The 144,179-nt window shown below is 41.0% G+C and overlaps 3 protein-coding genes and 1 non-coding gene across 4 annotated transcripts in view; 1 reads left to right on the top strand and 3 right to left on the bottom strand.

The window, feature by feature from the left end:
• Positions 1 to 6,514: 6,514 nt before the first annotated feature.
• Positions 6,515 to 52,293, top strand: Fam3c (FAM3 metabolism regulating signaling molecule C). The gene is made up of 10 exons (XM_036182384.1): positions 6,515 to 6,577; positions 18,201 to 18,254; positions 22,044 to 22,148; positions 30,479 to 30,508; positions 31,474 to 31,597; positions 36,555 to 36,613; positions 37,653 to 37,703; positions 40,068 to 40,152; positions 49,987 to 50,113; positions 50,816 to 52,293. The coding sequence occupies exons 2-10, from the start codon at positions 18,242 to 18,244 to the stop codon at positions 50,903 to 50,905; spliced, it is 684 nt and encodes a 227-aa protein (XP_036038277.1). The 5' UTR covers positions 6,515 to 6,577; positions 18,201 to 18,241; the 3' UTR covers positions 50,906 to 52,293.
• An 8,877-nt stretch (positions 52,294 to 61,170) lies between these two features.
• Wnt16 (Wnt family member 16) lies at positions 61,171 to 71,177 on the bottom strand. The gene is made up of 4 exons (XM_036182196.1): positions 70,788 to 71,177; positions 70,340 to 70,599; positions 68,213 to 68,499; positions 61,171 to 61,914 (listed from the first exon to the last, which is right to left on the bottom strand). The coding sequence occupies exons 1-4, from the start codon at positions 70,880 to 70,882 to the stop codon at positions 61,450 to 61,452; spliced, it is 1,107 nt and encodes a 368-aa protein (XP_036038089.1). The 5' UTR covers positions 70,883 to 71,177; the 3' UTR covers positions 61,171 to 61,449.
• A 32,033-nt stretch (positions 71,178 to 103,210) lies between these two features.
• Cped1 (cadherin like and PC-esterase domain containing 1) overlaps positions 103,211 to 144,179 on the bottom strand; it is a 271,465-nt gene continuing 230,496 nt past the window's right edge. The window contains exons 17-22 of the mRNA XM_036181508.1: positions 138,868 to 139,004; positions 126,525 to 126,745; positions 126,182 to 126,283; positions 125,437 to 125,524; positions 122,657 to 122,803; positions 103,211 to 105,140 (exon numbers count right to left, since the gene is read on the bottom strand). Coding sequence (XP_036037401.1) covers positions 104,916 to 105,140; positions 122,657 to 122,803; positions 125,437 to 125,524; positions 126,182 to 126,283; positions 126,525 to 126,745; positions 138,868 to 139,004 — 920 coding nt within the window. The 3' untranslated portion in view covers positions 103,211 to 104,915. The remainder of the gene's footprint in view (positions 105,141 to 122,656; positions 122,804 to 125,436; positions 125,525 to 126,181; positions 126,284 to 126,524; positions 126,746 to 138,867; positions 139,005 to 144,179) is intronic.
• Positions 111,611 to 111,777, bottom strand: LOC118580984. The gene has a single exon (XR_004944632.1). It is a non-coding gene; the product is annotated as a U1 spliceosomal RNA (small nuclear RNA).

A 144,179-nucleotide genomic window follows, 5' to 3' on the forward strand; every position in this document is an offset into this window, starting at 1 on the left:
CCGTGAGGGTGAACCTCTGAGCCAGTTGCCGTGAAACCATTCCGGATGTTGGATCATCTGGGCCATGGTATCATCGGAGACCTTTCAGGTGGTCTTGGCTGATCAAACCTGATGTATCTTAATCTGGAACAAATCCACAGCCTCTGGCTTTCTGTGGAAACAAAAGCAGAGACTCTTTTCCAAAGCAACATATCCTTATATCCAAATTTTGAAGTCAAGGTACCTTTAAAATTTACATATTTGTTTAACTCAACAGCTTTTATTATCAAATCTTTTTCTGCAGTTAAAAATCCCAAAGACAAGACAAACCAGATTCTCTGTGTAATATCCATCTCTGTAAGACTGAAACGCCGCTGTGGCTGCTGGCTCCACCCACCTCAGCTTCCCAACATGGCGGTGGTACAGTTCACCGCCAGCTCTGGGTCTGGAGCCATGTGTACCATCAACTATCAGAAGCAGTTCTATCAAAGCAGTGCATAGCTCAGAAACTTTTTTTTTTTTTTTTAACTAGCAAAGGCTAAATCCACCATGCAGCAGAGTAAAGTGCCTAAAACCTGGTTGCTTGTCTATTTCTTAGCCTTGTTGTGAACACATGGGATTTGGGCCCCGACCTTGTTCTGATCTGCCGGTAATGAGCAGGTAATTCACTAGGGAACAATGTTAATGGGAGTCTAACAATTGGGTGGTATTTTGTTACACATATTCCTACTGTCTTGCCTTTCAAAGCAAATAGTGCATTGCAATTTAATGTAACAGGAGAAGTTAATGTTTAATAAAAACAGCCCAGTCAGCCTGAGTCCTTTTGTACTTAGAGGGTTCCCACACTAAGTCTTCAGAAATGAAGTCACAGACCTAAGCAATTATGTCTTAGAATAACACAACTTTATTCAATATTTGTTCAGTTATGTTTTCTGTAAAGCTTTTCTGGCCAAATCTTTTTTTCTTTAATTTGGACAGAAGTGCTTTTTGCTGACTTGGGGCTTATCTAGTTGTATTTACTTAGAGTTACAAGCATGTCAGAGGTGCATTCACATTTTCCAATTTGCTCCATGGCAGTGAAAATACTTAAGGCATTTGCTTTAAAAATATGACAAATATAAATTTAAATATTTTAGAAGTATTTAATATTTTTATGTTTTTTCATGTATGTATGTGTACCACATAGATGCCTGGTACCCTCAGAGATTAAAAGAGTGGGTCCCAGGCCCTGGATCTGGAGTTATAGATGGTTGTGAGCTACCATGTGGTACTCAGAACTGAACCCAGGTCCTCTGCAACAGCAACACGTGTTCTAACTGCTGAGCCATCTCTCCAGCTCCTGACAAACATAACTTTAAAAATGTCTTTTAGGCTATGAGCATATTATACATATAAAAGTACTTGTGTATATGGTATATGTACATGTGTTTGCCTGTATCTCTGAGTGCACACATATGTGGGTCTATATCTCTCTGTGTGTTTAATTTGATCCATGGTTTTTGCATCTCTTTTCAGCATTACAGACTTAACATCACCATATAAACCTTTTATAAAGCACTGTAAAGTTATGACATTAAGTCAGAAAACTTTCTAGGGAGTAATATGTAATGAGACAGAATTAAAAAGTAATTTTGAGGGCTCCACTTATTTTTTAAAAAGATTTATTTATTTATTATATACAGAGTGTTTTGTCTGCATGTATGCCTGCAGGCCAGAAGAGGGCACCGGATCTCATTACAGATGGTTATTAGCCACCATGTGGTTGCTGGGAATTGAACTCAGGTCCTCTGGAAGAACAGTCAGTGCTCTTAACCTCTGAGCCATCTCTCTAGCCTCTGAGGGGTCCACTTATTATCTTAATAATTGCAATATACATCTGCACTTAATTTCAAGGGCAGGAAATTGGCTTTGCAGTCACTTCTGGAATACATTTTAAAGATGTAGGTCACCCTTACATACTCTATCACTTAATTCAATTTATAACTTGGAAATCAGTGCTGAGTTTACAGACACTGAAAGATACCCTAGAAGCAGAATGGAAACAGTATCACTTAAGCAACCAAATTTTTATTGTATTTAGAATTTTCTTTTACGTTAATAGAAAAAATGGTATGAGACTGAAAACTTAAGTATGCTTTTTGATGCAAAGGTACATGATTATAGTATATTTTCTATATACAGCACAGCAAATTAAACCATGTAGTTTGCGGACTGTATTGGGTGTGCACCAAAATGCAGTGCTGTGAAAAGTGTCAGCATCCTAACTTCTCTATAATTATTGTGTTCCACAGGCAAGGACAGAGCTGGAAATTCTGAGTGTACTTCTTACAAACATTCTGAATTACAGCTTTAAACTACACCTGAGTTTTATATTTTACCCTGTATGGATACAAAGCTTCACTTTTCTCCGTACTTCTCATTAATCTGCCATGCCTCCCCACTTTCTTTTAAAGCACTAGGAGTTTCTGGCCTTATCTCACAGTTGGAGTTTATAATTCAATGTTTTTCGAGACAGGGTTTCTCTGTGTAGCTTTGGTGCCTTTCTTGAAACTCACTCTGTAGCCCAGGCTGGCCTCGAACTCACAGAGATCTGCCTGCCTCTGCCTTCCACGCTCTAGGATTAAAGGTGTGCGCCACCACTGCCTGGCTCCATATTTTTATGTTTTCAAGTAACCCTACTCATAGCAGCAGCCAGTCCTCACCCCTCAATAAGCCTGATTACTTATGGCTACATTATTGACTTCTATCCTAAAAACTATTTCAGAACTTAACAAAACAAATGTGTGTTGTGTCAAGATGCTGTGGGTTGTTTCATCTGGGTAGGTCTATTGGCAACATCTGGAGTCACTTTGGGGATTCATTTATGTCAGAGCATGGTCAGGGCTGTGCCAGCTTTCTGTCAGTGGACAAAATTCCTGAGATCATCAACTCAAAGGAAGAGTGGTTTCTTTCAGCTCAGCATTTCGGATGTTTACATCCACGTTGGTTTATTGTTGCTTTGGGGCCTGTAAACCTCATAGAGGAATCTCATGGCAGTGCCTCATGGCAGGAGCTGGCCAGTAGGATTACTTTAAAATATAACAATATTTATTACAAACTCAAAAAACACCATGCAGGAAACTATGCATGTCACAGTGGCAGAGACGTAAACTAGAGATAGGAAGTGGTTAGGTTCCCAATGACCCAATCAAGAATCTACCCTCAGTATTACAGCTTCTTCACTGAGACCTTACTTCTCATAAGCCCCAACTGATAAGTTTCAGGGCTCCTGAAGGCCTCTCCGCCATCGCAACGAACCGAATGGGACCATCGGCCCTGCAGAGAGGAGAAAGGGACAAGACCTGAAGAACCACGTGTCTGTTTTCGGGAATGCCCCTTAGATATCCCCTGTGGGAGTCCTCCTGAGCCTCTCTGGGGGAGGAGCTGTGTTTGGCGGGCTTTGAAGGGGTGGGTTTAGGGAGGAGCTGTGTGAGGTGGAGCTCCACCCAAACACCAACATCTTCCAGCAGTATCACAGGCTACTGACCAAGACTTTAACACATGGTGCTGGGGACACAAACCCAAACCATAGCAGGTTGGAGGCACGATACAACACACCCATACCATTGCCTCAGTGTGGGTGATTAGTATGGTTTCGAGATACTTAACTTCCTGTCCCATATGGTACTTTCTCATCATTCAGTATCCTGGTCTTAGTTACTTGACATGGTGCCTAGAACCCTGGGTAACCATGTTTATACACAATCTATTCTTTTAAATATAGAAGAATGATTCCAAATGGACTATTCCAGTTAACCAAGATCCTGAGGCTTTTTAAAATTTTTATGTTTAATAATATGAAGGGATATAATTACAAATTGTAGTTTATCTCAAACCCCACACCCATTGGATAGAAGATGAATTGTCTCCTCCTCCTCCTTTTTGTTTTTTTGAGACAGAATCTCTGTATGGAGTCCTGGCTGTGCTGGGGCTCACTATGTGAACCGGAAACCTTAAGCTCACAGAGATCCACCTTCCTCTGCCTCTTGAGTGCTGGGATTAAAGGTATGTGCCACCATGCCTGGCCCATGGATAGTCTCCTTAAGCAATCAAATTCGAGGGGCTATGAAGTTACTGCATGGTTGCAGCGTGGCTCTGTGAGGTCCTGGTAGTTGGACTCTGGGCACAGTTTCTTTCTAGTCTTTCTTGTCCTTCTCTGTACTTATAGGATTAAATGAATGGGCAGATGTAAAGATCTTAGGCATGTGCTGGCACAGAGTAAGTATACAGGCAGCATTACCTTTAGAACGTAAGTGATCATTGTCTGTCATTATAACACAGTAACGCCAGGCTAGTTAGTACCTCTCAGAGCCATGCGTTAATTATCCATAACTGGTGCTCATTAAACCAGAGCACTTCCTCTGTTCCCTAACCCTGACAAATAAAACACAGGAAGTTAGTCTGACTTTTCCACAAAACAGCCTAAGTCACAACCATTCTAAAGGAGTGATTTATTGACTTAAAAAAAAAAAAACAACACAAAACCAAAAACCAAACCAAAACAAAAAAACACCTCACAACTTGTACTGAGTAAGAAATATATAGTCTATGTTATAACACAAGGCATATCACACAGACACACAACATAAACACACAGATTCCCACAAAGTATATGTAGCACATGTTTTGGGAATGGTTTGGCTCTACTTTATTTCAACGAATCAAAACAAAACAATGTTGGTTGTGACTCAGTATTATTAATTTCTTTTGTTGAGCAGAAGGATTCTGAGCTACATCTTATTGTGTGTTGGGAATAGGAGATCAAACGGACTTTGGGAACAAACAGTGCTTCGGGCGTGGTGTTGTAAGAATGTGACAAACATAGTTTCCTTACTAGTCTGTTAAGTTATAGAGCTCAAAAGGCTTCGTAAATTCTTTCAGTGGGGTATAGGAACTAGAGGGATGGCATATATACATTGTCATAGCTTTTTGATACTATAAAAGCTAAATGCTTTCTAAGTGGAAGCCCAGATCCACAACTTACATTTTGAGTAAGTGATTTAGAAAGACTTTTTAAGTTTGGTCCATTGATTCATTAAAGTAACATATAGACTTCCACTTTAACTAAACATGAGAATATATACGTTAAGAAAGTGAAGGTTTGAAGGAGAATGCCACTTCCCTCCCATGGGCTCACAGATTTGAGTCCTTAGACACCAACTAGTGGAACTGCTTGGGAAGGATTAGGGGGCGTGGCCTTGCTGGAGGAGTAGTGTCCCTGGGGGTGGGCTTTGAGGTTTCAAAAGCCCTTGCCAGGCCCAGCAATGTCTCTTGTTCTCTGCCTGTTGCCTGTGGCTCAGGGTGTAAAGTTCTCTGCCAGTGCCCCAGCTCTGTCTGCTTCCCACTGTGATGATCATAACCCTCTGAAAATGTAAGAGAGCCCACAATTAAACGCTTCCTTTTACAAGAGCTGCCTTGGCCATGGTGTCTCTTCACAGCAATGGGTCAGTGACTAAGACAAAGACCCGGACAAGTGTTGGGCGTTTAGAAGGCACTCAGCTGTTTCCTGTTTCTTTCCCTTTCCTGGGTCTCAAGCATCAGAAGTCCTAACTCTTTTTTTTAGGTTGTGTGTTTTATGTTTTTGGAGGAAAGCTGAAATTTGATAACATAATTGCCACAATCAAACCCTTCTACTTCATTGTAATTTAAGTTTTTGCTACCATAAATTTTCCCAATAAATAATAGTTAATAGTTGCTAATTATTCAGATATGGATTTGAAACGTGAAATAATGTTGTATTTTCAGATGGTGTATACTAAAATTTGTGTCACTTTCTCAGTTACCCATACAGTTTTGCAAAAGATAAAGTTCCTAACAGATGAGGAAAAACATTTGTCACAGTGCTAGAAATTTGAAAAAAGAAATTGGTATGCAAAATGCAAGCAGTACTCTTTTTCTTGGAGAGATCATTCAGGGCTGCAGAATTCCGTAATGATGCCCCTGCCTACAGGATTTTTATGATCAGTTTCCTAGTTTCTGAGAGAGAGAGAGAGAGAGAGAGAGAGAGAGAGAGAGAGAGAGGGAGGGAGGGAGGGAGGGAGGGAGGGAGGGAGGGAGGGAGGGAGGGAGGGAGGGAGGGAGAGAGAGAGAGAGAGAGAGAGAGAGAGAGAGAGAGAGAGAGAGAGAGAGAGAGAGACTTGAGGGCGGAGGCGCTGACACATTTTCCCTCCTCCCAGGGTGCCACTTAGCCTCTGGCTGCGGACACAGCAGCAGCAGCAGCAGCAGCAGCAGCTCCCACGTGGCAAGCGAAGATTGAGCTATGCGGGGCTGGAGTCACCGAGGCGACCCGGGAGCGTGCCGGCTGCGGCCTTTCCGCCGGCTCGGTCCTCCACCGCCAGAGGGCGTGCGCGGCTGCGCGGCGGCGGGGCCCATTGGCCGCGGCGGGAAGCGTGGGAGGAGGTCTGGGGCGAGCTGGCTTCCTCCTCGGCGCGGGCGGGCGGCGGGCGGCGGGAGGAGCCGGAGGAAGCCGAGTCGCGAGCGGGAGGCGGCCGCGGCGGCGGAGGAGGAGGAGGCTCCCGTCGGCCTCCGGCAGGACTGACGGCGGCGCGGCCGCTGGCGGGTGAGGCTCGGGCGGGCAGGCGGCGGGCTTGGGCGCGGCGGGGCGCCTGGAGGCTGGAGCGGAGCACCACGCGGGCCGGCTGCCTGGCATCCCGACGCTGGGCGCGGCTGCAGCGGGGCCGGGTCGTGAGAGCATCGCGGCCCGTTCGGCGGCGTCTGCACCTGGCGCTGCTGGGTCGCGGCCGCCACCGGGCTCGAGCTGTACCTGGAAGCCGGTGTTGGCCCCTGGCGGTCGGAATCCCGCAGCTTTTGAGCGGTCCCGGAGAACGGGATGGGGTGGACTTGCAGGCTGGACTTGAACTCGGTGCAGGGCCGTCTTGACTCACTCTTAAAGTTTATGTCTCTGCCAAACTGGAGTCACTTTCTCGTTTTGCAAGCTGACCCATTTATGTCTTTGATGAGCGCTGTTTTTATTATTTTCTTTTCTGCTGTGTTCATAGCTGTAGTATGCATGATGGTCAGTGCCCTTATACCTAAGTGACAGTTGGACGATTTGAGATTGATGTGTCCATCTATAACTTGGTGGAAGTCGTCAGCCTCAACTTACATAATTACATCCTATAGTACAGAACTATCTGAACTTTTTCCTTGTTTCTTTTTAGGCAGAAATACATGGATACAAAGTCAGTAATTTGTATCTTTACTATCTTAGATACAGTTGCCCAGTATTTTCACGCGCATATTTATTTTTCAGAACCCCTCACACGGGTCCTATCACTAGTTCTCAGATTCTACGAATTAAAATATGAGTTTCGTGAGATATTAAGTAAAGTTGGATGATAATGGCAGATCCCCGGGCCTGTGAAATCCTGGCGGGACCAGAATAGACTGTACATTTTCCAAGACTTTGGAAACATTGTTAATACAGCGCTTTAGGGACTATAGAGAGATCTCCATTTAATGCAGAAAATAAACTTTGTAACTTTCCCGATGCCACTAGACAGCAGCGTAGAGGAATGGATAAGTTAGCCTTACCTGCAGGGCTGTGCTCCACGGTTTCTGGATAGTCTGGTGACTTCTCTGGCAGTTTGCTAGGTTTTGTTTTTAACTTTATGCAAGTGATTAGGGTTGTTTCACGGATTCTTAAAACGTGTACTCTACTTATTAAAAACGACCATAATTTGTAGGAAGAAATAATATAAAAGGGCAAGATAAAATTCCTCTAGTCAGTGCCTTTCTGCATCTCTGTGGTTGTGGAGACGGGAAGCCACAGAACGATAGAATTATGTAGACCAGAGTGACAGGCACAAAGTCTCAGTGTTCACAACTTCTGTTTTGCCCCCCACTCCCACCCCTTGGTAAGCAGTGGAGCATCTTGTGTGCTAGTTAGATTGTTGCATGAGTATCCTTAGCAATGAGTTACTGGTGATTTCCATCACATCTGTACAGGCTTGTTAAGGTAGAGCTGTGGGATCAGCTGTGCTAACTAATGGCACCATGCATTACCTGCAATTAGTGGTCTCTGAATGAGTTTTGGAGGACATTGGACAGTAAAAATAGGAGCTCGTAAAACTGTTTTAGCTGATAAATTCTTTCCTTTGTGGCTTTTTTCTATGCTGTGCCAGTGGCTGCTGACCTGCCTTCCTGTTTGGGCAGATGGAACCACTCTTGAGGCACGTCTCTGGGGCATGTCTCAGACGAGGTGGTGTGGCTTTGTGAACCTTGGTGTACTTCAGTTTCCCATTTGACCTAAAGTGTAAATGAAGTGTTTGTGTAGGGGAATCCTGAAGGCTGAGATGAAGAAGCTGTAAATCCTTATCAAGTGTAATGTAAAGTAGTCACAGGAAATGACGACCCCACCACATGGGCTGTAAATTTATGCCTACCTTTCTTCTTTGTTTTCTTTCTTAAAAACAAACAAACAAAAAACCCAACAGTGTAAAAATTCAGATGTCCATACCCTGTTTTGTTCCTCCTACAATTAAATGTATTTTTAATTTTGTCATTCTTTTTAAAAGAAGTTTATTTTTATCTCTCTTTGTTTCTTTTCCTATGTAGGGGGTGCTGCGGCTTATGTGTGCAGATAAAGGGACAGCTTGTAGGAGCTGGTTTTCCTTCTGCTACTTGAACTCTGGGTGTCAGGCTTGTCACACTTACCTGCTGCACCATCTTGCTGCCCCTTTGTCATTTTTTTTCTTGCTAATATTTGTCTGTCTATCCGTCTTTCCCCTAATGGTATAGGGTAGGATTTAGTTAGTGCAACAGCTGTAGAATTCTCAAGGAGGAATGCTGTTTGGTAGGACTCTGCACTGTTGTGTTTATGTTCTGGGTTCCAGGCAGCTAGTCACCATTTCAGTTTTCAAGTGGCTATTAGATTTTTAAACAGAATTCTGCTTTGTAGAAGAGAAGACCTGTAAGAAAACGTGTGGACAGTTGAAGCTTGAGTAATGTGTCTGGACCATTGCAAACAGGAGGTCTTTCTGCTTTTCCTCACCATACTCCCCAGGTAACTGCCTGCCTTGCTCTCTTGTGCCTGGCAGACCTGGCCAGGGACAGCTAGCCTCACTTCCATTCCTTGGTCAGAAGAGAATGAAAAGGCCTGTCGTACGAATTGCACTTGGGGCTTTTATTTCGTCTTGGGTCTACCTTGGTTTTCATTTTTATTATTTTTTTCCTTTCTTTTTCCCCCGTGTGGGTTGGAGTGTTGTAACCCTGAAGCTCTGGGCTCTCAGCCCGAGAGAGAATCACTCCAAGGGCTTTTTAAGTATGCAGGATTTTAATGCCTACTCTGAGGATTCTGGTCCTGCAGGAGCACAGAAATTCGCCTGTTAAAAAGGCACACTAGTGCTCCTGACCTCCCTGGTGTGGGCAACACTTTTGAGAGGCCTTAAGAGAACTTGATAGGATGTGTCCCTGAATATTTGGTACCGTTTTTTACCAAGAAAAGTGTGTTGGGAACTCTCCCCATTTAGACTGTTAATGGGAAAGGCAGTGTGTTTCTTAAAATTCACAGTAAAGGTTTTTAGGTGTCTAGGGTTGTAGGGCTTCTCTTGTGATGGGAAAGGGCTATTGTGAGGGTTAGGATGTAAGATAAAAACAATTATATTGGAGTTGGGGAGAGCTCTCAGTCTGGAAGGTGCTTGCCAGGGGATCTCCAGGGCTCCCTGGTTGGTCACCCTAGCCTGATGAGTATTGAGTTTCAATGACAGACCACAGAAAGAGTAACTGAAGACACCTGGCAATGACCTCTGTTGTCACACACACATGTATGCATGCATGTATGCATACCTTCCCACACTGCACAGACCCACACAAATATGCACACATGTAAGTACCACAGACATAGAATAATTCTGTTAATACTTCTTCAGATGTTCAGCCACATGAAATATTTGTAAGAGTTGATGAACGGTGTCCCCTGCCTGCCATCTGTGTGTAATGAAGATTGTACTGGTGGCTGAAGGGTATGGTATCTCAGGTGTGTCTTGAGATGTTGGGCACTCAAGCTTGGCTGCTCATTTCCATTCGTGAGTGCATCAGTGGCTGACTAGAAAGCTTTGTGGTACACTGAAGTAATTACTTCATGTAGTATTTACAGGAGGTGTGGCAGGTCCATTTGACCTGTAGCTTTTTATCAGTACTTTTTAGTTAGTGGCCCTCCTTAACTCCTGCTTACTGATACTTTGCCTGTACTCACCATGTACCCTCCTGTGCAGAATTGTTTTTAGATGTAGTGGTTAACCAGTCTGTGTCCGAAGAGACCCAAACACTGGCTGTCAGCTCAGAAAATGAAAAGCTCTGATGTTATCTGGGACCCTAATGGAATGTTTGTGGGTTAGAACCCGTCTTTTTCTGTTCTTCTGGGAAGTCAGTGGAGAATAGCCCTGCCTGTGTATGAGCTACCTTCATTGATGAGGAAAGTTGCTTAGCTATATTATTAGGTTGGGGGGAAGAATCCTCTTTTTATTTACTGTTTAATCCCTTAAGGGTTTTGTTGGAAAATATGGTTAAATGCATGTGGATCAACTGGCGTGTTTCAGCCATCAACTAGCTCATGTGTCTGGAGAGGCAGAAAGAACTGTAGGTCTCTTTCTGATTTCTGTAGTCTCCAGAGTTTTGCTATGCAATTGCTGACACTGAGCTGTCTGGTGTTACAACAGTGCTCTCAGAATGTCCATCATACCTGTTGTTCCATTTAATTCTTTGGGGCAAAGTTGGCCTAGGATAGGCACCTTCCCTAACCTGTTTCTAAGTAGAGATGGTGGGGGTTAGAGCTGTGTTTGCCAATGTAGGAGAATGGAGCTCAATCCAGGCTGCTGTGGATCAGATAACAGGTTTCCGAAGTGTTCTTCCCTGTTGCCAGCCAGGAAGAGCAGCTGAGAAGCAGGTCTAAGGACAGTTTCTGTGGGCTGAGGAAGACAGTCAAGTCTCTCCAGTGCAATCCTGTTTTGCTTATCTACATCTCATTGACAGTCTGGGGGAAGTAAGAACACTTAGGCCTCCTTTAAAGGGATTTCCATTTTGTGCTACCGAAGATAAACAAGAAAAGCCAGAAGATGTTGATTCAGATAACTGAGAAATTCAGAGACAGGACAGGGATGGTCGCACAGGCCAGTAATCCCAGAATTCCAGAGATTGGAGACTGAGGCAGGGGAGCAAGGTGTTGAAGTTCCATCTCAAACAATAGCAGCTAGACATAGTCATTTGCATCCCACCCATTCTTCCCAAGATTTTTCACTAGAACAATATTCTGAAAGAATTACTCTACTGACTCATTATTTAAGTTTTTGGTCTGTGGCTTTGTATTCTCCCATTAGGAGTACCACTTGGCAGAAGTGGATTTTTTTTTTTTTTTATGTTGTTGTGTTTAATACTTTTCCCCCTCTACTTAGAATATAACATTAGGTTGTTTCCTTAAAAACTTGTAAGACTTTTTAATTGCTAGGTAACCATTAATTTTTTTTTCCTTTCAATAACTTTCCTGTTCCTTTTGTAAGGTTTTGTTTTGTGTTTGGGGATAGAGTCCCATATAGTCCATTCTGCCCTTGAACTCCCTGTCTGAGCAAGGATGACTTTGAACTCTTTGCTCTCTACCATTTACCTCCTAAGTGCAAGGATTTACAGGTATGTGCACCATACTTGAACTCCACCCCCTGCCCCATTCTCTTTCTATATAGATTTTTTTAAAAACATGTGTCTTGTAGGATTCTGTACCAAAGTGTCCTGCCAGTATTAAATCTATTTTCAAGATAATATTTCTATTAAGTACTTAGTGTAGAAATCTTTAAAATCACTCAATGTTCAAATCTGTCTATTAAAGTCACAATAACACAGTTATAACAGTCTATGTTACATACTGAGTTGTTGTTTGTTCCTGTTTGGGAGTGCAGGCTGGCGTTCAGTGGGTTCTGGGGATCCAGACTCGTGACCTCTTGACTGTGTAGCAAGTGCCTTGTATGCTGAACCATCTCCCCAGCCCTGGAAATGTATTTAAATTATAAAAGTTGGTCAAGCGTCAGATGCAAAGGTACCCACACTTTTTAAAAGCCTGTCACCAAAATGATCCCGCATCAGCACCCACATAAAGAAGAGCGCATGAGCATGATCTTATCATCAGGGAAACGGAAGTGAGTAACCACTTCTGTCTGTGTCTGTCTGTCTCCAGCAATGAGCTGAAACAGGACCAAGTCCAGGCTCAGTGCTACCTCTGCATTTGAAGGGGACTCCTTCCGGTTCTCATGGAGGGTCATACTGATGAACTTGGTCAACACTTTCTGCAACAGGCCTGCCTCCTGAGATGATCCATAGGAGCCATCTGCAGTCTCCAAATAATGCAGCAAAAATGGTCAACTACTTAGGGACCATTAGGGAAGTTTTTCAGTCTTCTGGTTTACTTTTCTCTAATTAAAAAAAAAAAATATTATTCTTTCTTGAGGCTCAGCTAATCATAAACATAATCCTGTATAGTCTTTAGGCCAAGATAATTTTTCAGAGTAGGTTGAAAAATAAAATGTTAATATTTTGTTGTCCATAAATAAAGTTTTATTAAAACACCGTTGAGTCAGACGTGGTGGTGCACTTGGGAGGCAGAGCCAGGCAGATCTATGTAATTCGAGGCCAGCCTGATCTACTTAGTAAGTTTTAGGTCAGCCAGGGCTACCTGGTAAGGCCCCTTCTCAACAACAACAACAACCCCAAACTACAGTGCACTTGGACAATCCATCTTCATCTCCTCCAGCTGTGGGTGTAGAGTAGGGATAGAAATTGTGGTCCTTGAAGCCAGAGCATATTTTCCATCTGGTTCTGTCTGGCCCTTTCATACAGAAAGTTTCTGGGCTTTTGCCTGGCAGTAGTCACATGTGTAATGCTGTGTGGGTATTGCGGCGTGTTTTTTCCTTTTTCTCTCTCCTTTCTTCCTTTCATTCATTCATTCATTGAGATAGGATCTCATTATTTAGCTCTAGCTGTCCTGGAACTCACTATGTATTCCAGGCTGGCCTTGAACTCAGAGATCTGCCTGCCTCTGCCTCCGAAGTGCTGGCATTAAGGTGTGCGCCTGCTGCTTGCACTTGTTTTGAACACTGCGCTTTTGTTTGTCATTAGTGGAGTAGTTTACCCTCGTGACTCTTCTAGATGTAACGCCTTTGCCTCTCAGTACCAACCCATTTCTCTCTTGTATATTCAGTGCTCAGAGGATGAAAATTTAGTTTTTTACCTCCTAATCTTGACAATGCTTTTATCAGTCCAAGTTTGCCTAAAAAAAAAATGATGTGTATGTTATAGATATGTACATATGTGTGCGTGTGTGTGTGTGTGTGTGTGTGTGTGTGTGTGTGTGTGGAGAGAGAGAGAAAGAGAGAAAGATTCTGTGTAATAAGCTATATACATTTCTGTAGCTACATGATTTATTGTACATATGTTGCAGTTTATTGGAAGAAATGGACTCATACAGTTCCAGAGGCTGAGCGATCCAGGTTTTTCATTGGTACATTGTTAGTGGTCCAGCACAGCTGATGTCACACGTGGCTGTGCTCCATTCTCCCAGCCTGAAGACAGGCAGAGAGCAGAATCTCCCTATTAGAAAAGCCAGTGTTTCTTTCTTTGCTGAGATACCAGGATAAATGCAAAAGGTGTTTCCTCAAAGGGTGATGGGAGTTCTCCCAACCAGAAAACAAATAAGTTTTACATCAGATTCCAGGTGAGTGTCCTCTGATTTACTTGGAGACACTGTCAGGACTCATGGGTGAAGGGGTTCAGTCTCTAGACTACCTCTCCCACTTTAGATGCCAATTACAAGTCCAGGCTTCTTTTTTACATACGAGTCTGCTGGACCAGTTATAAACTGGGGCCCACACAATCCCTTCCTGAGGCTCAAGTAATCTGAGTGGTTATACTCAGCGTTCACTGCAATGTAGGGTAGTATAGCCATCACTGGTGCACAGATGCAGAGGTGGTGTGGGAACGGGGGACAGAGGGCCCCACCCTCGTTTGGTGTACCACTCCCCAGGAGCCCCAGCATTCTGCCCCGTGGAAGCCTTCTGAGCCCTGCTCTGTGGGGTTTTGTGAGACTTCATTACATAGGCATGACTGAAGCATGGGCAGCTGTGTTGAAATGTGGTTGGACAAAAAAGGAAATGAACTAATGCCAGTAGACTGAGTGGGGAACCCCACCTATTTATCTTGGCCTCTGTAGCCGTCCTCGGGACCATGGAGGATCTTGTGATCTGTCAGACAAAACTGTGCAGAAAGGTTATTTGTGGTTCAGCGTCAACACAGAAAGGTAGGTTAGGTTCCTTTCTCTTGCAAGGGGGAAGAGAAATTGTAGTGTAGACTAACAGGTAACTACATGGTTCCTACGTCCTATAGTCTAGACTAATGGATAACTAAATAGTTCTTGCATCCTGCCTTGTGGGATGGAGTTTGGGGCCAGGAACTATGGATGGATGCTCACATGTATGAGGAGGTACATATCAGCACCCGTGTTTTTAGGTCTGGATTGGAGTCCCATTGAGGAAGGCACTATGCATCCCTTCTTCCAGATTCAGATGCTGCTTGTCCAGGAAGGTCCTTCCAGGCACACCCTGAATGGTTTTTACTCATAGGCAGCCTGCAGCCCTGTCAGGTTAACACGTGAAGTTCACCATCACAAACAGGGCTGAAGTGTAGTCTACATCTGTTGTTTTGCAGCTTGAGGTGTTTTTATGTAAGTCTCTTGAAAAGCTCCAGCTCCCTGGGGGCTGCAAAGATAGCTTCAGGGTTAAGAGTACTTATTCTTAACAGAGGAACTGGGTTCGCACCCCAGCAACTATAGGCGGCTCACAGTCTTCTGTGACCCTTGTTCCGGGGACCTGACTCCCTCTTCTGAACTCTGTGGTCTGTGGGCACCGCGTGTGCATGGTGCTCAGACACATGCAGAACATCCATACACATACTATAAAAACATATATAACAAAAGAAAAGTCCCAGCCCACTGGGACCATCTGAATTTAGTTGGTTTGGTTAAAATGGTTATCTGGCCAGCACTGACTGAAAGTTGGATTAAAGTGAAGGGTGGTTCTCTATTTTGAGAAATACAATTCACAATATTTTCTTTGGGCTGGATTAATTTTATTTTTTGGTATCTTGCTACTGTATTTATTTGCATGCGTATTTTCTTGGATTGTTTTTGTCTTGAGGTGGTAGCGGGGTTTCCAACACTCAAACTTAAGTCAGTTTGACAAACTGTCAAATCTCTGGAGTAGCCAGTTGGCAGCAGAGATTCGCAATTCCCAGAGCAGTTTGCAAAAGCCAAATTGATTGCCATAGTATTTGTCCACAAGCTCTTATACTTGAGTGCATCAGTGTTCAGGGGGAGAAATGGAACTGGGTCTGTTTGTGAGCATCCTCTCTGCTCTTCTCAGGACTATGGGCAAACCCCTCTGCCTTCCCTGTAAGGCCATCACGGTAGTCAGGACAGCTAGAGCACTGCTGGGAAGATAATGGGAAAGACAGTGCTTCCTGGTAGTTGTTTTCATGGCCTGTTTCTTTCATACAGGACAGTGTTGTAGTTTAGACTTCGTTTCTCCAGGAAGGAATAGGAGTATCATTTGACCTGTGCTTTTGTTACCATTGGTCCTTATCAGTGACTTATAGACAGGCCTTCCATAGTAAAAATTTTGAGTAACAAAATTTTATTAAATTGGACAAAACTGTGTAGTTGGGTTAAAGGAAATGTTTAAAACATCCAGATAAGTGGGGTGTCCCTCTGAGGGCCTGATCCAGGCCCTCTCCTTTACTCTGGGTGGGTCACAGACTGAGTGACCTTTAAGTCAGTGTTCCTTTGCCTAGAGGGCAGTGTGCCCCCCCCTCCCCCGCTTTGACTTGGAGCTGACATTGGACCCTTATCTACCTAACATGCTGAAACTTGTTTTGGTCATCCTTACACTTTTGGAGTCATGAATTTCTTGAGTATCCTATTTTGAATATTTACATGTTTATCTGTTCTAAGAAGATTCTTAATTACTAACATTCCAGTTTGGGCAACTGGTTCTCATTTCTGTATCTCTAGTATGGAGATTAGCATTCTGAGTTTTCAGCTGAGGCCTTTTTATTCCTTCAGTGTTGTGTTCATTGTCTCTGGACCTGTCTCTCTTTGGTTCTCTGAAGTCTTCAGGAGGTGTTTCTTCCACTGCTCAGATCGTAAAAAGTCTTCAAACACTCTCTAAACAGCTAGGCTTGGTTTAGAATTAGCACAACATAAACGCTGACCATACTCTGCCCTTCAATCTATTTCAATACTCCTGTTCCTCGGATTTACACTTTTGCATCATTAAAGATGCAAGAAAGTTAATTAAGGAAATTAATTAAAGATGTGTTAATGACTGAGGCACTTTGGTGAGATTTTAATATAGAAATTTTCCTAAATGTTAATTCCCTAAGATATTTTAATGGAAAACAATCGTATTCACAAACGTAGTTGCTTACAGAGCGGCCTGTGATGAGTTCAGAAGCGGAATTATTGGGAAGAGCAAGCAGGCGGCTGGTGACTGGAATTATACAGGTGTGGTCTCCCCCTGCAATAGAAACTGAAATAGAACAGCAGGCATCTGGTACCCAACTGCTTATCACATTTTCAAAGAAATTTTCCTGGGCCTCACTCAGATAGGAGTGAAATTATTTTGGCATATGAAAGGGAAGGAAAGGCCATGTGTGCATTGTGAATGCAGAGTTCAATTTCACTGGAAGCCAAAAGAGGATTTATGACCTGTGGCAGTGCTCTTTTGAGAAGCCAAGGGCCCACCGAGCCCCCCCCCCCTTAAGTAAAGTCCGAATCTCTTCTTTCCTTCTAGAATTCTGGCTGGTGGCGGAGGAGTTTAAATAGATAGCTAGCATTGACTTTGGCTGTTAGATAGAAAGTGCTCGCATAGATAACAAAGGAAAAAAAAAACCAAGAGTGGACAACTCAGTTAAGTGTTGATTGAAGGGTTTGTTTGTTTGTTTGTTTTTTTAACCAGGTTAGATTTTGTAGAAGAAAGGGAGCCAGTGGAAGCCATGGGGGGAAGGGAGCCATACTGGGTCCCCATCCTGTTGCTTTTTCCAATCAACAAGAAAACTGGATATTCTTTGCAGTGTCCTTTGGGGAAAGGTCTTTTTCATTTGTTTGTTTGTTTGTTTTTTGAGCTCTCCGTGAAGTATTTGTGTGTGTGTGTACTTGCTTGTGTGTGTGTGTGTGTGTGTGTGTGTGTGTGTGTGTGTGCGCGCACGTATGTGCTATGTGTGCATGCTTGAGTGTATGTGTGCTTGTGTCTGGGGACCTGTGTGCCGCAGTGCATGTGCAGGAGATCAGAGAAATGATATATTTCTGATCATTAGGATCCATTACTCGAAACTTACCTTTTGAATTCTCTTCCTTCACAAAACCTTGACTGAAGGAAGCAGCTATCTAGCTGAGTGTGGGTGTGGCTTTGGCACAAAATCTTATTTAGGGTTCCTTTTTGAGTTGTTTTGTAGACAGGAAAAGCACACACATACATGGATTTTTTTTTCTAGCATTTGTTGCCAGTTAGTAAAAATAATGTCAAAGAATAGTTTGTTTGATGTATAACATTCTGACAGTAATGATAATTGCTGGAGTCCTTAAAATTATAAACCTCTAGATTTTGCCTATGGGAATTGAAAAGCATGAAATGGATCTAGTATTAAATCCAGCATTAGTCGGGAGTGCTTACAACAGCGATATCTGAGTTATGTCGTGGAAAATGAAGTAGCTTCTTATGCTGGGGCATGCACCGGCCTGGCTAAACCCCATTTCTCCACATGGTTTTCTGTTACTTGGTGAACAGCTTACTGACTACTGACATGATGTACTAACCAGTGTTTGAATCTGAATGTGTGAGCTCCTAATGGGTGTGTAATCACTGAGGGTATTAGCTGTCCTCTTTGGGTGTGGGGTATGATGGGAGCAATGGACACAGCCAGTGGGAGACACACGCAAGCAGCTTCTTTTGACGTTTTTTTTAATGGCCCAGTGGAAGGAGTAGCCAGTGATAAAGAGTTTTTTCGTTAAACATTGCAGTTCATAGAACACTTAGAAATGTCATGGTATATACTTAATTGGTTTCATGTATATCTTCTAAAATAAGCTCAATCTGAGGAGGAAGATTCTTTGTATAATTCATGGTGTTTGCCTTTTCTTTTGATTTTAGGACCTTATTTCTGAGAAGTGCCATAGATTGAAAAATCAAAAATGAGGGTAGCAGGTAAGACATTTATTTAATCCAGTGAAAGTGATTTTTATTTTATAATTTATTTTACAACCTGTTTGCTCAGTAACGACTAAAGGAGAGGGTTCATAATTTCACTGATTCTTCCTCCTCCTTCCCCCAACCCCCTTTTCTGGTGGGTCCTGCTTCCTCATCTATACTGGTTCATACTGTCTTCCTGCTGCAGAGGTTATACACAGGGGCCACATACCTGTAATGTTTCTGAAAGTTAAGTACTAGGCTGAAGTCCATGAGATCATGCTTAGCCTTTCCGTTTTATGTCATTAACATGTCTCAACTTGGACATTTAGTACATATTACATGTGCTTTTGGAGGTGAACCTTTTACTGAAATTATTCCAAATATTAATGTTTATTTCTTATGTGGTAAGCTTATTTGTTCAAATAGTACATATAAAATACTCAAAGAATGATTTTGAAAATGCAAAGAGACTGACTTTTTCTTGCTAAGTTCTAGCCGTCTAGAAAAAAGGAATTCTAAAATAGAACTCTCCTATTTGCAGTTCAGTGTAACATACATGAAGAATTTACTAAAATGTGGTTTTGCTTTGAATTATTAGTCTAGGTATAAACCCAGAACATTAACAGCAATCTGAAGTAGTGTGTTATATACATAGAAAGTCCTTGTTTAATGTCCCTGGTATTAATAAAGGTATTGATAAGCATCTCTAAAGGGTAGATCAGTAAACACCCAGTTGGCCTGGAAGTGAAAATAAATGTGTTTCTGCTACACAGCCTCCAGCCATAGCCTCCCCACCCTAAAGGCTATCGCCTGAGTAATTCTGCTAAGTCTGTGTGACAGGAGAAAACAGGCTGTTCCTCCAAAATCAAGATGATTAGTCTAATTCTTAATTGTCATTGTCTTACAAGCCAACCAAGTATTTTCATTGAGTCGTCCGTCTCTCAGAGATGCCAGGGGCCGAGGCAGGTGGACAAAAGACCCTCTTCTTAGTTTGCTTATACTTGTAGAGAGTCAAGCAGAGTTGATCAGACACCGTGATCTGATCTTACTAAAACCAAGTTAAGGGACGGCTGCTCCCGATGCTTTTGTAGAAATCTGAAAACAGGACTCTCCTTGCTGGGAAGTCACAGCATCATGTCTAAGGAGTCAGACACTTGTGGAGGAAGAAGACTCCAGGAACCAAGAGCTCACTGGTTTTAGACCACGTGGGCCTGTTGTTTGTTCTGCTGCTTTTTCTTCCTGGATGTTCTTGGGTTCAGCAGGACGGTTTATAATTGTGGTCTCCTGAGGATTTCTAAGTATGCTGTTTAAGTGTGGTGACCAGAGCAGTTCTTGTTTTGTGCATAATTCTAAATTCATCTTCAGTAAAATCAACTCCATCACCTAGTTTTTACGTTCATCCTTCTCTTGGCATAAGACTTGGGGGGCCCTGTCTTTAAGGAACAAATAAGGAAGATAAGTTACTAGTTCATTGCTTTGAACTAATTAATATCTTCTAAATTAAAATAGTATCTGGTTACTTTAAAATGCTCACCCAGCCTGAAATGTAATGATCTTCGGTCAGAGGGAATGCCACACCAAGTCAGGAATCAGAGTTGTGGTGTGATGTGGTAAGCCCCTCCAGGCTGGCACTGGGCTTCGGGTCCAACCCTTGAGACCATATTCTATAGCAAGCTCCTGGACGCTCCTACTGTAGAGACTGCCAGTGTCTCTGCTGCTGACTTTTCTGTCTCCTGGAGCATTGTTTGCTTCCTTGTTCAAGACCAGTGTCAGTGAACAGGGTCCTGGGTTAAGACCCAGTGCTGGGGGGCTGGAGAGATGGGCCAGAGGTAAAGAGCACTCCATGGTGCTCTTACTGCAGAAAATCCAGGCTCAGTTCCCAGCACCCACACAGTGACTCCCAGGCATTTGTAACTAGTTCAGGGAATCTGACACTGTCTTCTGACTCCCATGGGCACTGGACATACACATTCATGGGTGTACACGCAGGCAAAACCACGGATACATAAATTACGTAAATCTTAAGAAAGAAAAGACCCCGTGCTACCACTGATGTGCCCCAATGCAAGTTCAGCCTTGAACAAATCAAGCTTCATCTGTCGGTTTTAGAAGACAGTGAGGGCTTATCCCCTATTATCCATGCCCATGATTGCTAGAAAATAAAGTAGAAGAGTAGCATGTGATCTGCTCTGCTACTGGCCTCAGTGTTACATAATGGAAACAGTGTCCGCCACCTGCTGTCATTCATCTGTCAAGCATCTATGTGGTGAGAGCATGCTTTGTATGAGACACTCAGCTAGATCCTGGGAGAAGGAGGTCCAAAGCAAATGAAATTTTGCTCTTACATGGTAAAAATGTGGGCAGCTAGCGGTTGCTCTAAAGACTTGGAAGCAACCTTTGGAGGGAGGAAGTGAGGAGATAGGGTGAGAAGGGTCAGTTGGATGTACTCATTACTACTGTATTCTTGTAATAGGATCTTATAAGGCTTTGTTTTTTAGAGTAGTTTTAGATTCCCAGCCAAATTGGAAGGAAGGTGCAGAGATTTTTCTTATATGTCTTCACGTATAGCTGTGAATAGAGCATCTCTAAATAGTACTGAGGCAGCTCTGGATGTGGATTCCCTTTAGCGTCATTGCCCTTTCCAAACATCTTCAGTTTCTTCCTGGTCCTCTCCCTCTCCTCTGAAGATATAGACTCTTCTTTGGGGTCTATGAGATTAGATGATTTTTTTTTTTTTTTAAATTCTTCCTTACCTACTATATTGAGTGTCTCTCCCCCCCTCCCCAATATGTAATTTAGTGTTAGAATTATGTACTGTATAGGCTACTAGGTTTGGGGGTGGGAGTAGGCTTGAGTTCTGGTTCATGTGCAGCCACTCACTTATCTGTAATCGTAGAGCATTACTTCATCTTTGGGATTTTTTTTTTTTTCCTCTTTAAGGTTAGCTAGCTGCTGATGCTGTCTACCTCTTTCCTATCACTAGAGATTAAACCTAAACTAAGCCCCAAGTATTAGTAGGAGTGGGAAGTTGAGGTGTAGACACGAATAAGCTAGTACTGTTTCTGAATAAGCAGGTCATGTCTCTGGAATCCAGAGGTGGAAGCCATTGTTCCATCCCATGTCTTCCGCTTGCCCTTTGTGATTTGCTGCCTAGATTGGGGTACCTAAGAGGAAGAGTGAGGGATGATTCACACTAAAGATTCGAAGTCTAAAGCTGAGGAGTGTGCCCTCATGGAGCTTATCACATAGCCCGTCACTGTGATGTCCAAGTCTGTCTGCCCGATGGGAAGCCATGTCTTTACTTTCTTCCTCTTGTAAGGCAGAAGGTCATGTTTGCAGTTCCCAGTGGGTTAGGTAGCTCCAGGTGGTGGGTTGGTGGTAGGATGGTAGGCTTGCTGCATTTCCCTTCAACTCTTATTTCCTGGATGTTCTGGCCTTGGCATCTCCAGAAGATCTAGTTTCATGTCATCGTTGGAGGGCATTGCTCTTTAGGATTGGGAAGCATGTAGTCCTGTAGACATGGTGGTGGTGGTGCACTCATCAGGACACCTGTAGTCAGCCAGCAGCTGATGGTAGGTAAACCGCCTCCCAGAGTTACCCTAGACAGGTGTCTCAAGTAGTGTGTCTGCGATTTCCGTGGTTGTGGGTAGCCTCCAGTCCTTGTAACTCCAGTAACATTAAGATCTAGTAGATTACAAAATAGAATGGTATTAGTCATAATGCTTCTGCAGAAACGCTGTGCTTGCCTAGCAGAAATTCTGTTGGCTTTAAAACTATGCTGAGTTGCTTCTGCCTCTTTTCTAGGAGCTGCAAAGTTGGTGGTGGCTGTCGCAGTATTTGTATTGACATTTTATGTTATTTCTCAAGTATTTGAAATTAAAATGGATGCAAGCTTAGGAAATCTATTTGGTAAGTTTCACCCCCCCACACACACTTTATAACACTTTTATCTCCCTCCCACGACTACTCCCAAGATTGCACACTCTCCTTTGAGTTTCACGTCCTTTTTTTTTTTGCAACCCATTCAATCTAGGCTTGCTCACGTGAGCATGAGTTAGCATGGGCACCTTGCCAGTGGATACACCACTGAAGAAAATGGCTCTGCTTCCTCTTGGAGCACTTAAACTCCAGTGGCTGCTCAGGGAGGAGGAATACCTCCCGGCCTCCTCCCCCTCCACAATGGAATGTTGACAGGTACAGTCTTGTGCCTGTAATCACAGCTGATGGGATGTCTTGAGTGCTACAGCTATGTTGTCTAGGAAATGGCACTTTTCAGCGCCCCCGCCCCCCTGCAACCCTTTCTGTTCCCTCCTGCAGGATGTTCTCTGAGCTTTAGAGAGGGTGTACACAAGTCCTGTGTAGGGCAGAGCACTCGTCTGTCACGTACTCTTATAGCACTATGACTAGTTAGTAGTTTCTTGAACTAGCTGCCACCTACTTTAGAAGAATTCTATTCGTTTAAACAATTTTATTTTGTTATTTTATGTGTATGGGTATTTTGCCTGCATGTGTGTCTGTCTGTGCACTTTGTACATGCCTGGTGCCCTCAGAGGCCAGAAGAGGGCATCGGATTCCCTGGAACTTGAGTTACAGACAGTTGTGAGCGCCTTTGTGTGCTGAGAACAGAACCCGGGGAGTCTGGAAGGGCAGCCAGTGCCCGTCCCTGCCAAGCTAGCTCCCAGCCCCAGAATCTCACTCTTAATATTACTCTCCAAAGTCTAAGTTCTCATCATGGGTTCACTGCTGCTTCGTCTGGCTAGAAGAAGAATTATTATGTGAGTGAGTGTCATTCATTACAGTACTTGGAAAGATATAACATGTCTCAGAATAAAGCCAGTGTGAAGCTTTCTGTTTGACATCTTAAGCATATTTAGCAACTATTTAGTACACGGTGATGAGAAGCATTAATCACGGCTCCTAAGTGCTCACTCTGGAAAACACGACGCTGGTATGTTGAAATTGTTTCTTCGTTTGAGTCGGCTGCTAGAAAATGGACCCAGATCTAGTTTGTAAAAGCAGTCAGAGAAATGTGTTGCACGTGTTGGTCCTTAACATTCTTTTTCTTTTCTCTGTGATTTTTATTTTTACCCATTATTTGGAGTTTTTATGTTGCAACTGTACCCGTGTAAGGTACTTTAACTCAGATTACATTTTTCAATGCTAGGGATCCATCCCAGTGCCCTGCACATGCTAGTGCTCTACCATTGAGCTGCATTCTTAACTCAGTTTTAAACAAACCCCCTAAATTAATAAAATGGAACCAGTTATGTTTAATGCTTGTTTAGATAGTTTTACATCTTACTGGTTTCCAGATGTTTCTATTCCAGAAGTGTACTATGACTTTCCTATGGTATTGCAGGCTGTTTCAGATTCACTGTGTGGCCTGGGTTGTCCTCAGCTTGTGATTCTCCTGCCTCACCCTACTCCCCAAGTGCAAGGATTACAGGTGTGTACCACCACAGTGCCCACCCTACATGTTCTCTCTCTTTTGAGGCACTGTAGTCAAACCCAGGACTTTGTGGGTGCTAGGCAAGTGCTTATACCACTGACCTATGTCCATAACCTTAATACATTATTGGGAGGATGAAGAACGAACTTAAGGTTCATACATTGAAATGGAAATGATTATATTTTATTTCTTAAAATTAATACTGGATCTCTTCTGGAGACAATCAGCTGTCGCTGGAAACCAGAGGAGGTTGTTTGTTTTTCCTGGGTCCTTGTGGTCATGCGGGGTGAGCTTTGGCTGCACACTAAGTGTGGAAAGAGACTGAATCCTGGAAGCATCTTCTTGTTCTAGCTGTCAGAATTAAACAGAAGTGTGCTGAGGGCTTTGACTTAGTGGGTTTTCCTCTCCGGAAGTTAATACTTAGAAGGGACTCCTGACACTTGATTCGTTTCCTCTCTGTCCTCACCCGAGATCCTCCTCCACACCAGGACTCAACCGTTCGTGTCAAAACTCTTCAGAGAATCCTAATGTCTCAGTGTCTGGGATAGGGCCTGAGATTCTGCCTTTCCAGTCAGTGTGAGCCTGTAATCCTAATGTCTCAGTGTCTGGGATAGGGCCTGAGATTCTGCCTTCCCAGTCAGTGTGAGCCTGTGTTGAGTACTTTAACTGGAACACGTGACTCTCTTACTCCCATTCTGCTGTTCCATGTTCTAGGGACCTTTTTATTGCATGTATTTTACCTGTTTGGTTTAGGCACTGTTTAGGGCACGTGTTTGTTTTCATCCTGAAACTGTAGTGCATTTTATCTATAAAATGTTACTTATTGGATTTCAGTCTAGATTGAACTAGTGAATATATTAATTGTGGGGTTTGTTTTATTTGTTTGGAATATGTTAGTTATCTTAACCATTTATTTATCATCCAACTTAATTAGCAAAGGTCATCAGGTTGAATCCATAGAGACCTGGTCTCTAGTTACCTGATGGTTAATCACAATTCATTCGGTAGTTGAGTTTCTCAACTTTTTTGTAATAACTTAATAGCTTGAACAGATCCTTCCCCGTTTGTTGAAAATGGATTCTTTTCTCATACAATACATCTTGATTACCATTTCCTCTGTTCCTCCCAGTTCCTTCCCGTCTCCCCTCCCATCCAGATCCACCCTTTTCTGTCTCTCATTAGAAAAGAACAGGCGGGCTGGAGAGATGGCTCAGAGGTTAAGAGCACTGGCTGTTCTTCCAGAGGTCCTGAGTTCAATTCCCAGCAACCACATGGTGGCTCACAACTACCTGTAAAGAGATCTGGTGCCCTCTTCTGGCCTGCAAGCCTACACGCATAATATAATAAATAAACATAATAAATTAAAAAAGAAAAGAACAGGCTTCTAAGACATAACAACCAAACAGGATAAAATAAAAGATAATAAAAGAAAATCCATCACATCGAAGTTGGATAAGCAAACAAAGAGAAGGGGAACAGCCCAGGAGAAGGCACAAGAATCAGAGACCCACTCACTGGACAGGTCATTTTGACTCAGGCTTGCTTGTTTGTTTTTCGAGGCAGGGTTTTCTGTGTAGTCCTGCCTGTCTTGGAACTCACTCTATAGACCAGGCTGGCCTTGAACTCAGATCCACCTGTCCTTGCTTCCTGAGTGTTGGGATAACTTGGCTCATTGACTCAGGCTTTTTATATCGTATTGTTTTAGAAAAATAAAAGACATTTCCAGATAGAAAGAATGGAAAATTTGCCCACAGTTAATAGTTTAAATTACCAAGATAGGTTGTGATTTAAAAGAATAAGATAAAATTTAAAAGACAAAAAGCAAAGAAAATTGACTAAAAAAGCCCTAATTCCCTAAACATACATTGGTATAGGGATATAGCACTGTGATAGAATGCTAGATGCTTGCTTAACACACCTAGATTCCAATTCCCAGCATACCCCACCCCCAAACACACAGAGGCCCTTTTTTTTTTTTTTTTTTAAACAAGATTTAGTCCTGAAGGAATTATAGAATCACACTCTGTTTGTAAGAAATGATACCCAGAGGCCCTGGACACCCTTGTCTTAGTTCTCTCCATTAGTAACATCTCAGGAACTGTAAACTGTCCTGGCAGGGCAGGATGTATACTTGCACACAGTCTGCCAGTCTCTGTCCTGGCTGAGGTTTCATGCAGTATTCGTTTTTTCTCGAGGACATTCAGCTAGTATGGAACTGAACACAGTCAGGTTATCTCCGTAGATACTGCTGCAGTGAATGTCATGGGCTTGATTATTTATACCCTTGGATACTTAAGCCTTTGGTAAGTAGTATATGCACAGACTACTTGAGATAGTATTAAAAGCTCAGCTATAAAGTAGTTCTAAATTCCCTAGTCTGACTTCACTAAAGGTCTTGTGCTGAAGTCTGATGAATCAGATAGGTTTATGTCCATTCCTTGATGTATTCTCCGAAAGATATTGAAGGGTAGGGTTATCAGGTAAGCCCGAAGTGGAGCCTGCAGTGAGGAGGTAATGTTGTGTTTCCAGTCTGTGCCTTTGCCTGATGCCTCGGCAATACCCAATACCCTGTGTCAGTGAGAAATAGTTCATCGGCTTGCCTCCAGGTTCTCACAGTCTCAGAGGTACAGGCCTAGGGAAGCCTTTCAGTTTTGTAAAAGTGCTTCCAGCGAGTTTCTTTACCTTGAAGCATCTCATCAGCTAACACAAATTCCATGGAGGTAAATTTACCCAAAAGCCTGACTGACAACTAACAACCAGATTTCTGTGTTTTTAGTTAAATAGCAGTTATAGGTTTGACATCTGAAATTTAACAAACTGATTTGATTTTTAAAATTGTTTTTTAATTTTTTATTTTTACTGTTTTTACATGTAGGAGTGTTTGCTCTGCATGTGCTGTGCACCACGTTTGTACTTGGTGTGTTAGTTATTTTGGTGCTCTTACCCTGCGAGGAACACGTCCCAAACATGACAAAACCACAGAAGAGCTGTTTATCAATATAGGATAGGAAGAGACAGACATGACAGGCCTGTGGGACAAGAAGAAGAGAGGAGAAGAGAAGAGACCTGTGCAAAATGGCGCCGGCTTTTTAAAGAGTGGGCCGCGCATGCAAAGCCTAGCCACGAGAGATGTTTTGACCCGGAAATGGCTGTTTTAAACCGGAAATAACTAGGCGGTCCATCGGGCAAGCCCAACCATGTGGGCATGTTGTGACTTCCTATCATGGTGCCCACAGGGGGACTTGCACTTTTTGTAGGTACTGGGAGTTGAACTCGGGTCCTTTGCAACAATAACAAGTGCTCTTAACCACTGAGTCAGCTCTCCAGCCCTGTTTGATAAAGTCACCCAGGCTTTGCTTCTCCTGCTCATCACTCCAAGCTCCTAAATTAAGAAACTGTCTTGGGCCAGGCGGTGGTGGCACACGCCTTTAATCCCAGCACTCGGGAGGCAGAGCCAGGTGGATCTCTGTGAGTTCGAGGCCAGCCTGGGCTACCAAGTGAGTTCCAGGAAAAGGCGCAAAGCTACACAGGGAAACCCTGACACGAAAAACCAAAAACCAAACAAACAAACAAACAAACAAACAAAAAATTGTCTTGGTCAGTTCTTGAAGGTTGATGTCCTTGGATTCTGTGCTCCCTGGATGTTCTTATCAGTTTGCTCATATGTCTCACTCCCAGGCCTGTTTCTAGCTGACCCCCATATTTTTCCTCCTAGATCTTCACCAGGTATCTTAAAACATGCCCATCGCTGGTGTACACACACACACACAAACACACACACACCCCTCCTTACATAGTTATAAAGGTCTGCAGTGCAGAGAAAGTGTTTGGTTGTCGTCCACGTGTGAAGAATACAGGTACTTTAGAGACGAGCCAGCGCCCCGACTGCTTCCTCTACATGTCCCTGAAATTGGTGCACTTCTGAGCTAAGCCCTGTCTGTGGTGTTTAGCTATGACTTTGTCCACTTTTTAAAAAATCCAGTGAACACCTCGGGGTTTCCTCCCTCAGAACATTTTTTTTTTCTTTCTTTTTTTTTTTCTTTTTTCTTTTCTTCTTCTTGTAAACTTAGGTTATGTCAGCAGGGTCTTTGTTGATAAACTCAGACTTGAGCCTCTGGTCAGAGTTATTTTAAAAGGTCCCTAACCTGGCTTTCTGCTCTGGGAATGACTGGTGGTTTTGCTTACAAAGTCCGTCTTTAGAAGTGGTACAGTGGGCCAGGCAGTGGTGGCGCACACATTTAATCCCAGCAGAAGCAGGTGGATCTCTCTAAATTCAAGGGCAGCCTGATCTACAAAGTAAGTTCCAGGACAGCCTGATCTACAAAGTGAGTTCCAGGAAAGCCTATTACACAGAGAAACCTGTGTCCAAAAACCAAAAACCAATAATAAGACAAAACAAAACCCAGAAGTGGTACAGTGAGCCTCAGTGCTACATGAGATGATTTTAAAAGCCTGATCTGGACTGGGAAAATGGCTGCGCAGGCAAATATGCTCGTCTTCAAGCCTGACTACTTCAGGTCAGTGCCTGGGATCCACATGTAGAAGGAGAGAACTGGTCCTGTAGGTTGTCCTTGAGATCTGCACAGTGTCCCTTAACATAATAAATGTTATGAAAAATTAAAAACAAACTAAAAAATAAAAGCTAGCTCCACCAATTACAACTATGACCTAAACAGATGCACCAGTTACACCCTTTGGCCTCAGTTTGCATATCTCTGAGACATGATGACCCTGTCAGTGACCTTGGGAACAACTTGACACAGCTGGTGGGAAGGAATGAACATTGTTCCCACATTCTCCCAACCTCATTACCATAGATCAGATAACCTGCTATCTAATCAGCCCAGCAGAGATCAGGGAGACCTAAGTTCCTGATTTTACCAGTGTTGCTTTCTAGGAATCTTAACACCAGAGTCTGATGATACAGTCTTCTTTTTCTTTAATTAAGTGTTTTTGTTGTTTGTTTATTTGTTTTGTGTGTCCCCGGCTGTCCTCAAACTTGCTCTGTAGACCAGGTTGGTCTCATACTCAGAGATCCTCCTGCCTCTGTCTCCTGAGTGCTGGGATTTAGGGCATGTACCACCACTGCCCAACTAATTTTTTTTCTTAATTGCATTTATTTGTGTGTGTGTGTGTGTGTGTGTGTGTGTGTGCGCGCGCGCGCGTGTGCATATGAGTGACAGTACACATGTGCCATGGCACATGAATGGAGATCAGAGAACAACCTTTGAGAGTCAGTTCTTTCCTTATACCATAGGGATCCTGGGGAACCACCCAGCTTGGTGTCAAATCCCCTACCCACTGTGCTATCTTGTCTGTTTGCTTTTTAAAGACAGAGTAAAGTTGAGAATTTCTAGTCTTCATGTTGCTGATTCTGCTCTGGGGTTTAGTTTTTCCAAACTAAGTGAAAGCACTGGATCAAATCTCTGTAATTACACAAGGAAATGGAAAGAATAAACTAAGGGAGATGCAGCGCCTGAATCTATGGCCTCCCCCTTCTTTCCTTCCCTCCCCTCCCCCCCCTTTTTTTTCCTGTTTGGTTATTTGCTTGTTCAGATCTCTCTTTGCATGGGAATCATCTCTGCATTTAGGTTCTGGAGAGGGGAAGGCTGTTTTAACTATATTCCATACATTACTCTTTCCCTGCATTATAGCTGTGGACTCGAACGGTGTATAATATTCCACCAAGTGTTCTGTTGAGTGCTGAAGCTGATGACTTGTCTCTCTAAACATCTAGATTCTCTCTTCAGCTTCAACGTTTTGTTCCATAATTTGAATAGTGGACTTAGAGGAAATTCACAGTTATCAAAAACAGTACAGAAGTGAAAACTAGGTGACTATTTATAGTTAGACAGCTGGCCAACAACGACCACACTGTGTACTTATTAGCCAGATCAGAAACTGCTGTCCATGGCACTTGGATGATGTGTGTTCAAATCTCTTGGACTGGGATCAGACACAGGTGCATTTCCTGAGCACTAAGTGTAATTGCGATGGAGGACACAGGAGAGCCACTGTAGGCGTTATGAGTTGAGATTTTCCCTTCCCTGATGAAATAAGAAACTCTCAGTAAGAGCATTAATTTTATTAGACCCTTATTAGACACTTGTGTTGTGGAGAATTCAGGTTTCCCCACCACTCCCCTTCCCCCTCTTCTTGTATGCCCAGATCTTCACCAAACCCCAAGATGTATTTATGCCCATTCTCCAGGACTGTTTGGGTACCCAGCCCAGCCCTGCCCAGAAGCAGCAGCAGCAGCAACATTTAAATACGGTTTTGTTCACCAGTACCAGTTAGTAGTCCTTTAAAGGTGTGTTTTCAGACTAACTTTCTGAATAGGATTTAAATTTATAGTAAATAATTAAACAAAATAGGAAGTTTAAAATGAACCAGGTGGTGATGGCACATACATTTAATGGCACAGGGGAGGCAGAGGCAGGTGGATCACTGTGAGTTCAGGGCCAGCCTGGTCCACAATATGAGTTCCAGGACTACAGACAGAAACCCTGTCTCACGCCTCTTCACCAAAACAACAACAACAAAAACAAAACCAAATAGTAGTTTAAAATGATCTTTGAGTAATAAAACACTACTCTCCGTGATTTCAGCCCACACTTGTCCATAATGAATTAGTAGAGAGGCACTGCTCTGGAGCAATACTGGTCTTTACTCTATATGAGCAGTTGTCCGAACACATACGTCCTTGACTTACTAGAAGCTTTACTGTGTTTGAAGTAGCTAGTTGCCAATGGGCCTGTGCTTTCTAATGATGTGAACTTTCTCTTCTCAGCTCGATCCGCGCTGGACTCAGCCACTCGCTGTAAGTCCCTCACCTTGGTGTCTTATAAGTGCTTTATCCTGTGTGTGGCTCTGGGAGAGCTTATGTTCCAGCGGTGTGGGCAGTTTGTGTGAACAAGCCCCGAGAGAGAAGTTGAGTGTGAATACTGTGCAGCTGTCATTCAATTGGACGGCCTGGTATCTCAGGCCCTTTGGGTGGGTGTTGGCCTTGTTCTTGGGTTGCAGCCTTGAGGTGTGAGCACAGCCAGGGAGAGCCCACAGGAGAGGCAGCTGCCTCTTGTACCTGGATGGATGGGAGGACCGGACTTCTACTGATCCTGGTTTTGATGCACTAGACATGCAAAGGAGCAATTAAAAAACCCCAGGCACCCAGAAATGCAAAGATAACTTCAGGAATAATTAAAGCAGATCTGCCTCGCTACAAGATCATATGGCATGATCAGTCCATTTCTGTCAATAGTTGGATCAGTCCATTTCTGTCAATAGTTGGCTCATTCCCCACGAGGGGCTGAGTTGTGCTCTTATGACTTTTTATTTTGGGGGACTTGCCTGCCTTCCTTCCTTGCTTGGTTCTTTTGATACCCTTAGGGGGAAAAAGTTCTAGAGGATTAAACATTTTATATTTATTTTTAAATATGTATATCCCTCTCTTTAAATTATTTTTTCATATGCATGGTGCTTTGCCTGCATGTGTGTATGCACCACATGTGTTGTGCTCAAGGAGTCTGGAAGAGGCATCTGATCCCTCAGCACTACAGTTACAGATGATTATGAGCCACCGTGTGGGTGCTGGGTCCTCTGGGAAAGCAGCCAGTGCTCCTAATCACTGAGTTGGCCCTCTAGCCCCTAACTAAGTGTTCCTTTATGATATAATTAATATTAATATACATACATATTTGTGTGATTGTTTGATAAGCAAACTGGTTATGAAATCCTATTAATTGATTTTTCTGAAGATTCTCAAACCTGTTTCTGTTCTTCCCGAAGCTACGAAGCCTCCCAGGTACAAATGTGGAATCTCAAAAGCATGCCCTGAGAAGCATTTTGCTTTTAAAATGGCCAGTGGAGCGGCCAACGTCGTGGGGCCCAAAATCTGCCTAGAAGACAATGTGTGAGTATTAGATGGCTCAGAACTCAAAGGTCTTGTATTGAGTGACAGCTGGTGGGCTTGCGGGCGATGGCGCTTCTGAAATACTTTTACTATTGTATGACTCCCGTTGCCCTCCCCTTTGTTTTCACCTCTGCTTCACTAAAGACTCAGTTTGAGTCTAAATAATAGGGCTAAAGTTCATTCGGAACACCTCACCCATAGATCATCTTTGGACGCCTACCTCGTGCCTTTGAAGCATGGAGTTTAGTGCAAGGAAGAGATCAAACCCTTTTCAGACGCTGGTTTTCCAACCACAGTTGCATAGATCAGAAGATAACTGTTTCTTGAGGGTAGGGCTCAGCATCATTGTGCCGGGCTGGGAGCCAGATTTCTTTGGTTCTAGCATGGTGGGCATGTCATGTAGGATATATACTGTACGGTGGTTTGTTTGACTCAAAAATCGAGGTTGCCCACCAATCAGCTGCCTTTCAAGAATCGTTCTGCCATTCCCATGAGGGATCAATGATTGATGAACTTTTATAGCTAGGCCTCAGGTCATGACGCTGGTCCCTGTGGAAGAGCTTCATAACTGGCCAGCGACCTCCAGTGGGATGCTGCAAGGACCAAGTCCAGTGCCTTTTCCTGTATATTTATTTCTGTATTGAAAATGCATGACGTTTTTAAACAGTGCTAACATAAAGCATAAGAGTCTGCTTGCCTAGACAACACTCAATTCATCTATTCAAGTGCTTATTGGAATCTGGTTTCCCCTGTCATGGGATATACAGTCTAGCAGGTCTGACAGATACCTAAAAAGTAAATGCAAGTAAGTGGCTGTCAATCAGGACACCAGCTGTGCAGGTAGTGGCCACAAGTGATGCTTCTTAGTGGGAGTGAGTGAGGTAGAGTCCAACTTGAGATTGTCAGTAAGGGGAAAGGGCCCAACTTTAGACTGAGTGTTGAGGATTGATTCTTAGACACTGAGGGTGGTCTGAGAACCTAGGGATCAGGAGACAACCAGAGGCAGAGCAGATATGTCTGAACATCCCAGACATGAGGCACATGGTCAGCCCATATGGGAGGAAAGTTCTAGAAGTGAGTGGGCCAGACCACACAAGAACTTCTGAGCAGTGCAGATTAAGGTCATTTTCTAAGTGTGCTGAGACAGTTTTCAGACGTACTTACGATTTCATTTGTATTGAAAAACTAATTTCACAGCTATATAAATGACTTACATAGCGGAAAAAAGAACAGTGGGAAGGCCATGAGTAGTTACACTGGCTATTTGACATTGTATGTCTACTCATAACAATGTTTTCTTGCCTGTCTACCTACGAAATGTGCAAGTACATACTAAAATATGTGTATCTTTGCACCTGATCTGAGTTCAGGAACTCACCATGGAGAGGATACTCTAGATTGCTATGTCTGTGCAGGGCTACTTTTGCTCACTATGGTCTGTTTGCTATTTGTCATAGCTGTCGAGATTCCACTTGCAGAGCCAAAGCTGTTGAACATTTCTAGTGCTCAGGCGAGATGTTTAAAGTAGCCAGAGCTGGTGGCTGGTATGTGAAGCAAAGCTGTGTTTGAAAATGTATAGTGTTTATGTCATTTCCTTAGGTTTTGTTTGTTTGTTTGTTTGTTTTGCCTGAAGGTATGTGGTTGGCCAGAGGGCCTTCACAGTCATAAAGAATAGTAAATATTTTAATTGCTGGGACCACTCTTGATGTGTTTGGTGACTTGGGTGGTTTTTTATTGATTTTTTTTAAGTCTCTCCTGTGTAATGTATTTAAAACCTGATAGGTTGCTGCCCTCTTGTGGGAAGCCTGTGGAACTGTGCTTCCTGCTGCCTTCTTTTCTTTGTTCTGAGATGGACTGAAGTTTATCGGAATAGAGTATCATGTTCCAATATGATCTCTACCTGGAGAATCACTGGAGTTTGGTTGTTAACCAACACATTAGCTGTAACCATTGCTTTTTGCTACCAATGATGGAATTTACACATCTAATATGCTTCCCTGGGGTCTGGAGCCCTCCCCTCCTCTGATGCAGCCCGGCCAGTTGTCCTGTGGTGAAACTTACGTCCGTCTTATGTGTATGCTCCAGACAAATTCTTCTGTTGATACAGCTTGGAGATGCAGTTTATATACCTACACTTCCTGTTCGTAGTATGCAATCACTGACTTGTAGTATGATTCACTGTTGAGTACAAACTGTGCCATAGTCAATTTTAGGTTTTTTCTTCCTTTCTCGTTCATTCATTCTTTGTGGCCTGTCTCTAGAATGCTGGCATTGCAGTCCCAGTGTAAAACATTGCCGTACTCCCAAAAGAAACTGTCTTTTAACTCTGGCTCTTCGTTTTCATTCTATTCCACACCCAAGTCCTAAATAACCTTGTTTGCTTCTGTCCCTATAGATTGCTTGTTTCATAGACGGATTATTATCTGTGGTCTTTGGCAACTGGCTTCTTCGCTTGATGTAATGTTTTCAAGGTTCATCCGCCTTGTAGCTCACATTATTTCTTTTCATGGATGAATCACTCTCCATTACGATGTGCCTCATTTGCTTTGTCCTTTATCGGTTGATAGATGTATGAATGTTTCCACTCGCTGACTGTCAAGAACAGTGTTTCTGAAACTTTTCTATACAGGTTGTGTGTGCATGTGTCTTCCCTCTCTGCACTTGTACTGGAGTGGGCTTTTCTTTCAGACAGCTGTCTGGCCTTTGGAGGAACTGTCAGATTGTTTTTCCAAAGTGACCTCATCGGTTGACCTGTGTACCAACAGTGTGAAGTCCTGGGTTCTCCATATGCCTATGCATCCAGTAGGAGTGAGGTTGTCGCTCACTGAGTCTATGATTTGTGGCTCCCTAGTTGTTAATAATGTCCTGCATTTTTAAGTTTACCATAGAGAACTGTTCATCCCAACCTTCTGTTTTTAAAATTGATTGATTATTGGTATTTTCTCTTTGGGTTGTTTGTATAAAGGCTTTCTTAGCCATTTGCTTTCTATTACTTATATCCTTATATTTCAGGTGAATTTATTGTCATCATTATGTAGTTGGTTCTGTAATAACTGATTGTTCCTATTCTGTTTTTATGCGGTATGTTTGAGCTACTTATATTCCCTGTACATGCTGATAGGTGAGGCGTTAAGTCTACCATTTTAGCATTTTATTCTATTTTCAGATTGTTTTACTTTGAGGTTTTTTTTTTTTTTGGTTTATTTCTTTGTTTTTGTTTTTGGAAACAGTGTTTCTTTGTATAGTCTTGGCTGTCCTAGAATTAGCTCTGTAGACCAGGTTGGCCTTGAACTCAGAGATCTACTTGCCTCTGCCTCCCTAGTGCTGGGATTAAAGGTGTGTGCCACCACCACCCAGCTTTCTTTGAGTTTTATGATCATTTTTAAAAGTTTAACTTGGGAGGAGTAGCTGGGAAGAGGAGGTGGGTAATGAGATATATGATCAAAGTACATTCTAAACGCATGCAAAATGTAATGAGATTCATTCACATTTATAATATATGGTAATACAAACATTTAAAAAAGTTTCTTTACTGTTTCTGAGTACATCCCTTTGTAGATACTTTATACTAATTACTGTCTGTGCCTTAACAGGAAGGTTTTGAAACTTAGATCTAGACTTAAAAAGAGGAGAAAATGTTATTTGTGTAGCTGAGACCTAGTTGCGTGACATAACATTGTTTGGCTTGTTCTTACAACATTGCAAACAACAGAACGAGGAAGGAACTGGCTAGTAAAGACATTCTCATCACCAGATAAAGGAAGCTTCAACACTATTTTAGTTTTTCCTTTGTCTTACTCATTTACATAAATGAGTATGTTACTCAGTAATTGTTGGAATTATATTCTCGGCAACCATAGTTCAGTTACAGATGAGAGTTGGGTGGAAATCAGTTGACATGTTCTGTGAGAATCAATTGACTATGAGGAATGTAACATAAAGTATTACATATTTCATTTGCAAAATTGCGTGCTACACATTCTATCAGGAAAATTTGCAGTATACTAATGTGAGCACGGCACCCCTCTTCCAACACACTGATGGGAAAGTTGCTAATACCTTGAATTCTGTTAATTTAACATTACCTACAAATTTTGGTTTAATATTCAATAAAGTAAGCTGATATCAAGCCAGTGTGCTCTCCATCCCACACTGTCAACTGGCATTATGGTCTGTAAGCTGCAGTGATGTTGGTTGTCTCAGGCAGCCCATTTGTGGCTGTGGTGAGATAATCAGCAAGTACAGCATTCCTTTTGAGTGCAGAGAAAGTTTACATTAATAATCACTAGGAAAATGTTCACAGTGAGGTGCCGTGGGCATGACAATGCTCCGTTACTCCTCTGGCTTCCGATTTGAAAGTGTCTCTATAGACTGTGACTCCATTTCATGTCACGGTATCACAGTGACCCTACAGAAGATGCAGAAGAGAGGGTGTGTTCTTTGGCTTCTCGACAGTGGTGGAGATTGAGTTCTGCTGTGCCCATGTCTTAAAGGATTGCCTCAGGTGGCACTGGACAGTATGAGATAGAGTAATAACACTGTGGCGGTTGAGACATATGCTTCTATTTTAAAGAATTTACTTTCATTGTGTGTGTCTGGATATGTGCACATGAGTGCAGGTGTTGATGGCAGCCAGAGACATCAGATCCCCGTAGTTGGAGTTTGAGGCAGTTGTGAGCCTCCTGACATGGATCTTAATCCTCTGTATGAGTAGTGCATGTTCTTAACCACTAACTGTCTCTCAAGCACCATTGTACCTTTATGTGTATTTTTTAATTTTAGGAAGTATTATTTGAGTTGACATTATAGTTGACTCCAAAGGCTGTCTTTGTTGTAGTAAGTTTTCAGTGTGCTGAGTTGAGTGTTTGGTATGTGTATAATACTTTTTTTTGCATTGTATTTTTGTGACATGTTTTCATGTATTCTAATGAGTTTGTCTTGACTTCTTTCCCTTTAGTTTGATGAGTGGTGTTAAGAACAATGTTGGAAGAGGAATAAATGTTGCCTTGGTAAATGGTAAGAATAATTATTGTACTTTATTGATGTAATCAATGGGTATATTTATGCCCCACAGTAAAATTTACCCTTGGCATCAGAGTAGAAAGCACCACTCAATACTGAAACCTTCCCAAAAAGGGTACCCTCTTGTCCAAACCATTGCAGATGAAGACTTGGAATCTTCTTATGGGTAGCACGTTTCCATTGGCATATTGCAGCCATGTGCATTGTGTGGTGAGCTTCTTGTAAAACTGCAAGCCACTAGTCTGATACTAAGTGGATGCCATCTTGTTGCACCTTTTAGAATTCCTACTTACTATGAAGGTAATCAAGATTAAGGGTGTGTAAAATGACAAAGGATGGTGGGCTGTTAATAAGCAGAGGGAAGAATAAAGTCATAGATAGTTTTTGTAAGTTTTCCCTACTGTCCACATTCTTCTCAGAGGTTCATTTGTGTAGATAAGTTCACTGCATCCTGGGCATAGTGAGTGTTGAAAAGGTCAGTTTTAAGCATCCAGCCCACGAAGTGCAGGCTGCCTTTGCACACTAGCCTCTGTTCAGCCACATGTTTCCTGTAACTGCCTGGGGTAAGTAGAATCTCCCAGCTGCTCAGCCAGCCCCCAGCAGGGAAAAGCTCTCTTTGCTTTTATTCATAGGTGATAATTATCTGACTGTGTACTTTCTTTTTCCCAAATAAAAATTTTAATGTCTCTTCTACTTAATTGATCTTCGAGATAAATAAGTATACATTTTATTTGAAAAAAAAAAAAGCTTTAGTATAGATTGTTGTTTTCATTCTGATTTAAGTAGATAATTTCTTTGCTGTAGAGGTTATGTATTGGTGGTAATGTCATGGGTTGATGATCGCACATGAAAGTGAAGTGTAGCATAGAACTGATCTGAAGTCAGATGCATGGCTGTGTGTATGATTCAAATCGTAAGTTCTAGAAGCAGTTCCTTCTGTTGATGAGTTCATGTCACTCGTTGGGTTAGACCATTTTTTTTCCTACACTGATATTTCAGTTGTGTGATTTAATATGTATTCTGTTTCTTTCAGGGAAAACAGGGGAGGTGCTAGACACCAAATATTTTGACATGTGGGGAGGAGGTACGTGCAACTTACCTGTGGTCCTGCTGGCTGGCGCTGAACCCCGTTTGCATTTCTATTTTGTTTCCCTCTCTCTGCTCTCACTACATGTCTGCTCTCACTACATGTCTGGCCATATTTAAGTGGGCTGTTACTTTGCATGCGTTTTGGTTCCGGTAGGAAGACCACCTGTGATTGTGAGTCCAGTGAGCTTTGAAGGACGTTAGCGCCCCTATTTTGACAGGACAACTGACTCAAAGCCCTGAATTGGTTTTGATTTCTACCTGAAAGTCAGAATCATCTGAACACCAGTATAACCAGTTCACACACTTTTGGAATGAAATAATCCCACTAATCTATCCAATTTCTACCTTTGAATTCTGTCTACTATTATAGTAGCAAACATTTGAGAAAAGACCTGGACTTTTCTTTGTAATTTACTAGACTCAGAACAAGCCACAGATACTTTTCCCTTCCGTGTTTGGGAGTCCTAGGAATAGCTTCCAATACTGTCGCCATGAAATACTGGTGAAATTGAAGCAAATACTGGCTCTCCAAAGAATGTTACCCTAAAGAGAAAGGTCCCTTTTTTAAAAAAAGGAAAACGTATTTATTTTCATGATTTTGATGGTGTGTAGGTGTGTGTCTGCATGTAGGTATGTACACATGGTGCAGGTGCCTGAGGAGGCATGTAGCACTGGACTCCTGGAGCAGGAGTTACAGGTGTGAGCCACCTGATGGGGGTGCTGGAGCCAGATTCAAGTCCTCCGGAAGAGTAACAAGTTACTCTGGAGTTAGCTACTAACTCAAAGGTTAACCTAACCTCTGAGCCAATTCTTCATCTTTTAGGAAGTCAGGCCAACATGGCTTACCTTTCGGTTCCCCGGCTTCTTTATATATGCCCTACAAGCCAGCAGCTCTCAGGCTTCCAGACATTTATGTTCAGTTTTCAGACAAGCTAACATGTCAGCTTTTAATAAGATGCTATGCATTATTTATTTAACCTTTAGAGAATGTCTCATAGCTGTCAGAGGTATATTAAATTACTCTGTTCCCATCAATTTTGGATTCTGAGAGCATAATTGCTCTTAGTATAATTTATAATGTAGAAACTCTTCCATGAAGCTGTTGAAATTGGGCATGTAAACAGAGCTCTGGTGTGGCTCTCACTGCCTATCACAGGCACCAGATTGCTGCCAAAGACTCTTCCTGGTTCAGAAATAATAGCAGTTTAGTGCCATCTTTTCATTTCAGTGGTAATGATTTGTTGGCATTTATGTTTCTACATTGAAAGTGCGGTTATGGTAAAATATAATCAATTAGAGAAAAATCTTTGGAATCTTTGATGTTGAAAAAAAATTGGGAAGATTTGCAGGGATATAGTTTTGGAGTACATTTAGACTTGTGGTCTATAAGGAAAGCTAACATTGCAAAGAGTCTGTGATGGAAAATGGCTTTAGTACTTGACCAGTCTGCCTGGCAGCACCAGCTTGCACTCAGCGAGCTGGAGTATTGTGGAGTTCCTGTGGACTTGATGCAGAAGAAGACCAATGTTGGCCATAATTGGTTTGGCTTCTCGTTACTGTCTGCATTCTTTCCCCCAATTTATTACAAAGTGATACACCTAGAAACTATAAATCTGCCTTCTTTCAGAGGTCTCTGAGGAGTGGATAGAAGCAGGGCTTCCTGTTCCCAGAAAAGCACCCATATTAACATTCAAGGCCATGCCCCTTATGGTTGCCAAAGCTTCACTTGAACTTGAGAATTAGGGACTGTAAGCCCAGTTACATATTTTCACGTGGACCTGAGAATCAGGCTTCCTGTGGACTGTAAACTCAGTATGTATTGCTTCACATGGACCTGAGAATCAGGCTTCCTGTGGACTGTAAACTCAGTATGTATTGCTTCACATGGACCTGAGAATCAGGCTTCCTGTGGACTATAAGCCCAGTTACATATTATCACGTGGACCTGAGAATCAGGCTTCCTGTGGACTGTAAGCCCAGTTACATACTTCTGAGAGGTCCTGAGTTCCTCCCTTTACAAGTGATACGATTCCATGAGTTTACTATGGATTTTTATTGGCCTTGATGGTATGAGTATGAAAGACACAAGATGATTCAGAACTGGGAATAAATCAGGGAACGGAGGGACCATATTAAAGAATAAATTTGTAATTTTACTTAGTGCTTTTTTTCTTTCCTGGGTGGACTCAAAAACCTTGAGTTTTTAAACTTTTCCTAAGATTCGCCTGTCTTACCTGTACATTACTTTTCATTAGAAATAGTTGTTTTGTGGAAATTGCATATGAAATTAATTTTAGAGATTATTATGATAGTAATTCCATTATCTACAAAGAAAATCCCCGACCCTTTTTTCCTTTAGATGTGGCACCGTTCATTGAGTTTCTGAAGAACATACAAGATGGAACAGTAGTGTTAATGGCAACATACGATGATGGAGCAACCAAGTATGTAAAATTAAAGCCGAAGACAACTTTTGGAGCTATACTTTATCCTTTATTTTATTTTAGGTTTTTTTCGAGACAGGGTTTTTCTGTGTAGCTTTGCGCCTTTCCTGAAACTCACTTTGGAGACCAGGCTGGCCTTGAACTCACAGAAATCCACCTGCCTCTGCCTCCCGAGTGCTGGGATTACAGGCGTGCGCCACCACCGCTGGTACTTTATCCTTTAAAAAGCAATGCATTTTCATTGAAAAACAGTCTATTAAGTTGATAAGGTAGCTGTAGATAAGTACTATTGCCTTTCAAAAAGTCTTACTTCTTTCCTGTCTTTATGTGTAAAGATTCTTCATATGTTAGGATGAAATTTAAATCACATTTACGTAGTATTTATACTTTCTTTTATATTGGAACAGTATTAAACTGTTTTCTCTAACATTCCTTTTTTATATTTTGGATTAACATTCTTCATTAGCATTTTTATGGCTCATAACTGTTTGACCTCTGGGGTCACATTGTGGAACAGTTCCTCTGTAACTGCAAAGGTTTTCATCTAATGAATAATGTGATAACTGTTTTATATAATTTTTTCTCTGTACTTTTGATAATGACGTTATGGTGAATTTCTAAAAGTGAAATTAATGGTCAAGGACATAGATGTGAGGTGTGTGTGTGTGTGTGTGTGTGTGTGTGTGTGTGTGTATGTGTGTGTGTATGTGTGTATGTGTGCATGTTTGTGTAAGTGTATGTGTGTAAGCATACATATAAGTGCTGATACCTACGGAGGCCAGAAGTGTTAGATTCTCTGCAGCTGGAGTTAAGGATAATTGTGAGCCACCTGCCATGGGTGCTGGGAATCTAATTTGGGTCCCTTGCCAGAACAGTAAGTAGCATTCTTACCCACTGAGCCGTCTCTCCAGCCCAGGATTTATATATTTTTCATTAAATTTAACAGATGATAGTTTTGTAACTTATTTTCTTATATTGTGTATGTTGTCAGATGTGGAAAGCACAGAAAATCACAAAGAGAAAATGTAACTTACTTTCTTGTGTATGTTGTAAAATGTGAAAAGCATAGAAAATCACAAAGAGAAAAAGAAGTTAGATCATCTCATTGTACAGGGATTATAGTTAAAAACATTGCAGATTCTTTCCATTTCAGATGACTTCATGCACATATTCTCTTCACTTTAAGTATTGTAGATGGCAGCACTTAAAACATATCTTTCCACTTATTTGGTGTATATTTCCCCATATTAAATATTTCTTACAATATAGTTGCTCATGTCTCATCGTTTTAAAATGTATGATTTTATAATCTTAAAAAATCTGTATGACCTGTCTATTTTCTTAAGATAAAAATTTTAAGTGAGATTATTGAGTTAAGATATGTGTACATTTTTTAGCATTTCCAGTTGCAGAATTTTTAATGGCTTATTTCATTATTTATGAGATTAGACTTCTTTGTGTGTGTGTGTGTGTGTGTGTGTGTGTGTGTGCGCGCGCGCGCGCGCGCGCGCGCGCGCGTACATGTGTAGGTGGGTTTTTTCTTTTATGAATTATCCTTTGACTATTCAAGTTGACTCATATTGATTGGTAAGAGGTCTTTATATCTTAAGCTATTAACAAGCTATTTCTCTTATTGAAATATAGTTTTTGCAGACAGTTTGCTTTTAATTTTGTCAATTTTAGTACCTTTGACTTCTAGCAGAGTAGGATAGATATCATTTACATAGTTGAGCCTGTAGGTTTTTCCTTTTAGTTTCTCTGACTCTTAAACTCAAGAAATATTTTTCCATCTCCTAATTAGATAATTAGTAGATTTTTCTCTTGCAGAGATTTTATTCTTTTCCTGTATTTTAAAAACCCATTTGTCAGTTCCAGAGGTTTAGAGCGTCTGTGTTGTGTCAGGCTCCAAGATAGCTTGGATTTTCCTAGTTCTCTTCTGTCAACCTCTTTCTTTCTGTTCTTAAAGACACTTTCAGTTGCTCAATGACTGGTTTATAAAAAAGAGCATGCTTTATTCCTCTTGGGTATTATTTTTTAGAGCATTTTGTGAATGACATTGACATTGTATTTTCACTGATTCGACTAACTATAAAGCTTAATGTGACTTCAGGTTCACCTGGTTTTACATAGCTAAATAGTGCAGAGTCTAATTGATTAAACTTCATTCATTAAAAAGGTGACTTGTGCATCGGTTTGGCTAGATTATGGGCTATTGTATGTGTAATGACAACTTTTAATATAAAAGCTCCCTTTCTGTCTAGACACACATGACCTTTCTTTTTCACCACATGCTTTTATTACTGAGCCTGACGGGAACTTGGATGAGATACCTTGAGAAGGTCACACTGTGGATGCCCTGAAGGCCACCTGAAGCAGGCGGCAAGCTTGAGCAAGTTCCTGAAATCTCAGTGGTGTCCTTGGACGTCCCGCAGCCTGGAGGCCAGCACCCTCGCTGCTTCCCTGTTCAAAACAAAAGAAGCAGAGGGGATAGTGAAGAGATGCTGTCTTTTCTGGGTGGGCTTTCAGGCTGTTCAACAGTCCTCATTTCGGGTAAATGGAACAGCAAGACAATGAAAGCGTTCCCTCGTCACCTGATACCAAAATATTTGAAGCTAATTGACATTTTTCTTATAGTTTTCCAGGCTCAATACGCATAGTTTTTAAAACCTTTTATCATATTAGGTTCTTGTTCATTTTCCTTCCTGGCTGCATTTCTTGGGCATTCTTCAGTTCATTATTGTCTCTCTTTAAATTAAACACAGTGTTCCAGATGTGGTCTGGCCAGAACAGGCTATAATGGAGACGCTAACTTGCCTTGTTTCGGAGATTACATTTCTTTGAATATTCATGCCGACTGGAATTATATTAGTTTTCTCTAAGCAATCAAATCACATTTTTGGCTCATAAATTTTTGGTCAAGTGAGATTGTTAAATTGTCAGATCTTTTCCTTTGATCTCAGACTTTTTTTTTTTTTAAAGCCACTGCCAAGTCAGATTTTTCTTCATTCAGAACTTGATTTTGTTTAATGTAAATGAAGAACTTTATATTCATTTATTCCTGTTAGATGTGATCGTACTGATTGGGCCTGCTTGGTCTTGATTCTGACGTGTGTCCTCGGAGGGTTCCGAGATCCAGGCTTTGTACTCACTCCAAAGTCATTCATGTGTCTAAATTTAAGCCCTTGATAAAAATGTTTACCGAGGGCAGCGTGCCACCAAACTAGAGACCTGGTTCCTCACGAGATTCTTCTGTTAATCCCTTGCAGGGATGGCTTTGCAGACAACTGCCAGCGTCCCCGGTAGGTAGGAGTGCTCTCTAGCTGCGGCTTGGTTATTTCACTCATAGCAGCTATTTGCTGAGGCGATCAATTGCTACCTGGAAATTCACAGAAGAAACTAATTACAGTACCCTGATCTGCTGCCATGGAGCTGAAGTTTCAGAGATATCATTTAGCATGGCTTGATTGACTCCTGTGCCTGTCCAGCTAACTCCCCATTGACGTCTCCCTTCATTGTAATCCTCACAAGGGCTGTTGTCTTCCAATCCAGAGTTTTGTTAGGGATTGGGATTTGGTTTGTTGGAGTCAGGGTTGTAGGTGTACAGTCACTTCCGGCTTTCAAGTGCAGTTCTAGAATCAAACTCACTTCCATTTGTTTGCCCACCATGCACTTTACGGCTAAGCCATCATCTCCTGTTTGCCTTAAAAACAAAACCCCAAAAACTAGATAATCAATTGGTGTGCCCTCCCCTGGGGGAGACTATTTCTCCGCATTCCTTAGTTGCCTGTGGTGGTTTGTCTAGGGTTGAGGCCTCCTGAGCGCCCCCTCCCTGCCATGTTAACATGTCTATTGGTATTCTTGTTCAGGTCATGTTTAGACATGTTTGAAGAGACTTCATGCCTGCAGCTGCTGACATTTCTACTCACGCAGACAGACTTCCTGTTCCTCTGACTCTTAGTCTTTTTGCCTTCTCTTCTGTCTGAGCCATGGAAGTGCCAGGATATGGACAGAGCATGTATCTGTTTATTTAGGAACACACACCACCACTACCACCAATTAAAGAAAAAGAGTCTGGACATGTGACTGATGCCTTCAGTCCCAGTACTAGGGGGTGAGGGGGTGGGATGGGGAGGGGGTCTACATAGTGAGTTTCAAGACTGCCAAGGCTACATGAAACCCTATTTCAAAAGAGAGGGAGGAAGTGAGGGAGGGAGAGACAGAGACAGGGAGGAGAGAGAGGGGGGAGGGAGGGAGAGAAAGAGAGAGGGAGAAAGGGAGGGAGGGAAGACGAGAATTAAATTGGAGGGGGGGAGGGAGGAAGGCAATGAATTAAATTGGAAAAAGATCAGGGATATGTAGGAGGATTAGGAGGAGGAAAAGGAAGGGAAACTGATGTCATCTCAAAAATAAAAGACAAAGATTTTTTTTTTTTTAATATAGAGATACAGAAAGAAAACCCTGGAGTGTTACACTTTTAATGTCTTCACATCTCCATTTTTTTTGTTTCTAAAACACTAGCCACTTCCTTAAATGTATTAGTGGTTTCCTTTAGAAGTTGTGTGTGTGATGTAGGTAGACCCAGAGGCTTAGACCTGGACTTGGTTGTGTTGCAGCGCTTGCCTCCCTGGGCAGGTTGCCTTGATCAGTGTTCTGTTCCTCTTTCTGTAACACCAGGGTCCCTTCATTATACTCGTTCCTCTTGGATTTTGTAGCAGACGCTGTTTTTGTGGTTTCGAGTCTTGTTTCATTCTGACATGGCTGGCTTTTATAGTATTCCTAAAAACTGTCTTCAGTAGTGTGGTTTACCTTATACTTTTGTAGGGGGCGTGGTTTCGAGACAGGGTTTCTCTGTGTAGCTTTGCGCCTTTCCTGGAACTCATTCTGTAGCCCAGGCTGGCCTCTAACGCAGAGATCTGTACCTTATACTTTAAAAGCTTTTCAGTTTTCAATTAAGCCTTTCCTATGATAGCACTAATTTAGAAATTACCCCCTTCCCAGTTTTTTACATAGTTAAATTATTAGTTGTGTTTGTTTGCTTGCTTGTTTTTACATTTATTATTGTTTTACATTTCCTGAGCCATCTCCTAGGCCCATGTTTGCTTGCTTTCAAAGAACTACATCCTCATAAGAATTCCTTAGGAGCTATGTTTCATCTCGGTATTGATAGCCCCTGTGATTAGATTTCTTAGTCTTCAGACTTCAGAGGAGTGTCACTGTTTTCTTCCCGAATTTCTGGTACTTATATTTCCTACATTGTTCTCTCCTGCTGGTAAGAATTTATCCCAGAGCACCAGTTCTTCCTTTTCTGTTCTGTGCTTGGGAGGAGAGGCATGGCTTGGCTGCATGGTGTAGGCCTGCTGGGTGTACCTCCTTTCCCAGTAAGGACGGGACCTGAATGGAGACTTCCATCTCCGGTTGTTCCCTGTGTGGCAGGGTGTCCACCAGAGGAGACTGCTCGGACATGGGGTTAAGCCAATAGAAGGTCTTTATTAGCCATCTGACAACTACACTGGGTGTCCAGGACCCCAGTGATCTCAGCCTTTCTCAGGGTGAGCTTTTAAGCATAAAAACTATGCCCTGGGTTGACATACTTCAGTTAACAAGAACAGTTAGCTGGAAGCGGAACTATAGAAGCCATTTAGAGACTTTCCCAGTACTATGGACTTTGACAGATTGGGTATTTGTTTTCATTTTGGCAGGTAGCACTGTCTAGGTGCTGAGTTTTGTGTGGCCTGAATGGGACTTCCATCATGGAGTCAGTTGTGCTAAGGTTTCAGGGTCTACTAAGATCTGGGGCCCTATTACATCTGTCTCTGTTCTGGGTCAGCCCTGTGCAGCATTAGGATGGCTTTATAAAAACCATGACCCCTGGCTTTGTTTCTTTTCTGTTGTGTCATTGGAAAGGTTTATATTTACCTTAAAGAAAATTCTTCACTAAAATAGTTGGCTCAACATAATCCCTTAAAAATGTATTACACTTTCTTTATTTTGGACGTGTGAATGAGCACACACATTCCATGGTGTGCATATGGAAGTCAGAGGACAACTTGCCAGAGTTGGTTCTTTGCTTCCACCATGTCTATCCTGGAGACCAAACTCAGCTCTTCATGCTTGGTGTCAAGAGCCTTTGTCTTCTTGAGCCATCTTGCTGGCCCCCAACATTTTAAAAATATATATATATGTGTGTGTGTGTGTGTGTGTGTGTGTGTGTGTGTGTGTGTGTGTGACAAAACATTGTGTAGGCATGTGTGTCCTTGAGGACATCAGGTGTCCTCTTCTCGCTGTCTGCATTATCCCCTTGAGAAAGGGTCTCCAGCTGCACCTGGCACTTAGACTTTGTCAGTTGGGCCATTGGTCAACAAGCATGCCTCAGGTATCGTCCTGCAGCCTCCATGCTTTCCCTAGCACCAAGGATACAGATGTATGTGGCCTCGCTGGCTTTTAGTGAACATGCTGAGGCTCAAGCCCAGGTCCTCATGCATTCTTAGCCACCAAGCCAAGCCATCTCCTTAGCTTTTTAAACATCAATTCAGAACTCAGCTAGTTAATACCATTAGTAAGTAATAAACACACAGCAAGTCGTTACTACTTCCTTCAGAACCAAAAGTTTGTATCTCCAAGTTTGATGCTGTATTGATTATTCTGGGCTTTTAAAGAGAAGACATTTTGACACTTGTATATGTTACATGTTTGGACATGGACTGCTTTACATTGATTTAGACTTCCTTCTGAAATATGAAATGGTCCTTTGCTTAAAATAGAATACAACCAAAAGGAACACTGAAACGACCCACAAACTCTACACAGGAAGATCAGGGAGCATTAGAAGTAATTTGATAGACATAGACCTAGGTGTCTGGGTTTGAACGTCGTGGCCATGCTTTGTTTCAGGAAAAGGTAGAAAGCAAGGGTACGAATCCAGGGGGAAAGACTAGAGGGAACCAGGGTCAGGTTTCCAACAGTCCTTTTATTTATTTTTAACTTTTAAACTCTGTGTGCATGTGTGTGTGTGCGTGTGTGCATGCATGTGTATGTGGCATATGTCTCTGTGTAGAGGTCAGAGCAGGGTATTGAGTACCTTCTATTGCTCTCTGACTTACTGCCTTGAGACAGGGTTTCTTACTGAGCTGAAAGCTGACCAGTTGGGCTGACAGCATTTGCGCACACAGATACAGTTCCAGAAAGGGTGGGTGCTCATCTCAGATCCATGTGTCCAGATGCCAGCAATGCCAGTCTTGCTGGCAGGCTTTCTGAGGGGAACTCAGGTCTTTTATGCTAATTCCTTTCTGCACAAGAACATCATAATGTTCTCATGGAAAATGCAGGAGTTAATGGAGTCAAGTTGATTCTCACTCTGGCTAACTTGACATGGTTTATCCACATGGATCATAATGCTCACTTGTGAAATTCAGAAGCACAGACTGATTTTTAGCCCCTTCATTCAGTATGTATGTTTTAGTTCATATAAACTATTTGATAGGAAACATTTTACTTTCTATTTTTTTTAAATAGGGGCGCATTTGTATAACCCAGCTATTTGGGGGGCAGTTGTTACCATTGTTTGTGGATTTCAGATTCATTATTTCAATTTATCAAGATTGCAAACTGTACTTTTTCTGAGGAGTAAATGTGAATGGAGCCCCATGGCTCTCTTGGAGGCAGTGACTTTGGCACCCTGTGAGCCTACTGCCTGGCATCCACATTGCAATATGTTTTATTCTTCTTCCAGTATCACACCTCATCTGGCTGTGTTGACAGAAGCAAAGACTTCTTTTAAAAGTAGCCAGTAATTGAGTAAAACCAAACTTATTATAAGCCACAGTCATCCTAGGGTCCCCCCTGCTATGTAGCCTCCATGGTTCTGTGGGTTGCAGTCTGATTGGTCTTTGCTTTATATCTAGAATCCACCTATGAGTGAGTACACACCATGTTTGTCCTTCTGGGTTTGGGTTACCTCACTCAGGATGATCTTTTCTAGTTCCATCTTCATGCTGTCATTGTTTTTCTCTTTTGGTTTTAGTGTTGGTTTTACTCAATTACTGAGCAAGCCTCAATGAAACATTTCACTATTAAGATAAGAATTTATACTGTATCGAGCTGATAATAGAAAATAAATAAATATTTTTAAAAAGTAGCCAGAAAATAGAGCACATAGGGAAACTGCATGTGTAGTAGAACCATTACTTTTTGGGAAATGGGACTCAGCCAGTCCTTTGAGAGTTACTGTCCAGTGCAGAAGGTGCTCCACAACAGAACAAACAATGGGAAGTGATAGCTGAGCCCATGTGGCTCGCCAGAAGCATGTGAGCATCCATGAGAAGATCTTCGCATAGGCTTAGATGGCGTGGGCTGGTTGTTTTTTTTTTTTTTTGGCATGTGTGTGTGTATGTGTATATGTACATGTGTGTACATGCATGCAAGTGCCCTCAGAGGCCAGAGGCATTGGACACCTAGAACTAAAGTTTCACATGGTTGTGAGCCACCCATTGTGGGAACTGGAAACTGACCTTACAAGAGCTGCACCAGCCCTTCACTACTGCTCCATTTCTCCAATCCCATCATCATCATCATCATCATCATCATCATCATCATTATTATTAAATTTTTATGGGCTCTTTTTGAACATAGGCAGTGCACTCCTTTTCAGTTCGCTTGTTCACACTGCATCTTTTCAGAAGTGAGTCTCACAGGCTGCATGTTCCAGGGGTTGTTGCTTATTTTCTCACTGACTCCAGTGAACCCCCTCCAGGCTGACACTGTGTAGCTGTGTTGGAAACAGTCCCCGTGTCCTGTGGATGTGCTTATTTGAATACTTTGTGAGAGCTGAATGTTACATCAGTGTGGTCCATATTTTATGAAGCTCCCCTTTTAAATGCAAAGCACCCCACTGATCTTATCAGTTTAAGATTGTGTTTTGTCCATTGAGTCATCAGAGAGCTGGAGGCTATGCTGGTGTGAATAGGCACCTTCTTCATCAGACACACACACACACACACACACACACACACACACGCACACACATGCACACGCACGCACGCGGCAGGACGGATCTATAGGAATCTATAAACGGTGGCTTTTTGTCATCATGGGGGGAGGTTTTGTTTGTTTATTTTGCAGGACTTCATGTCACATAGCCCGGGTACCTGATCCTTAGTACTCCTCTTCTAGATTTATAGCTAGTGTTCATCTGTTTTGTTTCTGCTCTTTCTGAGGCTGCAGAGGGAATCACTCCACATTTGGGATCCTCACAGATATTTTTAATGGCATCTTTCAATTGAGAGTTTGTCTGGAGGCCGACTTTTGTCTTTGCCTGCCTGATAAACATTTAGCCCTCATTGGTTCCTATGTTGGTTTTTATTAAATAACTGAAGTACAGTTGATATATCTATTCTCAAAATTTGTTTTAAATAAAAAACGTGCTAAGAAGCCTCCAGCACCCATCAGCATTCACTTTTCTTCCATGCACATAGAAGTCACAAAGGCTGTGGTGCAGAGTAAGTGAAAGACACTGGTTGCTTAAGACCTGGATAGCCCTGTTGGCGTCCATCAGCAGGGCCACGGTCTCCCTTGATGATGAATGGACTTAGAAATAACTAAATGAAGACAAATTGTTAGGAAATGCAGATGTTTGCAGGGTACTCTCTTAACTGCTTGCATCTTGACTTTGCCTTTCATCGCCAAAGTAGGAATGTTGTTTCAGAATTTTTTTCTGTATTCATCTTTTTATATTCTCTGATTTAATCTGAAATGTTTTCACCCTCATGTTCAGTGAGTCTCTCAGTAAGTATTTAAAAAGTGCAATGCTCTGTGTTTATGTCTTGTCTTCTCTTTCAGACTTACTGATGAGGCGAGGAGGCTCATTGCTGAGCTGGGTAGTACGTCCATCACTAGTCTTGGTTTTCGAGACAACTGGGTCTTCTGTGGTGGGAAGGGCATTAAGACAAAAAGCCCCTTTGAACAGGTTAGTGCCGGAGGTGTTCATAACTAATGGGCAAGAGTAAGTTAGTGAAATTTTCTCATATAATATTCTGACACCAGTTATTTGAAAATTAGATTAAGTGCCAGGCAATAGTGGTACTCTCCTTTAATCCCAGCCCCTGGGAGGCAGAGGCAGGTAGACCTCTGAGTTCGAGGCCAGCTAAGGCTAAGAAGAAAAACCTGGTCTCAACCCTTGCCTCTCCCAAAAAAAGAAGGAAAAAAAATTAGATTAAGCAAATACTGAATATCCCTAGATAGTTTTTACAAGTTCTTGTTGATAATTAAAATAATGATGACTTTAAAAACATTTTTTCAGAACTTAAAATTATTTCCCTCTTAGACAACAATGCATTATCGCTCTCAGTTACTACAGATTTCCATTATACTTTGATGCTCGAATCAGCTGAGTTTGCAAATATCTCAGAACTGAAACAGAATATAAACTTTTTGACAAATAATCCTTTAAACACATTTGTATATTTTTCTTTACAAGCTTTTTTTTTTCCTTAAGGTTTACCAGATAGCTCCCAGCCCACAAGGGTCACTCAGTGAATTCCCGAGCTGTCGTTTCTGTTACCTCACTGTTGACATGTGTTACTGAGATGAGAGCAAGTGGGCGATGTTACTGGGAGTTAGCAGACCACAAGCGTTTGTTAAGCTGTGCCCTGTCTTTGTGTTCCCTCAGCACATAAAGAACAATAAGGATACAAACAAGTACGAAGGATGGCCTGAGGTGGTCGAGATGGAAGGATGCATCCCCCAGAAGCAAGACTGAAGGGAGTGTGGAGAAGAGAGGAACGCACTTTGACCCTGAAGGAGAGCTGGGAAGCAGCCGCTCCGTGTACATATTTTAGTAGCATGCGGCCGTCCAGGGTATGCATGAGCCAGATCGTCTCTGTCGGTTCCAGGATTATTTATTGCTAACATAAATGGCTACCTTTGTAAATAGTCCTCATACTGAACAAATCGCTGAGCCATTTTTAAGCACAGTTCCCCTAAAAGTATAATGTTTAGATTTGAGTGGCAATAATGGACTTTAATTCTAAAAGCATATTCAGTGGGTAACCAGGCAGGTTGTATAGGCATTGATTTCTATTCTGGTTGCTGTGAAACTATCATGGAGAAACATGGCTTTTAGGGAGGGAATTTTGTTCGTACATATGTCTCTGTATAAATACCTGGCATGTGATGACAGTATCCTTTAAATTAAGGAGATTTTGGGCTACTTGTATGTGTAATGTTATTTTATAGCCTGACTTCTGGTGTTCTTTTCATAGTCTTTATTTTTCCTTCCAAGGAAACCAAGAAATAAGATATTTCACATGAAAATTTTCATCAGATTTGTGAAAAGCACAACATTTTTTTTTAATACATTGAAAATGAACATTAATGTAGGTGTCATTTGGGGCTCATCTTCTAGAGTTTGTGTTAATGTGAATTATATGATTTTGTATAAGCTGTTTAGAGTAACCCTAGAGGTGGGAGAGAACCAGAGAACCAGGCCAAGTCCCTTCCTCAACCTAATCAGGTCACTCAAGACAGCTGGGTTAGTGAGTTAGGGGGATGCAGACATTCGTCTACTTTGCTACCTTCATTGACCACGTGGTCTTAGAAGAGGAATTCTTTGCTCTCATGGCTTTGATTTGTAAATCAAGAAATTCTGTTATTTACTTCTAACTTCATAATAACAACTGTTGCCTGCAATTGTAGCAGAATTTTTGAAAAGTTCTAATTACTTGGGCACTAAATACCCATCATATGCAACATATGTGGAAATGCTTAAAATGCATCATAAGCAAAAGCAGCTCTCAGGCTGCCCATCATGGGATGTGGCAGCACTTAAAATCTGAACCTAAAATTTAGGTGGTTGGTATAAAAATCAAAAAGCAGTATTTGCTATTTTGTTAAAAGCTGGAAGCAGTTCAGATATTTCTTGACTATTACTGACCTTGTGGTACTGTTTCTTCCCACAAACTGAATGCAGTAGTTTATCAGGAGACACATCTTCTATGTTCAGACAAGTTTTGTACACTTTTAAGACTTCTGGTGCTTCTATATCCATATCCATATAACTCATATCCAGCATGTATGTCTTGACATGTAAAATATTTCCCTTGGGGTTGGGGATTTAGCTCAGTGGTAGAGCACTTGCCTAGCAAGCGCAAGGCCCTGGGTTCGATCCTCAGCTCCCCCCCCCCCCAAAAAAAAAAATTCCCTTGATTTTTGTAAGCCATTTTACACTTTCAGGGGATTGGAAAATAAATGTTGCAATTAAAAAAAAAATGTAAGTACTCTTGGTTTCACATTGTGAATTTGTGTGTGTGTATGTGTGTGTATTTGACAAAGTACATACTATACCTGCGAAACATCACATGAGTGTCTTTCTGACAAATGGTTTTTTTGTACTTCCTAATGTAAAAAATCAAGTCTCTGCCATCAAACAGTAATACTCGATGTATTTGAACATGTATAGAAGTTAAGTTGCTTGACAACAGGCTATCCATTTGAATTTTAAAGACTATAGAGAGATGGATTTTCCAGTTATATAAAGTGTTAGAAGGGGCGAGATTGGTTGTGTAACTGCTGTGGCGCCGTCATTTTTGTCTGTCTGGATCCTGTCTGTCTGGGTTGTGCCAGCTTAACTCTGGAAGCAATAATCAACTGTTTTACTTTCACTTCATCCTCAGAAGTGAAACGATGCTCGTTTAATGTCGAGAATTTTGTTTATTAAAGGCAAAGCTCTAACACGCCGTGTAGTCGTTGAAGTGATGTGAGAGGGTCGGCTGTGAATGCAGTTCCAGTTACAATCACAGATGCTTCCCTAGTGGAGAAGGGTGGGGAGGTGGGTGTTAGAAAAAGGAAGGAGAAACGAGGTGGATGGATATTGGGAAAATAAGAAAAATAAAGAGAATGCTTATCTTAATTTTAATTTGGTTAAATTCATCATTTTCTTTTTGCTATATTTGTTCTTAAATCAATCAGCCAATATTTTGCAATCTTGATGATTTAGCTTGTGTTTTATACTTCAAAGGTCTACACAAATTATAGTTTGACCTCAAAATGGTGCATTGTTCTTTCTGTTCTGTCAACCCTCTCTCGTAATCCTCTTTAAATGAAACAGAAAAGAGACATGTGTTCAGTGAGCAAAGCAGTTTAAATGGAAGGACATCTGACATCTTTTCAAGTCTGCATGAAAGAGGAAAAATGCTTGTTTACTCAATCTGCACTCAGCCAGTTACTTCCGCCTCCTCAAATGCATGTGGTGTGGAGCTGTAGAAGCCAGGAATGGATTTTACCTTTTCTAAAGCATTTCTAAAGCTTCTTTTCATGTTCTTACCAGGATGGTTTTTCTACCACAAACTTGGTTTTGATTGTCACATGCCAAATGATCAGTCAATCCCCACCTCTCAAATCCCTGCTTTCTCTTCTTATTCCTTCTTGAAACTCTTGGCACTCACCTGTCAAATCAAGAGTATGAGCGGAGGAAAAGCAGTCAAACTTAGAGACTTGCAGTTATTTGTTGCCAGGTAGTATAATGGAGCATCAAAGGACAGGATTGAGGCTGGGGAAGGTCCCCTGGGGAGTTTGAAGTCCTCCAGTCCAGAAGGTACAACTTGAGAGCACCACCTTCTGTGGTGGTCAGAGGGAAAAAGGATAGGTCAGCCCTGTGGTTAGGTAATAGCCGTGTTTCTGTTGGATTTGTCCCATAAGCATGTGATGAGCATGAGGAGAGTTGCCAGCCCATTGAGTTGACAGGTACTACTTGTTGCTAATACTAGACTCACTGTCCAGCTCTGCATCAGTCTGGCAGCATGGATGCACTGGACATGGAGAGAACTTAGGGCTGTATTAATAAAGATGTTCCACTATCGATGCAGGCTCCTAACATTTTATAGAATTAGCTTTTATTTGCTTGATAACCAGAGAAAAGAGGGCCTAAAGCCTTAAAAGGGGAAATTCTGAAAGAGGAGATGGTATAGTGTATTGCTTAACACCACAGATGTGCCTGAGTGTGTCCTGTGTGTCCACTGGTTATGATGTGAACATTATCAATTTCCTGTAAAACATAGTATTAGAGTGTTTATGGTGCCAGCCAAATGACAAAATACTCATTAAATCCAGTTACTGCTATTAGCCATGACTCTTGTAGACTTTTAGATGCATAAGTTACCAAGTGTACGTGGGAAGCTTACCAGTTCTACTAAGCCAGAAAGGAACCAGTCAGTGATGGGACAATGACTTCAATAACAGATGAAATGCAGCTACACTTCAGGCCTTCCTTGATCTCCCAAGGCTCTGACTGACTTTCACATTCTATCTCATTCATTACTCAGAACACCAAAGGCCGTGTCACATGCAAAATCCAAGATTTAATTTCTTGCTAGGTGGTATTTCAAATCTGATTAAAAACAGGGAGGGCGCGGGGGGGGGGGGGGGGGGGGGGGGGAGGGGCTCTGTTTACCAGGCTAGCTATGGATGAAAGTGTGAGGAACCTTGTAGGGAACACAGGCCTTGGTCCCTGCTCCTAACAACTGGCTGTAGGGCAGCGGGAGAGCATCAGGGATAGATAAGGAGATAAAGGGCTCAGTTGCAGTTTCACTAGCATTTGCCTCTTGCTCAGAAGGGCCTATGAAGAAGGCTTTTGCCATTGGGATGGTCTAGGCAAAGGAGGAATCTTAAGTGGGGATTTTGACACTATTATTATTGCTATTATTGTTTGCTTTGGGGGATTTCCAAGTACATTTTCCACAATGTGTTAACCACCATTCAAATGTGTTTACCTTGCCTGGGAGGCTGCTACCACTGGATACAGCTTAATATGAACAAACTCAACCTAAGGACAAGTGAGTTCTCTGCCAAGTCCTGCCTTTCTTCATCAGCTGTAACTCATCAGTGAAATATGGCCCATTGTATGCCTACTATGAAACAGAAATGTCTTCTGTAGAGACATCCCTTCAAGCAGAGAAGGGTTAATACTCCTGGGACTTAGGTTTTAACTAAGAGTCCAATGTGAATCTCAGTGCCTTATCTTAAAATGTCAAGTTTTGCATTTTGATTTGTTTATGCATGATGACATTAACATGGAAAGTTGAATAATTTTCAAGTTAAGCTCCAACACTACTGTGCTTAGGTTTGGTTCTGTTTATTGGGACCTGATTTGAGACCTGCATCCTTTGACAAGAACATAAATGAACAGCAAGAATGTCTTGAGAGTTCAGTTCTGAGCATGGGAAAGATTTAAGAGTGAATCATGTTGGACACTGTCATCTGGATATGATCAGTTCATGGTCAAGCCAGTAGTCAGTCAGTAGTGCCGGTAAGTTGGGAAGTCCAAGACTACAGTGTAGGAGGTTCAGTTGGTGAGTTTCTTTAGCTGTGAGGAATAAGATCTAGGTCTCTGCTCTAGAGAATGTGCTCTGCCCCCAATGGTTTTCTGCTCTTCAGCAGGTAGATGTGAGATACCAGAGAAGTGAAAAAATTGGAAACTCTTGGTCAACATGAGTGGCCAGTTATGTATTTTGCAAAAACTGTCAAGATTCTATTATTTTGGAAGTATTCTGGAGTATGTTCCCTATGGTTCTAAATCCCTGAGTGTGTTGGATATGGGACACAGTGGCAGGCATTGTGGCAACTAGAACTTTGAGGTCTCTATATTTAGTCAATGAAATTTAAAGTAGTATTTTGAGAAATAATAGATTGGTTATTTGAAGAGAGAAAACATTTTTAAGTTGGCAGAAGGAAGACTTTCTCAAAATAATGAAATTTGGCTTTATGAAATCATCCTGTACTCATTAAATAGAAGGCATGTCAGAAACTATGTATCCATCTCATTGACTTCAGTTTTCCCATTTTGCAGTCTTAAAAGTATGCTAATTTTTTTTTGCCCAGAGAGCTTGAGTGGAGCAAATATTAGTTTTCTGGTGAGCTTAAGATGTGGGAATGGTAGTGCATAGGACTAGTGAAGAGTGGAGATTATGTACTGAGAAAAAGGAGATCATTGATTTCATTTGTATGTCCCTCTGCTTGCTGTGGAGTTTAAATTGTATTGAAATATCCAGTAAAATATGGTGATGGCCTTCGCTGATCAGAAAGACTCAACAGGGTCACAGGTTTGCCTTTTCTTGTAATAGATACCCAGAACTAGGCAGATATGCCTATAGAGTATGACCACAGCTGTTAGGTTGTTATTTATGTTTCTTAGCAGCTGTGGAGGCCAGTCACCCCTGGTGCAAGATCAGCCATTTAATGGAGAATAGTCTATTTTTATCCCAAGACATTTTGCTTCCAATTCTTACAAATCAGATGCTTCCACTTACTGTGCTCATTCAAAAGACACATACGAATATTTGTTTGTGTTGACTCACTTCATATTTACTGCTGTGCTCTCTTATAATCACTCAGAGGGCTACGTTCTCTAGAATTTCTTTTCAAAACTTTAACCTGGTACAAATCTGCTTCTGGTAGTTTTACTTTGTCTGTGAAGATAAACCATTACAAACAACAAATGTTACCCATTTTCTAAAAAGAATGCCTTGTGAAGCAGTTGGCTCTGACCACATCAGCAAGGGTGTATTTATTTTATGCTGACTTAAATTGCTTTGTTATTTCCTCAAATCATTTCTTCTTGGAAGATTGATAGCTTCCTGGGTAATCCAACTGTTAGGATCTAAAATAGAGGCTAGCTTCAGTCACCTTGAACTTCTTAACCAAGTTTATATAACCAAACTATGAAGAAACATCTGTAATTTGACTATATTTACAGAGCCCTCAAAGTCTTGACATGATGTAAACCTAGTCCACTGATGGTTTGGATACCGGGAGATGCACAGTAACACTGTGGCTGTGGCTGGCACAGATGCCACTGGTCCAGCCTGTGTGAGCATGGTAGGCTGCTTGACTGACAGTTACTCTGCTTGCCTCCCTCATCTGAGAAATGGAGCCACAATAATGGTGCTTAATTTATGGAATTGTGAAGAATGTGTGTGTGTGTGTGTGTGTGTGTGTGTGTGTGTGTACACACGCACATATAAATATATGAATGAATGAAATTTAATGCATGTATACATATATATGTATGTATATGAATGATACTGATTTTGGCCCATGCCAGCACTACAGCAAATGCTATCAAGGTGTTTACTAGAGTTATAGTTTCATTCAAAGGAAATGAGTCTCTCCCATCTTTCTCTGGTGTCCTCCTTTGTCCCCTTTCATGCTTTGACACAGCCCTGCTCTTCAGCCAAGACATGTTATTCTTGCAGCATAGGAAAATTGAAATTAAAACAAGAAGCAATACAACTTCACTCTCCTTAGAAAGGCTTGTCTTGGGGATTATTTGTGGTACTTGGAGAAAGAATTTGAACCTTTCTTTCATCAGATGAGCTTAGAAGGTCGTAGCGCTCTAAGTTAAGGAACTAATTAATTAATTAATTAGTGGCTTATTTTCCAGACCTTGAGCACTTATGGGAGATCATACAAAAACTAGCAGCCCACAAAGAGGTGGCACTTGTGCTTCTATGCCTCTCGTTTAGTAAATAATAATTTGGTTGAATCTTAAGGGTCACAGTTCAATCAATGGTCAGTACTGATCTTAACAGTGAACTGACTGTTCATGTCAGTACTAACAATGCGTCAGAAAAAGTGTGTTTCCAAAATATGTACTGTGAGTATCACATGGTTCTAAAGCTGCAAGGACATGTCAAATCAGGGCATGTAAACATATATAATGACATGTCCTTATGCTTGGTGTCATGTATAGTGCCTTAAACTATGGAACAAAGCAAATACCATCCAAATTGAGAGTAGGGAATACTGTGGTTGTTTATATTCAAAAGAATGAATAGGTGCTATAGTGTACTGGTATCAGAGAAATGCTTTCCATATTCCTAAAGCAGAGGTTACAGATAATGCTATTGTTTCCTTATTTATTTATTTATTTATTTATTTATTTGTTTATTTATTTATTTATTTAAGATAGAGTCTCACCATGTAGCCCTGGCTAGATTGGAACTCTCTATATAGACCAGGCTGGCTTGGAATGCACAGAGATCTGCTTTCCACCACCTCTTCAGTGCTGGAATTAAAGGTGTGTGCCACCATACCTGGTTTATTTTTCCTTAATTTGACTTTAAGATGATCCATTGTCTCTTATAAGTTCCAAATCATAAAAAAACACCCCCAAAAGCTTAAAACTCTTTAAGTTGAAAAAATAATACCTTAGTGGAACTGCTCCCACATACATAGTCCACAGTATTTGGGTTTGATCTGTCTGGCTCTGAGTTCTATGTGAGACCAGACACTGCCCAACACATCGCTAGAACTAGGCATGGTGGTCATTCTTGGTCCCTTTCTGGGTAAATTAACACCCTGGTTTTCCTCTACACATAATCCTCTCCTCTCTTATTGCTGGGCTCAGATTGCCACTAGACAGATAAGAAAGAGCACCTGTTGCCCACCCCCAACTCCCAGTTGTCATTGTGATTGGCTTAGATGTAAGTACATTTAACCAGCCAATGCTAACATCAACTCAGATCTTTGCCCGACCTTCTGGGAAGGAAACTTCCCCCTATCGTTGGTGTACATAACAAGAAAATGACCTCTATTTTTCCCTAGAAGGTTAGGTCTGCAAATGTGGTGGCCATGTGACCAAGAGAAGCAGAGATGGAGCTGCCAGGCTTGCAAGAATTTGAGGCACACAGCCACAGAGCCTGGCGTTCAGGACAGTGGCAGAAATCCGCTGAAAGTGAGGCGACCTGAACCTAAGAACCGTGGTGGACACTTACTGATAGCGCGCCCTCTGATCGAACTAAAATTGTGAAGTTTTCAATTTCTGAGTCAACATGGCTCCTTTAATGTCGAAGTCAGTCTAGTCTGCCTTGGTTGTTATTTGCAACAAAAAGATAGGTGGAAAACTGAAGGACAATTGCAGGGGTAATGTCAAAGGTAGGAAGGTAGAGTATCTAGAGCCAGTGTGGGAGTGAGAAATTCCTCCTTGTTATCCTCGAAAGGACAGCCAAGTGGGCATTGTTTTTTTTTAAAGCAATGGCTGGAGTTACCAGCTGTTAGTGAATCAGAGGTTGACAGAGTCTCAGTCAGCTGATAGCATAATATGAGAAGTTTTCTAGTACGTAGGGTAAGTAGTTAATGCCCGATAGTCTTTCTCTTTTAAAGTAAAAGAGTGATTATCTTCAGTGCAGATGAATTAGTTACTTTGTAAAAAGAGCATGACAGTACCTCACCGCACACTATAGTCAGAGAATAACAAGGAATGGGAAGCGATTCTTTCAGATTAGCACGGTATTTGTTCACTTGCAGTGTCCATGTTTCTCTTAAGCAAATGGTCACTGCTACACTTTGAGGGTCACAGTGAAATGTGCAGTCTTGGATTTTTTTTAACAACAGAATTTGAGATATCTTCCATAGGTTTGCTTTTCAAATTGTTGCTCACAATTGGTTTAAAAAAATAGGAAGTAGATTAAAATCTTTGTTCTTTGTGCCCATCCTGAGCTTAGAAAAAACTGTTTTTCATATAATTCTAAATTATTTAACAAAATGTGAAAGTGTAAGCATTTACATTAAAATATAACCTTAAATACAGCCCTGTGATGATTTACTAGGTATCTTGTGAAATATAAACGTGTATAAATATGTATGTATATATATTGAAACAAGACAGAGGGGTTGGGGATTTAGCTCAGTTGTAGAGCACTTGCTTAGCAAACACAAGACCCTGGCTTAGATCTAAAAGAAAAAAGAAAAACAGCACTCAACATTCAAATGGAAAGGCAACATTGCATAAAATATAATAAATATCCAAGGTATCAAGTTCACCATTATTCTGGCTTAGATTCCTCTTTCCAACTAATACATTTACTATGAAATTTATTATAACAAAGCAGAGAGAAGGTTGAGAAGAGAATTCAGTTATGTGGCTATCAAAATAACACAATCTTTAATATTTTATAACACACTTTAATCTAGAGCATAGAAAACTGTCATTTTCAAAACAATCAGGGATATACAGAGAAACCCGGTCTTGAAAAACCAAGGCAAAACACAGTTTTGTTTTTCTTAAAAGAGGAAAGAAAGCTGCCATTTTGGCAAGAAATACACATCCAGGCAATTGCCTGGTTATCTTCCTTCTCAATGTAAGCAAGAATTAGTGTTATGAAAAAGAAGGCTATTTTCTTGGCATAACCGTATTATTCTATCACTCTAAGACTTTAGCAATAAATGTCTTTAATTCTTAGTATATGTCACATAAGTTAAATACTATATTTACAAATTATAAAACTTTTAAAAGCAAAAATACTATACAGAATACTGTCTTTACATAATTAAGGGGCTTTATCTCTTCGCTCCCATTTTTCTCAAATCTTTTTAAGAATCTCACCTTCCAGTATTTCACAGCTGAATTTTTAATGGTAGAAACCGGTCTACAACAAGAAGATCATTTAATCTAAAGATTAAAAGTGAGATAAACTTAACAGAGGTTGTTTTTTTTCCCCCCCTCTCACTCCTTAGACGGATCCTCTTGGTTAAAGGCACTTAAAAATCTAATTCATGCTTCACGTCTTACATTTTGATTTTTTCCATTACTTAACATCTTTAAAAATACTTTAAAGGGATATTGTATCTCTTAGTGAGGATTCTTTCCAACGGCTCTTCTTTTGCAGTCTGGGAAAGCATAAAGCAAGCCCCTGCCCCATAGTTCATTTTCAGCCTCTTCTGTCTATGCACAAACACTTACTATAATTAATTCTATTAAAATACTGAGGAAAAATGCAAATCATGTATACTGCTCCTTGTTCCTTTAAGACATGTCTTTAAAAAAAAAAGAAAAGAAAAGAAAAAAAAAAAGATGGCTGTGCAAGCACCATGACTGATTTCTCTATCTGTGTCCCTGGTCTAGGCTCTTATCCTAAGCCGGGACCAGGTCTCTGGGATAAGGGCTTTTTGCTTTCTTTCTTCCTTTCTCTTCTTTTCTTTTCTTTTCCTTTCCTTTCTTCTCCCTCCCTCCCTCCGTCTCTTCCTCTTTCTATTGCTTAGGGGACAGATTGATGTTCCCTATATGTCAATGTCTATTCCCAAAACCATCCAAAGGTGACCGCCAACCTTTTCAACTTTAGAATCCCAAGCAGTCCTCACGATCATCTTGTGATTGGATGTTTCTCAGAAAGAAGAAATCGCAGATTGGCCCAGGGATCTGCAATTGCATTGCAGGCAGTGACTTCTCCAGCCCTGCACAGTAGGGGGCGCCCTCCAGATTGCAACCGCTGGTTGCTACTGCCGAGTCTCATGCTAGGCTGGATGGATAGGTTACTTACAAGTGTGGACGTCAGTCATGCTTTCACACCTCCTGCAGCGGACGTAGCAGCACCAGATAAACTTACACTCACACCTCTCCACGTGCCTGACCACATGGGTGTTGTAGCCTCGGCCACAGCAGAGGAGGTTGCAGCCATCAGCACCTCCGGATGTACGGTTGCACTCTCTGCCCTGTGTCCCAGGAATACCCAGTTTCTTGTTCTCCACACAGTAGTTGGGAGACTTATGAACGTACAGCAGGTCGTCCTTGTGAATGGGTGTCTGTCTCTGATCTTTTTCTCTCCTGCGCATTTTCCTTTTGGTTTTGTCTGAAATCTGGATGCTGTTCTCATATTTATCCTTTAAAAAATGCCCAATCTTTTCAAAAGAAGACATAGTTTTCCAGCAGGTTTTCACAGCACAGGAGCCGGAAACTCCGTGGCAGCGGCAGTCCACAGACATCAACTTGGCGACAGCCTAAAACCGACAAGGATTGTGTTCAGATGCCATTTGTGCCGTTTTTCTTTCAATACCAGAAACAGTGAACCTAGCCACTTGAGTTTCCTGCTCTTTCCTCCATAAAAATAATGGCTTGAACATAAACCATCTTTCAGGTTGTTTAGAGTTTACATATTTTGTCATTTATTTCTGTCTAAATGTTTTGAGTCTCCATAGAAAACCTTCCCATAGTACATTAAAAACACTAGGGGTGGTACGGGACAGTGAGCTACCCTTGAGTGCCGCCAAGGCCAAGCCTGAAGACCTGAGTCGAAACCCTGGGAAATCACATGGTAGAAGGAGAGAACCAATTCCCGCAAGGCACCAAATGAGCAGCAGGGCATGTGCATAACAACCTATACTAAATAAATAGTTACATAAAAACTGTAAAATAAATTTTATTATCAGGACAGCCACTTTTACTGTTTACCAAAGATGATCTGAAATCTGGTAGGGAAAAGTACTCTTATTTCTAATACCTCAAGCGTTTGGTGGTGAGGAAGGATGCTGGTGCTTGCCTGTATGTTTCTGATGCCACTTAAAGTCTTGCCATTCAAAGTATGGTTCATGGACCACCAGCTCCAACATCTCTTGTAAGAAATATAAACAACCCTGCTCTTAAGCCAGATATACAGAATGAAAACTACATTTTAAACCAGAGCCCCAGGTGACTATCATGCAAAGTATAAACAGGGTAGTTGACATGACTTTCACAGTACACACAGAAACATCAGAAGAGTTTTCCTAGTAACCAGTTCTCAAACCCGTGGAATCTGATTGGCTGGAGTGAGCTGCTTATATGATGTGGTGGCACCCTGCGGCGACAACACCTGTTGGTTGACTGTATTAAGCCTTCCCAGGTTCGATCACTATAGTGTTAAATATGTCAGGGGGTAAAGGGGAGTGAGAACATGCTATGCCCTGGCCACAGACCACACAAGAAACCCTGCCTCAAGTTAGATTATCTCAGGGAGAAGGAGCCACGGTGCAGTGGCTGCTGACAAGTTCTTCCGCTTTCTGGAAAATTAATTGAAAACATAGCTCCTGTCCTTGATGGCATTATATTAACTCAAAAACTAGAAAGAGAATGAAGTGCATATAATCACAACTCTTGGTAGGTTGAGGCAGGAAGGCTGTGAACTTGAGGCTAGGCTGCAGAGTGGGAACTTGTCTGAAGAAAAGGAAAAGATGACCATGTTTATGTAATTTTAGATTCATTTCTAAGTGCTGAGTTCAGTTTATCCAGCCTGGTGCACTAACTAACCAAGCTTACACACACTTGCAGCCGCCCATTGTTTGAAGCGTGTGAATGTCTACACGCTCCTGTCCTTGATAAAGTTAGAGTAGAAGTTAAGATGAAATTTTCAATGAGCCTGAAATAACAATCTAGAGAGTGCTAAAGTTTTAGGTCTCTAACCTCTTACATGTCAACATTGCTCCCTGCAGTCCTCAGACGACGGCAGAGCAGATGAAGAAATCGTCAGGATTAGTTGTAGAGTTGACACTCTATCAACATGCTAGGCAAATGAAAAATGAGGCTACCCATTCAACAACTTGAGAATTATGCATATACTGTCATGAAAGATGTTTAAATCCCACTTACAGTTCTTATCAAAACTACAAAATAACCAAGACTTTATTACTATTGATATGTCTGTACAACAGCATTTTCTAACATTCTCTGAACAGTCAAACCACACAGACTATTTCAAACAAGTAATATTGTATTGCAGCCTTAAACGAGAACATGTGATATTGATTTGTACAATTTTTAATACTTAGTACATTTAAAACAACCAATAGAATAGCAATAAATCCTGTCCTTCCTAGAACATAGGACATAACTTTTTATTCATAAAACTTCAAAACTAATAAATGTGTCTATTTCCTAACAACACAGGGCAAAAACACCCTATGGTGCCACAAGAACAACTTACTACATAAAGTACAGCACAAATCATGGTATTTGTTATTCACAAAAGCCTTGTTTCTTTAAGAGGTCTATGTGCAGATAAATGTTAAAAATTAATGCAATCTGGCCACCTTTGTTCATATTTTAAGTGCCAAAGGATATGGGGGGGGGGAGCTCAATCAATGTAGGTAATAAAATTAATTGTCCGAGAAGCCCCAGGCCCGAGAGTAAGTGTATGTTTAAACCAGATCAGCGTTCCTGATAGTCATCACTCAGTGATTTAAAGCTGCCTTCCCTCCTGATCATGACTGAGAGCCCAACTTCCTTTTTTTTAACCAGTTCAGACATGGGCGCTGTTGGTTTGCAAAGTGCGAGAGACAGAGTAGATGCAGTACCAATGATACCGCACTCACTCACACAGGCGGTTTGAACGCATCCTCAGCAGTTAACCTGAGGAGGAGAGGAACAAAAATCACCCTCATGAAGAAAAGACATTGCCGGAGGGGCAGTGGTCCTGGAAGACCTGGAGACAGCAGGGCTCTCCTCCAGCTTCATCATAACTCTCCCCCAAACAGCATGAGTCCACTAAATTGCTGCACAATGTGAAAGAATAAAAAGAGGCTTGCAAATTCAATTTGTCACCTACTAAGCTTATAATAGGAGTTTGAAGGATTTTCTTACTCTAGAAAACAGTTCTTTTTAAATACTGGAGTTAATAATTCTTCAGTATTATGTTTTTAAACTTTCAGTTCTATGACTTTTGATCAAAAGTGGCCAGAGCAGAAGTCGAAGAATATAGTATTCTTTTCATAGATGTGACATGTATTATTTTTCTACCCCAGAATTTACATATATAAATGAACTTCAAGTAGAAGAATCCCAAGCATTCCACATACAATTCAAATGACGATGTCCCCATAATACTCCAAGGATACAAAGCAGAATTAAAGTAGAGCAATCTAGTCGCTGCTTGGAGAATTTTATGAAATGCGGAGTTTCGGGATAGACACATACACACAGGGTTTAACTTTGCCGACGTTAGTGTTTCTTGGAGCACATTTTCATAAATCATGTACTTGATCTGGTTTTATAGCAAGAAATTCTTTTCACTTAATATGTAGTTAATGAACAGGTACTTAGTTGTGATTCCAGTTTTATAGAAAAATAAACAGTGTGGTTAAGACACTTGTCTTACATAAATTGGTGATATATGATATGAAGTCTTCATAACTCAGCGAGATAATGTTAGAAAAACAGAAAAACGAAAGTGGAAAATATAAGTGTATTTAAAAATATTCCAGGACCTCTCCAAAATGTGTGTTCTGTATCTTTTCTGCTGGGGTTCTTAATTAATGTTAAATAGCTAGGGTGAGCCACAGTGGTGGCTCTGATGTTTTCTGGTAACTGGAAAAGAGAAGAGCAACCAAATGAATTGTGTGTGGTTATGGGAAAATTCCTCTCTCTCCTCTAGTTGAGTTGTTAAGGTTTATAACGACGTCAACAGAGGAATGTTTTGTTAACTATTGCAAACAGATGTGCGCACTTTGGTGGAATAGTGTAAAACTATAGGAGAGCAATTAGAAAGGTGGTATTTAATCTACAGGGTTCCTCATGGAAGTTTTGGGTCGATATGTTTCTAATGAAGTGAAATGGGAAAATGTATCACTGGAACTTAGTGCAAACGCAGATGCCACGTAAGAAATGATTTAAGGACTAATTGTTTCACAATTCTGAGTCAAAGGTAATGCTGTGGGCAGACACTGTTTTCTACACACTACTTCATCCAAACTTTACTAGGAATAGCCACCAACATTTCCTCAGGTCAGCCGTTGGAGGATCTGTTTAACTTAAGAACTTTGTGAGTGAAGGTTGGATGGCTGTGTACGAAGGATTCCTACTCCTCTGACCCACTTTGTCCCTTTCTATCCCCAAATACATTTGAACCTGCTGAAAAGCAAAGCATGGTTGTGTTGTTCAACTACTTATAAATATTCTTGAAACAGGTCAATGAAAATTTGGGGTCCGCCCTTCCCACTTTGTTGAGTACTCATAATAAAACAAATTATGGGGTAGGAAAACTTAAAAGTTTATGAGGTAGACATGGTAAGAATGGAAATATTTTAAGCACACCAAAAGAAATACCCATAAATATTCCAAGTCACATTATTCCCAGAAGTTCTGCCCCTGGAAGACATCCCATCATTCTCACAGCCAATCACCGGCCAGCAACATTATTCTTGGAGTCATAACTTTAGGAATGGTGTCAGAAACCAAGTGGGAATCAGAGTATTTAAGGTCAGCGGTTAGAAAATCATCTATCCTGCTCATAGTGCTACTAAGCGCCAGTACCCACATTTCTCTGAATGCTTTCCTACATTTTGAGTTTGGGATTTTGAGACTAGAAAAACCAACTCAATTGAATGCAGACCTTAAACTTTACTCAGACAAATATGCCTGACAGATCCAAATCATAATGGCCAATATTAAAAATTGAATCAGTTTCTTGTTCGTGTCAGAGAAACCTCCTTTTTGTTTATTTAGACTTTTTTTTTTAAAGCTAGCAGTGGAAAGGAAAATATGAAAATATTTTGAATTAGAATACTTCCCAAGAAAAGACCAACAAAACCACCCATGTATTACCCTCAAAATAACCAGGTAAATGTTTTGTAATATTTTAGGATTCCATCTAGAACAATGTGAAGCAAAACCTTCAGTAAGGGAAGCTGAAATTTGCACAAAATGTGCACCTCTGTATGGGCTGAATTTGCTAATACAGAAAAAAATAGCAAAAAAAAACCTATGTAAAGTGAAGAAATTGAGGTTTTTTTCCTAGCCGATAGTATATTGTATTAAAATTGACGCAGATAAAAAAACCAAAATAAAAATGTAAATAACAGTTTAAGACCAATATTAAAAATGATAGAGCCAAATATAGCTGCCTAATTTGAAAACACACAAGATGAAATAAAACTGAATGTTATTAATAAAACTAAATTTTCTTTAATACAAATGTTTTAGGTTTTCATAAGCTCAGACAAACGATATTTATTTAAGAGTTACTCATAAGATGAACTTCTGAGTTTTGTTTTTTGGTTAAATTTTTAAATCACTTAAACCTTTTAAGAGTGATGAATAATGAAAATACTTATGTAATTGTTTTCTCAACTTTTAAATAAATATAGAGATTTGGTGTACCCTGATGTTTTCTTTGAGCTTAAAAGAACATATGCTAACTGCATTTCCTTCTTTCATATTAAAATGCTATAAATAGTAATTATTTCTTTATTTAAATTCAATCAGTATCTCACTCTTACTTTCACAATGAAAAACCCCAAGGGGGAAAAAGGCATCTACCTAACTTTGGTGCAGAGCAATGTCAGTGAAATCAAATAACTTTTCTGAAGCTCCTGAATAAAAATAGGGAAAACTTGCATAACCTATTCATTGATTTTCTTCTTTTCTATTTTGCCTTTTTGAACTGCATGTTCAAGTTAAATAGAACTGTAAATGCAAACTTGAGGAGGTACGGTGATATTTTACTGAGTCTTCTGACTTTTTGTATTTTAAATGAGGGCAGTTAAATAAAACTGGCTAGGACTTCCAAGCATTGTGAATGAGTCTCATTATTCACTTGCCAAAAATGTAAAAAAATAAATGCAACATATACTTTAACTATTCCTAAGAGATGCTGCAGATTGTCTGAATTTACTTCAGGAGGATGTGGCAGATTGTGGTAACAACATTGGGACCCAGACAGGTTATTGGAAATTCAAAATAATATGTGTCTTGAAAAGTTTATTACGGCAGAAAATATGTATTCATAAAAATGTTACAGTCTTTTGGAAAGGTACTGTGAATTGCCAAACAATTCAACAGTGTTTTAGAATCCAAACTTTATTGTATCAATAGTCAGTAATGTAAACATATAAAAACTAAGTAGGATACACACATATTTCTTATTAAGAAACAATTTTTAAAACCAGAATTCATAAAGGAGTTGACTAGGTGCTAGGTCCTTACATTCATCTCCTCTCAACCTATCTTTAATATTGCTATATTTTAAAATGTCTTTACCTTTAATACAAGCATAGCTTTATATTCATATTCTTTTATAGTCTTTAATTGAACTTAAATTACTTTATAAAATTAACAATTTTACATGAAAACGTTTGCTTCACAAAAAAATAAATAAATAAATAAATAGTGGTTGCATATTCCCTAAGAGAACTTACCAATGCATTCAATACACATTCATGAAATGATACATACCTATTTATTTCTTATACTGCCAGTGTTTGGTTTTAAAATCATTGGCGCAGATTCACCCAGAAGCATTAACCCCAAGTACTATTTTCCAGTACATACCTGCCTTCCCGCCTCATTGTTGTGCAGATTCATGGCCAGCAGTACTTTGCTCTCTTTTCCTGTGGTGTTGCTGATGGGGAAATCTAGAAACTTTCTGCTGAACCACATGCCGTATTGGACATCGTCAGAGCATCCCCCCCAGTGCCAGCCTTCACTTGGTGAGCCACCATTTTGCAAGGTGATGTCACAGGAACATTCTGTCATGTTTCCTGCACTGCATGACCTGGTTACAGAATGCACCAGTCCTGCAGCCATGACGGCATAAATGAAAGCTGTCTCCTTGGTGCCTAGGAAGAAAACATTTGCTAAATTACAGAGCTGTCACTTTGTGTTGAAATTCAGTCATAAAGCCTCTTACTCATTGTTTTATGAGGCAATCAATTTTTCAAGTGTTCAAAAGGGATGCCGTCATGAATGAATATTGGAATTATTGAAATAAAGGAAATCTATTATTTTAGACTTTAAAGAAGCATTATTTTTCAGGATTCCATATTATGGGATGTCACATGCCGTATTGTCACCCACTCCCTTCATATGTTAAAATTCATGCTTGTTTTTAAAATGTGTAACCCTCAATAGTACCTATCTTGGTTTTTCAGACAATAACAGTAGCTCATTAGTATATGTTGAATGTAAATCCTTTGCATGGACAATGTAAATGGGAACCAAAAGAGAAACAGATTCCTTATCTTTTTTCAAAGTGGGCTGCATTCACAAAATAAAAATGGAAAATTTTTCTTTGAATAGATGAGTCAGAATGCAAGCTAAAAATAACAAAAATCAAGACAATTGGTAGATAAATATTCCTTTCCTTTCACACTATAGATGGGATTTGAAAAGGGGGGAATATAATGAATATCACTGATACTAAGAAGCTAACATTTTACACAGCACAGCTGACCTTATAGTCCTAAAACTAATGGAAAGAAGACAATTGAAGACTTGCAAAAAGTCGAATTGCTGTGGGAAAGTATCCTATTTTGAAACAGTTGCATTTTGCACTCCGTCAGTAGAGTTGGAGTTAAAATCTTAGAAATCAAAGTTCCATTAAGACATTCATAAAACAGAGTAGAAAGGACTCAGCAGGCAAGTTTTTTCTTTTCTTTTTTTTCTTTCCAGATGTTTAGATTGGAATAGAAACAGTTTCACTCACGCCCATTGTCCAATAAACCTCTTCAGCAGTGAATGCTTCTGCATCCCAGCAACTGCTTAGGACACATGATTTTTCTCTTTCTTACTTTTCTTTCTTTCTCTTCCAGCCTCTTACCCTCCCTCTCAACCCCCAGGCCAGGGATCTATCCGCAGTACTTGTCAGCTAAAACTCAGAGCTGGAAAGGCGCAGCTCTGGAGAGGCGCATGCAGAAACAGAGCAGGGACGGGTCAAAGGTGCAGTAGGAACGGAAACGAACTTTAAAGAACGACAGCGAGCGCATCTTTCAATGTCTCAGGCCTAAAGCTCTGACTCTGCTAATATCTCGGGAAGCATCCTGGCTCGAGTACCGTTAGCCTTGCTAAGACGCCACGCACGTGGAAGGACTGTTTTTCACTGGACTTTTCCGTACCGCGGAAAATGCGCGTAGTTCGGGAGAGATGGAAGGAACAGAAAAACCAAGGGGAGCAAAAGAAGTCGTGCTCAGGTGACAGTCCCTTTAAAAATCACCATTATGCACTAACCCTGGTGTTTCCAGGAGTCAATAAAACGTGAGGCTGTCCTTCAATTAGCCACTTGTCTACAGCTCTGTGCGCCACAGAGCTGCTTAAATCAAAGCAGATGCGGCAGCAGCATTCCCGGCTGCAGACCTCATGTTTGTCCAGCTGGTCACCCACGGAGCGGGGCGCCACGGGGTCCGAGGGGTCGACGGGGTGGGGACTCGTAGTTTTTCTGCAACTTTGGCAGGGGCCACGGGAAGGACAGAGACCTGCAGCCCCTCTAAATGTCCCTCTGTCGATCCAGGGTGTCCCTCTCTAGGGCTGCACCTGCACGCTGGGGTCTGGCCCCTGTCCCCCCAGTTTCCCTATTTGAAGATCTTGCAAGCACCGGACGGTGCAGTCACTATTCACTCTCTCGAAGCAGAAAAGTTGTCGCTTTCTACGACCCGCCAACCCCAAGGGTCCCTCGTGACTCACCGCTACTCAGCTCATAGCCAAAGAGGGGAGTGGTGACGAGCGGGGCGGAGGTGGCGGTGGCGGTGGCGGTGGCGACCTTGCAGTTCCACCTCTCGTGTCGGAACTGGCTCCTGCACTCCTGAATGCCCAGCCGGGCGCCCTCGCGGATGCTAGGCAGCAGGTACGGTTTCCTCTTGCACAGCTCCTTCTGGCGGCTGTTCAGAGGCAAGCCAGCGCAGCCCAGCTTCTCCGGTACCCCAAAGGAGGCAATGCCCAACCACCTGTAAGACACGGCGCCCCTGCGGTAAGTGCCCCCTCCCTGTCCTCCTCCCCTACCCTAGACGCATTAGGTCGGCGGTCCGAGGGCCTCGGCTCCTCCTCCCCTGGCCTCAATTGAAAGTTCCCTGGCACGGGTCATCCCTTTGGCCACCTACCTACCCCTTCATACCTCCGTAGCGCCCATACTCACATCCAGTTGCCCTGGGTTCCGCAGGGGAAGAGCGAGAGCACGGCTGCCCACAGCGCACACAAGCTGGGCAGGGCCAGGAGCGCCGCTCTGTCCATGGCCCATGCATGGAATCCCCCAGCCCCGGCCACTCCTCTCCTTTCCCCTCTCCCCAGATGCCCGCGGGGCCTGAGGTCAGTTCCTTAGCACCCAGTTGTTCCTTGCTCTCTTTCTCCTGGAAGGTAACATTAAAAAGGGCAGCAAGGACAGAGACTACCAGCAGTGCCCCAGGCCCCAGCAGGATGAGGTGGAGAAAGTAGCCTAAGGTCCTCTCGTGCAGAGGTGGAAACGAGCTGGTGATGCCGGAGCGTCCCTCACATTCCAAGGTGGGAAACTTCTGCTGGTGTCTCTGTGTCTCCATCGCCCCAGGCTTCTCCTCGCATCTCCTCCCCCTCGACCCCGCCTGGCGCCTGATTGGCCCAGTAGCAGATCCGTAGCTCACCATCTGGAAACCTCCATCTCTCATTGGCTAACAGTGGGCTCTGCGGGGGGCGCTCTTGGGCTGAGCCTCCGGGACTCTCTGACTAGACCTGAGAGTGTCATGACCTTTCCTCCTGTCACATTGTCCTTAGAGGAGGTCACTGTGAGACTGGATCAATCTGAAGAGCAAAGAAGTGATGGGCATTTCTGTCTTAGCATCTTTGGGTGAAAATGTAGCTGCTTTTCCCAACCACATCTGGATTTACCCTCTGAGTAAAAAGGATAAAGGCGCGTGGAGAATGGGGGTGGGGTGGGGGGCACCTCGCCTTTCTTTCCTATACTTCTCCCTGGAGAATTACCTTTTTAAAGTCAAGAGTTGTTGCAAAGAACAAAACAAAACAAAAAAACAAAACAAAACTGATCTTTCGGCACCCAGCTTGAAGTCCTCCTTGGCAGCAGAGTGGATAGGTGAGAAGTTGTCAGGGCTAATATGTTCCTGGTCATTTAGGTATGCATTTATTTTCAGCATAGCACCAAATCTGCCATTTTAATTGGGTTCTGTGATGGCTTTTCCCATTTGTCTTATTTCTGTAACTTTTGAGAGCATGGTCTATCCCAAGCAAAAATGGTAAGGAGACAAATGAGTGAGAGCAGACAAGGGGATTCTAAAATGATTGAGGGTTGCTCCTGCCCTTCCCTTCTGACCCGCGCTGACTCCCCGGAAGAACTCGCACTGTGCTACTGCTACCGGTTGAAAACAACAGCAACAAGGACAAAAGCAGAAATACCACATGCCATACCAACTGCATGCCCAGCCCTATGGAAGTTTGTAGAAATAAGAAATACCACATGCCATACCAACTGCATGCCCAGCCCTATGGAAGTTTGTAGAAATAAGAAATACCACATGCCATACCAACTGCATGCCCAGCCCTATGGAAGTTTGTAGAAATAAGACTCCTTTCCACAAGCGGAGAAACAAGTCGGGCAGACAAATCCAAGGCCAAATAAATTCTGATTATCGGTAATGGAGATTATAGGTAAATGGTATTGGCAGCTTATGTTTTAGCCAAATGGGCTTTAAAAGCAGGAAGTGTTCTGGCAGCTGGTAGTTTTGGAAGGTCAGTTAGCCAGAGTTTTGTCTCCAAGATCCTTTGAAGCCTGGAATATGCTTTGCTGTGGTAGCAAAGAGCCCCGCTTCATCTACTTCCACACACACAGTGTTTCTTAAAACTGTCACCTGCTCCCAGGAGGATGTCTGGAATGTCAGTCAACTCTTCAGGTGGTTTCATCTCCACAGGTGCCCCAGCTCAGCCTCCTCACTGGAAAGCTTTGACAGCATTTGCTGATTCTAATCCTCAGCATCACCTACAGTCAATCAAAGTCCGCTCAAACTCCCATCATTCTTTATCCAACACATGTTTATTGCCTGTACACTACGTACCAGGTCCTAAAACCGCACTGTAATTTTTAGAAAGTCAAGTTGATGATAGGGTATGGTTACTGATCCAGAAATATTTTGGCTAATGGTTAGCGGCCTCTCTGAACATTGGAGCCTTTATTCAAGCTCACTTTATCCTCTGAGCCTCTCCAAGAAGGGAGCATGTACATCCACAGCTGTACCACTGTCCCACAGCACCAGATCTTCTTTCGAAGCACAACTTATTGAGTGTGATGAGCAACATCCCAAACAGATGACTAAGTAGCCTAAATGCTGGAAATAGAGACATTCCTTTCTTGTAAGGGAAACTGGAGAGGGTGCAATCTTGGGCTTGGGAGGAGGGCATGGAGAACATCAGTCCCATAAGCTGATTTTCCCCACTTAGGGCCAACTGTGGTAAAGGTTTTAAAGAGGTTGTTAATTTTTTTTTTCATTCAGAAATTTACATGGAGACCGTTTGGGGTTAAAATATGAGGCTAGCACTGAGTCAGTCACATGGTTGTAGAGCTCGTAAATTACTTGACAAAACAGACAAGTAAACCAACAATTACAGCCTGATGCAGTAAGTGTGGGCAGTATAGTGTGTCATGAAAATACATAAAAGATAATCCAGGGTTTGGGGCCAGAGGGATGAGTCTGCTGAAGACTGCCTATATTTTTCCTCTAGGGATCCAGCTCTGTGCACGAATCCTGTCAAAACTTTGGGAGGAATTCCAGAGAACACCATTCTGGGAGTCAGCCCACTAGCTCAGTTTCAGGCTCAAGGCACAATTCTATAGTGTCTCTTTCATGTGGTCAGGGCCTGGGGAGTGGTGTGATTCTGTGTGTACCTTTATAACAAAGTAGACATGCCCATTGTTCACGCAGCTGAAGGAGTCGGCTTGACATTCAGGCATTATGAACTTCCACACACCGAGAGCCTGCTGTACACCTTCAGATTGTCTTTTATTCTCTGTCTTTTTCTTCTTTTCCTTCTTGTTACTGACCCCCATCCATCCCTGTGTAGAGAGACCTTGGGCTGTCAGAGGATGACGTTTTATGGGGACCAGTTCTTACTCCACCATGTGGGCCATGGGGATTAAACTCAGGGCATCAGGTTTGGCGGCAAGTGTCTTCATTTATGAGCCATCTCACAGGCCCCATCTCTGTCTATTTCTGTCTTTCTTACTTCTTCTTTGAATGCTTACAAAATTCTACCCTCCATACACAATTTATGCCAAATTTACAGATGGAGTAATAAGTTTGGGAAGATAGGATGTTTGTTGGAGATCCCTGAGCTAGTAGCAGAGTCAAAGACCAATTTTAGTTTAGACACCCCTTTCCACCTACACTTACACTGCTGTATCCTCTCGTTCACAGCTTCCATTTGTTTTTTTTTTGTTTTGTTTTGTTTTGTTTTTCTGACCAAATCTCAGATTGGTAAGCATTAGGGCTAACATTTCTCCTTGTGTCCCTGGGTTCCGGCCCACAGCTATTGTTGGTTTTCTGGCATAAACTAAGTCTGTAATGGAACGGTCTCCCAAGGAGCTCTCTGGGAAGTGGGTGTCTCTGAGGCAGGTGGCAGTTTGCAGGAACACCATTTCCCTGAATTGGGTGTGGGTGGGGCACAAGGAAGACCAGTGGAAGGAACGTTAGGCTGGGCTGGCCAGTTGGCGTCGTGGGCAGAAGTGATAATCTGGGGAACACATCTGAACCCGGAGTCTGAGTTTTTCTCATTTGTAAAATGATCAGAAGCAATGTGTCTGTCAGATCTGAGTCTCTTACCAGAGTTGTCCTACCAAGAGAAGGAAAGCTGCCAGCTCCACAGGCGTGTCTCCCTCAGACATGGTGGGAGCAAAGGCATCTTACAGCTTCACCGTCTTGTTTGCTTCTGAATTTCAAGGAAATGCACAATTTAGATCAAGATACCTTTTTAAATGGTCAAATTGTCATTTGTCAAAATCTAGTCAGATCAAGTGAAATTTTATTGACAGAATAAAAGACATTATAGGAACTTTATCCTGGAAGATGATACTATAATCTCATTTATTCCTATTAAAATAAGGTGAATTATTTCTACTCTTGCTAATAACGGATAAATTTCTCTATTAAGACTAGAGGAATAACAGAAAAGATATGTTAAATGTAGCCATACATACATCCACAGATTTCCAATACTTAATTTCTTTAGCAGAATGTTTTTTATTTAATGTTTTTAATTCTGTAATATGGCGGGAAGAGAAAAATCTCACTGGACCAACGGGCCTGATGCTCATCATACTATGATATCCTCACAGATGCAGGTGCTACCTCCAGAGGTGCTCTTCAGCTGAAGAGGGGTTGCCTGGGGTCAGATTGAGGTTCTTACAGGTGCTAGACAGGTACTCTGTCATGGAACCATGTCAGTAGCCCCAAATATTTTAATATGCATGCCATGACTTATTTGAGAAGTAAGAACTAAAATTATACCATCTCATAATCCAAGCCTACCACTCCAAATGTGAACAGTGCTGTTAAAGGGACTCCAAGTTCTCAGAGGTGACTGAAGTATCTGTCCTTCCTCGATTCCGTAAAAAGGATATGGCCCTGAACATGTTTATTAACAGGGTCAGGGTGTTTTGAGCTGCCCCTCTGAGAAGGAGGCTTAGGAGGGAAAAACCAGATTTTCAGAGTTTTCATTCAATGTGTTGGTATGCCTCTTCCCTTCTCTCTCTTTTCCCCTCCCCAATCTCTCCCTCTCATCGGTGTGGTCAACTCTGTCCAGATTAGCAGTGGAACCAGATGACTATGTAGTTGCCAATCTGTCCCACCATCCACCGAGACAGTTGTAGATTACCAGCTGTAGAACACTGTGGGGCCTGTTCCTTCTGGTAGTTTTCTCCCAGTCCCTGGGAACTCAGCAAAAAGTCTGCTTGCACAGATATGCCTTGGACTCTGCCTTTGGCAGCCCATCAGAGAACGAGACTTCTAAGGGCCCTGTTGTAAGAATTTCTGCTGCAGATCACAGAGACTTATGCACTGGAAACTGATACCAAGAGCAACCCAGCTGGTCTTAACTCTCATGATAGAACAGGAGGCCAGAGGTGACTCTTTACATAACTGGGTCTCCATTCATTCTATTTTAAAATTCACCTGGATTCTGCAAGAGTGGAGCAGGGAACAGGCTTGTGTCCACGGGCTCTTGGGAGGGGGTGGAGAATTGTGTACTGGATGCCCTGCTGTCCTGTGGTGGCCAGAAAAGCTTGTAGCAAGGACAGACCCAGGATAAGAGGAGACACCAGTGGTCATCTCTGGAGAAAGAGCAGGGACTAGAAAAGGATGGGATCTTTCTCTTAAAACCTTCACAACTACAAAAGTTAGGCGTTTATTTTCTGGTCTTGTAGTTCGAGGTTGAAGAAGGATCACATTCTGTTAATAGAAAGTGGCTCATCTCTTGATTGACATCTCCTACCACCTTGCTTAAAGCACAATATTAAATTTTTCATGTATGTGTGAGTGTGAACATATGTGTTTAAATGTGGTTTGTGATATGTGCTAGTGTGGGCAGGTACATATACCTATACACACAAGTGAAGAAGCCAGAGGAGGGTATCAGGTGTCCTGACTCTCACTGGAGCAGGGCTGGCAGCTTACAAGCTGGTAGGTCATCCAGTCCCTACCTCCCACAGTGCTGGGATTACAAGCCCACACAGCTGTGCCTGGCTTTTACATGGGTACTGAGATCTGAACTCAGTTCCTCGTGGTTTGTGTGCAGCAAGCATTCTTATCCACTGAGCCATCTCTCCAGCCCTCGAATTAAAATTTCATAAAGTTCATCTTGAAATCTGCCCCAGATGTGGCTCTTTTCTTGCAGCCTTGGTGGTAGGCAGTATGCAACCATTTTGGAATGGGGGAGGCAACAGCAATCCATACAAACAAGAGGGGGTCTCTGTTACCTAGAGTTCCAGGAAGAGAACACACAAAGCAAATATACAGAGACTCCACTCAGCAATTATTCTTTTAAATAAATTTTCTCCGAGTTTTTAAAAATAAAGCAATTTTACCAAGGAATTCAGTATTACCAGTTCTATAAGTTACCAAAAATTAGTTCAGAAATCTGGAATTTACATTTTTTAAAAGTTAGATATTTATGGAATGATCACGGGGCGCCTACAGAGGAAAAAACAACCTTCTTTTCCTAGAGGGTTTTGTTGATGGAGAATAACCAAATTTGTTAGAAAAAGTTCATTTAATCTTGACAATACCTGTCTTAGTCAAAATGGGGGTCTGTGTGATCACACTTCATATTGTGATCCATGAGTGTCGTTTATCCAACAGTCGAGAAGGAGTTAACACACACAAATGGTGTACAGTCTGCTGCATTCATATGTAAGGCTGCCTTCACATTGTTTCACATCCCCACACTGGACTGTCCTTATGTGGTGCTGAAGAGCAAATAAATATGGAGCTTGTTGAGTCTGGCCAATAAATTAATGACCTTTGGTGTTCACTCAGGCCTCAGTCTACCTGAGGAATCACTTAGAGACCTGACCTTAACGTTTTCATTTTCTTGACTGAAATCTTTCTTACTTTTAATCTTTCCTCCATGTCAGTTTGAAATCCTCTGCTCTGGCTTCCAGCATCATTGATTCAGGGTCTTCTATAAACAGGGCTTCCATATTTATATTCAATTCCTTAAGAAATGCCACCACCAAGACCAGAATTTCTCCTTCTCATTTTCCCACTTACCTAGTTTCTAGATCACAACACTTTAGGAGAGAACCATATTTACGCCTCTTTCTGCCCAATGCTCACATCATTTGAGATCTACAACACAACTTGCTTTTCTTTTACAATGATCCAATGTGCCCCATTACTAGTCATTGGCTACAAACGTGTCTTTAAGTCAAGGACTATGAGTAATTGTTTGCATCTTTCATTGTCTGCCACAGAGTCGGGCACACAGTGGGCATTCAGTAGCGGGTGTGGTTTTAAAAGACAACGAAGTTTTCATAGGAACCATGGACTCAGTAAATATTAAATTGAGAGTTATCAGCATTGGCGTAGTGTATTTAGTCTTCCATTTTTTTAAAGTAAGAAATCAGCTATGTCTTATATCTACTCCCTGTCCATTTGGATGTGACATGGGGCCTACACAAGTTCCAAGGGGACCTCTGCCGGGCTGTGGCTAGAGACGCCACATCTTTTGTGTCTCCTAGTGTTCAAATCAGTAAGTAAACTGAGATTCTTAAATCATTCAGATAAGTCTGTAGTCACGTCACATGCCCCCGTCAGATGAGCTTCTTGAGCTATGCTAATAACTCACATTCTTACTGCAGGTTTCCCTGGAGAAAGCTTTCATTGGAGTGGGCAAATACACAGAGCCCGGAGATTTATGAGGCCTCAGAGACAGAAACACAAGCACTCAGTAGGTGTGAGGTGCGCTCCCTCACCTTCTGTTAATGATTATGGGGAGGGAGGCATCAATACAGAAACAGGCAACTGGAGGCCTCTCAAGTTCGCAATCTGATGAAGTCTTCGGGTGCCAGACCGACTTTGGGGCTCGTCACATGGCTTTCGTGGAGCAGCTTCCAAAACCGGCTGCAAAACCACAATTTTGATACACTGGACCAGGTGCCAGAACAGAATCGGAGTCCAGCCGACTGACTAAGAGATTTCAGTCGCTACCTCGGCACCCACGCCTTGTCTGAAATCCCTAGGGCTCACTTGTGAAACCAGCAGCAGGTCAATGCAGGGGACACACTTTTGAATGCTATTGTAGGGGCGTGAACCAATACTCGCCTTACAGGTTAACTGAGTTACAGCGGGCAGGCTTCACTGGAAGGATTCCCTTTCAGGAACTGATTTGGCCTTCAGCGTATCTTAATCTTATAGTAATTGTTGGCAGCACAGGGTGGGGTTCAGTGCTGGAATCTAACTTGTATCCTCCACCCCCTGTCCCTAGGGGTTCTGATGAAGAAAGCATGCATGCAGGGATCTGAACTGGTTTGAGTAAATATCAGTGTTATGGAGAAGAAAAAAAGGCTTCTTAGTGGAGTTAGACTATGCAAAATTCATTCCCTGGAGCTGCAGATCATATGGCCGATAAAACAAAGCTGATCCACTATTCACACCCAGCCTCAGGCCAAAGGACAACCATAAAAATTTCTGACCAAACACAGTCTCTTATAGTTAAGTGCCAGTTCGGGAGCTCATACTGGAAAGAAGCATCAGGAAGTGAGAGCTTGCTCTCTTTGAGGATGCAGAGGGCTGTGGAGATCATTTCCTTTGGAGGCCCCCACCAGAAATGAGATCGAATTCACCCACCTTGTTTCTTTCTACACTAGGAGGTGAGAAATAAGGTCAGATTTCTTACCATAGAAGAAAGAAAGGAAAGCACCGAAATTTCAAAGAGGCAGAGAGAAGCCAGTTAGTTCTGCTGTGTGCTGTAAAATGCAGTATTGCGGAGCCCTCAAAGTAGGCAGGCAGGCAGATGGAGAAGCATGAGGGAAGCTGAAGGTAGCAAGGTATCACGTCTACAGTGCACATGCTCTGTACTGTATCCAGAGAAAAGGCAAGTTATATGATCGCAACTAGCTGCTGCGTGTGGGGTGGTTAGCTGAGGGCCAATCAATATTATCAGACATCTAGAATGATCAGGTTAACCCAGAGGCAGAGAGGAAGATCTCACCAAACTCATGGTGTGCCTACATGATATCATCCTTTGTGATTTTAACTGTAGAACACATTATCTGTTTTCTTTCTTTTTCTCTTCCTTCCTTCCTTCCTTCCTTCCTTCCTTCCTTCTTCCTCTCTCTCTCTCTCTCTCTCTCTCTCTCTCTCTTTCTCTTTCTCTTTTCAGTTCTCTTTGTTGGTATTAAAATGAACTTACCATTTCTCATACCTTGTCACCTCAGGCAAGTGGCCTGGAAACATATAGAGTAGCTAATTAACAGGAGGCAGGAAAGTTGGATGAGATTAAGTTAAAAAAAAAAAAAAGTAATTGGGGTCAGTGAGAGGGCTCGGTGGGTAAAGGAGTTTGGACCCGAGTTCAATCCCTGGAACCCACAGAAAGGTGGGAAGAGAAAACTGACCAAAAGGACCAACTTCAGAAAGTTGCCCTCTGGCCCCTTGGCATGCACATCTGTGTACGCATCCATAGGACTCACATTCAATAATAGGTTAATTTTTAAAATAAGTATGTTACATTTGAGAAATATCATTGAAGTGTGTAGATAAGCATCAAAATACTAAATAAATATTTTGATTTATTAAATATTTACAAATACTTGTTGATAGGTTATGTATTTTGCAGGCTCCAAAGCACATACTACAGGTGTGTGACTGCTCCATGTAAAGAAATCTGATGCAGTTTTCAGGATGATTTAAGGCAGCTGGTAACACCAGGATGGAAGGTTATTTTTGGCGATTCCTTTCTTTAAGGTGTGTCCTCCCTGGAATTCAAAAATGAGCAAATAAAAGCACTTCCAGTCATAAATATACTTCACAGCTGGAGTAAACATAAGGAGAACGTAGGAAGGACAGGCCCATCCAGTGCTGTTTACACTTCAGGCTTAGCTGTGCGTAGTAACTTCAGCAAGCTGAGGAGTCACTCCGTGGCTCCTTTTCCCATATTTAACAATGCTATTTGACCAAAGACATGCAATAGACACTCAGTAGCACATGCAAAACAACTTGAATACAGTGATCTTCTTACAATTCAAGTAATACCAGGGCTTACAAAAATGTCACATACGTGATGCAAATGGTCTGATGAGCCATGTAATAAAAAATACAGTCTCCCACTTTCTCACATACCAATTGCCTTTCCTCAGAAGTAGCTACTTCTGTTTCTTCAATTGATTCTTTTAGTAATTTTCTTTAATTTGTTATATATGTTTACTATTTATTGCTATTTGTGTATGTATACATGTGTGTATGTATGTGTGTGCATGTGTGTGTGTGTGTGTGTGTGTGTGTGTAGGCCAGAATTTTATGTCAGGTGTCTTCCTTGGTCACTTTCTTTCAACCTTATATATTGAAGTAGGGTCTCTCACTTGAACCCAGAATTATCTGATTGAGCTAGTCTGCTTAGTCAGTTGCTCCAGGGACCATGTCTCTTCCTTGCTGGAGATTGCAAGCAGGCCATTGCACTGGCCCAGGATTTACACGGATGCTGGAGGTCTGAAATCCAGTTGTTAACACTTGGGTAGCAAATGAGCATGTGCTTTCTTTATCCCTGGAGTCCCCTCTCTTGGCCCTACTTGTTACTTTGCAAGTTATAAAAATCTTAGACATACTCTACAACTTTCACCCCAATTGCTGAATACACCCACTTTAAAAAGTATTTTGTATTATTAGTATGGCTATTTGAAAATTATACTTAGATCAACAATGAGTCTTTATATCATTGTTGAGATAGTGTCTTATGGTACAGCCCTGGCTAGCCTGGATCTTGACATACAGATTAAATTGGCCTAGAACTCACAGAGATCCACCCATCCAAGGCTAGGATCAAAGGCTTGCACCACCACATCTGGCTGAGATTTATACTGTTATCTTTAGAATTATTCATGTTAAACCATGTGTTAAATTATGATCAGTTTTCTTTTCCTACCTTACACCTTCCGTTTGCCTAGTTTTCCTTTCAGATTTTATTACACATTGAACATTTTTAATTATGTATTTTCATATGCAAAGTGTTGCTATTATCAGCCTCACGTGAAGGGCAAATGATGCTCACTAGCATAGGCATCACTTCAAACACACATTTTTGGTTTTTCTGGTGAAACAGTTGATATTTTTTGAAGATGCTGTCTTTTTTTCAGTGTGTACTTCTGGTTTCTCTATCAAAAATCAGATGCCCATAGGTGTGTGGACTTACTTCTGGGTCTTCAATTCTATTCCATTGATTAACATGTCTTTTTTTTTCCGTTATTGCCCTGCACAAAACTCAATTCCAAATGGATCAAAGACCTCAACATAAGGCCAGAAACACCAATTTTGACAGAACAGAAGTAGGAACTAGCCTTGAACTCGTTGGCATAGGAAAAAGCTTTCTGAACTGAACGCCAATAGCTCAGGCACTAAGAACAATTAATAAATTAGACCTCATGAAATTGAAAAGCTTCTGTACAGTGAAGGACATCATCATTTAAATAAAGTGGTAGGCTACAGAATGGAAAAAGAGTTTTGTTTTTTAACAACTACACATCTGATAGAGGGCTAATATCTAAAATATATAAAGAACTAAAAAATCTGAACATCAAGAAAACAAATACCCCAATTTAAAAATGGGGTACAGATTTAAATAGAGAATTTTCAAAAGAGGAAACTCAAATGGCTAAGAAGAAATGTTCAACATTCTTACCCATCAGGGAAATGAAAAAAAAAAACTACTTTGAGATTTCATCTTATATCAATCAGATTGGCCAAGATCAATAAAGCAAATGACATCTCATGTTGGTGAGGATGCTGAGTAAGGAGAAAACTCATCTGTTGCTGGTGGGAGTGCAAACATGTACAGCCACAATGGAAATCAGTGTGGCAGTTTCTCAGAAAGATGGCAGTCAACTTTATGATCCAGCTATGCCACTCTTGGGCACAGACCCAAGGGACACTATCTTACTACAGAGACACTTGCTCAGCCATGTTCATTGCTGCTCTATTTGTAATATTCAGAAATTGGAAGCAACCTAGATGTCCCTCAAAAGCTGAATGGATAAGGAAAATGTGGGGACATTTACAGAATTAAACATTACTCGGCCATTAAAAAAGTCAAGTCAATAAATTTACAGGTAAATGGATGGAGCTAGAAAAAAATCTTTCTGAGGGAGGAAACTCAGACCCAGAAAGACCAATATAACCAAATATGGTATATATTCACTTATACATAGAAGTTAACTGATAGGTCATTGATAAGCAAGCCAAAATTCATATACCCATGGAGGTAAGGTAGAGAGTAAGACTAGTGAGGAGGGATCAGTCTCTGTAGGAAGGGGAAGTAGAATAGGTACTTACAGATAGGTGAGGGTGGGGGCTAGAATGGGAGGAGGAAGAAAGAGCGGGTAAGGGAAGGAACACAGGGAAGGGCAGTTGAAACTAAGAACCATTTGAGCAATAGTATGGAAACCTAATAGAACAGAAGCTTCCTAAAATAAATACATATATGAAGATGATCTAAATGAAGCTGTCCAGTAACAGGGGAGACAGAGCCTCAACTGGACATCTCATGTCACCAAATGAAGCTTCAGTACTGGAAATGGGTCACATTTAATTGAGTTCTTGGCCAAGGGGGTCCTATAGGAACGTACAAACAACACAGGCTATTGCTAAGGCTATTAATGGCTCCCCATAAACTAATGGCAAGGCCCTATTGATGAAGAAAACACCCATACAACTCATTGGACATGGAGAAGTTGAGCTGGTCCCTTCACCCCTACAGACTAGAGTCCATGGTCCTGGAAGGTACTCTGCATGCTACCAGAGGTGAAAGGGAACACCAACCCAGCTACAAGCACTTCAGTCTGCAATGGTGGCCTGCCTGCAAGGCTGGCTGAATAGTGGTACAAAGCCTATGGGAGTCACCAACCAATATCTGATTTAACTCAAGGTCTACTGCATGAGATGGAACCCATACTCAACACTGCTTTGGGGGTCAAGAACTTGAGACTAGGTATGTCAGGAACCTAGAGGAAAACCAAATACCACTGTTATGCAAAAGGAACATAGCTATAAAATGACTCCTAATGACCTTCTGATGCACTCATAGATCAGTGCTTTGCTCAGCAGAGAAGCTTCCTCCTGCAGAAGACAGGAACAAATACAGAGACTCACAGCCAGACAGTGGCAGAGAGTGAGAGACCTCCACACACTCAGGTCCTAAAAATATGTGTCCATCCAATCCCTCCCCTCAGCTCAGGGAACCCCGTGGAAGAGGAGGCAGAAAGAGTGTAAAAGCCAGAGGGGTTGGAGGACACCAAGGAATCAAGACCTTCTAGACACAAGGCTGGCACACATATAAACTCACAGACTGTGGCACATGCACAGGTCTGTACCATGTGGACTTCTAGAGCTGAAAGGGGAAATGGACAAACACCCGCCTGCTTAGCCCAGAATCTATGTCCAGTTGACATTCACTTGCAAATGAAAAATTTGTTTTCTCCAAGGGAGTCTCACAAACCATTATTAAGGGCAGGCCCTTTCTTTCTTTCTTTCTTTCTTTCTTTCTTTCTTTCTTTCTTTCTTTCTTTCTTTCTTTCTTTCTTTCTTCCTTCCTTCCTTCCTTCCTTCCTTCCTTCCTTCCTTCCTTTCTTCTCTCTCTCTCTCTCTCTCTCTCTCTCTCTCTCTCTCTCTCTCTCTCTCGGTTCGAGACAGGGTTTCTCCGTGTAGCTTTAGTGCCTTTCCTGGAACTCACTCTGTAGCCCAGGCTGGCCTCGAACTCACAGAGATCCACTTGCCTCTGCCTCCCACATGCTGGCATTAAAGGCTTGCACCACCACTGCCCAGCTTCTTTGTCTCATGTTAAGTCAAGTCATTATTTTTTTTAAATCTTACAGGTCCTTTGGGTATAAGTTATGCATGGGTACATGTTTCAGTTTTGTGTTTTTATGGAATTTTTGTGTACTAACCTGTGTGTCTCTAAATCATATGTCTTTCTCGTGACTTTATTATTTTTGGCTCTTTTTCTTGTTTGGGTGTTTTGAACTATTCTAATTTGTTTTTGTTTTATTTTACTTATTTTAATATCATTCTTTAGATGCCTATTTGTTTTCTTTTTTCTTTTTTTTTTCTCTTTGTTTTTTTTTTCTTCCTCCTCCTTCTTTTTTGTTTTTCCAAGACAGGGTTTCTCTGTGTAGCTCTGGCTGTCCTGGAACTCGATCTGTAAACCAGGCTGGCCTGGAACTCCCAAAGATCTGCCTGCCTCTGCCTCCAGAGTGCTGGAATTAAAGACATGTGCTGCCATGGCCCTGGCTGCCTGCTTGTTTTCTAACAGACAGAAAGGGTATGGATCTGGATAGGAGGGCATGGGGAGGAACTAGGAGGAACAGGGAAAGGGGAAACTGTAATCAGAATTCATTGTACGAAAACAATTATTTTCATAAAACAAACAAAAAACAGGTGACGTTTGCTCTCAACTATTTTGAAATGTGCAAATGTGCAGATCTGGCTAGCTCTGCCTCCCAAGTGCTGGGATTAAAGGTGTGTACCACCACCGCCCAACTTCTGTTATGGCTTACTCTTCCCATTTTCTAGCCACCATTTCTGGCTCTGTTCTAGTGGCTGTCTGTTCTCTGACCCCAGATATGTTTATTTCAGGGAACGCACAATATTTCAGGGAACACAATACCCTGTGTTGTGAATTAGTCAGAAATCTGTGCAGTAGATCTCAGAATTCTTACTCCCACTTAACTGAGACTTTGTAGTTCTTTGTTGTCTTCAGATTTCCCTACCCAGGCTCTGGTTTCTGTTCATGCTCTGTGAGTTTCTGTGTTTTCAGCTTTCTATGTGTTTATCCAAATTCACACTCAATCCCCACTAGTTCTGTCAACCTCCCTGTCTCTGGGTTCCTATTGCAGTAAAAAGACACCATGACTAAGGGAACTCTTGTAAAGCATGCATTTAATTAAGATCTCAGCTTAGAGTTTCAGAAGTTGAGTCTATTGTTATCATGGTGGGACATGGTGGTGTGCAGGCAGATGTGGTACTGAAGGTAAGAGTCCTACATTTTGATCATCAGGCAACAGGAAGTTAACAGTCGCACTGGGCATGGCTTGAGCATATATGAACCCCCAAAGCCTGCTTCCACAGTGACACATTTCCTCCAACAATACAACTACTCCAAATTCCAGGAATCCACAAGGATGACCTTAGCTAAGACTCCTAGAAATAGTGGAGAGGGTACCTGAATTGGTCTTCTTCTGTAATCAGATTGATGAATACCCTAATTGTCATCATAGAACCTTCATCCAGTAACTGATGGAAGCAGATGCAGAGATCCACAGCCAAGCACTGGGCTGAGCTATTGAAGAGAGGGAGGAGGAATTGTATGAGGGGGGTGGGGATGGGGGTGTCAAGATCATGATGGGGAAACCCACAGAGGTAGCTGATCCTAGTTTGTGGGAGCTCACGGACTCTAGACCAATAGCTAGGGAGCCTGCATGGGACCAACCTAGGCTCTCTGCATATGGATGACAGTTGTGTAGCTTGGTCTGTTTGTAGGGCCCCTAGCAGTGGGATAGGATCTGTTCTTGGCACATGAGTAGGCTTTTTGGAATCTATTCCCTGTGGTGGGATGTCTTGCTTAGCCTTGATGTGTGTGTGTGTCGGGGGAGCATGGTCCTACCTCAACTTGATATGCCATGCTTTGTTGACTCCCATGGGAGGCCTTAACCTTTCTGAGAAGGAATGGGGGGGGGGGGAAAGGAGGGGAGGGAAGGGAACAGGAGGAGAAGAGGAAGGGGAAACCCTGGTTGATATGAAAAATAAATTTAAAAATTTAATAAGGATCACTACTCTAACCAGGCCACACCTCTAATAGTGCCACCCCCTTTGGGGACCATTTTTGTTCAAACCACCATACTCCCCTAATGAATTAGAAGTGTTGTCTACCTAAAAAATATAATTGTGCCTATTTTTACTGTTTGAAAATTTCATAAATCATACAATGTTTTGATCAAATTTGTTCCTCTAGTCTCTCTGCTTCAGTATCTCCTCTAACTCCATCACCACTTTTCCATCCCAACTTCATGTGCTCTTTTTCTTTTTAAACCTGCTGAGACCTGAATGTTGTCTGCATGCACGTCATGGGTACAGTACCATCTCCTGGAGCCTGCATAGTCTCTCAGAGGCTTCCTCTCTGCAGAAAACTGGTTGTCTTTCCCTCAGCAGCCACCAATTACCAATAGTCCCTCAGCTAGAGGTGACATTTCATAAGCCCCTCCCCCATTATTGCTGGGATTTTGACTGGCCTGCTCTTGTCCAGATTCTGTGCATGCAGTCACAGCCTCGGTGAGTTCATATGTGCAATAGCCCTGTCATGGCCCACAAATACTGTTTTGATGTAGACGTCCATTACTTCCGACTCCTACACTCTTCCTTACCCACTTCCACAATGATTTCTAAGCACTGAGGAAGGGGTGATATAGATGTCCCCTTACAGATGAGTACTCCGTAGTCCCTTATTCTCAGTATGTTGGCCAATTGTGGGTCTCTGTATTAATCACTATCCACTGTAAATAGCTCCTCTGTTGAGTTGAGAGATGTGCTAGTATATAGGTATAAAGATAAAAACTTTTATGCTGCATTTGTTTAACTCTGTGATGCTGTGTTACTGCGCCTCTCTAAAATATGGTCTAATAAAGAACTGGCCAATAGCAAGGCAGGAGAAAGGGTAGGCATGGCTGGCAGGCAGAGAAGATATATAGAGGGAGAAATTTTGGAGAAGGAGGAAAAGAAAAGAGATGAAGAAGTGAAAAGAGAAAAAAAGGAAGCAGCCAGAAAAGGAGGAGGACTCCAGGGTCCAGCCACCCAGCTACACAGCAAGCCATGGAGTAAGAGTAAGATTTACAGAAGCAAGAGGAGGGGAAAGCCCAGAGGCAAATGGTAGATGGGATAATTTTAAGTTAAGGAAAGCTTGGCAAGAAAGAAGCCAAGCCAAAGCTGGACATTCATAAATAAGAAAAAGCCCCTTTGTATTTATTTGGTAGCTGGTGGCAGGCCCCCCAAAAAGAGTAAAATTGACCAACAACTAAGTCTTTTTAGGAGAATAATGGTATTAAGTTCTCCTTTAGGGCATAGGACCCACAACTCCACAGGTTATGGGGTCAGTTAATGGTAACAGCCATGGACTCTGTCTTGTGGAGCAGGCTATATATCCATCAGAGTTGACACAGTATCTCTCAGTGTTCCCTTGACCTGTGTGAATCAGGAATGGTTGCTTCTATGCTTTGTGCCTAACTGTTAGGGAATCCTCTTCACCTTCATCAGAGGGATCACCTTTCCCTTGTTTCTCTGCAGGAAACTAATTTTCTGCATCTTGTATTTGTGGCTGTTGCTGTAGTTTGGGCTTACCTACCCCCTACAGCTTCTGAGAAAATGTTTATGAGGTAAATGTGAGAGTTTCTCATTGTCAAATAGCTTTATTCCTCTATGATCCTTTGGATAGATATCAAATTATAGGCTAGCAGTAATTTACTCTGAGAATTCTGAAGATAATTTCCACCATTACTACCAGACTATCTGGCTGTGTGCCAATGGATGATTTTCCCTCTGGTGTCTTTGGAATACTACCTTCCTCTGTGGTTTGAAAACATCATGACCCTGGTTAGATGGACTTACATTCATCAGTTTTATTAGACTCCCATGTTTTATTAGTATGCCATGTTTCATCTGTAGGAAAATACTAGAAAACTATATCATTGATTTCCTTTTCCTCCTTCCTAGAGAATTCCTACTTTGTGAATATTGGCTCAGTTTCATGTTTCTTTAAATATTACTGGTCAGTCCTACTTTGCACATTATTTTGTATATTTTTTGTTTATTTTCTCTAAGGTTTTCTTAATTATATTTCACTTATTTTTATTAGGTTTTGCATTCCTGCTAATATACATACAGATACCCACATGGGTATGATGTGTATGATATTTAAGGGCTCCTTTTCTGTTCTCTGTATGCCCCTTTAAAAATTGAACCATTTCATTCTAATTTTAAGATGTGCTACCTTCTTTTATTATTATGTGTGTTGTGTGAATCTCAATTTTATATTGTCCCAGTTAGAAGTTCCTACACATTATTTTTTGTTTGTTGTGAGACAGGGTTTCTCTGTTACATCGCTCTGACTGTCCTAGAACTTGATATGTAGACCAATCTGGCCTTGAACTCACAGAGATCCACCTGCCTCTGCCTCCCAAGTACTGGGATTAAAAGTGTGTGCCATCATACCCAGCCAGAAGTACCTACAATTTTAATGTCTTACCATAACACACATTCATACCATACTGTTCTGAAGATTAGACGTTTACCATGGATCTGCAAGACTGGATCCCATGAGGGGTGCTAGAAGAGAATCTCTTTCATTGCCAACTATTTCCCTCAGCTTGTGGTCCCTTCTTCACAATAAGCTGACCTCTGTTCTTGTTACATCTCTTCCTGTGACCATGATCATTCTGTTTTATATTCTTTAGGATCTTTGTGGCTATAAGGGAAATACATGACAATCCACGAATTTTTTCTCACTTCAAGATCCTTAACCACAATTGCAAATTCCCTTGTGCCAAGTAAAGTAACTTTCATGGGTTCCCAGATTAGGACATTGTAGGGGTTGTATGGTAGATTACCCAAATATATATGAACATTCAAGTACCCAGTGCCTATGGATAATGATGTTAACAGATAAATTAAGTACACTGAAATGAGGGTGTCCTGGATTATCTGTGAAGGCCCTCAATTCAACACAAGCTATTTTATCAGGGACAGAAGAGAAGATACAGGCATGGGTAGGAGGAGACATTCTCGTAAAAACAAGTAGGGCAGAGTCTGCACTGATGTCAGGAGGAACCTCTGGAACCAGGGGAAGTTAGATAGGGTGAAGACATTTCTTCCCTAGAGTATTCAGAGGGAGCACAGCCCTGCTGGCATCTTGATGTGCCAATACTAGGATCCCAACATGGAGTAGCTCACATCTGGGAGCAGGGAGGTGTTATGCTAGCTAAAGAAGATACAAATAAAAAATAAACTTTAAACGTTTGTCTTATTTTAATTTATGCATATTTGTGTGTATCTCTGTGTATATGTGTGCACATGTATGTGGGTGCCCACAGAAAACAGAAGAGGGCATCAGATCCTGGAGAGTAGGAGTTACAGGTGGTTGTAGACTGTTTGACATGGACACTGAAAACCAAACTCAGGCTCTCTGGAAGAGCAGGAAGTATTTCTAAACACCAAACTGTCTATCCAGCTTCACTACATTTTTTTAATTTCCTTCCCTCTCCTTCTTCCAAGTTATTTTTTTGCTGCTTTTTTTGTTTGTATCATTTCAGAAGTTGCCTCAGATGTCCAGTAATCCTTGGTGGTTGATCATAATTATGAGGGTGTTCTTAGGCAATCAGCAGCTCTGACCGTGTGGGTGGGGCGTGTGTTGACTTGGTTTGTATTTTACCATGATCTCGGCGATGAGTCATGTGTTGTGGCAGTGGTCCAATGTCATTATGTTTGTGCTTTGTCCCGTAGGCTGGTTCATTTCCCCGAAATAGAATATTGCAGTCTCCTGTTTTGATGGCTAATGTTCATCAGTCTTTTAGGGGTGGAGGATTTGAGAGCTCTGAGCACTCGGTATCTTTAATAAGTTAAGTATAGTGTCTGTATTCCCATTCTGGCGTGTCCCTTCATCCTTACACTCTGATCTGAACTTGCTAAGCCCTCTAGATTGGGAAAAGTAATTGAGCTGTTTCTTGAGTTTTCAGTCCATCCTTTTGTATTTAGTCCCATATTTAAGTTAATTTACAGGAATTGGGGTTCACGCAAATCCCTTAGGCTTTTGGAAATCTTGTGACTAAACCTAGTGCCTCAGGACTCTACTCACCTGGTCTGATAATGCAGTGAACATTCAGCTTCTGATTCTAGTTTTAAACTCATGGTCGCTCCTCTTCCTTTCTTGTACTTTTCCATTGGATGACTGCTCTTTAAGAGTCAATTACCAGCTGGATGTGGTGGCACATACCTTTAATCCCAGCACTTGGGAGGCAGAGGCAGGATCTCTGTGAGTTCAAGTTCAAGGCCAGCCTGATCTACAGAGTTCCAGGACAGCTAGGGCTGTTACACAGAGAAACCATGTCTTAAAAAAAAAGTAAATTACCATGTCTGTGGAATATTTTTGAAAAAGAACAAAAGGAAATGTTTCTGGACACTAAATCACCACAAATTACATCATAAGGACACATACACACACACACACACACACACACATATATATATATATATATATATATATATATATATATATATATATATATATATATATATATATATATATATATAATATGTCCTTGTTACTATTTTTTTATTTATTTAGTGCCAGGAAATCTTATATCGTGTTTCTCGTTTTTAAATGAACATTTTCACTTTGTTTACTATAGAAATCTAATTTTTAAAACCTCTTGATAATTCATGGAAAGATCGTAGCCACGTCAGCACGAGTTCCTTATGTAGAAAGACTAGCCTATTTTGATGAGCACCAAGAAAAGTCACTCTTTGTCCCCTTGTACCTGTTGACATTTTATTGTATGTTATTCTTGATTTTGTCTGTTTGTGTATGCTTCATTCAAAATACCATATCACAATACTGCTTTAGGATTCTACTTTTTGTTTAATATATAAAACAAGATTACTTTTAATTTAATTTAATAAAAAATGAAAATTTTATTCAATCTTGTGATTACATTAGTCAGTGGTTACAGTTCTTTGGTAATTCTTGATCTAGTACTTTGAGTATTTACTGTTGCTCTTAGCAAAAATCCAAAAAATATACAAGTTTGTTTATACTTGTATATTTCTTTGGCAAATTTGTAACCTTGCACCAAATAACCATGTTTCAGTCACCAATAAGCCACACAAACTGTGTATGCAACTTATAGTCTAGGTGTGTAGTGAGTGGGTAGGACCGTGATGCACAGTCATGACTTTGCTTAAGAACAGAACTGTCACAATCTTTCTCCTCTCGTTAGGTAGCATATGATGACACTTTTCTTAAAAGAAAAACTGATTCTACTTAAAGCACACAGGAGAGCCCCTAGTGACCCTCATCCACTTTCCCCACGGCTGTGTTGAATTTGTTTGCTCTGACCTCAGCTTGGAAGCACAGCAAGATCAGACACTTTCATCTCATATACAGAGTGACCAGGGGGTCTGATGGTTTGAATCCAGGAATTCAGGGGGAACATGAACTGTGTGAAGTAGTGATCTTGATGAGATTGCTACGTAGGGAGCACAGCCGGGTGAGACTTGGCCGTATCTGGAGGTCACATGTTGAGATGCTTCCCTGCAGCAGCTGCCCCTTGGTGTGAAAGTCCAGTCACTATAATGCAGTACTGTTTGGTGCACTGTAATGCCAGCCAAAACTGAACAAGCAGTTCCAGAGTTTGGAATCATAGCTTTCAACGCAGATGCTGTTGGAAATGTGTATTGACACTGAAAAAAAATAATCCGGAAGTTAATCTTCAGCTAATAATGTCCGGCTCCAGATGGATCATCTTTAGTGTGTAAAACTATGGGGGCTCCAGGGATAAAATGAGCCATGACCAACTTTGTACTGAAACCTTAACAACGTTCACCAAAATAGCTGTCGAACATAAGAACATAATAGCTTAAGCTAATACCCTGGGGACACACAAGTCAGAGTAAAGGACAACTTCCATTACTGGAAATTGTGACAAGTACAATAAGCAAATGAGTTGCAGGGGGCTAAGCTCATTTCTGACCCAGAAAACCTCAGGATTCTGGAAACTAAGCTAAGAAAAGGTCTAGTCCTTTTCAAAAGGGGCTTTCGACAGCACCGCTAATCAAATTAGCTTGTACAAAGCAGCATATTTTCTTCCTGTGACTACCCCTATTCTCTCTCTGATTAAGAGAACCTTTGTATTCTGTCAGCCCAGCAGTTATTTCACAGCTGTAAACACACATCTGGATAACTGAGTTTTCCTCTCGGTCTAAAGGCTGTGACTCCTTACCGCCTGTTTGGGCGGAGCTTCCGAGATCCGCTTGCTGAGTTGTGAGTAAATTCTCCACGGCTCTGGACAAGTGGTTACCCTGACTCTAGCGGAGCCTGCCGCCACTTCAGTGGGGTCTCCAACCCCCTGGGCCACTTTCTCTTATGCTTCTCTCATGCTCACATCTCTCCTCTAAAAATCTTAAAATCTTTTTGGAAATAGAATGTCATCATCCTGCTCAACATTCCCGTTCTTCTCATTTGCTGCCACTTACTTGCCTTTCCTCTGTTTCTTCTCCTGTTCTCGTGGACAAAACAGGCTTATCTTCTCAACTGGGGTTCTGCGCGGGGGACGGATCCTCTGGAACCATGAAAGCCAGGGCGAGTTTTTCTGTCCCTCTTCCTGTCTTACTATACAGAAACCAGCACGGCACATTCAGGTGCTGTTTATGCTCTTAATTGGCACAAAGGAGACAAAGTAGAAGTTTTAGCATTGGTTCTCAGGCCGTTGGACTTCTGGACGTTAGAGAACTACACGTAGTTAAAAATTAAAAACCCTTTCAGAAATAGAATATTACAACCACGCTCTGTAACGTTTCATTCAGTGGCTTCTTCGGGAAGATGTTCTCTGTATTTGTTTTTGTTTGTTTTTCTTTATTAGGAATTTTTAAATTCATTTTACACACCAACCACAGATCCTCCTCTCTTCCTTCCTCCCACTCCTCCCCTAGCACCCCCTCTCCCTGCATCAAGGCTGTACAAGGCATCCCACCATTGGTGATGGGCTCCAAGAAGCCAGCTCATGCACCAGGAATAGATCCCGATCCCACTGCCAGGGGGCCCCTTAAACAGACCAAACCACACAACTGTCTCACTTATGTAGAGGGCCTAGTTCAGTCCCATGTAGGCTCCACAGCTGTTGGTCTAAAGTTCATGAGTTCCCACTGGCTTGGTTCAGTTGTCTGTTTTGTTTTTTTTAATTATTATTTTAAAATTAGTTTATTTATTTTACATCCCAATTGCAGTTGCTCCCCCCCCCTTCTCCTCCCAATCCGTCTCTCCAACTCTTCTCTGTTCCCATCCCCCAATCCACTTCTTCTCCATTTCTGTTTAGGAAAGGGAAGGCCTCCCATGAGTATCAACAAAGCATGGCATATCAAGTTGAGGTTAAGTTTAACCACCTTCCCATGTATTAAGTCTGGGCAAGGCAAACAGTCCTAAAGGCCAGTAAAAGAGACAGAGACAGCCCCTGTTCCCACTGTTTGGAGTCCCACAAGAGGAGCAAGCTACACAACTGTAACATATGTGCAGAGTGCCTAGGTCAATACCCGAGGCAGTCTCCGTGGTTATTGGTTCAGTCTCTGTGAGTTATAAGCCAAGGTTAGTTGATTCTGTGAGTTTTCTTGTGGTGTCCTTGACCCCTCTGGCTCCTACAATCCTTTCTGCCCCTCTTCTGCAGGATTTCTCAAGCTCTACCTATTATTCGGCTGTGGGTATCTGCATCTGTTTCCATCAGGTGCTGGATGAACCTCTCTGATGACAGTTGACCTAGGCACCAATCTATGAGTATGACAGAATATCATTAGGTATCATTACACTGATGTATTTTTTCTCCAGTCATCTTTGGTTCTATCCTAGGTCTCTGGGTCATCCATTCTGTGGGTTCTGGTGCTCCAGGCAGTGTTAGTTGTAGGCTTACTGTCCTTGCACCGATTTTAGACTAGACCAGTCATTGGTTGGCCACTCCCTCCATCTCTAGGCCACCCTTACCCCAACACATCCCATAGGCAGGATGGACTGTGGGTTTTGTGGCTGGATTGGTTTCTCAGTCCCTCCACTTGAAGTCTTGCTTGGTCACAGGAGATGGCCAATTCAGGCTACAATCCACTATTGTTAGGAGTCTTAACTTGGGTCATCCTTGTAGATTCCTCGCACCAGGTTTTTACCTGACCTTGAAATGCCCCACCTTCCAGTAGTCTCTTTCAGTACTCTCTTCCTTCACCCCCCAACCTGATTGCTCCTCTTCCCATCCCCACCTGTCATCAGTCCACTCATGAAATTTCTTCTATTTCCCCTTCAGATGTTCCTCCCTCCCCACAAACCCTCCTTGTTACCTAGTCTCTCCTGGTCTATGCATAGCCATTCTTTATTTTACAGATAATATCCACTTAGGAGTGAGTACATACCGTGTTTGTCTTTCTCAGTCTGGGTCACCTCACTCAGGGTGATTTTTTTCCAGCTCCATCTCTGTATTTGTTTTTACCCATTCATGTCTTGGTTAACTGGCAAAGTCATATGAATGATCTGCAATAGTTTCCGAGGTTCTAGGGGGAGAAGACAGCTGTTGTCTACAAAGTTCAGGTAATTCCTTTTCTATCAGAGAAAAGCAGGAGGCTTTATGACTGAATGGAGGGCAGAGGACACTGACTTCCCTGGATTAGTCAAATTGAGCACAACAATAATGGTGGGAGCTGGCATCTCATCTAGATTGCATCAAGAAGCCAAGTTTATTCATATTCACGAAATGATAAAGGCTGGATACAAGCTTCTTCTTTGTTTTTTCTTTTCTTTCTGTCTTTTTTTTTTAAAGATTTATTTATTTATTATATATACAGTATTCTATTTGCATGTGTCCTTGCAGGCCAGAAGAGGGCACCAGATCTTATTACAGGTGGTTGTAAGCCACCACGTGGTTGCTGGGAATTGAACTCAGGACCTCTGGAAGAACACTCAGTGCTCTTAATCGCTGAGCCATCTCTCCAGCCCTGGATATAAGCTTTTAATGGCACTAATAGTTAAGCAGTGGCTGTTTCTGTATGAACAGTGTTTCCTATCCTTGGCAACTCTCACAGCCACCTGAACTTAACTACAGTTGTAGGCTGTGAAGCGCGATGGAGAACCAATGCTTCCCATAGCAATACACAGCAGCAACCGGAGAGACGGAGGGGCAAGACCATAGTTTTTTCCAGCTTTCTGGGCTGCCCTGATACGGTTAAATGCAAGCCAAGAGGTAATGGATGCAGCCATTTCGCCTCTGAAATCTTTAGTTCCCTGCTAATTTGTACCTCCTTCACAGTTTTTCAAGCTGGACATGCTCCAAACCCTTTGCTCAACTGTGAGTGAGTTTAAAACTCAGCCTGCAGAGGTAAACTTGGCATACTTCAGCACATAGACACAGTGGCCTTGTGGCAGCCAGTGCCCCCTGCTTCTCAGGTTCTTCTACCCCGACCTCCAGAGGAATCTACATTTCAACACGGTTCCTTCAAAGTCAAGTCCCATCCCCAATCCTTCATTTGCTCAGTGCATTAATGTAGCCATGTGGGGAAAGGGAAACAATGGATTCAAATGTACTCTAGGGTAAATTGCCTGCCGACCTCTCATCATCCAAGAATACTAGTATCTTAAGATATTCCAGAGGTTAACTTAGTCAATTTCTTTAATTGATAGGTTTTTGAATCCAGAATCATGTGATATGTTGTGGACATATTGTGGAACCCGTTGGTCACAATTCCTTTAATTCCATATATAGCTGTATATGAAAATATGAGTATAATTCTCAAACTTTGCTGTCCTCTTCATACTTCCCACATCCATACTTGAAAGGCAGTATATAATGACACTTGTAAGACAAAATTACTGGTACATATATCTGCCACATTATGTTAGGAATGAACATAAAGGAAAAACTTTGTACTCAGCCACTGTTGAAAAAAAAATTATAGAATGGATGGGTGTAAAAGATTCAAGTATCTTTTTGAAACTTGTGAGAAACAGGTGCCTCCTTACCTGTATTTTCCAGGGTCAATGTGATCACTCCCTCCATGGTGCTTTTAGTTCTATAATTTAATTCAGTTGCATTGTTAATGTACTGTTGACATTAACTTGTATTTCATGTACACAAAGCTGGGAATACACATATGTTAACTTGAAACAGCTGCTTACAAAATTGCTACAATATGGACAGTTTTTGTCCATGGAACATTATGCCCTTCTATTTAAGCATGATTTGCAACTGTAAAAACTTATCTATAAAATCAGATGAAGATTTATTGACATAAAATGATTTTTGCTGCTACATTAGTATTGCATTTGACAAACATACAGTAGAAAAAGAAATCTATTTCTTTAGATCAGCATGCATGCCCCGTTGGTATGGGCATAGGGGCAAAGACTGCATGGCAACCTGCCCATACCCTTTAAGCCATACTTAGCTGACAGATCTGAATGGGGCCATCAATCTAGCTTTTCTCCCATCTCCTGCAATCTTGATGTAAGAATGGCATCTTGGGGGTAAGTTATATGATACCCTCTGCTTCTAATGGACCTAATTCTGGCTAGCTGATAACCTGACGTTCCACAATCAAAATAATACTACTTTACCTTTGGAAAAAAAATACTTTAGTACCTTTGCCTGGCCCTGAAATATACAGCCTGGTTATTTATTCAGACCTGGAAATGGCTTCATCCAAGCCTTTCAAGTTTTGATAGGGCAGGGTAGAGAAAGCATCCATTCCTGCTTGGATAAGCAATGAGCAGGGGGAGCAGGAGGCATGGAACACTTAGGCCTGTATAAGCCACAAGCGTTATTCTGGCTCACATTCCTATTGGGTCCAGGCAGTCAACTTCTATCTGAACCATACATCTTCCCAAACTACTCTCATAGTACAATGGGGACAAACAATTGGCATTTACTTGTGAGGGCTTCAGAAAGTGATGGCATTATTTCCAAAACAATGCCTTTTCCAAGCCTTTTCTATTTGGAGAACAATTTCTAACCCTAAGAAATGCTAGTGTTTGTTAGTGTCAGTCATTCATTTTTATAAAAATTAGTTGTCCTTCCTACACTAAGCACATAATTTCTAAACAGTATGTAAAATCAAAACATAACAAGAGTGAGGAAAAGAAGCCAGCTACAGAAGATCACACACTATATAACTATTCACGTGAACACCCAGGCTAGATAAATCCATAGACAGAGAGCAGGCCAGCACTGTCTACAAGTGGGACCAGAGAAGAGGGTGTGGAAAGTGTGACTGCCAGGTTCCCTTTAGGGGTGAGAGAATATTCTAATATTACCATGAGTAAACTAACTGTTTAAGTGTATTTGAATGCAGGGTATAAATGTGCTTAAAACTCCAGAACTGTATGCTTTAGAAAGAGTAAATCTGGGAGAGATGGCTGAGCAGTTAAGAGTGCATACTGCTTTTGCAGAGGGAGGACCTGAGTTTGGTTCCCAGCACCCATGTTGGGCAGCTCACAACTACCTGTAACTCCAGCTACAGGACCATCCACAGGCACTCATGCTCACACACACATAGACATATACCATTCCACCTATAATAACCTTGGTACATTCTGCCCCAATAAACAGAGTTTCTCAAGGCTCAGGTTTGACCCACACACCTCTACAGTGAAATGTTTTCTTTCTTCTTTTTTGTTTTTATTTATTTATATTTTACTCATTTATGATTACTTTTTTGTTTTGTTTTTTGTTGTTGTTGTTTTATTTTTTGAGACAGAGTTTCTCTGTGTAGCTTTGACTTTTCTGGAACTCACTCTGTAGACCATGCTGACTTCAAACTCAGAAATCCACCTGCCTCTGCCTCCTGAGAGCTGGGATTCCACTGACAGCCAGGGTTCCCACTGACAGCTCTGTCAGTCCATTCATTTCCAGGGGTTCCAAAGCTGAGGGGCTCTCTTTCCTTCCTGAAGTTCTGTCAGGTGTCGGAGGTGAGCCCTCTGTGGCTTGGAAGTCTCGTGTTCCCCACTGTCTTCCTATCCTGGTGATTGGTGGCCGTCCAGTCTCCTGTCACTTCTCAGGAGAGTGTCTGGTAGACTCCTCCCCATGTGTCTGAGGGATGTGCTGATCCCTCCAGGCTCTGCCACGGCTTGGCATAGACCTAGAATCACATCCCCCACATGCCCAGACGAGCACCTGGCAGAAACATCTAGAGATACAGAGTCTGTTCTTCTAAAGGTTTTACATACTGCCATAAATCAAAGCTAAGAGGACTATGTTAAGAACAATTCAATGACGATAAGATTAATTGGTATAATAAAAATGAAAATACCAATTTATCTATTGCTCTGTGAATGTACATGGCCTCATGAACATATGCTTTATGTATACATCACAAATACATAGCATGGATATTTCAATTTAAATAATACAGAATTAATTTTAAAAAATTTATTTGACACACACCCTACCCAGACACAAACCAGGGAAGGCCTGGTCTTACCCCAATAGTTGAGGTTTTCTATCTGCAGAAGCAGCATAATGAGTCCATGGTGGAGGTAAGACATTTATTTTCAGTGTATTTGGTAACAGTTTACTGGGATGTCTGCCCAAAGATGCTTGCATTGGGAGAGAAATGGACTTCAAGGAAGACAATACTTCAAAGACTTACGATGATCCCAGGAAACAGAAAAACAGAACTTAAGCCAATTGCTCACTGGAGATTGCCTATTCTTCTGGGGAAGCTGGAACCTGAGAGGCAATGTCTGTATCAGCTTCATCTCCTAGTTTATACATAATTCATAGAAGGTACCGGTTTATTCATAAGGTAGGTGGCCAAGACCCAGTTCTGGGTGCGTACCAATAACATGGCCCTGGATACTCCATCCTACTGAAAGGATCCTACTTTTGGCATGAATACCTTGTGCTGATGGTTGGATCCACACCCTTTTAAACACATGCCACTGCTTTTGCATAGCTAGTGTGAACGTTGAGATGAATATTTGTGTGAGGCGTGTGTGAACTGGCTTTCCCCTGTGGGCACGCACAAGTGGTGGAAACCAGAGGCTCAGCATTGGTGCCATCTGATGACTAAACTCACTTTAGACTACACAGCCTTGTTTCAGTTCCACTCCTACTATCCTTAATGCAGAGCAAATTTTATGGTATAAGAAGTAGCTGCAGATAATCCCATGTTCTGCCAATTACGTGAACAGTGATTCTTTAACAAAGGTTATACATTCTTTTTATGATATGGTAAAGCTGGAGAGCCTATTAAGCATGAACTTCATGTCACCTGTAATTAAGGCAAGGGATAGAATATAAAATATGAGCTTTAAAATGAATCTTGTATTACATAGTAAATGCACACAGAGAAATGCTGCGTAACTTCCATCTCAAAGACAAAGGTAGGGATGAACAGGGATTGGAATTGTCTTGGGAGAGAAATGTCACCTTGACTGGGGGTTGGAGGACCCCATGTAGTGGAAAATGTCATTTAAGGCTATCTAGACAAACACCATATGAGTAATTGCAGTACATTTTCTACTTTTAAAAAAATTATATACAATTAAAAGCACATTTGCCTGCTATTTGGTTCATTTAGGCTACCAAGTTTGGCTCAATAAACACATAAAATGATTACTTATGCTTTTATTTTAGGGGTTACTAGAACTTGCAGAATGACTTACACATCAAGGAGAAGGTTTGAATAGGTGTCTAGCATTCATCAAGGAATCTGGAAAGTGGTTATAACCTGTGTCCTTCCCAGGATCTGCTAAGGCCTGAGAAAATGCTTCTAATTCCTTTTCTTTCAACTCTATATTGATTATGGTGGTCCTTGGGGACTAATCTGGGCTACTCTTGATTTAGTATTGGCGCCACACACCACCCACTCATATTCATGTGTCTCCTAGCAAGAGTCATCTGGATTATGTGCCCAGATCTGTAGTTATTAAAGTAAAAATGGACTGGAAACCAAATAACCTTTCATATTTAGAAGGAGATTGTTCACATACACCTACCCTGAAAGGTTCATGCACTCACTTTGTTTGAAGAGTCTTGAGGTTTTTTTTTAATGCCTAACATAGTGTCATAGCTTTATAACCTTAGCACATTGGGAGATTAAGAGTTCAAGACCAGCCTCAGCTACAGAGGGAGGCCCTGTCTCAAAACAAACAAACAAAAATTTACTTTCTAAGATCAATTAATGTTTTAATTTTAAAACACACAAATATGGACCCAATATGAATGAGAGACTTTAAGGAAACTTAAAATATTGACCTTGATGACATACTCAAGTAAAAATGAGCTTTATAAGATTTCAACCCATAGATTTTATTTTAAAAGGAAAGTGGAACTACAACTGAAGGAAATATATATGAATCACATATCATCACCATTTGCTCACACTTAAAGCTTCATCAAGTTGACACACTATGCCCACCAATCATATCATAAGAAAAACCACTACAGAGTTGAGAATTAACTGAATACATTTTAAGTTTATGAAAACCCTCTTACTTCTGGCTGCTTATGTGATCATAATCAACTATAATCACTTTGATATTAAATGTATCTAAGCATTCTTATGAAGATCATATGAATTACTTTTTTATACAACAAAAAGGATATATATATATTTCCTGCAATAAAATGAATATTATGGGTGCTATACATAAATGACCTAAGGGGCAAAATCTTGGTTTGAGATGTGAAGTGCCTTTTTATAACTTAATCTAAAATGTAATTTTCCCAGATGAATTTTATAGTGTTAGAAAAAAAGCTGTTATTAACTAAATTAAAACAATTCTTTGCAGAAGCCTACAGTATTAGTTAAGATGACAGTCAGCATAAATCAAGTTCCAAACCTAACCTACTTGAACATCGCCATCAGGTAGGAATCTGCTGTAATGCTCTCTCTAAATGTAGCTATGTTGTTCTTTCTGTTAGTGTTAAGGAATTACATTGACTTATGTTGTAAGTAGACTTACAGATTACCATTGATTAATTGTAAAAGTGAACAAATGGATCGTCTATTATTGTGTGTGCCAAGGTTCAGTGATCTGTGATCCACAAAGCAAATTCTTTAATTTTTAGGGAACATAAAGAAAAGAAGTAGACTGTGCTGTTAGAAGCATAGTTTGTATTGGTGAGGAGAAAAGGAATCTGTCTGCCCATATACCAAGTGAGTGGATGGTCAGAGGAATATGGAAGATAATAATAGCAGTTATTTTAGCAATAAAAACATGATTAAAAGGCTCTCAGACCATATGAAACCTTGGAAGCTTGGCCAAACACAGAGTCTAGTTTGCAAGCATGCTCAAGATCCTGTTGTCTTTAGCAGGTTTTGGGGGGTTCTAACAACTTCTGGATCAACTCCTTAAGCTGATATGATCTATCAAAAATACCTTTACTTCTAAGAGTAATCAAAAGCATTTGAAATTTAAATGTATATAAAAAAATAAAGTCAGGCATGATGATTCATGTCTGTAACCCTAGCATTCATTAGGAGGATTGTGAGTTTCAGGCCAGGGTTGGCTACATATGGAGCCTCTTTCTCAAAAACAAGCAAACAACATTTGCAGGGCAGTTAATCCTTGACCCAGTCAAAACTGTGGACACAGAGTGTTGCTACTTTGTGCTGGGATGCATGCTTTTGAGGTTATTGTTACATTTGCTTATTTTAAGTGAACAGTACTAGCATAGGTGTTGGTGATTTTCTTGTATTTTTGTTTCAGCATTTGCTGAAATCAAGGACAATACTAGTGGAATCTTGGCTCAAGCTTTTGCAGCAGTAGATGCCTCTTCTCTCCTTTCATTCCAAAGCCTTAGATCTGTGAAGAGAACTCTTAGTGGATAATGTAATTTTGGACCTATTTAAAAAATATTTCTTTGGGATTTTTCAGTGAGATGGAACTAAAGGGACAAACTCAAGGTGCAGGATACCATTGGATTTTATCTTCTTCCTTGTTTCCATTAGAATTGTTTCCAGTAAGTTTTCCCAGTGCTTTAAGTGAGACTCAGTCCTCTGCAGGGAAGACTTATGGACATAAAGGAAACTAGTCTAAAAAAGATTTGATGACTCCAATGTAGACCAGGTGAAAGGGTGAATGTATTTTGGCATCTTTATAAGGTCTGCTTGGTTGCAGGTGAGCAGTATACTGCACCTTTAAAATACACACACACTCACACACAATACATATGCATACATATACAAACTCACACACATACATACACACAATACACATACATGCACACAATATACGCACACACACACACACACACAATGCACATGTACGTGCTCCCTTGCACACATAGGTACACCCCCTCACTCCCGCCCAGTGTCAATAGAGCAGTTTGGAAATGTTTCTGCAGTTATTCTTGACTTCTAATATTATAAATGTTTTGTTTTAAGTATAGTTTAGATTGGAGGCCGATCAATTCTTACTCAAAACAATACACATCCGGTAACTTTCACACTTAAAATGTTTTTAAAGGCCTACTCCTATTTTTCCCCTGCTCAAATTAAAATGTTCTAAAACAGAGAAATATGTTTGTAAAGGCACATAGTCACATCTATTTACCCAATGCAAAATACAGTTTCCTCGGTTAAGAAATGATGGAAACAGTCACTAGAATTTCAGTGCCTTCTGTTACAAAAAAAAAACCAACAACAAAAACACAAAAAAAAAACCAAACCACTAAACTACCTTTGGTCACAACAGAGAGTTCATCCCACCCATTGCGGAGATAGTGTCAGAGCTGAAGGGACTATATGTTCATGCTGCTTATCACGCTCCTGCATGATGAGAATCCACTTTGTGGGGTTGCATAACTCTAGCAGATGAGAAGCTAAGGGGCTGGAGAGATGGCTCAGGGGTTAAGGGGACTTGTAGAAGTTTGTGATTTGATCCCTGGCATTTGCACGGTGGCTTAGAACCCTCTGTAACTCCAGTTCCAGATAATCTAATGCTCTCTTCTGACCTCCATGAACACCAGGAACTCATGTGGTACACATACAATACATACATGCAGGGAGAACTTTCATATACATAAAGTACAATAAATAAATCTAAAACTTTTGAAAAGAGGAAAGGTAAAAGATACTCTCTGAACACAGAAACACAGATGATTACCAGTTAGATATTTATTGAAAATATACTACAGTTGTTTCTAACACCTAGTGTTGTTTCAATGGTGAAGAGGAAAATGCCAGACTAACTCAAGTCAGAGAGAGGATTTTTACATTGACACTTATAATGAGTTACAAAAAGCTGGCATTAGCTGTAATACTGTTGTGGAATATGCAATCCATTAAAATTTGATGGAGTAGCTCTATCAATTGCTAACGTTTCATACTATCAAAAATAACTGAACATCTAAAAACAGTGTTTGTATATAGATGCATGTATACAAAATATTTCATTTTTAAGTTAATTTGGTACCGTTGTTCAAAAATGTATTTCTAGATGCGTATGTTGTTTATGTCAAATTATAGTCATACACAAATATAATTTAATACAGTTAAATATAAATTCATGTTTATGTCCTTATAAAAATAGATATAAAAATAGAGTATTTGAAAAAGGTGGATATTCATTCTAAGTAATTGATGGGTCAATAAAACAAAATAGTTTCTTTTTTATGGCAATGAACTTGAGGTATTTGTACACTTAGTGATCTTAGCTATGTGCTGAGTTAGTCCTCTCAGCTTTTTCTCACCCCCAAATCATCCTTTAAAACTCACCATAGCAGTGAGATACTATCTCACAACAAGGAGTTTGTATAATAAGGCGATTTACCATTCTGTACCTAAAAAGACAGAAGTGAAAGTTTTCAACGCTAGAATTAGGTATGTTTCCTACTTATGCCACAATTTTCATAAAAATACTTGTATGCCTTCTCTATTTGAGTCAAACACATTTGTTCAAATAAAAATACAGATACTAGTCACATAGTACTATTTGTGGATACATAGAAATTCTTTATGCTTATACATTTGAGATTCTGAAATCCTTCGCAAAAATATCTGAAATGTAACCGTTGTCTTAATGAGACACATTGTAGGGGCGATATCATCCATAGACATAACAAAGCAACACTTGGGGAACTTTATTTTGTTCCACAGTTGAAAATTATGTATATCGTCAATTTAGACTGCGTCCACATCCAAGCTCACAGTTTGGAGTGGAGGGATGTTTGTGGAACTCACAGGAGCACAGAGTTGAATACGGTATCACTACTTATCACTTGCAGAACATCTCTTTGAATTCTCCTGTAGAGCATTGTTCCTGTTCTGTTCCTTCCATCATAAACTTTTAAAAGTGTAAGAAGAAATGTTTTTCATAAGCATTAGATCCACAAAGCTCAAATCACTGTAAATACCCTGTTTTCTCCTAGTAAAGAACTTAAATGTTATCCTTCCTTCCAGGTGGAATGTAATTGCTTCTTCGTCACTTGTAGTGTGCCTATGGAGACCATAGCACAGGGACGGCGGCATTACTCTAGCCTCATATTGTTACATTTCTGTATTTTTGTTTATCATTGCAATGCAATATCTGGTCCACGTGGTCGTAGTTTGTGATCACATTTCAAATGATCTCCTTTTAGTTCTGTCCTTCGGTCTGAAGCCAACGGATGGATGCCCATGATTTCTTTTGATGGTTCAGTTGTAAAAACATGTGTCATTGCTCTTTTGTAAGCTGTGTGCTCTGGTGTGCCTGCTTGCACTGGTGAGTGCGCAACCATGGCAAAGTATGTGTGAGGCACATTTGGTTATCAGGTGATTGTCCAGGTGAATGGCTTATCTCTAACTCTGAACTCAGCTCTCCTTCAGGGAGCCTGCGCAGACCTCTGACTTGCACACATCCTGCTGAGCAGGATTTCAGAACAAACCTGATTTATTGGACCTCTGACATGATATGGTGAATGAACATTTGGGACAGAATTTTGTCGCTGTAGGTTGTTTTGACGGCTGAAGTATTTCCCCACAATGTGGTTCTTGGATCTTTTCATCTTGATAACATGGTGCTCTCTGGATAACTTTGATTTCACTACCTGCAAATAAAAAACAAGGAATTAGGGGTGCAAAACCATAGCTATTCGAACTCCACATAGACCGATGTAACTGACTCTCATGCTTGCACTGCATTGTCGCCACACAGATGCTGCCTAAAGGGCTCAGAGACGATTCACATAAACAAGAACCAGGGTAAGCTGTGTTTCAAAAAAGACCAAAGCAGGAGTTAGAAGTCTCGTCACTTTTCACACCCTGATCTTTCTGTTCTGTTAGGGGTAATACAATAATTGAGGCACACATCATTTGATCCCATGTAAGAAAACAAATGTAATGAAAACAAAACAGAATATTTGGAGGGAATCCCCACGTATTTGGGGAATGAGTATTGTAGTTACACACTTTAAGTAAACACAAACCATGTTAGAAGAATTATTGAGAGGAAACTTTGTAAAGATCTGCACTAAAATGTTAACAGAGTAACTTTCTGTGTAAGCTTCCATGTGGTTTAATGTATTCTATTAACTTGCCATCTTGACTTTTTTTTTTTTTTGCCAGAGTTAAGGCAAGAGCTCTCCAACTGAGCTAAATCCCCAACCGCTGACTTTTTAAAATAAATATCATCAATGTGCATGGTTTTAAGACAATGAAGTAAAGGAAGATGTTAGAATTTGAGGGGGAAAAGGTATCAGTAATGTAGTTCAGATCCTAGGGTGTGAAATGCTTTCTATGAGAATCGCCATCATGAGAAGTTGGCTTTTTTTCTATTAGGCCCTTAGAGCAGATGACTCTTAGGAAGGGCAGTGGAAACATCCCCTTGTGACAAAGAATCCCTGTGGGTTGTGATTTAGCTTGCTATTAAGCACTGGCTGACATCCCAGCTCTCAAGAGTGGTGTTCCTTCTGTGTCCTTCCACCCCAAGGTGTTTATGTCAGCACTCAAGGCTGGTAGGCCTTCGAAGGCACCGGTGCTTCCCTGAAGAACTTCTGTATTTTGGAGGGGAGTGTCCTCGAGTAACATTAGGGAACAACATTCTAGAAGTTTATATAAGGAAACATTTAAGCACAAATATGACATGCAACCTGGAAATAATATCATTCCAGCGTTCTGCAGCCAAAGTAAAGGCAGTCTTTTTGTTGTTGTTGTTGTTTTTATGTGGAGCTGAGGATCGAACTCAGGGCCTTGCACTTGCTAGGCAAGCACTCTACCACTGAGCTAAACCCCCAAACCGGCAGTTTTTAAATCTGATTTTGTCTTAAGTTTGGCTCCTGCAATTGCCATGACGGTCTATGTGCTCATTACAAGAAAAATGGAAACGAGTCTATCATAATACACAAGGCCATAGTGCTTTAAACATTATTTTAATACTTGAGGCTGATGTGTTGCTAATCTTAAGTAGATGTGCAGATAGGATATCCAAAAAGATGTACTTCGGTATCTCTGAGATAAACAGATTTCACCTAAAGGTACTGTCACTGTTTTAACTTGTCTCAATGGGAAACTTGATAATTTACTTCTGATTTTAGAGAGCTGAAATTAATCTTGGAGAAAGGGAGATGAGATGACATGTTCTCCCAGCAGTTTCGGAAGGCCAGGCTAATTAACACTCCTGAATTACCAATGTTTCTGTCAGATGTCGTTTGAAATGGACTCCTGAATGGCCGTGTCAGTGATTGGGCCAACCACACTTAGTTCACTTTATCTTGACTTTGAAAACTATTTTTGGGTAATAATAAAAGATTAGGTTTCCAAATTCCTTTTTTGTAAAATCACTATTGATTTGATACTGAATCCTGAATGCAGACAAAGAAATAGAATTATTCAAGTTTTGGTATATATATATATATATATATATATACACAAAAATTCCTTCAAAATTGCTACTGCAAATTTAATCCATTAAAATACCCTGTAGTAGTATGTGCCACACTACTAGCAGTACAATTTGCTTCTGGATAGAAAAACACTTCAACATTATGAAATATTTCATTACAGGAAATTATCAAAGCTTTGTGTGGAAAGCTTTATGGGTTTACTCTGAAAACCCAAATGAGTCTACTAAAAATGATTAAATATTCTAAAGCTGATGCTTAAAAATGATAAAGCTTTTCCATAGTCTATCAATAATTAAGAAAATATACTAAAAACATCTCTTGCAATACCAAATAACTAAGTTCAACAATGATCTACCGGCTGCAGGTGAAGACTCCTTTACAAGGTCAATGAGGCACAAATGACTCATGGACAAATGAAGAGATAAACCACGTCAGGGCTTCACAGTCGATTAAAGTGGACTGTGAAACTGGGAGATGCATGTCAAATCCCAAAATACTTGTTAAGAATCACTATAGGGCCAGGCGGCGGTGGTGGTGACTCATACCTTTAATCCCAGCACTCAGGAGGCAGAGGCAGGCAGATCTCTGTGAGTTTGAGGCCAACCTTGTCTACAGAGTGAGTTCCAGGACAGGCAAGGCTACACAGAGAGACCCTGTCTCAAAAAACAAACCAACAAACAAAGATTCAATATAGGAAAATAACCATGATCATTTGAGATAAAAAAAGTACCGGTGGTTGTGGTTGTGGGGTGGGGTGGCTTGCTATATGAGCTGTCCTTCTATCAGTATGAATCATGTCTGTCTTCAAAATTCATCATGACTTGATCCTTTCTTCAAAATGAAAACCTTTGTGAGGAGGTTTGCTTTCTCACACAGCCCTACAGCCCTCTTCTCTCTCTCCTTCTCCCCTCCCTCCCTCTCTCTCTCTCTCTCTCTCTCTCTCTCTCTCTCTCTCTCTCTCTGTGTGTGTGTGTGTGTGTGTGTAGGGGGGTGGTAGACTGTGAGGAAACAGAACAGCAGAAATGGTGGTGATCCTCATCTTTCCACAGCCTTATTATCTGTAATGTGGGGTGCATGCACATGCATGTGTGTGTGAGTGTGTGTGTGTGTGTGTGTGTGTGTGTATGCATGTGTGTGTATGCATATATGTATGTGCATGAGTGTGTATGTCTGTTAAAATTAAACCCAGGGCCTGGTGCATGCTAAGTACTCAGAGCCATTGAGCCACAACCACAGCCAAGGCTCACTGTCTAAGGCCCAGGTACAGCTGTGTTCTCTGAATCCCACAGTGTCCTTCAGAAACATGACTCTTCTGTCCAGTTTTCCTCTGCTTCTCACATGCCAGCCAGAGATATCTTCCCCTAAAGTCTCTATAACTCAACATCTAGGGAACAGTTCTACTCCTGTCCTCATCCTGATTGTCGACAGCATATTTATGCATCAGATTTGACAAGCCATTTGTCTTGAATCAGGGTCTACCAGGAGCAGGAGGAAAATATGGATTGAATAAGGGTGTGCTTTTATAGTGAGCCCCAGGTTTGTGCTGAGGGCTTCTGTTATACATAGCCTATGTAATCTACTGATGGGTAGACATTCTGGCCAGGCTGTGTGAGTTACCAGGGCTACGAAGCCTTGTGGGGAAACAACCATAGCTGGGCTTTCTACTTGACCACAGATATAGCTTATCACAGCTCATGGATAAAGGGGAAAACTTTCTGACTGAGTGCCATGGTTTGCAAACAAACTATAAGCAAATGTTGAAGAAAAAGCCCTGTTTTACCAAAATGGCCCTCGTTGGAGCCTGGGCTTTGGAAGCCCAGTGGCTGTCCGTACAGAAAGGACAGAATAGGTCTGCAGAGAACTTTACAGTTGTGTGCCCCAAAACATGTATCTGGCAGAGCAACAGAAAGAAGTGAGCAAGACCTGTGTCTGGGGAGCTGCAGGGTGTGTATTTCCATCAACAAGCTGGTAGTTTGTGCTAGAATAACTCAGTAATCCCTAAGCTCCCTGGAGTGGCTTGTTCCAAGTTTGCATAAAGTCACACTGTCATACTTCCAGGAGTTGAGGTGCATCACGTGCAGGTGAAGGCAGATTGGGATCTGTGGGGTAACATACTGAATTGAATACATTCATCGGTCTTGCTTGCCCATTTTCAGAGGTCAGAGGTCTGGATGCAGACTGTTTGGGACAGACTCTGGCATTAATCACATGCTCAATGTTTTTTAAACTGCCAAGTATATTTAACATTGTTTTATTATGTTTATGCCTACATTAAGATAGAAAATTTCTTTATGGGGAGCAACCTTCAATGCTATAATTCTTTATGTAACTTGATTGTAAAGTTTGGGTTGAAGGGGCCTGTGAGATGGCTCAGTGGGTAAAGGAGTTTGCCACCAAGCCTGACATTCTGAATTCAGTTCCTCAGGACCCACAGAATGGAAGGAGACCACTGACTTTTGCATGTTTTCTCTGATTGACACACATGTGCACATGCACATACACATACACACATAAATACATAAAATAAACAGAGATGTAATAAAAGCCATTGAATCATTAATATTTTAAAATATAGGTTAATAATTAAATGTATGCAATATTCAATAATGTGATAGAAAGAGCAATGCTTATTTTGCAGATTAAAAAGCATTTCATACATTCTTTTTATTCCCTAAATTTTTTTATGTAAAAATAAAGAAATTCTAAATTGTGCCCAGTGCTATATAAATCCAGTAATATTGTGTTGAAAGCTCAACACTTTTAAATAAATAGGATTAAAATCAAGAATACAAGTTTAAAATGGAGCTATGGGCCGGGCATGGCGGTTCATGCCTTTAATCCCAGCACTCAGGAGGCAGAGATAGATGGATTTCTGAGTTTGAGACCAGCCTGGTCTACAAAGGGAGTTCTAGGACAGCCAGAGATACACAGAGAAACCATGTCTAAAAATCAAAAACAAAAAAAACCAAAAACCAACCAACCAACCAACCAACCAACCAACAAAAGCTATGTATCACATTGCAAATGTCCACAATGTACAGGCAAGGGTTTTAGTTTTATTGTGTATACTTATTTTTAAATTCTTAGAGTGAACAAGAATTCATGTAATCCCTTTGCAATGAAAAAGCAAAAGAGAAACAGAACAAGGTAGTGTTTCATATATAAATTCTTAATGACTGCCATCCATGTAAGACCCATCTTTCAATATTCAGAGTTCTTTGCGCTAGAAAACACATGAAGGAATTCAGATATGGTCCCTACCCTCAAGAGGACTATATAAAGACACATGTCTAAGATACTTGAAGTAGGAACAAGAATGAAGTGACTTCAAAGACATTGTCTGGGACCAGATCTACAAGGTCAGGCATCATGTTGTTTCCATGTAATGAATAGTTCCCAAGTACATTAAGGAGACCGGTGCTAATTTATGGTAGGCCTGAGAATCTGTTTTTATGCCCATTAGTTCTTTGAACTTACTCATAAAAGTCAACATCCAGCCTTCAAACTGCTACCTGTCTCCAGGTGTCAAAATATCATCTTATTTTAGTTTCAATCTCTAACGTGGAGAAAAAGTAATTTAGGCACATTTCTAAGGGTTGGAAATGTTATGCCAAAGAAGATGTTTGATACCTGTATAGTCAAAAGTTCCTTTCCTTTGATCTCGTGTGGAAACAAGCCCAGTTGGGATCCTCCCAAAAGTCAGAGGACCATTTGGGGTTGCTAAAATCCAACTGATGTGTCAAGTGTAGTGTAGCTTTGAAGAGGGCAGCTAGTGGCACAGATGTTAGGTGACTTCTGAGCAATGACAATAAACCAACAGTGTATGTGAGCAGTTAGAAAACATAAATGAAATCAGGACAAAGGGTCCAAATGAACTGGCACACAGATCACCTCAGCCAGGGACTAATACTAAGCTATACATCCAAACGCTGCTCTATGCTTGGCTACAGAGGACAGCAGGCATGCCAACGAGCAAAGAAAGGACCCACTACATGTGGTTAATAATAATACAGTTAATGGCATGTGCATATACGACTTGGCAAATATTTGCAGTGTTTAATTAGGAGTATTAAATAGCACATCTCTCACCACCTTTAGTCCAGAGTGAGTCCTTTTGCCTTTTTATTTTCCCTATTTTCTAAATTTCCTGTTGGGAACTATATTTCAAATTAAGAAGAAATAGAGGACAACTGATCTTCATAAAACATGACAGCCTATTAACATGACAGCATTGTTCAATGTAATAAAGGCTTACCATTTAGCACATCTTACAATAAAGATTTGTTGCAGCAAAGATCTAGGTTAGAATATGGTAGTCATGATTATGGACGTCCAACTTTATTTTCAAATGAAAATTAGTCTTTCAATAATAATTGATATGTCAATCTGCTAACTGCAGTACTTAGGATAATTTGAGTGTGGAAACCCATGTGGTGGTCATATAAAAACTCGACAGGTGATCAGGTACCTGATGTCTGACTCATTGAGGGAGAACGAAGGTTTTGTCCTTGGTAGCCCAGAAGTAACTTTCATTTTTCAATATATATTTTTTTAATATGGTGAGACATCTCTCAGTTTACAGTGGCAGGTCTTCTTTTATTTTTATGTAAGTAAAAATGTGGGCATAGAGATAATTTAGAATGTGTAGAAATGCCACATTTACTTTATTTTATTCAGGGGTGAGTGTGAACTCAGTCACCCACTGCCACAAATTAGTGCATTTGATTTTCCCACATTTGGAGAAATTGCAGGGGTCAGCAATGGATCCGGAATGCAATGGATGAGGCTTGCCTAAGGAAAAACCACCTTCGTGATCACAGTCTATCCCCTGCCAAGTAAGTATGTGAAATGCCACATTTCAACTTGGTTAGTTTTGACCTATGACTTTTGTTAAGACTTTACAAACAAATGGAAACTTATTCTAAGTCACACCATAAAACTAGCATTGCAACTTTAACTATTAAGCAATTTCAACACTCAAAATTGATTTCACATAAACATTTATCAGAAGGAATGTCTTGCTATGGCAATTAATAGCTACGAACTGAAATAACTTTGAATTTTCCCAAATTCAAAGCCGGTACAGAAAGGGCAGGCTTGCTGAACTGGAAATGTGTCAGGCAGATATGCGACAAGCAAATACCTTTTTTAAAACTGATCTCGGCCTGAATAACCTCCAAGGGACTTTTGATGTGGTTCCAGGCTCAGAGAACAAAATAGGAAACAATTTCCATGGTGTAAGTGTTCCAGAACTGCCCTGGACAGGATCAGAGGGCTGATCTGACTGCAGACTTGAATGATGATCGTGGATAGGGTCTGAAGAAGATGACCACTTCCTAAGGCTAGAAACCATGTGACTGACCACAGGAAATATGCTGTCATTGTAGACGTGTGTACTGCTGAAGTACTGTGAATTGAGAGTCACTGTACATGCTAGCTAGCCTCAAAATCATGACTTGCTGGAAAAGAAGCCCAAGAATCCATAGACATGGGATCAAACTAAAGCAACATGAAACAGCCAGAAGCTGGTATTTCTACTTTTTAATTACATTTCAGAACATCACACAATTTTGGCAAATAACAAGGAATGCTTTTCTTTCACTCACTCCCCAAATATTTAATTATGGCACATTCAAAAAAATCTATCGCTTCAAGGGAGTCCAAGTTTTGAATGAGACAAAGATGCTGAGGATTAGGGCGCAAGATTACATTGTTGAAGGGTCGAGTTTTGTTCTGTTGGCGGCTTTCCAGATTTCCAGTGAGCACACTGTTGATGTCTTCCTCCTCCATAACACTACTTTCTCTGAGAGCTTAGCCCAAAGCTCAGTGGTTCTCAGCCTTCCTAACACTGCCACCCTTTAACACACTTCCTCATGTTGTGGTGACCCCCCCAACCATAAAATGATTGCATTGCTACTTCAGAACTGTAACTTTGCTATTGTTATGAATCATAATGTAAATGTCTGATATTTCCAATGGTCTTAGGTGACCCATTGAAAGTATGTTTTGACCCCCCCCCCCAAAAGAATTGAGACCCACAGGTCGAGAACCACAGCCCTAGGTCCTCAGCTTTGACTCTGGTAACAACTTGTGCTTTAAAGTGAGCAGTTTGATTATATGTGGTTATAGATTGTTGTCTTGCACTCCCATGGAGCTTCCCAGTGATTCTCTGTCCTTAACTCAAATGTTCTCTTAGTCTGATTGATTGTAAGCTGAGTCTCCACTGTACTCTAGTTATACACATCTCTTGGAAGTCAACTCTTATGTGTTTGTTTCATCTCTCCCTCTTGAACTTAAAAATTAAATTTAAGGATAAGGCATCAAGAAGAAAAAAAAATGAATAAAGCATCAATCTGGGAACGGCATCTCAGGCCAATACCTCCAGTATATGGGATGCTGATACTGAAGGACCTCTTACTGATCCCAGTTTGGAGTATATAATGAGGTCTAGAAAACCCTGGGCCACAGGGACTTTCAAAAACAAATGAAGCAAGAAGCAAAACAAAGACAAGAAACTGTCTCTCGCAGATACTTTGTGTGACCAATGTTTTCTACTGCTCGATGCCTGTTAGGGGCTTGCTCTGACAACACCGATCTCTTTAAGGGACCACGTTTCTCATCAGGCGACATCTGCAGTCCTGTTCTGATTGGTGCACTCCAGGAGGTCTGGGAGCAGGTTTAAGAGCTCTGTTGGTATCAATTTTTCCTTTATCTTTCCAGTCTCAAGATTAAGTTGTTCTTTACTATACCCATGCTTCCAGTCCCAATTCTGCAGTTCACTTGTAAGACACAGTAAGTATGGGTACAGGCTCTTAACTCATGAACCTGCATGAGAAAGGACTCATGGCTAATAAGTTTGGCATCACTATCTGGCTGTAATAACTTAGACAATCATGGGTTACTGGTACCTCTCTTCCCTAGGCATCTGAAGTTGTAGTTTCCTTTACCTGCTAAGTCACATTTTGTAAGATGAGTTCTTTGGGGGTGAGGTAGATAGCTTTATGGTTTTAGACACTTTTTCACAGGAAATAAAAGAAAGAAAAGAAGTATTTGTATACCTCCCACCATGCCTGATGTTTAGACCTATTCGCTATGCCTGCTTTTCCACCATCTAGTATGATGTAGCTATTCTTAAAGTGAAGCAAACAGGAGGACAAGGTTGTTAAAAAAAACAAAAAACCAGGGCTTGCTGTAGTTGGGGGTTGGTCACCATTTCTTCCACATCTGGTCTCTGTGCCCTTCCCAGAACTCCCACCAATGCTGTGCTGGGGCAGAGCATTGGGAGGTTCATGGCATCTGTGGGTCATAGGAACCCAGGAATGAATTTGCCATTTGCAATGGGAGGTAAATAGCGGTTACTGGTTACAATGACTACTCTTTGGATGTGACTTGTTGACTCTTCAGAGGACCACAACAATGCTTAAGAAATAAGGAATAAGGATGCTTTAGTTCTCCCATTGAGCAGATGTGAAGGACATTCTAAGAAGTACCATCTCTGAAAAAGGGATCAAACTTTTAAGCTTATGTATTATACTAAATATGTAAATGAACATATGAAATAAAAGGAAAAAGGTTCTGTCGTGTTCAAAAGACTTTGGAAAAAACTGGATCAAACTAATATAGATATTAACTAATTATTAATTGTTGAGACAGCATCTTACTTTCTGTCATCTTTTTATGTTGCTCATGCTGCTTTCAAATTCCTTTACTCAATCATCCCCCTGCCTCAGCCTTCATAGTCCTGGGATGAAAGGCATGCACCACCATTCTCAGCTTAAGTTTTACTTTATTTATTGTAAGAGCTTTGAGATCACTTGGTATACTAATATTATTTAAGAATCCATAAAGTAGAAGTGTAGTATTTTTCAAATATAGATCCTGTCCTCACCAAGACAGAGCATAAAACAGTATGGGCAATCTTAATTAGATTCTTTAAAGTTGGCAGTGAACTTCTAGATATGGTCTACCACATGCGGCATGAAGTGCTGAGGGGTCAGCTTTCCTAGCCATACTAACGTTCTTGGTTCTGGCATTACAAAGTATGGGCTGAATAGTTACATCACAGAGAGGCATAATACCAGTTCAACATAAAGTAATGACACTCTTTGTTTATCTTCCATTTAATTATCTTTCTTAAGAGAAAGACTCGGATTTCATTGGTGGAACCAACTCTTCAAGATAGAGTAATATCTTTTTTTTAATTGAAAATTAATACAATACAGTCTGACTATGGTTTTTCCTCCCCTATCTCCTCCAAGATCCTCCCCACCTATTTGACCCCACACCTTCTTTCTCTCTTTTTAGAAAACAGGCAAATAAAAAGAAAACAAGAGCAGGGGGGTGGCGGCGCACACCTTTAATCCCAGCACTTGGGAGGCAGAGCCAGGTGGATCTCTGTGAGTTTGAGTCCAGCCTGGGCTACCAAGTGAGTTCCAGGAAAAGGCGCAAAGCTACACTGAGAAACCTTGTCTCGAAAAACCAAAAACCAAAAACCAAAAAACAAAACAAAACAAAAAACCAAATAATAACGCTGATGATAGTAATAAAAACAGGAACAAAGCATAAGAAACACACAGACATAGCACACACAAAATCTGTAAAGACAAAAACTGGAAACCATAATATGCAAGCACCAGTAAGATTTAAAAAAATGTCCAAAGAAAGGAATATATGACAAAGAAAGTCTACAGAACCACCACTGAGTTCGTTTTGTGTTGTCTATCTACCACCAGGCATGGGGCCTACCCTTAGGTGTGGTTTATATACCCAGGAGATACCACTGGAGAAAACTGAATTTTCCTTTGCAGGTGGTTGTCAATTGGTGACAGCTTCTAGGTTAGGGATGGGGGTTGGGTCCACTTCCTTTCTCAGCCCCAGGACTCCATCTGGCTTAGACACGTGCATGCTGACACAGTCCCTGTGGGTTCATATGTGTGTCTGTGCTATTGTGTCTGAGATACACTGTTTCCTTGATGTCATCCACCCCCTTGGACTCTTACAGTCTTTCCACCTCCTCTTTTGCATAGCTCCTAAAGCCCTGAAGGGAGATGTTTGATGAAGACATGCCATTTAGGACACAGTGTTCCAAAGTTAGAGTACTATTTTTAATACAGCATTTTAAACCCAATCATCTTAGAAAGGCCTGAGGTCTCTCATGGCTAATGAATCCATCCTCACCAGGTACTGACCTCTAATCTAAATCATTGTCACCAGGTACAGACCCCTCTCTAATCTAATTTGCTTGTGGAAAATGTGAGAATCCTCTTGCAGGCAATGGAATGAGTCCTGGTTATTTTATACAGAAAGAACTACCAACAATCGGTTTCCTAAACAGGGAGGCGGGGGGGGGGGGGTTGGGGGTGGTACAGGAATGGGAAAGAAGTGTCCTAGTACTTGAAACTAGAAGCCATGTAATGAAAACATCAAGATAATCCATCCCAAACATAGGAGAAGGAAGAAGAGACACACATCTCCCCCACCTTGCACCGGTGACTTTGACCCCTTAGTGGAGGGAGGCATTGCCCCAACAGCCTCAGTCTTAGCTGCATTTTAACTCGATTATTTCTCTTGAGTGAACAAGTATGATGAAAGCTTTTCCTTTTTTCTTCTAAACCCAACACCCCCCCACTTTTTATTAGATAAAAGACTTTGTGAAGTACTTTTCCCCCCATTGGGTATATCTTTACAATTGCTAGTCCCCCATCCCTGCCACCAGTATCTTATTATACGTTTCAGTGTCAGGACCTTCTTGCTATCAAAACAACGAGGATTTCAGAGTCCTTCTCTGAAATGAAGTGTCTACCACACTTGGCACTGTTGGTTCTGAGAATTTTTCACTCTGGCTTTGGAGGGGGGCTGTGCCTAGAACTATACAAACTATACTGCTTCTAACAGTTCGTGTTCTGAATTTACCTGATCGTGTTTCCCATGCTTTTCCTGATCTATTTTATGGCTTCAACTCTTGCCTAGTTCCTGGTGACTCCCAACCCTACCTCCAGTCTCAACCTGCCCCTTGATCTTCGTACCTGCATACCCAACTGTCCGCTCCGAACACCACCTGGATGTCCTGCAGGCATCTCAAGTGCAACATGTTGAAAACTGAACTCATCATCTTCTCCCTAAGCTGATACCTTTTCAGTTCTCCTTTGTCTCACTTGCTGTCTCAGCTCGCTAATCAGTCATGCAAGGTAGGAACCCTCTTTGATTCTTCCCACTCCTTCATTCCACAGATAAGACCTACGATTAATTTCCTTAAATAGAGCTTGTGTTTGTCCACTTCCGTCTTACGACTGTTGCCTCTGCCCTCTTTGTTGAAGGCCTTTACCATCTCTCCTCTGACTTCTGGAAAAATTAACTTAGGCTCTTGGATTAGTTCTCTGCACATTTGGTTATATGTCCTAACTGTTAAAAATAGATGTATTTATCGTGTGTGTTTGCCTGCCCATGTCTATACGCAACACACAGGAGTAATTTTCCCATCAAAGAGGGCATCAGATACATCGGCATTGGAGTTGCAGACACTTGTAAACTATCCTGTGCATCCTGGGAACCACACCCAGGTTCTCTGCAAGAACAGCAAATATTGTAGAAACAGTTCTCAGGTCTTGGGTTCTAACTTTTTCAGACGAAAATGCTACCACCTCATTCTTCCCTGTAAGCGTTTCAGTGCCACCTACAGGATCACATGCTAAGCTTTCACCATGATTTAGTCCTTGACTATTTCTTTCCAGTGCCCCCTATTTAGTGATGCTCTACAATATCTAGCAATATCCAGAATTGCTCATGGTTTCATGAGAACAGCATGTCATTTCAGAGTTACTCAATTTTCCATGGAGTTGGAAGAGCCTACATCCCTGGACCTAGGGCCCATTTTCCTACACAATCCAACTGAGCAGGTTTTTTTTCTTTTCTTTTTGTTTCTTTAACAGGAAATTCACTCAATCCTTAGACTATGTCCTGTACCTCATTTTTTGTTGTGACCATCACGGCCTCTGCATATCTCTAAATATCTCTACTATGCTACTCTCAAAATTGTGTCATGTGGGCTTTTATAAATTACATTTAAGTAATATCTTGAGGCAAGGGAACAAATGTGCCTTATTTATTTTTACTTTCTACTGTTTAGCTCAAGAAGTGGACTCACTAAACAAATGCTGGATGATTGCATCAAAGAATAAACAAGACTGATGGATTTGGAACAGGACGCCGGGCAAAGGCTTGGAAAAGTATTTGTATGTAAACAGGACTAGGCAACTGACTTGTTTGGGTTGTTAGCTGGTAAGGAAGGATAAGCAAAACAAACTTCAGTTTGAGAGTGGCAGGACAAGGCATACTAGTGAGAACAAAGGTCAAAGATGATTTAACTCTTGCCTTGGGGACACATGGCTTGGGGACACCTGGCTTTTGAGATTCCTTTTGGAGTCCTGTAACACATTCTCCAGCCTATTTCCCAATGGTAGTAAAGTTCTTAGAGTACTTAAAAACATTTTCTGATAAAATTGTCATAATAATTTATTACAAATACCCATGCTTTGATAAGATATCCCTAAAAGTGCAATAGTGCCACTCATATCTAGGTGGTAACCAAAACCTGTCTGATTGGACTTAAGGCCCACTCGACAGGAAGGAAATCATGCATATTATTGGAAAGCTAGCCAATTATCCAGGGATAGTGAAGTCATGGAGTCTTAGAGGAGAACCTATCCTATCCACTTTAATAAACCAGCACAATTCCTAAATACTTGCCCTTCTACTCACAGATAAGTGTAACTCTCATCCCTCATCAGAGAAGCTTCTCCTTGCAGCAGATGGAGAGATTCTCTTTCTCACTACAGAAAGCCACAATGGTCAAAATGCAGAGAACAACTAATCATGGGGCACTCAGCCCAAATAGATACATTTACAGCACAATCTCATACTTAGGGCTCAAGGAAGGTTATGGAAGAGGGGCCAGAGGACCAGGAAGCCAACTATGTGATTTTGTTTCTAAAATATGACAGAGAATGTACTCCCCAACAGCACGGTTGCTTAAACAATACCTAGATGATGACAATACCATCAATAGACATGTTAAAGTTGGGGGAGAAAATCTCACAGGGCTCCATCCCTAGACAAAGAACTATAGGCAACTAATGACCACTGAGAGAGGAAGAATTAGTCTTCCCCAGGGATGAGCCCCTAATTGTTCTGCTAATAACAAGTGGTCAGCCCTGGAATCATCTATATACAAATAACACTAAACATGTTCAACAGGTTGCATTTACATGTTTATGCATTTGTGTATATATGACAATCCTACTTGGGGATGAGGAAGGTGTGAATTTGCAAGTGCATGAGGGGGGACACAGGAAGGAAAAAAGTTGGAAAGAGGAGAGGGATGAGGAAATGATGTAATTATGTCTAATTTTTAAAAATTGCAAAAACCAAAACCATGCTAATAAGTAAATGCTAGGGCCTCATGTATACTAGGCAGGTGCTAAGGGTCCTATCACTAAGCTACATCTTCAATCCAAAGGTATTTTATTTGTTTTCAGTCTTTGTTGTGTTTAGACTCTAAACTTTTGGAATGTGAAGGAGTAAGAGAAAAACATTATTTCTAAGCTCCATCATGTTGTTTATTTGATTAGGTCAAATAATAAGGTGTGTAATATTAAGATTAAAGAATCATGGAAAATCCATCCCTAACAGAGAACTGCAATGCCTTCCTCTTTTCTTTCCATGTCTGCATACCAAGGCAACCTGTTAGGTCTTAATGCCAGATGCTCTCTGTCGCCTGAGTCAAAAATTACAGTCACATTTGCCAGACATTAACACTATTACATAAGGCCTGCACAACTGATTAGGCTAATTAATAACCACCCAGCAATTGTGGGTTTATCCTTTCTGTAACTAGATTTGGGCTGATATTTCTGAATAGTTTCCAAGTCTCTGCTTCTCACAGTAAATGTTTGCCACACAATGAAAGGCACCATCAGAAACCTCTGTTGGGCAAGAGCTCCTGGGATCCTGTTTGTTGTCCTGAGTAAACATTGGGAAAATAAGATTCCATTCCCACCCATAAAAAGAAACACTTTCTTTGCTAATCAGTGAGGACTTTTTAGTCAAGACACATGCATACCATTTGCAGACAGCTTATAGATTCTTTTCCATGCCTTGGTAGACAAAAGAGCCTCTCCAAGACTGTCAGTTTCACCTGTGACAAGTAAAGTTCACAGAAGCAGGTTTCTTGTGTCTGCAGTAGAATCCTGACCACAGAGCAATGTGATGTTAAGGTCTCACGGGAATGATTATAATGACTCCTCAAAAGTATTCTTGAGTATATGTGGAAATAGTTTGAGTACAAGAGTATAAAACTCTTGTACCACAACTCTTGAGATTCTAATACTACTGTTCCTTGTTTTTGCTATTATTTTAAGGTGAACTTTTGTTTTTGACCAGTCTCATAAAATGAATACAAAGCAAAAAAAAAATGAGAGTTAACAGAATTTTAACATTTCATCATGTGATACCTTAGAAAGATTATAAAATGTCAGAGCTGGCCTGAGTGAGATACAAGTCCTTCAAACTTCGGATAAAGAGTGATCATGTTCACAATCAATGAATGAGTTTGGAGACCCTGTGCACATGCGGAAATTGTGCAAGACGACCTCATCAACTCCATATTCTATCTGCAAAGGCAAATGCTCCTGGAAGACAATTTCATCGAAGTCATGAGAGATTGAGCACGGGTTTTGGCACTTGGGAATCAGCTGACATCACCTGTGGGAGATGCACATGGTGTGCCATAAGTGCAATATTTTAGCTACCATGCTTAAATCTTTCTTTTGCAAATTAAAGATAGCTTTTGCTAGAGGAAGTAATTCTAAATCAGTGTTCTACTGCTGGTGGATCAAAGAATCTTTGTGTGTGTGTGTGTGTGTGTGTGTGTGTGTGTGTGTGTGTGGTTTTCAAATTCCAGGACTATTAGTATAAACCCATTGACATTGTGACAGCAGATACATGTAATACAATCATGTGGGAAGGACATCCTCTGGTTTTAATTGGAGCTGTGCTCGAAGTCTTTGGAGGACATTTCCTTTTTAGTCTTTTAGAGTACTAATACTAAAAAAGAAAAGCACACATCCTTCCTCCAGTGTACTAATTGAAGACACATTATAGAAACATAAATAAGTACATACTTTCTAAAAGAAGTTAAAAAACGCATGCTGTTTTTTAAAGTGCCAATTTTCTGTGAGTTTGGTGACAATTGGCTTGCTTTTGTGACCCACCATGATCCTGGGATGGTTCATTGTTTTTTGTTTTTGTTTTTCTCTCCCAAGCTACCCAGGTTTGTATTTCTAAGCATTTAGTTTTTATAAATAGGACAAATACTCTAGGGGTGGTATATTTTCTTATGGAAGTAATTAGTAGACACACAGCATACTATAACTTAAAATCTGTTTTGCAGCAACATGGCCAAATTTCAAGTTGTTTGTTCAAAACTTCGATGTTTCCCATCATGGTTGCTGGCTCTCACTTCTCTGAGATTTAGTGTCACTAGTCACATTAAAAAGATGATGTGGCTGGGTGGTGGTGGTGCACGCCTTTAATGCCACACTTGGGAGGCAGAAGCAGGCAGATTTCTGTGAGTCTAAGGCCAGCCTGAGATACACAGAGAAACCCTGTTTTGAACTCCTCCACCACCAAAAAAAAAAAAAAAAAAAAAAAAAAAAAAGAAAAGAAAAAGAGAAGAAAGAAAGAAGGAAAGAAGGAAGGAAGGAGAGAAGAAAGGAAAGAAAGAAAAGTGATGTGAATCTATCAGCAGAGCATAGAGAATAGGCACTGTCTTAATGGCTTTTGGGTACTTGTGAGGATCTGGGGACCAAGAGGGAATGAAGACAGCTAAATAAATAGAAATAAACATCTCACTAGTCAACTGACTAGATGTATTCTGGGTTGTAAGGGGAAACCAACCAAGAAAGAACAAGTGGAGTGAATTAAGATCTGAGGGGAAGGTAAACTGGGGTACCCTTCATCTGAGGGTCAGCAGAGTCTCCTGATGTCTGCATCCACACAAGGGTTGACGAGGGAGCTCATTTTCTAATTGTGGTATGTCTGTTTCTTCTGAATTGAAGCATTCCTCCCTAGAGGCAGGTGGGAGACCCGGCTAACTCAAGCAGCTAAGAAACTACGAGACTCAAGAAGCCCAGAAGGCTCCTGGATTCTCAGGTGCCATCCCAGAGGTTCTTTTAAGCTGTAACAGCTGCGGGGGAGAGAAGACCCCATGGCAGAGCTGCCTGCAGGTTGAGGGGAGACCTCTGAGAATGCAGCTTCTGTGGTTTATCACCCATGCTGGGGTGGGCTTTTCAGTGATGTAGATAATACCTTCGAACCATCTGTTCCTGTGGCTAACCTTCCCTGATGTTTCTGAAGGCAATCTTAATAAATGCACTGAGGTTTCTGGTGGAAGGGATCTGTGAAATCTGTTGGAGAAAGCAGCCCTCTTCAGACTTCCACATCTTCCTGCCTTCATCCACCCAAGATCCTGGGTTTTCCATGTCTGAACACTAACTTCTTGCACTTTATTTTGCAAAGATCATGGTCATAAAGCTTTTGACATCTATTTGTTTTCTTTCTCATGCAAAACAGCACAGACAACACATTAAAGGTGTAAGAACAAACAAACAAATAAAACTAACCCCAGCAACCCCAAACTACAAAACTCTGAAAGCCGTTACAAATACCTCATGGAAATGACATCCACAATTGCCCTGCAGAAATTCTTTGTGGCGTCCCATTGTGATGGCGAATGTGTCTACTACTTCGTAGCCATATTTTTTGGCAGCTTCAAGAATGCTCAGGTTTTCTTTATGTAGGTTTTGGACTTCATTCTGTATTGCCAAGCAAGAGACATTAAGTTTTGATTGACAAACACTTATTTTATGATTTAGTAACTCAAACAGACATTATGGAAATGTCATCTTCTTTTACCAAGATCAGTTGTGTTGAGAGGTGGATTTCATATCCATTTTAAAAATAAAAATGTGCTTTAATTTTTTCAAAACATCAACTTATGTATACACAACACAACAATAAACGAATGTCTTTCTTACCTAAAAACAATTAAGTTTATTGATCATAAATGTATTTAAAATTCTCAAATTGAAAACTGATGTTTTATATACCACTAGGTAGACCTACATCTATTTGGATTCTCACTTATTTAAGTCACTTGACTATTAGGTGGCACCTGAGTTTTGCTTAGCTTCTCTCTAAGGGACAGAATGGAAGGGTACATATTGTGTGGCCCGTGCTTGTAAAACAACACTCTAATTGGAGAAATGGGAATATCCACAGTAAGTCCTTTATTAGGGGAAATGCACCAGGAGGAATAATGTCAAGAGAAGTGGAGCAAGAAGACCATGACACAGAAATCTAGAATAGTTTCCAGTGAGGTTTGCTACTTGGACGTGGAGGAGGATGCTTTGGGGGAAGCAGCAAAATTGGGCGAAGTGTCTAGCTGTTGCCTCTCCAGATTACATCTCTCCCACCCTCTCTGCTGTGTGGCTGTCAATGACTGAATCTGGCTCAGTTCTAGTTCAGGTTCACTCTGTCAGGGAGGGACAGCATCATCAATTACTCTAGCTCCATGGAATGGTTGTTTCTTTTTTTAATCAATCATCAATCTATTAATTATGTATACAGTGTTCTGCCTGCATGCCAGAAGAGGGTGCCAGATCTCATTACAGATGGTTGTGAGCCATGTGGTTGCTGGGAATTGAACTCAGGACCTCTGGAAGAGCAGCCAGTGCTTTTAACCATTGAGCTGTCTCCCCAACCCCCTGGTTAAGTTTCTTAAAAGAGGTGGTACATATCATATATTTTTTTCTGTTGTCTCTGTTGGGCTTGCATGCTTATTTTAATCTAGCACTTAAAGGAGAGTGTTTTGACAACTCATAAAGAGGCAACCTCAGAGGAAATGACACCTAAGCTAATACTTGATGGGTCTTAGAAATTCACCAATGTGAGGAGGTGTGGGAGAATATGATCCTTGAAGGGTAAGCATTGATCTAAAGGCCTAGTAGTCATTGAGAACATGGCATGCTTGGAGAGTGTGTGTGTGTGTGTGTGTGTGTGTGTGTGTGTGTGTGTGTGTAGCCCTCCCTGTCCTCATGTACATGTATATCTATGCTCTGGTGAGAAGGGGTGAGTCTACAAAGGAGCTCGAAGGCCCATCTTGAACAGCTGTGAGAGACTATGATAGGAATTAGAACAATGTGTTGTCCTCACTGGCTGGGGGCCCCTTCTCCTTTCTATTTTTGCCTCCCTCCTTCCCACCTTTTGTCTCCACTCTGCTGGTGAAGACTGATGGGCTATCCCACAGCTCTGGGGGCAGGAGGAATCTTAACACAAGGTCTACAATAGAGAAGACAAGTGGTCGGGAGCTAACAACCTAAATGTAAGTGAGGGTCACAAGTCCCAGCTGCTGTGAGGAACACTAAGAACAGAAGTACTGTGGTGCTTCTGGAGTCTCAGGAATGAATTGCAGCCCTGACTGGAAGCCTTTGAATAACACTAAAATGGTTCCAGTCCCTATCTCATAGAAAAAAAAAAAAAAACAATCAAAAACACCCCCTCCTGATCCCCAGTTGTCCTAAACTCTTCTATTCCCTAGAAGTTAATGTCCCAACTTATTTTGTTACCCAAACCCAAGATAGCTTCACTTTGGTGAATTTGGAGTTTTAACTTGGACCACAGTTCTCTTGCGTTATAGAAAAACTGGCATTCAGGAAGGCAACGTTTCAAGTAAGGAGAGGGGCATCCCACTCTGCTTGAGAAAGCTAGACTGGCTCAACACAAATACAAAAGACAACCTCAGCCTGCTTACACAGTCAATGCACAGTCTGCCCCTGAACCGTGATTCTGCACTTGTATATCAACTTGGGCTGGTCTCTATGCTGGAGTAAGGCTCTTTGACTTACAGATGTTTTTCTCTTCTGTTCTAATGTTTTTACTTAGTGCGGAGACAAATTTCCTGTCTTTAAGAACTGACCAGAGACACCTAATGCCCTTCATTTGTGGAGATCCAACTGTTGGGAAGAAATGGTAACACACACACACACACACACACACACACACACACACACACACGTATATATATGTAAATATAATCAGATACCATTTTCCAAAAGATTCACTAATATTGACAATTCCATTTGTGGCTTCAGCGTGAATCTCAAGGAGGGAAAGTCTCTTATTATAAACTCTAAAGGTGAACACACAAGCTCTCTTGTCTATGAGTTCAGTGCTGTTTTTTACAGCTTGTTTTTTTTCCTTCCTTGAACTCAGTGTATTATTTATAACACATTTATGAGCTGTGGTCTCCTGGTCTGCAGGAATAGTCATAATGTACTTGGAATCATAGGAATATGATTTTTATTTTTATAAAGGCTGATGAGTATTGTAGAATGCCTGCTGGATCTTTTGCTATCAAATTCATGCAGCTTAGAAGAAATGGGCTTACCTGTGTTAGGAAATGCACTCCATCCACTGGCAGGTGAAATCCAATCCCCAAAGTTTTGATGATCACCAGGATATTGAGCAAATTTTCCCTGAATGAAATGATCAGAATTTTAAAGTCAAACACTTCAGTTGCTTTTCTACATGTTTGTTAATTATATTAACATACACAACAGAATCCTTTTAGAATTTGACCATTTGCGTATAGGACTAAACTCCTATTTTATTTATTCGTCATATATTAAGACTTTCTGTAGATGGAATTTTGTATGCTAATGCACATTATTCAATAATAATAATAACAAATCATAATAATAACATGCTTAAAATATATTAATCACTTTGTTTCATCTGACGAATCACTTATCTAGCAATGAGAATGGATGAGACAATGTTCTTGGTACTTTCAATATATATGTATATTTGTTCTGAGATAAGGTCTTACTTTGTAATCCCTGCTGGATTTGAACTCACTACCCTCTTACATTAACCTCCTAAATCTTTGAATTACAGGTATATGCTACCATCCTTGACTGATAAATAGGTTTTGATCTGGAGTAATTTTAAATTAGGATGCTAAGGATCCCTGATTGAATATAAAATTATCTTGAAATATAAAATTTGCCTTTAAATTTCTAATTTTAAATTCCATATCTGCCCTCTAAATAAGCCCTGGATGAAATTGTGTTAAATGCACAGTACTTTCAAAGAAGAGATAAAGACATGGATGACAGTGTTTATAGGCTTACCTCTTTAAAACCTTATGAATAATTTGCAGGTGATTGGAATTAAGCCACTGAACACCACCAACAACCAACACTGTCTGGTCAGTATTCTCTAGCGGATGTGATCTGAAACCCAGAAAGAAAAACAGCACATGTTGCTTAGAACAGATGGTAAACATTTTAACTGGATTGCCTCACATTTCAATGAACCATGTTTGGCTTCCTGATCACAAGACTTCCTTGTCATTTGCAGCTCATTTTCAGCCACATTAGTGGGTATCTAAGCTTTTCAGCACATTTGATATACAGTGTGCAATTATAACTGCACACTGGTGGCATCTTGCCATTCATAGTAGTTCCATTGTACCTTTGCAGGAGATGTTCAAGTGCTTTCTCAAATGTGGGTCTCAGTGAAGGGCTTATCCAGAACTGGGGATAGTAGGAGTAACTGATCCAAGTCTTCCCCCCATTGACACTGGGGTAGAGTTTAGTACCATGCACCTTCTGCCACTCTTGCAGTGTTTCGTTCAGTCTTTCAATAAGGTAGTACATCATCCCTCTGTTGGTGGAATCTCCGATGAAAAGAATCTGGACAGAAAAGATTTGCTGTCAAGTCAGGTGTGTCTACACAGTATATAATATAATGTGCATAAAATTACACATCTAGCTGAAGGACAGCCCTTCAACCTTTAGAAACATCCTTCATCTTCCCCATCATAATCTCCCCCAAACTTGTTCATTTATTCCTTTCAAATTGTTGTTAGTAATGATCATCTCCTGATCTGCTAATTGGTGTGTGAAACTTTCATTTCATTTTACTTTCAATCTTTCTCTCTCCCTGTATCTATCACTTTAATTATATTCACCTAATCAGGTAACAAGTCTTACTGATAAAAAGATCCATGGAATGTTGCAGAACTCTAGGGATACTTAGGATTTTCAGTCTTCGTTTGACAGATCTGCAAGCTGAGAACCCACAGAAGTGGCTCCATAGAAGTCATGCCATATTCAAAAAACAAAGAGAGAAAGTCACATGGGACTGGGACCTTTCTGAGCAGCATTTACACCCACTTTGCATATCCCAGTGGCAAAGTTTTCCAGTGAGGTCTGTCACACTGCCAGCACAGGCCAGCTTCAGGCTTGCTCCACCTCAAAGCTGTACTATTGTAAACATACCCCTCACATCTTTTTGCACCCCAATTCATTCACCATTACCTTCTTTGCATGCTCAAAACTATATTCATTCACCATTCCCTACAGAGTTCATTCTGAACTATTTAGACTTAGCTAACAGTTACTGAGATTTTATTGCTTACGAGTTTCTGTTCTATGGAGATTGCCACAGATGGGAAATTTGAGACTTGGGAAGACTAGGGTCATAAATCTAGTAAATGGTGAACTCAAGACTCAAACCAGGTTCTCTGACTTCAAGTGCAGGTCAGTGGCCCACTTTCGCATTGCATTTCCTCATATTGGGACAGACTTAGGCTTTCTCATGGAACATGATTTGTATTCAACAACATCTGTTTTTCCCTTGTGTTAATCCACCTGCCTTGCGAGTTTCTCCCTGTACAATCCCACCTGTCAACCATCAGAAACGACATCAATGACGCTCCTACCAAAGGTCTCCCCTAGTGCCCCAGCTAGAGTGACTCACTCTGTATTCTATGATTCCCTTAAATTTTAGTTTCATTATAGATTTTATCAAAGGCTACATGACGTTATGGCTACTTGCAGTCTGTGTCGTTCCCCTGCATCTTATTAAGAGGTATTTGAAAGATACATTTCAAAGTCTGCTTTCCCTCATAGTGCCATGCAGGCACGTGATAACTACTTAGTGAATTGAAAGCAATCGGTACTTTCACTGTAGACAATTTCTTTGAATGCTTTGGCAAAGGTTGAACTCATTCTTCAGTTTTTTTCTTTGAGGTTTGGTTTTTTTTCCTCAGTGATGCACATATTTCATCTGCTAAAATCATAGCAGCATGAACTGCCATCACTTCTCATTTTCCCACCCTCGGATAATTTAGGAAAAATCTGAAAAGGCTTATAATTCTCACAGTAAGCTGAAAAACCTCCATGAGGGAGCCTAGAAAGCTGCTCCAATTAGCCTTCAGATATGATACTGTTGTAGTAAATATGGCTGCTAAACAGAAAAACATGGCAGACCCCCTCACTGATGGGCGTGGTCAAATTCCATGGGGTGATAAGATTCTAGCACAATAAAATAGTGAAATAAATCAATTTGACTCTCGCTAGGCTTTGCCTATGGTTTTACAGTCTAGATTTTTGATTTTTAAAAATGATTTAATTTTTTAGTGGCAGACTGAACCCTGGTCCTCGCTCACACTAGGCAAGCGTTCTGTCACTGAATTGTCTACAGTCCTTTTGTTATTTTCTATTTTGAGATAGGGTCTAAGTTGCCCAGGTTGGTTTTGAACTTGTTCTGTAGCCTAGACAGGCCTCGAGCTTCTGAATCTCTCGATTCAGTCTCACAAATATCTGGGATTACAGGTTTAAGGCAACAGGTTAAGGAGAATTCTTTCTTTTCAAGAGGACTTTTAAGCCACTGGAAAAACTCAGGAAGTTGCAACTGCTCATACTCCTGTGTTAATTTGTTGGAGCTGTTTACCACAGTCAGAGCGACTTCAACAACAGACACTCATTTGCGTACATTTCTGAAAGCTAGAAATACATATCCAAAGGACTGACAGGGCTGTTTTCTTCTGGAGGACTCTTCAGTTGGTCGATGGTGGTCTTCTCTTTCTTCCCATGGTCTTCCTCTATGCATCTGTGCCCTAATTGACTACAAAGACTCTAGACATATTGGATTTGGAAGACCACCCATCTGACCTCATTTTATCCCATTTTCCTTTCCAATGGCCTTATGTCTGAACTTTCTGGGTAACTAGGGATTAGAAGTTCAGCATGTGAATTTGATGGAGATGATACAGTTCAATCCAGAACACTAAGTTGAAAATAGTTGATAGAGAACTTTTATTGTTATTGTTTTAATATAGGGTCTTTATAAAGTCCAAACTGGCCTCTAATTCATGATCCTCCTGCCTCCCCCTTTCAAATGCCAGCTAAATGTACTGAAGATTTCTCATTGCTTCTTTTTCTTGTCATATTGAGGTTAGTCCTCCCTGGGCAGTGAGCCTTGTACTAGGTATCCCAAACACTGGATCTCTCGAATGTGGACTACAGGGAGATACAGAAGTTTAGACAAGTCAAAGAAATTACTTATTACTGCAAGAACAGTGCCCACACATCTAGATTTTCAGTCTTTCCACACGGTAATATCTAAAGCCCACTAATGCGTATCAGAACCATTTCCAAATTCCTAGGTACTGCCCTTCACTAACTAGATAATATTTTAAGTAAATAGGGTTCGTCTCCTTATGTGCAAAGTAGAGGAAATAACAGCACCAGAAGGCTTAAGTGAGATGTCATGTGCTTGTTATTGGCAGTCCAAGAGTGCAATATGAATGTATGCTGGCATCAAAGTACAAGAAAGATGGGCAGCGCATATTTTTATTTTTTGTTTTTGTTTCCAGTGCACAAGTGCAGGGTGGTTGAAACTCACTAACACACAGAGAAACGCAGCAGACTGTAAGAAGTTTTGAAGGCCCAGCTGGCTGTCTTCATCTGCATCAAGCCAGCTACCACTGTGTGCAGCAAGCCTGAAATGCAGAACACTGGCGGAGCAGAGATGCAATGACCCCTTACTCTGAGCACTCTGAACAGGGTACAGGAAGTCTCCACAGTGGTAGCCAGTAAGAACTTTATGCAGACTGGTAGACGGTGTCTGCTCCATCACTAGCAATATCATTCTTTATACAAGTTCTAGACAGCTGTCAAGACACAGGCCTGGGAAGAATCTCCTGTTGGGTTAATTTACCCAAGTCTTTCCATTTATGAAAGGCAGAAATGATAAAAATCTAACTAAAATATTCAGCCATGATCTTAAGGTCGTTCTGTTGGTGAAAAAGGTTTGCCAGAGGTAAGCTGGTGCTCTTAGTGAGGACGTATACCCAACTTCAAAATGTCAGCTTATTCAGTGCACAGAGCACAATTAAACATTGTCATCTGTTACATGGCTTTTCAGCCACGTGATTCACACTCAATCTTTATGTGCTTTATATGATTCAGTTTTGTTGAATTATAAAGGAAATAAATGATTGATTTTGAAGGACACTTTCAATTTTAAAAGGCTTATATTATCATGACAAACACTTGTGGCTGTCTATTGAGTGGACAAATAGTCTCCCATGAAAACTATCACCTTACACTTGTGTCCTAAGGTAGTGGTTGGCAGAAGTAATCAAAGAGGGAAAAAATGTGATCATTAAATACAAATGCCCAGTAAGCATCTGTAGCAATAATCAACTTTGGCAATAAAATGCTACAGTAACTAGCCCCTGCCCGCTTTATGTATTGCTAAGTACCAGGAAAGTAGGCTTTCTTTCTTTCTTTTTTTTTTTTTTTTGTCTTTATTCTTTTGTTATACTCTTTTGAAAAACTTTTAAAAAATGATTTGTTTTTATTTTATGTGCATTGGTGTTTTGGATGCATGTATATTCTGTATGAGGGTGTCAGATTCCATGGAACTGGAAATACAAACAGTTGTAAGCTGCCATGTGGGTGCTGGGAATTGAACCTGGATCCTCTGGAAGAGCAGTCAGTGCTCTTAACCACTGAGCCATCTCTCCAGCCTTTGTCTTTATTCTTTTGTTATACTTTTAAGTCTGCAGTGATTTGAACATTTCTGATTGGCACAAAAGTATGTCCATGTTGGTCAAATAGATGAATTAAAACTGTTGTTTCAGGTGTGAGACAAGCCTTTAATGACTGAGGCATCTTTCTAGCCTTAAAACTGTGTTGTTTTGTTTACCCAGCCCCATTGCGATTCTGTGGAGCCTTAAGGTTGAGAAGCAGGGATCTCATGAGGTATCCCCCACATCTGTCAATGAGGCACAGGACATCTCAGCTGTCACATGCAGCTGAGATGGATGAGATGGCTAATGAGATTTAGGTCATGATGAAAATCTAGCTCAACAAAACATTTCTCTGTGAATTTTGATATGATCATAATGAACTAATGTTTTCCAATTATGCATTTTAATTATATTGGCTATACATGCACAGCCAAATTGATGTTTGAGGTAAAAATAAATGTAATTTAAGCAAGCTGCTTTCAATCACAAAATTGGGCAAGAAAAAGAAAACAAACAAATGGGTAATGGCAGGTGGATTTATTACTTTTTTCTTGGACAAAATGTCTTATCTCTATTATCATTTCACATGGCCTGTTGCTGGAAGAAGGTATCATGTGTAAGTCACCCTTAACTGGGGATAATGAAGAGACACTTATGTCTTTTTATTTACCTCAATTATTGAGATTGACAAGCAACAATGAATTGTGTAATCTTCACGGAATTCATGTGTTATTAAAGAAGAATTATAATTTAGCCCATACTTCAAAACTTTAAACACTTTAATGTCCAAGATCCTACACAACTTTAAAACAGTATTTAAAAATTTACATGTTTGTATGGGGAGGGGGTTGTTGGTGCATGCCTTTAATCCCAGCACTCGGGAGGCAGAGGCAGGTGGATCTCTATGAGTTCCCGGACAGCCTGGGCTACCAGTGAGTTCCAGGAAAGGTGCAAAGCTAGACAGAGAAACCCTGTCTTGAAAAAAAAATTACATGTTTACCAATGGAATAGGGCTAAAGACCAAGTCATAATTCCATGCACCTAAAGACAGCTGATATTTTGACAAAGAAGACAAAAATATACACCGGAGAAAAAACAGCATCTTGAATGAATGGTGCTGGTCAAAACTGGATGTCACCAAGTAGAAGAATGAAAATAAATCTATAATATCTATCACTCTGCACAAAACTCAAGTCCAAGTGGACCAGGACTTCAATATAAGACCAGATACACTGAACCTAATAGAAGAGAATGCAGGGAATAGGCTTGGACCAACTGGTTCAGGGAAGGAGTTTCTTGACAAGACACCAATAACTCAGACATTAAGAACAATTAATAAACGGGGCCTCATCAAGCTAAAAAGCTTCTGTACAGCAAAGAACATCACCATTGGAGGAAAGTGGAAGTCTACAGAACAGAAAAAAACTTTACCAATCATACATCTGATACAGGATTAGTATCTAGAATATATAAAGAACAATAACAAAACAAAACAAAAACTGAACAGCAAGAAAACAAATAACTCAGTTAAAATTGATATATAGATCAAAACTGAATTTTCACAACTTGAAACACAGATGGCTAAGAAACACTTAAAAATAAAATCTTTCAACAACCTTGCCCATCAGGTGTTGAGATTTCATCATACACCAACCAATCAGAATGGCCAAGGTAGATAAAACAAGTAACACCACATGCTTGTGAGGCTGCAGGGACAGGGGAGCACTTATTTTTCTCTGGTGAGAGCGCAAACTGAAACAGCTACTATGGAAATCCATATGGAGGGAGGTTCCTCACAAAGGTGAAGATCAGTCTACCACAAGATCCTGCTGTACCACCCTTGGGCATAAACCCAAAGGACTCTGCAACTTGCTGCAGAGATATTTATTTATCACATTTATTGCTGCTGTATTCATTAAAGATAGTAATCGGAAACAACATAGATGTCCATCAACTGATGAATGGACAATGGAAATGTGGTATATTAAAGTGAAAATGGAATGTTACTCAGCTGTTGAGAAAAATGAATATGATCTATGTAATCACAGAGGTTAGGTAGCTAGAAAGAGACTGGGGAGAAGGGGAACTTCCAAGGAGGGGAAATGGAATAATGCATAAAGAGATAGTGGGAAAGTAGACTAGAAGGAGTCAGTGGGGAGAGGGATGGGAGGAGAGGGGGTGTGGGGAGGACAACTAATACTAAAGGCCTTTTGAAACATGTAAGTCACCTTTTCTGTTTAACAGCCATGTTTAAGTATTCTCTTTAAATATTGATTTTTCTATTTCATTTTCTTTTTAATATAATTTTATTTATTGAGATTTTAATATAATTATAACCTGCCCCCTTCTCTTTCCTTTTTCCAAACTGCCACAGGCTACCTCCTTTCAATTTCACGGCCTTCATTTCTTTAATTGCTGTTACATATGTATTTTTGTATGTGCATGTGTGTGTACTCCTAAATACATAAATGCAACCTGCTCAGCACATATGATATTACTTGAATATATATGTTTCCAGGGTGAACATTTGGTATTGGATAAGCAATTGGTGTGCTCTGGCTTATTGTTCTAAAGGAAGGAAGCAACCACTAGTCTGACCCATCTAGTACCAATGCCTGTGACCTCTGTTTCTCTCTTTTAACTGTATTCTTTCAAACATTTTCCTACTGGTTTCCTACTGTCAAACGAAATAAGGCTTGTTTAATTCATTTGTTTTTCTTTTTTCAGCTACAGATTTGTTGCACTTCTAAACTGCTTGACAGGGTGAGTAGAGTCCTGACGATCTGTGCTTATCAATGTTCCACTCAGAGTTCATGGAGAGGCAAGGGTTCATTTGGAGAAATGCAGTTATGATTAACATCCTAGTTTTTTCAATTGATTTTACTTTTATTCAACGTAATTATTACTATACATCACAAAAACAAACACACATACAGACACAGATGAAATAACCACTTGGGTAAAATTAGTTTCAAGTCAAGTTTAGTAGGAGTTTCACATTTACCCTCCACCCCCTGTACACGTTTGTACGGAAACCAATTCTTCAGATATTTTGACACTTGTACTCTCTTTCCCCTTGAGAGGTCATTCTATGCTTCTTCTACTCAACATTGCTGAAATGAAAGAAAATGCCCAAGGTGTAGGAAGCCCAGCTCTGCTCATTTGCCATTGAGTGAGTCTCTTGATCAAAGTTGCTGGTGACTTGAGCTGCTTTTCAAATCTCAACTGATTTGTGTCTTGTTCCTTCCCTCCAGGTAAGCTTGTTTCCAAGTACAGTCTTCGTATTCACTGGTGTGAACAGTAGGGGAATGGTAATAGCACACGGTGATTTAATGAAGCTACATGGAGAATCTAAAGGAAGCAGAATGTTTCTTGGGGGTCTAACTGTCCAGTAATTCTCAGGAGTCTAGTCAAATCCTGTTGCCATTATATCTGATTTTTCGGAGAAAGAAGACTCAATGGAATGTGTTCTCCAAACCTGAAGCTTGCCAGAATTAGGAAGTCTGCTTTTCTTACAATAGAGTATGTCCAAACTTCTTTCTCAAGGCAATAGTTAAAATTGTGGATTTTCATTGTTAAAGATCTGAGGTTTTCATATGAGTTAACAGTCTTCAGGTTGGTAAGACTAGTAGAAAAGGGGCAGGCTTTCGTAAGATCTCACTTGCATGTGATGCACAATGCAGGTAGCTGACGTACATGCAAGTATGGGCACCAACCCACTTTAGTCCTCCCCTGCACAGCCCTGCCCCATTGTCAGCATGCTGTTTCCATTAGTTCTCTTAGCAGGAGGGAAACAAGAGACCTGCTGGTTTGAATGACAGGATTCTCACAGTAGATGCTTTCGGGGAAAACGAACATGCCTAATTGTTTTTAGATCTCAATTGAGCTGTTTCAAACTAACATGACAGCTAGATGGCCTCTAATTATAAACACTTTTCTTCCTACCTGCATCCTCTCTGGAAACCTTGCCAGACCATCCCAGTCTGGATCTGGTACCTACCTCTGGCCTTCTACCTGCCACTGTAATGATCATGCTTTATGGCACTGAACACTTCTCTTAATGGTCCTTACACTTGAAATCCAGCTCTTTGAGGGATCATATTGTACTCTGCTAGAGAAGATACTTAGCTCAGCAAAGATTAGACAAATGAATGGACAGTGTGACATCACACAGTCAGAAGTTTGTAAATGATCTGTGGGACTCTGCCCTGTGTGTTGCAAGCTACAAGAATATATTACAGAGATTCAGCTGTGTATAATAAAGCAATACCTAGAGAGGTCAAGGAATTTTCCTAGAGGGAAGCCATTTGTCAGGGAATATTTGGTGTTATTCAGCTTTGACTATATCAGCTTTCTTCTGCTATGAAATTCTTGTGCACTCATATACTACTAGGCCGTAAGTCAAACAGTATAAGCTGCTCAGACCATCCCTTTCCTTCGGGCCTAGTGGCATGCCAGAGCTATTGACTCAAGACAAAAGAGTTTTTTGTATAGCTAGGTACAGCAAAGACAGAAGCAGAATTCCTGGTCTGGTCAGAGAAGAACAAGGCAGAGTTTCTGTAGACGGTAAGGAAGACTGGCTTAGGTCAACGAGTAAGGAACAAGGAAAAGTTTTGCAGACTGTAGAGGAATTTGAATCAGGTCAGGAGAGGCGAAGAGGAAGGAAAGATGGAGGACAAAGGGACAAAGGACACAGGTAAGCATAAGAGCTTAGTTATTACTAGGGCTATGAGAGGACAGAAAAAGAAGAGACAGAGAGGAACTGAGTGTCAGAATGGAATTGAGGCTGTGTAGATAGAAATTTGATACAGAGAAATAAAGTAAACAGACAAAAGAACATGGTGTACATAGATTCTTTTCCCTCACATAACCCCATGCTAGACATAGTGTCTTCCCCAGGACTCTGGGAAGGATTTTCTCAGGGCAGATCCATGGGAAAATTCTGATACCTGTGCTAACATTTTAGGCATAATGGACAGTGCAATATTTCTCAGATGGGCAGCAGAATTAGCAGGTAAGCTTACTGAATAGAACTTACTTTATCAGGTGGATTCAGAGCTTGGCTCAGATTTCCTGAATGCCAGTCTGAGGATCATCCTATCTCATTTCTACCTTGCTATCTTTACACATTTGTGAAGCGATTTTCTGAGTAGCATTGCTAACATAATGTTTTGTATTGCTAATGCCTCCTTGACTATTTGACACATTAGAAAGAGGCAAAAAGCCAGCATTTCCTATATTTAATAAAATAAAATATTATATTACTTATTTTCCTGCTTTGTATGTATGTGGTACAAGTGTGGGTGTGTGTTTGGAGTGTGTGCCCATGTATATGTGTGTAGAAGTCAGAGGTTGATGTCTGATGTCTATTTAATAGTTTATCATCTCTTCAGCACATTATGTCTTCATTCATACATCTTTGTTATGCCCAGAAATTTCCCATCTACATAGCAGGTTTGTATGTATGCATTAGTTTTTATATTGATGGGATTGCTTGATATATATTTATATTGGCTTTGTCTCTCAGTGTTGCATTTTGAAATTTCCTTAAGCAGCCTGTCTCCCTGACACTCATGTCTTCTGTTACAGTCCCCGTACCACTATGGTATGGCCTTTCTCTGACTCTGATTATGTCACTTCTCACTAAAAATTGAGAACACTTAATGTTGTATATAAACTAAATCAGCATTCTGATAAATACATCAAAGTCTGTAGGGTGCCCAGTGGAGGGGCAAGTTTCTGAGTGTGATGATCAGCACAACCTAAGACTAAGTGAGGCACTCTGGTAAGCCCTTCCTGCTAGGTGCCGGCCAGCAGGCCTCTGCTCAAGTCATATCACGTGTCATAAGCTTTGGTTTTCAGGTGTCATAATAATATATCTTTCTCAATAACAGGAAAGAAAATATTCACTTTTCATGATACCTTACAGAGTTGCTAATGACCAGCTTTGTAATCAGTAGAGACAATCAATGCTATGGACTCTTTATGACTTCCAAGAATTTGAATGTCAACATAGTAAAACCCACTGTGATGGTGTCCACAGGTGGTTCCACACACAGGTGGAACACTGTGGAGGTGATTAGTTTAGACCAGGTGATGACGGTAGGGCCCCTATGATGGTGGTGTTGTCTGTGTAAAAAGAGGAGTTAATTTCAGCACCTTTTCTGTCATGGATAGACACACACATGCACACACACACACACACACACACACACACAAAACCAAAAAAAAAAACCAAACAAAAACAAACAAAACAAAACAAAACAAAACAAAAAAACCCATGAGAAACTGGCAGTGACCTGAGACTCCCCAGCTCAGAACTGTGGGAAGTTTGTTGGGGTCACCTAATCTATGTCATTAGACTACAGTGTCTTCAGCTTTCCACAGAGGTGGTCAATCCACTGTGGAGGGTTAGATCATAGTTATCATTTTACTGATGAAGAATATGAGCCCGAGAAACAAAGCCATGTAATTCAGTGATGTATTTGCATCTATGGCTTTTCAGGTACATAGACTGTGACATCTTCTTGGAATTGTGCCCAGTCTTCTGGACTCTGAGGGTAGAATGGAGTTCTGGGTATAGAGCTGTCTGGAGTGACAAGCAGGACTGTCAGTTGTACCGCTTCGGTTCTAAGATGCAGAGGATGCATGGTCCAAGCTGGTGCTTACAGATGCAGTCACAGTGGTTCATGCATTTTACCAGTGAATTCCACCTCTGAAAACTTGAAATTTCTCAGGTGGACAACATTTATAAACATCTACTTCATAGAATTGTGATTAAGAATAATTAAGATTTTCATTTATTCACTTGCTCAATAAATATTGATTGATCAGTGGTACATGGGGATTAAAACCAGGTCCTTGTAAGTTCATACCACTGGGCTCTATCCCCAGTCCTAGTAATATTCATTAAGTGATTATTACATATCACAGGCTGTATGCATCAATGTAGTGAACCAAACACACCCCTAGCCCTAATGCTTAAAGCCTGGCAAGTGACCCGTTCCTTACACACAAAAAAGGCTCAGCTAATACTGCTGACACATTTCTAAACCATTGTTTTCTTGCTCTCTCCTTTAACACTTCACTAATATTGCTTCTTAATTATTGGTATATTCGCAATCTTGAGCATCACTATCCATCTCTCAAAATGAAGAAACACATCTATCTTCCCGCCCTAGACCTCCCTGTTCACATTCTTCTTAAGCTAAGTACTAACAGAAAATTTGGCATACATTCCATGCTATGCTGTTTTAAAAATCAGCTTTTGAAATTGGCCTGCCCATATGTGAGAGTTTACACATGGTACATAAGGATAAGTCCATCTGATAAAAAGCACTTTGAGAATCTGGTTAAGATTACTTACTTGATGTCAACCAAGCATCTCAGTCTATGTGCCAATTTCGCATGTCTGAGAGTTCTGTCGGGCTCTACCTAGACAGAGCATGCCTAGCAAGAAGAAACTGCATGTCCAAGAAATCAGCTTAGGAGCCTCAATAGAGGGAGTATCAGCCTGGTGAGGTCCATGTGAGACCTGCCCAGGAATGTGAAGAAAGGTCAGCAAGGTTAGAGGGTAAACACAGCACCACACACATGGTAAGTTCTAGAAGTCTTGCATGCAGGAGCATTTGGCTTCTTGGATTGGGCTACAGATGTCTGTTCCAACAGTGGTGTCTGTTAAAGCTACAGTGATGAGGCCGCTGCTCTGATTTGTGCTGGAAAAACAGCATGGAATTGGGTCAGCACAGCACATGACTTTAATATCCTCCATCTGCCAGATAAACTAATTTGGAGAAAAATGAACACGTGAGCAAGAATTATTAAAGTTCTTCTGTGATAACATCTACACATGATTCAAAAAGCCAAGTGACATAGAGTTAGTTTTCCTCTAACTGCAAGAGAGCAGAAGCTGGTCTAGCACATGCAATTGTCTGGCTTCAGTCCTGCATACAGCAAGAATCCCAGGCTTCCCCAGCCGAGTGCAGAACCTACCTTCCTTCCTTGTAGGCACTGCTGAAGTTCTGACTTGGTTAGGATGTCATGGTGGCAGTTGTGTGGCTGCCAGGTTATTTCTCTCCAATCACAAGTCCTGTTGTCTGAACAACTAAGGCAAGGCACAATCCACTGGCCTGGAAGACACAGCAAGACTTCATTAGTTTCTGCTTTGTTGGTTTCTGCTGCTTAGTTTCTTCACTTAGTTTCTGCTGGTGAAATTACACTTTGCAAGTATAGAGCTCGATGTCACACAACTACAGAAATTAACATGAGAAGACAACTCTTATCTAATAAACCCAGTAGGGAAATGTATAGCCTCCTGCCAATCAAGCAGAAGAGCAATGTGAAGTCAGAAGTGAGTTCTGTCCCATGAAACTATGTAAGTACCAAGGAAGCTGGTGATTGTATGCCTCTCAACCATTAACTTGCTTTTGAACTTGAATAGGACTAAAGATGGTTGGGAGACCCCAGGTTGTCAGTGGGCCGCAAACATTCATCAACCTGACACATGACCAGGTTGCCAGTACAATAAGAGACATGTTCCCCATGCTCAAGAAATTTTAAATAGGAGAGAGATACATCAGTATTTTGATAATTTGTAATTTTCAAGACTGGTTATTCTCCCTTCACTTGATTGATGGCACTTTAGGAGCAGTTATTTTCATTTTTATAGCTATGTCCTTTTGGTTTCCTCATAATTTAGAAGAGGTGAGCCGTGTGTAAAGATTTGGTGTGAGGATGCAGTGAGATAATGTATTTAAATTCAAGTGTCGTGGTAATCTACCTGTTGTTACTGGCAGAGTTTTACTGATTTTGGATTAATAAAAATAATTAAAGCTATTTATTTGTTTTGTGGGGGTGCACTGCAGGTGGGGATCGCCAGCAACTTTTCAGAGCCGGTTCTCTCCTCCCACCATGTTGAGGCATCAGGGTCCCATTTGATATTTCCACTGCTGCATGGCTTTCTCCAGGATAGCTCGCTAGCCTGGAAGCTTCTGGAGGATTCCCCTGTCTCCACCCGTCATCTTTCCATAGGAATTCCAAGGTGACAGCCATGCTGCACCGGGCTTTTTGCATGGGTTCCAGGGACTGAACTCTGATTGTTAGGTTCATGCACCTAGTACATGTACCTGCCAAGCTATCTATCTCTCTAGCCTCAAGACAAATTTCAAATAAAACTTTCTACCTTTTCTGAGTCTGATTTGTGCTGCCGTTTGCAAAGTCTCCAGTGTGATATGAATTGCAGTGGAAAGATTTTTAACCTTCAGGATGTGAATATAGCACCTATTACATTCATGACCTCAGGGGTGTCAGAACTGTGCATGCGAGTGTTGGTGTGTGTTGAAACGGTTGTAAATAATAAACTATAAAGTGAAATATAGTGCATGGCCTTTACAGATCTGTCACAGAAAGGGGAAAAAGCATTAGCATGTTAAGAGAAAGAAGCTGGGGAAGGGGAAAAATAAAAGGGAAAGGACAGGAGGAAATTACGAATCGCAAGAAAAGAGAGAAGTAGATGTAAGAGTAACTTTAGCAGGTAGAGTGCCAACTGAAGCAGGAACACAGCACTAAAGTTCCTCGGAAGGCAGGCACACACGTCCTTCTCGACACACATTTTTTCTTTTCTCTGGTTTTTATCAGAAAATGGCCTCGTCCAACATCTGCACACGAACACTTTCAGCTTCAGGAATGGTTGCCATCACTACATTCCTCCTTGGGTAGACCACTCTTCCAGTGTACTGTGGTAACTCCAGGCATCAAGGATTGACTAAAATGTCACAGACATATGAAAACAGCTAGTACTTTTACATGCCAGCTGTGTTTAAGGGGTTTAACATACTAACATATTTAGCCCTCAGAACTATCTTGCCACCTCTCCAGCTGGAATTCAGGAAGGCGAGTGAGTACCCTGTTGATTTCCAAGAAGGGAGTGGAACAAGGATTTCAGCTGAACAAGTGGGGCCCACACTTTTAATTATAATCCTAAATCTAGGAAAAAGGCTTTGATATTCAGATTCAAGGGTTACAAGGTACACATTCCAGATCATAGCAGTATCCTGATAGGTAATGCAAAATTGAGTAGAAATGTCTGTGATGGTGAAATAACTCAGGCTATGGTGACACACAGATCCCCAGGCTCTGCCTCCTCCAGTCAGCTCAATGTTGATTGCAAATCTGACCCAGAAAGCTTTTTAGAATCCTTGTGCCTAGGGTGCACACTGGTGCAAAATTAAGTAAGAGATTTAACTATATATATAAATGCTTTCAGATGGTTCTGTAGCAAAGCCAAGGTTGCAGCTCACTGCTTCAATTGGACAAATGACTTAATACTTTCATGATTAAATTTACTACTTTATAAGGAAAATATGTAGGCACCTGCCATGGTGCCTGGTGCTTAGCTGCCCATAAATAGATTTTAGTCCTGTGTCCTAACCACAAGTATGCCATGGTGGTTCATAATAAAGTGAAAACAGAGGGTTTTCTGGAAATTTCATAGGATGGAAACAGGACTTTCCTGAGAGATGAGTTTCAGAAGTATTGAAAGCATGACATTTTGTGAACAGCGAAGGGATGAGCCTGGTAGGAATGAGACAGGCTGATTGGCCTCTGCACAGACTGCACACACAAAGTCTACCACATAAGGCTGTTTCCACAGTGTGCAGGTGGAGACAGAGAGAATAGAACTGTTGCTCAAAGACAGAAGATGTAGGGGACATAGAGGGGCTTAAATGGCAAAGGGAAGAGATTTGCCTCCAGGGGATGTGCAGATTTGCCTGGGATGGAGTTAGGAGGGAATTCAGAGCTGCTCCTTGTCACAGGCATCAAGAAGTAAGTGAATGACGTGAGTTCAATACCAGAGCTGGACTATACCCAAGAATCTCCAATTTGTTCATTCTGATATCATGTTATAGGCCACTTTTTAGTCCAAAATTGTCAGTTGAAAATGACCCAGTAGTTACTTTGAGAGAACCCCCATTATCTGATTATCTTATTTTTTTCTTTGTTTTTAAAAAAGTTGAATTGAGGAGTTGGAGAGATGGCCCAGTGGTCAGTGGCTGTTCTTGAAGAGAACCTGGGCTGGGTTCAGTTCCCAGCACCTACGTGGGGCTTAGAACCATCTGTAACTCCAGTTCCCAGTCTCCCAGATACCATGTATACACTTGGTGCACATGTAGGCAAAATACTCATTCACATAAAATAAAATAATTAAAATTTTTTTCAAGTTGTATTTACTCAGTGAGTGTATGTGTTGGTAAAGACTGTGGTTAACAGTTTTCTGATTGAGTAACGGTATGTTAGGGAAGTGTTTTATTTATTAGTTTATTTATTTGTAATCAGATCCCTGCAATCCAAAGAGCATCATGCATCCAGAACACTCTCAGTTCCCCAACCTTGCTGATGGCTAACTTTTCACAAACTGAGGCCCTCCATGGCTACTTCCATTATGAAGGAAGTGGGGAGCTGCAGGAACTACTCAAATATGGATGCAATTCATTTTGGGGCATTAAGTCTTCCATACATAAAAAGAAAGCCTTGATTGGTATCTGCAAACTTAGCACCCATGTCACATACTACCACACGTTTATGCAGCCAGGGCTTCTTCTATTTTTTTTTTTTTAATCAGTTAGCAACGCCTTTATTTACAGTGAGTTGAAGTAGCCATCTGTACAACATCTGTGACACTGGGATTCTTGACATCTTAAATGACACCAGCTCTTCACTAAAACTGTCAAAATAGGGAGGATATAAGCCCTATGTTATATATTTAAACACTGAATGAACCCAAGCTGTAAGTTTTGAAATAAAATATGATATATATTTTAAGTAAGGACATCCTGAGGAATGAAGCTGTCTTTCAGAAAAGTTATTTTCTGTATAGCTTGAGCTCTATGCTGATTGCAGATGAGATTTCAGCCACTGGAGTGAATCATATTGGATGGTATCGTGGAGAAAACATGTTTTTGTCTTTTAGGACCATGGTGGATATAAGACCATGTAAATACTAATACTAATTTTGGTGTATAATCTCATAAAATAAAGGGTTTTTAGTGAATAAAAATGCCTACATTATAAATATAAGAAATACTAGAGTTTTGTCACACTTTATTACTAAAGATAAGTTATAGAGAAATCTTTTCATTGTTTTTATGTTATGATTTGAGGAGGTTTGCTTTTTATTATTTAATGATCGCTGTATACATACTTCCTTTCTCCAAATTAGAAGTATTACTTTACTTTATTAAGCAATTATTACCTTATTTCCAATTATTATCTTATTTTTAGGAATAAAAAAGAAATGCAGTGATTCAAAAATATCTAAGCTAGTGTAATTGAAAAAAGACAGTTTGGCATTATTATATTACAGGTAAAAAGATTGGATCCTGTTTTGCTAAATAGTTGTATCACATTATTAAAATAACTTTTTGGGCCAGTGAATGTTTAGCTAACAGACAACTTCTAAGTAGATTTCATTCCAGCATCATCTACCATGACAACATCTCTCTTCATACCAAGGGAAGATCTGTTATGAAGAATGGAATCATCTCTGAGAACACACAGTACATTCTAGAAAAATATTGTCTGGGCTTAGTCAGTATCTTAAAGTCTGTGGGCCTTTAAGTTCTCTCTCTCTCTCTCTCTCTCTCTCTCTCTCTCTCTCTCTCTCTCTCTCTCTCTCTCTCTCTGTGTGTGTCTGTCTGTCTCCTCTCTCTGTCTCTGTCTTTCTCTGTCTCTGTTTCTCTCTCTCTGTGCCTATCTTCCTAATTGTGTCATAGATTTCTGTGGAAGAAGAAAAGGATTAAATGTTGGTTTAGTTCAGTAAAGCATTTTTTTCACTCTCTATTAGATATTGGAAGACAAGTTTGGACAATTTATGCTTTTGGGAAATCTAATCTAAGGAAGCCATCATTAAAAACACACTGCTCCTGTGCCCTTGACGTCTTAGCGTATGCACACTAAGATATGCAGAGACTCCTGTGTTTATATACTGTGTCGTTCATAAAACATGAAAATAAAAATGATTAGATACAAAGCAGATGCACGTATATTTTCATCTTTATGAGCTTCATTGCCAGGATGGCTCTGTGCTTTTTCCTCCTCTTCCTGGTGTAAATCACACCATTCTGGAGACCACAGGTCTCAGACACACTTGAAAGAGAAGGAAAAAAACCCGATAGTAAAACCATGCCTGAATTGCTCTGATAACACAGAGAGGCTACACTGGGAATATGGTGGAGAGAGACTTGCTAGAGAGAAGGCTACAGCATCAGATGGTAGGAAATGATAGGAAGAGTGTGTGGAGAGAGCAT

This window comes from Onychomys torridus, chromosome 3 (assembly GCF_903995425.1).
Source record: "Onychomys torridus chromosome 3, mOncTor1.1, whole genome shotgun sequence".
NCBI classification, from domain to species: Eukaryota; Metazoa; Chordata; class Mammalia; order Rodentia; family Cricetidae; genus Onychomys; species Onychomys torridus.

What these genes read in the sequence shown, in the direction of transcription:
- Fam3c (XM_036182384.1), top strand. An exon ending in AAGCTTAGGAAATCTATTTG is followed by an intron (nt 22,149 to 30,478) that starts GTAAGTTTCACC and finishes TTCTCTTCTCAG; the next exon opens with CTCGATCCGCGCTGGACTCA. An exon ending in GCTGGACTCAGCCACTCGCT is followed by an intron (nt 30,509 to 31,473) that starts GTAAGTCCCTCA and finishes TTCTTCCCGAAG; the next exon opens with CTACGAAGCCTCCCAGGTAC.
- Wnt16 (XM_036182196.1), bottom strand. Translation starts at nt 70,882, where the DNA reads ATGGACAGAGCGGCGCTCCTGGCCCTGCCCAGCTTGTGTGCGCTGTGG. An exon ending in GGAACCCAGGGCAACTGGAT is followed by an intron (nt 70,600 to 70,787) that starts GTGAGTATGGGC and finishes CGTGTCTTACAG; the next exon opens with GTGGTTGGGCATTGCCTCCT. An exon ending in TGGCTATGAGCTGAGTAGCG is followed by an intron (nt 68,500 to 70,339) that starts GTGAGTCACGAG and finishes TTTTCTTCCTAG; the next exon opens with GCACCAAGGAGACAGCTTTC.